The sequence below is a fragment of the Panthera onca genome, chromosome C1 (genome assembly GCF_046562875.1).
Source record: "Panthera onca isolate mPanOnc1 chromosome C1, mPanOnc1 haplotype 2, whole genome shotgun sequence".
NCBI lineage: Eukaryota > Metazoa > Chordata > Mammalia > Carnivora > Felidae > Panthera > Panthera onca.
In genome coordinates, this window is record NC_138346.1 from 114,386,629 (window position 1) to 114,530,807 (window position 144,179).

General features: G+C 40.9%; 3 protein-coding genes across 4 annotated transcripts; all 3 read right to left on the bottom strand.

The window, feature by feature from the left end:
* Positions 1-24,223: 24,223 nt before the first annotated feature.
* LOC132673674 (late cornified envelope protein 7A) lies at positions 24,224-33,789 on the bottom strand. Of its 2 annotated transcripts, XM_078450599.1 has the most exons (3): positions 33,651-33,788; positions 30,605-30,697; positions 24,224-24,802 (listed from the first exon to the last, which is right to left on the bottom strand). In XM_078450599.1, exon 3 carries the CDS (start codon positions 24,779-24,781, stop codon positions 24,470-24,472), a length of 312 nt encoding a protein of 103 aa, XP_078306725.1. In that variant the 5' UTR covers positions 24,782-24,802; positions 30,605-30,697; positions 33,651-33,788; the 3' UTR covers positions 24,224-24,469. The 2 variants fall into 2 exon arrangements, with proteins under 2 accessions (XP_078306725.1, XP_078306726.1); XM_078450600.1 differs by lacking the exon at positions 30,605-30,697 and having other exon boundaries at positions 33,651-33,789.
* A 2,422-nt stretch (positions 33,790-36,211) lies between these two features.
* Positions 36,212-51,136, bottom strand: LCE6A (late cornified envelope 6A). Its single transcript, XM_078450557.1, is given in 2 exon segments — positions 36,212-36,237; positions 50,884-51,136. Coding segments are annotated over 2 exon segments (279 nt in total).
* Positions 51,137-121,421: 70,285 nt separating this feature from the next.
* On the bottom strand, positions 121,422-123,203 carry KPRP (keratinocyte proline rich protein). The gene has a single exon (XM_060623773.1). It carries the CDS (start codon positions 123,180-123,182, stop codon positions 121,422-121,424), a length of 1,761 nt encoding a protein of 586 aa, XP_060479756.1. The 5' UTR covers positions 123,183-123,203.
* Between the last annotated feature and the right edge of the window lie 20,976 nt (positions 123,204-144,179).

Genomic DNA, 144,179 nt, shown 5'->3' on the forward strand with positions numbered 1-144,179 from the left:
ACCATGTATTGTATATCCATGTGTCTGACTTAAGTACTTTAAGGGAATTATCCCATTTAATTCTCATAAAAACCCTATGAGGTATTATCATTACTTCCATTTTACAGATGAGGAAATAGAGGCTGAGAGATTGAACAATGAACTCTAGAACCAGAGAGCCAGCACTGATGCCCCAAGACTGCACTGTCTGTGCCACCACAGAGCTTTCCTGGGGACCCTACCTCCACCTAAAAAAAATCTCTGCAGTGGGGGAGGGGAATCACTCCCAAGGATGTCCTCTGGCTTGTACTGGCCTCAAATGTGGTAGCCATGGACCCAGGGGCACTGATATTCTTGCATTAAGGGTGACCAACCGCCCCCCTGCTTTGCCTGGGACTGGAGGGGTCCCTGGAATGCAAGTCTTTCATTTTAAAACCGGGACGAGGGGCGCCTGGGTGGCTCCGTTGGTTAAGTGTCTGACTTGTGGTTTTGGCTCAGGTCATGGTCTCATGGTTTATGGGATCCAGCCCCACATCAGGCTCTGTGCTGAGAGTGTAGAGCCTGCTTGGGATTCTCTCTCCCTCTCTCTTCCCCTCCCCTGTTTGTGCGTTCTGTTTCTGTCTCAAAACAAACAACCAACCAATAGGATGAATGAGTCACCCTAACTCTGCCAGGCAGAGGCTTTGTGCTTCCAGGCTCTGGTTCGCATGACATTTCCAGAACATTTTCATGGACTACAACTAGATGGGTGACATGGTTTCACAGATTAAGGAGAAAAAGAGTGACGTTCTTTTTAATGCTCTTTTATTTTTGTGCTAGCTAATGTCAGGATCACTAGGAAAGACGATTCTAGCTTCTTCAGACTTCCGTTTCATTTGGGGGCCTCCCCAGGGTAGGGAGCTGTGAAGGCAAATAGGGACTTCTGCTTGGGAGTAAATGGTGGTCAGTGAGAAACAGCTTTTCTAAATGTAGGCTTCGCCTGACCCCACCAGGTGATGGACATGACTCCTCTACTTGTTTGGCTTCTTTTGCCCCAACACACCTGGCTTGGGCACCTGTTTTGGACTTTGGGGCTGCTCTTGGGTTTGGGAGCTCTTGTTCTGAGTTTGGGGTGATGTGGGCTCAGAGTTCTTAATAAGGCAAGTGCACTCAGGCTTGGGTTCTAGACAGCAGCACTTGGGCTGAACGCAGCATGGAGACTTTTTCGGGCAGCATGGGGACTTTTGTGGGCAGCATGGGGGCTTCTGTGGGCACCCTGGAGATTTGGGTGGGCAGCACGGGGATTTTGACTGGCCGCACAAATTGCATTTTGGCTGGTCACACATCTTCTGGAGTTTTGAAGGTCCTAGGAAAAAGAGAAGAACATTGTCAGAAGGACAGCTGGCTGACTGCTTTCACTCCCTCTTCTCTGACCCCCAAGTGCATCCATCCCCAGAGTGAAAACTGAGACCAGGCTGGGAAGGCAGGGTTGGATGCTTCAAAGGACACAAGTCAACCCCTCAGTTCTGTGCCTTTCCATGTGTCAATGCGCTGGTTGCTCACCAGGTGGTCATTATCCATATGGAAATGCAAAGACCAGAACATGTAAGAAAGTTGCCTAAGGTGTCTCAGTTAATGAAGAATAGTGTGACACTTAGTAGCCTGAGTTCAAGTCTAAAGTCAGGCACTTCCCAGACATTGTCTCATGAATGACCACAGCCAGCCTAAGAGGTCAGCATTTTTGCCCATTTTCCATATTAGGACAACTGGGTCTTGGAGGTCTACGTCAGCTGCTGTAAGTGGATCCAAGCTGGACTCTGACCCAGCTCAGAGACCATGCTTGTTCTGGTGTCAAATGTGGCACCCAGAGACCCAGGGGCATCAGGAGTCTTGCACCTTGTGTGACCTCCCATCACACCCTTCTGGAATGCACCACCTTCTCCCATGTCTCAGCAGGTAGGAAGCCAGCTGCCAGGGTGGGGGGCTTCAGTGACAGGAAATGGAGAGGAGGGGTTCTGGTACTGGGCATCTGAGATCTCAGCTGAGTCCAAGCCAGCCTCCATAACACCTGGGCCCTGGGGAAGTCACAGAGCACTTCTTCACCTCTGGGCGCTATCTCTTGGCATAGGTGTCAGTGATAATGAAGCCAAATGAGACTTTATAGATATCCTCAGACTCAACCATTCAGGACTCGTGTAATTTCCTAGTTCTTTTAGGAGTGGGAAATTTCAAGACAATCCTGTCTTTGTGCCTCACCCACCCAACCCAGGAAATCCAAGTGCCCCTGAACAGCTCCCAGGGTCTCAGTCCTAATATGTGGCTCTATAGCTGCCCCTTCTCCTCCCACCCCCACACCCTGGTTTTTGCCCCACCTCCCCAATAGCACGTGGATAAAAGCTGCTGTCAAGGCCCCAGAGCAGGACAGAGGGTCTAGAAGTGGCCAGGAGTCAGAAGGCAGAGGGACCTGGGGAGTCACCTAGACTTGAGGCAGACAAGGAAGAAGGGGGAATGAGCATGTGCCTCCAGTCAGGTACATCCCACAGGCTATACGCCCACACTGGGAGGTGCCAAGTCTGTGAGAGCCTGGCCTCCTGGGTGGAGGACGATAGGCGTGACAGCTGCTGAGGTAAAGCTGCCACTGCCGTCTGGCCTCCAGCACTCACGGATAAGCCTCTAGCCTACACGGGTTTTTTAAACTGAACCAATTCCTGCTATGGGCTTTCCACGAGGCACACACACTCATGCATCTGGTGTGTGTGTGCAGAAGCACAGGCACAAGGACAGCAGGACTTGAGGTTTCTGACAACGGCCGTGTGGCTGGACCAAGCAGAAATTTCTGTGGACTTGTTCATTAGGCTCTAACACTGGAGCATGTGTGAGCAGCTCACAGGGAGCTTGTTTCTGCTCTGGCCTCATTGCCTCCTGCCCATGGGCCTTCTCCATCTCATTCCTGCCCTTCCCTGCCCTGCTCCAAATACTCCACTTGATACTTTGAAAGCCATATCTTTCATCTTTTTGTTCTGTTCTTTTCTATGTTCTGAGGATGGGGGAACTCCATCCCCCTAAAAATTCCCCTCACATCAAAGACTTCCTGAGGGTTACCAGAGTGGGGCAGAAAGCTGTATCATCCCCTCCTTGCCAAGACTGCTTCTGTTCACTGAAAATGCGCAGGACTCTCAAATCAGGTGGTCCTTCTGACACCTGAAGATGACCTACTTTACTGCAGACACAGGGCCTTGGTGGCCTCAGATGATAGGTGTCAGGCTGGCAGTCTCAACCCTTTTCATCTGCAAATCCACCCCAGTCTGCTCATGTGTACAAGCGGCCTCCCACTGAGCCAGGCATGGCAGACACGTCCACCCACTGAAAACAGTAACTTTCAAAGTGACAATCTGTGTGCTGCCCCAGTCTAAGCTCTCCGCACCTCAACTTTTGGAACCAACAGAGCTTCATCTTGGAGTTCCTCTGTGGGAAAGAACCCTTGGGGTGTGCCTGAGGCAACTGTCACTGTGTTCCTTGCTGCTGAGGGACAGACTGTGGCCACTACCCTTTGGAATCCACTATGTTATGAATCTCCTGAACTAGAGCAGCAGACGTGAAAGAAATTTGAGGAGGATCACGTTGCAAGGGCCCCCACCACTGGGTCTACACCCTCCACACTCCCAAGTCCTTGGTCATTTGGCTACAGTCTGAACTGGGTCAGCGGCAGGCTCTCACCCATGAGGGGAAAGTGACTGTGGGAGGAGGGTGTTGGCCTCAATTTGTTTGTGACTCTCTGCCTCCCTATCTCTCAGGAATTCATTCTGTCATTCAGGAAGAGTTTTCTACTTAGTTTTAAGATGACAGCTGGACCAGGAGTCCTAAGGGGTGGGAGTGGGGACAAGTGACACAGTCCCTCCTTCCAGCTCAAGAGATGCCAAAAGAAGCTGAAGTGGCAGAGACCTGTGGATGCCCTGACTTGCCTGGAAGGGAAAAGGAAGGAAGAGGCAGAGCAAGGGAGACACACAGAAAATGAACACAAAACAGTCATCAGCATAAAAGTGGGGAAAAGGAGGGGAGTAAAAGGCCACAGGAGTTTTGCTCTCTGTCTCCTCAGAGACAGAGCTTTGGGAGCTGTTTGGAGTAAAGTCTGTGTGTGTGCTTGGGCACCAGCAGCCACAGCAGGGTGTGCGTGTGCAGGGAGCCTGCTATCTATCCTCTCTATCTACACCTGTCCCCTAGGGGCCAAACCCGAGTTCAGGATCTGAGAGGTCGAAAAGGAGGAGGGAGCCCCTTTCTCATTTTCTGTTGCTTTTGTGAATGTTTTTGCCTCCTTTATGACTTCTTCTCTCTGCCCCTCTCTATCTCTCTCTCTCTTTCTCCTCTTCTGTGTCTATGGTTTACCTTTGTCCTCTGAAGGGCAGTGCTCCCGAATTGACAGTTTGGAGCTTCCTTTCTGGAAGGCCAGCCTGTTTGTCAGGCTCTATGCTTTCAAGTCCCAGCTGGGCTATTTCTACAAAATCAATTCTTATCTTGGTCGCCAGAGGGCACCCAGAGCTCTTGGCCAGGGGTTCCCCTAGCTTCCCCCACAGACATCCCTGCTGAGCCCATCCCCTAAGGACAGTCCCTGGGAACAGGTCCTGAATGGGGGAAGGTTGCCATGTCACAGATGAAGAGGAAGTGAGAAATCAGTCTTCTGCACTGCGGCATTGGGAGGGCAAGGAGTAGTCTCAGGTCCCTACCTCCTGAGCTACCTGAGCTACTGCCTTGTTGTCTGGACAATGGCAAGGCTGGCTTCTATTTGATCTCCGCCCACCAGCCCCACCCCATCCCCTCACTACATGTGAATCTTAACTTCAACATCGTCCCCTTGAGGAAAACTTCCCTAGCCCAAAGGGGTGATGCCGCCATGTAACTTCCTTGGGGGGGGGGGGTCCCTTCACTTCTTGTTACATTCTCACACACTTGTGGTTTCCCTCATTATCTGACTTTTCTAGTCTGTTTGCTTCCTGAGCACAGATATCTGTGCTTCCTGCTTGCCACTATTCTCAGTGTTTAGCACAATGAATGACATGATGTGGGCTTCAACAAGTGAGAAATGACATGAAGAAAGGACCCAAAGAAACAAACTTTCTCTGGGTTACCTGTTTTGGCTACTTCTCTTCAGTTTCTTCTCAATTTATGATGGTCATTTTTGACCCCTCAGAAAAACGGTCTTCTCTGGACTGGTTCCAGCAGATATGACCTCCCCTCAGCAGCCTAGTGAGTCCATGACTGTGAGATGCCAAATGGTTTCTCTTCCCTCCTAGATTCTGAGGTTCTAAGCCTCTGTGACACAGTCATTCTTCCCCCAAGATTCCGTGACTGTGACTGATCCACCAGCATGCCCTGCTGGTAGGACCGCTCAAATCCTCTTGTGTTTTTCTCTCCTGAAGGACAAAGGGAGGTCTGTAGTTAATCTAAAATCATTCAATCACCTAAAAAGGAAACCTAAATGTCACATTTGTATAAACTCGCCACTATCTGCCAGGCTCTGTCCTAAACATGAAGTGTGTAAGTTCAATAAGATATAGTTCACATGCCCAATGCTCTTCCAATTCAGTATAGAGACAAAAAAAAGTGTCAGTCCTATACCATAAGAATGATGTGAAGGTAAGCCCTGGGTGTCACAGGAACACATGGGGCCAAGCTTGGGATAGGGAATGCTTTCTGGAAAGAGTATGTTTTGAAGTGGGGCATGGAGGTACATGTGAAAAGGTGTTTAGACTCAGGTGCACCAGCACTGATGAGCTGTGGGAGGAGCCTAGTGTGGCTGGACAGCCTGGGGAGAAAGGAGAAGAGGTCCAGTAAGCCACAAAAACGGGTACAGCCTGTATTGATGACAGTCTGTACACCATGAGAGCTTAGGCTTTATCCTGGGGGTCTGGGGAGACTTTGAGGGTCTTTTTTTAAATGTTTATTTATTTTTGAGAGACAGAGACAATGAGCAGAAGAGGGGCAGAGAGAGAGGGAGACAGAGGATCCTAGGCTAGCTCAGCAGGCTCAGCAGGTTCAGCGGTCTCAGCGATGACAGCACAGAGCCCAATGCGGGGCTGGAACTCATAAACTGTGAGGTCATGACCTGAGTTGAAGTTGGACACTTCGCCTACTGAGCAGCCCTGGGGCTCCCAGTCTTCAAGGGGTTTTAAACAGGAGAATCGAGGGCAACACAGAATCAAGGAGTCCTTGGGGGGCAAGGACTCCCATTTTATTCATTTTGATATTCCTCTCATCTAGCTCAGCACAAACACACACAAGCACATCCAAAGGCCCTTTGTGCTGGCTCAGACTTTCTTCCCTGTGGTGTCTTCTTGACTAACACCCTCACCTCCTCTAAGTCCTCGCTTGTATGTCACTTTCCAAATGATGTGTTATACCCTGATCTTTCCATTTAAAATTACAGTTAGCCACCGTTTCCCTCACTCCATTCACCTTTATATGGTTCTCTTTTCTTTCCCACAGGAGCACTTTTCAAGTACATGCAATATACTATGCATATGATGCACTATACATACATTATACTATACACACATACAATGTTTCCTGGCCATTTTTATGTTTATTGTACACATGTGTGTATAGTATTTTAAAGTTGTTTTATTGAACTATAGCATTCATACATTGAGAGTCTGCACGAACACCACCCAGTCAAGAAACAGAGCATTACTTCCTGTACAGACTCTGGGTCACACAATTCCAGGAACTGAATTAGCAAGGGTAGAGCCGGCGAAGGCTGAAATATCACTGACAGGTGGAGCAGAGAGGCTCTGTGGTAGCGCTTTCTCTGAGATTGCTGTGGACAGCGGCCACAAAGGGGAGTGCATTGTTTGCTTTTGCTGGGTTCACAGGCTCCCACCAGAGATGGCCAGTTGTCCCAATATCTGCCTCTTCTTTGTCCACCACGCTGAATACTGTTCATCTCAGATACTTCTTGGGCCTTGACAGGCTAAGCTGAGCCACATGTGTCATAGTCCTGTCTCACAGGCCTTAGATTGGGGAATGTGTGTTTTCCAGGGAGCAGACCTTTCAGGGTAAGGACTCAATCATCTCCCTCACAAGTGTTTGTGCTTCTGCTGAGGGGTCTTTGGATTTATTATGGGCAATGGCCATATTTGATATCTTGTATAAGACTGAATTGAAACACAGCTAGTGAACTTTTTCTTTGTATAGAACTATAAGCAAAAAGGAATGTGCTTGCTATGCAAAAAAGCTTTTAGGCAAATCCCCTGGCTTCTCTTTCCACCCATCCCGATTGCTGTCTCTAAGCCATGTATACATTCTGGAACCACCCGGGGTCCATTTAGTAAATTCCTTGCCTTGGGGGTCAGTGGCACCAAGATCAGAACATGTTCAGGGCCATTTCTGTTCCACAGTATCCTGAACAGTCTGTGTACAACATGCATCAGCTTGCTGTGGTGTGTAGCAGGCCAGGATGGCATGATCAAGGGATGCCTCCTAAGTCTCACTGTATGAGTGGAAGCAAAACTAAAGCTGCAGCCTTGAACTCAAGCCCTTCTCTGTCCCCTGCTGAGATCTGGAAAGACCTCCTGTTATGATTCTGCTTTCAGGGAGTAGAAGTTTCACATCCTTTTCACAACCTCACTCTGACACGTTAGGTCCAAACTGCAATTGGAAATCAGAAGAACTACTCCTGAATGTAACCGTAGTTGCCCCTCTCCCCTTCCCCCCTTAATGCCTCACCATTAGCAAGAATTCAGGAGGCCTTCAGGGTCATGACACAGTGTGAGAATGCCCAAGTAATTTGTGTCCATACACAGCTGTGCAAAGTCCAGTTTAAGGCTCAGCTTTCCTGGCCCTGATGGAAAACACAGCCATCCTTATAGTCCTGAAATGTGAACGGCATTTCCTCCAGAGTTGATTTACTGTCATATGAATTACAGTTACTGTCCCCAGTGAATAATCCTTCCAGGACAGAGATGTAATCCATTTGTCAGAGAAACAAAAGTCACTGTGGCACAGTGAATGCACGTGTGTGAGTGTGTATGCATATGAGTGTGTGAGTGTGCGTATGAGCGTGTGGGTGTAGGTGTGGGTGTCTGTGAGAGCACTGTGAGTGCACGTGTGTGAGTGAGTGTGTGTGTATGTGTGAGTGTGAGTATGAGTATGTGGATGTAGGTGTGAGTGTCTGTGAGAGACAGAGAAAGCATGCATGCCAGTATGCCTGTTGTCCATTTATTACCTTTCAGCTCCAAGTGCACCCTTTAGTAGAAGATCTGTGATAAAGAACGCAGTCCTCTTGAACATGCCTCCTCTGAAGTGAGCAGATGGTAAATCTTTCCCGTAGAGGGCACTGGAGAGACACTGCAAGGGGGAGAAGCTTCCTGCAGATTCCCTTTCAGAGGACACACAGGCAGATACAGGTGTGTGTGAAGACATCTGACGGCACCTGCCCAGCCATGGACCCAGAATAGGATCCTCTGCCACCTTGCAGCTTCTGCATGAGGGTGACCTTTCCACAGGCCTCTTAACCCTGAAACCAAAATTCCCACAGGGTTGGACCATGCACAGGCTCCTATGTGAGGGTGGGGTGGGGGTTGTCCATAAAGCTGGTGCTCCCCTACTGGGCATCCCTGCTGCTGGTTGCTTTGAAGGCCTTCTACCCCAATGTGGCCCATGCTCCCATCTCACACACAGGCCACTGTGGGTTCCTGATGTCCCCTCCCCGTCTCACGCTGCACCTGAGAAGGTGGGCTCTGTTCCAGCAACTTCAGACCAGCTCCTGTTTGGCTAGACCAGACAACTCCTGTGCTAGTTGATGGCTGAACCACTCCTTTCCAATCGTATGGACCCCTTCCAGGTTTGTCCCTCTGTGGTACTCTCCATTAGCCTTTCCCTTGTAGTTACTTTTTCTTTTATTATTATTAATAATTCTTATATTGAATCTCCTTTGTCTAACTTAATAGTTGGTTTCTTTCCCATGATTGCATCCCCTGCTGCAGTCAACTAACCTGGACTTAAACCTCACCTCTATAATTTACCAGCTCTGTGACCTGGAACAAATTGCTTAACCTCAAGTTTCCATACAGTGAAATGAAGAGAGACAGTACTCTTTCATAAAGTTGTTGTGAGGGCTGCATAACATAGTACATGTTTAGCTTCTAGCAGAATGTCAACACAGGGTTAGCAAGTATTGCGAGACATGGCCAGTCAAGGAGACAGAAACACCGAGAGACAGAGAAGAAAAATACCAGAAAAGGAAAATAAGCCAGAAAAATGCCAGACAGAACAAAAGAGAAATGTGAACATACATACATCAAACAAAACACAAGAGATCAATGTCCTCTAATTTTTTTAAAAATAACATTTTATACAGTAGTTTACAATTTAGAAACAATTTCCAAATACATTATCTCATTTAATCTTTAAACTAAACCAACCTAGTATGTGCTGTCATTAGTGATGGTGTTGTTTCCATTTTCAGATGTCTAAGACAAGGCTCAGAGCCACACCACTGGCTTGTACCGGGATCTGCCTCCAGATACTGTGGTCTTTCCATCACTGCCCTCTTGTGGTCTAGTAGGTACCAACACCTCATTCTTCAGGGACCACACTACCTGTTGGCTCCAGGGGCAGGCAGGGGGTTTAGCTCTGAAAATTGATGCTCTGTTTCCATTTAAACCAAATGTCGTCTCAAAAAAAAAAAAAAAACAAAAACAAAACAAAACTACACAACACTGAAGGGTGTCCAATGTGACTCAAAGGAAATATTTCTAATTATTATCATCTTGTAAATTTTTATTTTTTGTTTTGTTTTATATTGTACTTAAAATTAATACAGTAATATGTGTATAGAATTCATTAATAAATTAACACACATGTGTTGTTTACTGATGGAGTTTTGATGAATGTTGCTCTGGACTACGTTTCTCCAAATTATTAGAACATGGCATATGTAATATTTTTAATTTAATAATGGAAGAATTCATTTAATTTTGTTCAGGAAATACACATAACACCTTTTTGCATTAAAGTAGAGAAAAAAAAACAAAGATCCCACAAATTTATTTTCTCAGTAACACTTCAAAGGCGATATATTTGTATAGTAATTTACCCAATATTTAATAATATTGAATAGTATCTCAAGTATACACTAATACTGTAAAATAAGATAAATAATATTAATGACTATTCCCATTCTTTAGACAATAAACATCAAGGCAGAGATTAACCAGAAATTCCATATGTGAATTAATACCCAAGTTATAGGTCATGTGTAACCAGCTCAGATAATCAATTTGTCGGTGACTTTCTGGCTTTCTCTGATTAGGCATGTTATTTTCTTAAAACGCAGATGGCATGTTAAAATAAAAAATAATATAAATGTCATTAATATCACAATGAAACTTATATTGTTTATAATATTTATAAAGAAAAATATTACTTGCAAATTTTAAAAATACAATCCCTATTGGTGTAACGTGGAATCTCTAATATTCTTTGGAAGCTTTCAATATTTTAACAACTGCAACCATTTTTCAAATAAAATCTTACATTGGAGTCATTATATATAAAACAGACAAGGGTTTATCTATTCATTTAGGTTTTTCACATTAAAATTTGCATCAGTTAATCAATTTAGAGAAATTTGGCTATTTTGATGAATACACAAAAAATTAATTAATGGATTGCAGATGATGGTTGCAACCCTATAATTGGTTTTAGCATCCACTCTACTTCTGGATTTTTTATCTGGTTGGACAGGATTGGTGAAATCATAATTGCTGCTTTGCAAATAGTAACCAGGGCCTCTGCTCAGAGTTGCGCAGACCATGTACTGCTCAACCCAGGGGTTTCCCCTATCAGCTAGCACCAACAGTTGTCGGTGTTTGTTTCTTTCTTTGTTTTGTTTTCAATAGATCCATTTTCAATTTCAGCCTATTTTTTCAATTGGACTAATACCATCATTTGAAAAAAGAATCATAGACTGTCAGACCTGCTCACATTCTTTAACTGGAAAGTGTGAAGTCAAAAGCAAACTAAATTTAGTATGTCAGACAATGCAAGTAAGTGTTGTTGAGTAGAAAAATATATATGATATGGTATGGTGTGATGCAGTAGTATTTGATATAATACTTAGGGGTATAGAACAGTATGAATAATCCACAATAATGTTCTTGACACTCTAAGAATCCTTGGTCCTTAGTTCTTACTCCTTGAAAGAAATTCAGTCGCAACCAGCAGGAATGGTGGCAGTGGAGGCAGTGGGGAGGCAGGGTACTGCTCCCCGGAGCTGATGGCCTTCTACTCCACTCTGTCTGGAGGACTCTTGGCACTGACCCCATCACACCCTCTCTGCCCACCTGTTTCAGTCACACTAGATGTGTGTGACTGAAACTCACAGGTCACGTGTTCCCTAATGGGACCCCATCTTCCATCCTCTACCAGCACCCCAGACTTCCCCCAGAGCCCTCAGAGACTCATGGTTCTACATAAGCAAAATGCATTTCCAGGCAATGCTTCTCTCAAGGCCCCTCCACCTTCTCTCTTTTTCTTTTTCTTTTTCTTTTTATTTAAATTTTAGTTAGTTAATGTACGATGCAATATTGGTTTCAGGAGTAGAATTCGGTGATTAATCCCTTACATACAACACACAGTGCTCATCACAAGTGCCCTCCTTAATTAATACCCATCACCCATCTAGTCCATTTCATACCCACCTCCATCCATCAACCCTCCTTTTGCTTCTCTATCATTGAGATTCTCCCGTGGTTTGTTTCCCTCTTTCCTCTTTTTTCCCCTTTCCCATATGTTCATCTGTTTTGTTTCTTAAATTCCACACATGAGTAAAATCATATGGTCTTTGTCTTTCTCTGATTGGCTTATTTTGCTTAGCATAATACATTCTAGCATAATACATTGCAAGCTCACGTCATTGCAAATGGCAAGATTCCATTCTTTTGATGCTGAATAATAATCCATTGTGTATATACATACCAAATCTTCTTTATCCATTTATCAGCTGATGGACTTTTGGACTCTCCATAGTTTGGCTATTGTTGACGGTGCTGCCATAAACATTGGGATGCATGTACCCCTTCAAATCTGTATTTTTTTATCCTTTGGGTAAATACCTAGTAGTGAAATTGCTGGATCATAAGGTAGTTCTATTTTTAGTTTTGTGAGGAACCTCTGTTCTCCAGAGTGGCTACACCAGTTTGCATTCCCACTAATAATGCAAGAGGGTTCCCCTTTCTCCACATCCTTGCCAACACCTGCTGTTGTTTCTTGTGCCATTCTGACAGGTGTGAGGCGGTACCTCATTGAGGTTTTTATTTGTATTTCCCTGTTGATGAGTGATGTTGAGCATCTTTTCATGTCTCTGTTAGGTTTCTGGATGTCTTCTTCTTTGGGAAAATGTCTATTCATGTATTCTGCCCATTTGTTAAAGGTATTTATTTATTTTGAGAGAGAGAGAGAGAGAGAGAGAGAGAGAGAGAGAGAGAGAGAACAAGCAGGGTAGGGCCAGAGAAAGAGGGAGAGAGAGAAAATCCCAATCAGGCTCCACATTGACAGCACAGAGCCTGATGCGGGGCTTGAACAAACCGTGAGATCATGACCTGAGCTGAAACCCAGAGTCAGACACTTAACTGGCTGCCACCCCGGCACCCCTCTTCTGCCCATTTCTCGACTGGATTATTTGTTTTTGTGTGTTGAGTTTGATAAGTTCTTTATAGGTTTTGGACACTAACCCTTTATCTGATATGTCATTTGTAAATATCTTCTCCCATTCTGTAGGTTGCCTTTTAGTTTTGCTGATTGTTTCCTTCGCTGTGCAGAAGGTTTTTATCTTGATGAAGTTCCAATAGTACATTTTTATTTTTGGTTTTCTTTCCTCAGGAGATGTGTCTAGTTCGAAGTTGTTATGGCCAATGTCAAAGACATTTCTGCCTGTGTTTTCTTCTAAGATTTTAATGGTTTGCTATCTCACATTTAGGCCTTTCATCCATTTTGAATTTATTTTTGTGTATGGTGTAAGAAAGTGATCCAGTTTCATTATTCTGTGTGCTGCTGTCCAGTTTTCCCAACACCATTTGTTGAAGAGACTCTTTTTTTCCATTGGATATTCTTTCCTGCTTTGTCAAAAATTAGTTGGCCATGTGGAAATCCATTTCTGGATTTCTATTCTGTTCCATTGATCTCTGTGTCTGTTTTTGTACCTGCACCATGTTGTCTTTATGACTACAGCTTTATAATATAACTTGAAATCCGGAATTGTGATGACTCTGGTTTTGTTTTGTTTTCCTTTTTCAGAATGGCTTTGGCTATTTGGGGTCTTTTGTGGTTCCATACAAATTTTATGGTTGTTTGTACCAGCCCTGTGAAGAATGCTGGTGGTATTTTGATAAGGATTGCATTAAATGTGTAGATTGCTTTGGGTTGTACATACATTTTAATAACCTTTGTTCTTCCAATCCATGAGCATAGAATTATTTTTCATTTCTTTGTGTCTTCTTCAATTTCTTTCACAAGTGTTCATAGTTTACAGAGTGCAGATATTTTACTTATTTAGTTGGGTTTATTCCTAGGTATCTTACAGTTTTGGTGTAATTGAAAATGGAATCAATTCCCTGATATCTTTTTCTCCTACTTAATATTGGTTAATAGAAATGAAATAGATTTCTACACATTGATTTTATATCCTGTGACTTTGCTGAATTCATGTATTCGTTCTAGCAATTTTTTTGTGGAATATTTTGGGTTTTCTTCATAGAATATCAAGTCCTCTGCAAATAGCGACAGTTTGCCTTCTTTGCCCATTGGATGCATTTTATTTCTTTTTGTTGTCTAATTGCTGAGGCTAAGACTTCCAGTACTTCATTAAATAGTAATGGTGAGAGTGGACATCTTTGTCTTGTTCATAGGAGAAAAACTTTTCATTTTTTCCCATTGAGGATTACATTAACTATGGGTCTTTCATATATGGACTTTATGATATTGAGGTATGTTCCCTCCATCCCTACTTTATTGAAGGATTTTATCAAGAATAGATGCTCTTTCTTTTCAAGAAAGATCCTCTTTCATTCATGATATTATCTATTTGGTCCTTCCTCTTTTCTTTTTGATAAATCTGACTAGGATTTTATCAATTTATTAATTCTTTCAAATAACCCGCTCTTAGTTTCACTTACCTGTCCTACTGTTTTCTTTGTTTCTATCTCATTTATTTCTGCTTTAATTTTTATTATTTCCTTTCTTCTACTGGCATTAGGCTTTATTTGCTGTTCCTTTTTTTGGCTCCTGTAGGTGTAAGTTTAGGTTATGTACTTGAGACCTTCCTTGCTTCTTGATGTAGGCCTTTATTGCAATATATTTCCCTCCTGGGACTGCTTTTGCTGCATCCCAAAGTTTTGGACTGTCGTGTTTTCATTTTCATTCACTTCCATGTGTTTTTTTTTTAATTTCTTCTTTAATTTCTTGGTAAACCCATTCATTTTTTAGTAGGCTGTTCTCTAATGTCCATGTATTTGAGGGATTTCAAAATTGTTTTCTGTGGTTGACTTCAAGTTTAAAATTGTTGTTGTCTGAAAACATGCAAAGTATCATCTCAGTCTTTTTGCATTGGTTGAGGACTGATTTGTCTCCCAGTATGTGATCTATTCTGGAGAATGTTCCATGGTGTATTCTGCTTTAGGATGAAATGTTCTGAATATATTGTTAAGTCCATCCAGTCTAGTGTGTCATTCAAAACCATTGTTTCCTTGCTGAAATTCTGCTTAGATTATCTGTCCATTGCTGTAAGTGGGGTGTTAAAATCCCCTAGTATTATTTTATTCTTATCAATGAATTTCTTTATGTTGTTAGTAATTGATTTATATATCTGGTTGCTTCCAAATTGAGGACATAAGTATTTATAATTGTTAGATCTTCTTGATTGATAGACTCCTTAATTATGATATAATGCCCTTTTTCATGTCTTGTTACAGTCTTTGTTTTAAAATGTAGTTTTTCTGTTATGAGTATGGCTACTCTGGCTTTCTTTTGACATCTATTAGCATGATAGATGATTCTCCATCCCCTCACTTTCAATCTGCAGGTGTCTTTAGGTCTAAAATGAGTCTCTTGTAGGCAGCAGATAGATGGGTCTTGTTGTTTTTTTAAATCCATTTCGATATCCTTTGACTTTTGATTGGAGCATTTAGTCCATTTACATTTGGAGTGATTATTGAAAGATATGAGTTTAGTGCCATTGTGTTACCTGTAAAGTTGGTGTTTCTGGTGATGTTCTCTGATCCTCTCTAGACTTTGTTGTTTTTTGTCTTTTTTTCTCCACTCAGTTATTTTTCTTGTGGAGTTATTATCTCCACTCACTCATTTTTAATTTTGGCCTGACTAGATATTAAGGAGTCCTCTTAATATTTCTTGCAGGGCTGGTTTAGTGGTCACAAGCTCCTTTAGTTTTTGTTTGGGAAGCTCTTTATCTCTCCTTCTATTCTGGATAGCAGCTTGCAGGATAAAGGATTCTTTGCTCCATCTTTTTCCCATTCACAACATTGGATATATCCTGCCACTGCCTTCTGGACTGCCAAGTTTCTGTAAACAGATCTTAATTCTTTCAAAGAGTCCACTCTTTGTTTCTATCTGTTTGATGTAGGCCTTTGTTGCAGTATATTTCCCTGTGATCTTGATTTATCTTCCTTTGTAGGTTGAGGAGTTTTTCCCCTTGCTTCTTTCAGGATTCACTTTTGTCTATTTATTTTGTGAGTTTCACTATGATATGCCTCGGCATTGGCCAGCTTTTGTTGAATTTAATGGGAGTTCTCTGTGCTTTTGGATTTTGATGTCTGTGTCCTTCCTCAGATTTAGAGACATCTTCAGCTATAATTTGTTAGAATAAACCTTCTTCTCCTTTTTCTCTCTTTTCATCTTCTGGGACTTCTATGATATGAATGTTATTACTTTTTTAATGTTTATTTATTTACTTATTTATTTATCTTGAGAAAGAGCTCACCAGTAGGGGAGGGCAGGAGAGAGGGAGAGAGAATCCCAAGCAGGATCCATACCTGGGGAGAACCCAACGTGGGGCTTGATTTCACAAACTGCAAGATCATGACCTGGGCCAAAATCAAGAGTCGGATGTTTAACCAACTGAGCCACCCAGGCACCCTTGAATGTTATTACATTTTAATAAGTCACTGCGTTCCCTAAGTCTGTCTTCATGATCCATTACTTCTCTTTCCCTCTTCTTTTCAGCTTCAGTATTTTCCATGATTTTATCTTCTATATCACCAATTCACTCCTCTCCTTCAACCAGTCTCATTTTTATGGTATCCAGTTGGGTTAGCATCTCAGTTATAGCATTTTTAATTTTGGCCTGACTAGATTTTAGTTTTTTTATCTCTGTAGAAAGGGATTCTCTAGTGTCTTCTTTGCTTTTTTCAAGCCCAGCTAGTATCCTCATAATCATTGTTTTAAATTCTAGTTCAGACATCTTACTTATATCTGTATTGATTAAATCCCTGTCTAAGGGTTCTACTTCCTGTTCTTTCTTTTGTGGTGAATTTCTCTATCTCATCATTTTGTCCAGAAAAGAAAAGAAGAAAGAGAAGGAAAGAAAGAAAGAAAGAAAGAAAGAAAGAAAGAAAGAAAAACACAAAGAATACAAACAAAAAGGCCCCTGGATCCTGTGTGTGTTTTGTTCAGCTTGTTAAAAGAATCTAGATCCAAAAATGAAAAAAAAAAACAAAATTAAATGAAAATAAACAAAAAGTAAATGTATAACATACATATGTATATAATATATATAAATTATATACATAAATTAGAAATAATAAAAAATTAAAAATAATTGGAAAAAGTAAGGAAATAAATGAAAAAATAATAATAAAAAATAAAGAACAAAAGGAAAAAAAGAAGCTAGATCCTATTTCCTCCAGAGCTGCAGTTTTGCAGCACTCAGTGGTCTGTAGACTTGGTGTCAGTGAGTTGTGCTGGTCTTCTGGGGAGAGGTCTGTTGCACTGTTTCTTAGGTAGACTTGCTGGAGTAGAAACTCGCCTCCAGGGCTCAGGGGTGCAGGGCTTGGTGTAAGCGGCTCTAGCCTCCACTAGGTGGCGCTGTTTTGCTCCCTCAAGTCTTTTACTCCTGATGAGCAGGATGAATATGGCAGCACTCCACTCTTTAGCCCCAGAGTTGAAAGACCATGCCTCCCCAGTCTTCAGAGTACCCTCGCAGAAGAGCAGTCACCCCTTTTGTGTCCCTGCCTGGTTTCCATGAGAACCCTGCGTTCGCACTGCCTGGGTCTGAGGTTTTTTTTGTTTTCCTCAGGTGTGCAACTGAGTTCAAAACTCCAAACTTTAGGGACTCTCATGGGATGGACCTGCACTGTTCCTCTGGGCGACAGTCTCACCGTGCTTTTGCCTTGCCAGCCCATGCCAGGAAAGTGGTCACATAATCACACAGCAGTTCAGAGTTTATGGTAAAACAGAGCAGAAAGCCTCAGCTTGCTGCTCTCAGCCAGTGTCTCCACTCCTCTGCGTGGGAACAGTGCAGCATGTTGGCACCACCTATCCTTCTTGCAACTCAGACCATGCTGCCACTCCTGGGATTCCTCCCTGCTTTGTCTCCTGAGCACCTGTAAGCCAGGCACATCCCCCCACAGTAGCAGACTTCTAAAAGTTCAGATTTTGTGTTCTACTTATAATACTTTGTGGTAGCCTCCATAAACAGTGCTCCCTCCCTGCTGCCTTAACTGCAGCTTTGTCTCCCCCAAGTCAACTCTCCACACCCTCTACCTTCTGAAACATGGTCTCTTTTCTACTTGTAGACTTGCAGTTTTTGTTCTCACAGACTTCTGATTGATTTCTTGGGTGTTCAAAATGATTTAACTATCTAGCTGTGTTCGAGGTATGAGGTTTGGGGTTCTCCTACTCCCCCACCATTTTTACTCCTCCCCTCCACCTTCTTGTTTTCACTAAAACCTGGATCCTCCACAGTTTTCCCACAGGATGGCTGTCTTTCCCACAGGATGGCTAGATTCCCACTTGTCATTTAACACTTAGCCCACATTTACTCTATCCCACACTATTCCTGTTGTGACCCTTGGTGATTTTAATGTTCACAAAAATGATTTCCTTGATGATTTGCTTCATAATCCCTTGACCTCTGCACCTCTAAATGGTTTGTCCTTCACCCTACCTTTTATCCATTCCCACTTCTACCACCTTAGACTTCATCCTTATTAACAATGGCAACCTCTCCACAATATCTCATTCAAACCACTCACCTGCTGTGTTTCTGACTGGTTTCCTCCAGGATCTCAACTGAGAGAGGTTTTGACCCCACAGTGCATTGATACTCTATCACCTTGACTTGGAATTATTGCTTCACATCTTCATTTCTCTTCTTGCCCAGTGTAAACCCCATGTGTTGTTGTCATCCACTGGATTAATCCATGCCTCTCTTGCTCTTCTTTCTTCTGTTCATTGAACTCTACTAGCAAAACCATGAAGCTGGCTCTGTCTGGCTCTCAGCAACCACAAACCACAGAGTGACTACATAGAAACACACAGCCGTACCAAATTGATTTCATTTCAACTTCATGAACGTGATCATGAGTGTACATGATAATCTCACTGCAGATCTCAAGTCTGTTCACTCTGTCACTGCCCTGGACAACTCAGCCCACATCCCAGCTCTCCTCAAACTCCTGGCACTTACTTTCTTGTCCTCCTTTTCAGTGGATGAACATACTTTCTGTTTCATGGAGAAAATAGAAGCAATCAGAAGAGAATATTGACATGCTCTTGTCTGCTAACATACCTGCAATTCGTAGCTACATGGTAATATTGTTTTCCTTCCTGCTCCCATGCAGGAACTACCCACTACTCCAGTCTGAGGCCTGTTCCACCCCAGATGCCCTGAATCCCACCCCTCTCATCTACCCAAGAGTATTTTACTGGCAGTCATCCTCTCTCCTATACTGTATCATTCCCATCATCATGTAAAAATATTGCATATATGTACATATACATATATATTCTTTAAAAAAATCAGTCTCTGTCTCTGACTCTCTCCCTCAATCTGACATCCACTTCAAGTCAACACTCTGTTTCCTGTTTTATGTACCATAAAACTGCTCAGAATTCTCATTTCCAGTTCTTTCAACCTAGTCACCCAGCTTGCATCCTTACAATTTTCACCAAATGCCCTTACATAGGTCCTGCTGATCTCCCTGTTGCCAGATACAATGGATGGGGCTGGCACCAACAGCAGCATCTGGCTGGGGTAGGCACTCGCTCTTTCTGGAAGTGCTTCCTCTGCCTGGTTGTTTGGCTATCACCCTGTCTTGGTCCCATACTCTTCACTGACCACTCTGCCTCACTTTCCCTCAATAGTCAGTTCTCATGTCCCTGATTTCTAGGCATTGGAGCATCCTGAGGCCTACTCATTGAAGATGTTCTCTTCTCTCTCCAGGTGTTACCATCCTGTATCAACCATCAAAACAAACAAATAAACACACCGACTCCATTTTTCCTAAAGTCTTCCTTATCTCTTTAAAAGTATTTCCATCCTAAAAAAGTCGGGGCGGGGGGGGGGGGGTGCCTGGGTGGCTCAGTCAGTTGACTCTTGATTTTGACTCAGTCATGATCTCAGGGTTGTGGGACTGAGTCCCATGTCCGGCTCTTCACTGAGCATGAAGCCTGCTTAAGATTCTCTCTCTCTCTCTCTCTCTCTCCCTCTGCCTCACCCCTACTCACTCACATGCACTCTCTCTCTCTCTCTCAAAAAGAAAGTAACTCCATCCTTCCTGCTGACCAGATGAAACATTCTCTCACTCCTTTTTGTCATACATGCTTATATCTCTTCAGCAATCCTGTTGCTTAAGTCTTCAAAATATGTCCAGAGTCTGAAAACTTCCCATCACTTCCAACACAAATATTCTGTCCACACCATTGTTAGCTCTTGCCTTGATTGTTGTGGTGGCCTTCTCTATGGGCACCCTGACCTGCCCTTAATCTCTATAGTTTATTCTTAACAAAACAGCCAAAATTATACTTTTAAATATAAGTCATGTAATGGCACACCTCCACCCCAAACCTTCTGATGCATGCCCATTCCATTTATTATAAAAGGAAAATTTTGTGAACACATCATAACAGAATATAAGTTATCTCTATGATCCTACCCCTACCCAGACACCCACTCCCTCCCTCCAGCTAGAATCTAGTGTGTTTCTGCCCAAACTTTGTATTCATTGTTCCTGCTGCCTAAAATGCTATCACTCTAGATATTCGTGTGGTTCACTTCTTTGCTTCCTGATAAGAAGACTTTATCACACAGGTATTCCCTGACCATACTGTATCAACTGCCTCCCCCCAGAATTCTCTGTGCCCCCAACCTTCCTTTATTCCTCCTCCATTCTACTTAGTAGCATCTAATATATTGTTTACCGGTGTGCAGTTATTATCTGCTTCTGCCACTAGACTCTGGGCTCCATGAGCGCAGGGACTATTTTCTTTCTGTTTATAGCTATATCCTCAACTGCTAGATTAATGCCTGGCACACAGTAGGTGCTTAATAAATATTTATTTAATGAATTACTAACAATTCAATGTTTAAAAAGTTGAATTTACTTTCTTCTATGTTGAGTCAAAAGCTTTCATTTGATTAAGAGTACATTTATCTTGACGAGCACTGAGTAATGTATAGAATTGTTGAATCACTATATTGTACACTTGAAACGAATATAACATGGTATGTTAACTACACTGGAATTAAAATTTGGGAAAAAAACCCTCTCATTTCATTGTTTGTATCTGATTTTCTGTTTTAAACACAGTTACATTGCAATACCATATATGTTGAGCTTTTTCAGTTTATTAAGCTAATCAGAAAAATTTGGCAACTGAGGCAACCATGATGTATTTATGAGATCTTCGACAACCATAATGATGTTTGACAACAAACAAAATGGTAATTTCTTATTGCATTTAAAATATCTACACCAGGAGGTTGCCTCTGTATTGGCAATGATCTGTGATATAAAAACATAAATGCCATTTCTTCTCATTTCATACAAATACTATTAGAAATCTGGCAAGTTAAAGCCAATTTTTATGAATGGTTATCAGATCTTGTCTTTCAATATCTCAGCATCTTATTAAATCCATTTATTTTTCACGCCACACACAAGTACTTCAATATATATTAGCAATAGTGTCTATACAAAGCACAGTTCGTGCAATTTTTCTTGCCTTTTGCCTTTGCAATATCAGTATGTAAACATCACATTTTCCCTATGTATTTAATAATGTGTTAAAAATCCAATCTCAATATATAAAGTTGTTTTCTTCTGTTAAGTATGTGTAATCATCTTTATATTTACTTGCCTAAACATACTGTAACAAAATAAGCAAAATGGAAAGATTCTTAGCTATACTCCTCTTGAGCTTTGTTATAAATATCTCATGATCTGAACCTTTAAGGTAATTCACAAAGTGTGGTTGATGTCATACTGGAATATTTCTGAACTTCTTTATGAGCAAATGTTCCAACTGTAATTCTAAATTAGTCAGTCATAAACATCCTTATTACAGTGTCAATTGTATGTGATTTTTTAACAAGCTATTCTACAGTGGTATATGTTTTTCTCTCCTGTAAAATGTGGGAATCCACTTTTGATATAATATAAATGAGTTTTCATTGCCAGATTTAAATTTTTCTTAATTTTTTTATTAAAATTTTTTTAATGTTTATTTATTTTCAAGAGAGAGAGAGAGAAACAGAGTGTGAGCAGGGCAGGAGCAGAGAGAGAGGGAGACACAGAATCTGAGCTGTCAGCACAGAGCCTTATGTGGGGGTCAAACTCATGAATTGTGAGATCATGACCTGAGCCGAAGTCGGATGCTTAACCAACTGAGCCCCCAGGCACTCATCCAGATTTAAATTTATCTGTACTTTTAACATTACCTATTTCAAGTGAATGTATGTTATACTTTATAGCAAGATTATAATTGTCAGGAAGTAGCTGGCATAAACGATCTTGTGAAATTTCACTGCATTAAACATGTCAGACCAGTTACCTTATTCCTAACCACCGTAAATGATGAATCCTGATGACAATAAACATAATTATAACTTGCTACTTTAAGGTATGTTCAGATCAAATTTTGGGCTGATGGCATTAATTTTGTATGCTATAATTAATGTAGTTATTGTTAGTTGAAAATCATGTGGTACCAGTACTATATAACGTGTCTTATTTTAAGCCTGAACATTCTGTTGGGCACAGCAGTGATTACTCTTTAATTTTTTTTCTGTTTAATCAATGATCCATTTGTAAAATTATTTTATCTTTATTTAAAATAAGTTTTTTATAAATATAGCCAGATAAGAAAACTTACACAGTACTCAGATTAGCTTTAGCATTATATTATTACATAGGGCATATGACTTGTTTACTAGTTCTTAAGATACCTTACCATAAGACACTGATGCATCTGGACTTACTTGGTATCACATTTAATGAAACAAGCTGTAGTACAATTTTGTGTGAGTAAAATTGCGTATAACCTAATACAGTATATAAAGGATGGGTGGATCCAGCACAGAGCTACGTTCTTCTTAATTTTTGAGAGGGTTAATTAATCACATTCCTTTATTCTCCAAACTCTGAATCAATTGAGAGAGATTTAGGTGTAAGACAGATGGTCAGTAAAGCATTGAAGAATGTAACTTGTACCATGGTCAAAATGGAAGCCATAATATTTATTCCAAAGTCTAAGACCTGGTACCTGGATTGGGACAGAATCTGGTCCACAGATACACTCCCCCAGCTACCAACAACAAGCAAAGAAGTGTACACACAAGGAAAGGCTCTCACAACCTCACCTGTCAGATCACTTGCACTTCCTCTAGAGCTAAGGAGTGAGTTTGAGTTTGAAAATATTATTTCAAAGAATAAAGCTAGAATGTTGAAAAAAGATATTTCCCATTAAATCAATAAATATGACTAAGACCTTAAATGCACCCTAATTTGTTACAACATTTTTACTCTGACATCTGCTAATTATGCTAATGGCCCAGATTGCCTGGAGATCCTGATGACCTCCAAGATGTTACCATTTATCATTGGTTATTTAACACTTTTGAGTAAGCATGCTAAATATTATCACAGAATTTTAAATAAATAAGCACACACATAGTTTCTCTCTCAAAGACATCTCAAGAACCTCTGAAACATCTTTCTGGATGCCTACTGTTGCTTTTTTCAGAGGTTGAAAACCACTGATCAAGCAATTTCCTTTCTCAGACTGAAGGTTGATTGGGATGTAAAAGAATGTGGCTTTCAGTGACCTGAATGCCACATGACTTCCAATGCTGTGACCTCTAATAATTTATTTCGGTCCAAGAGGATGGCCTGGAGCAGTTGCCCTCAGTCTCTCTTCTACAGCATACCTAGGGGATGGCATTCAGGTGTCAGACTCACTCCACCACATGAGCCCAGATGTTCACATAGCTGTGGCTTTGTTGATATAAGATGTGGATTATGTGCAACTTCTGACCATAGGAGCACTGACCATAGTTCCATCCCTTTGTCTTCCACTGCCCCCAAGACACCAGTGTCTCAATCCTGTGGCTAAGAAGCCTAGTCCTGGAGGATGGGCATGAACATTGCTGTTGCCTATGCTGACTGCTGGGTTAAAAAGGACAGTATATTGAGAACTTGCCCCAAATCCATACCATTTGTCCCATTGAATACAAAGAGAAAAGAAACCGCAAAGGGTACACAGCAAAAGTGTCTCAGAAGAATTGTGCTGTGTCACTGTGTAGACTCCAGTTCCTGGGTGAAGAGAAGTAGTGAAGGACTCAGTCAGGTAGATATGTTCAAGGAGAGTATTTGTCATGGATTTTTGAACCAAGGTCTGAAAACAAGTATCCCTGTGCCACTTCTTTCTTAAGGATGAGATTCCCTCAAGTCAAAAGAGTCTGGAGGCTGAATTTCAGGGCTGGGGATCATAGTGTCCCTAATGAATAGGAAGAAACCTCATGGATGGTGGCAGCAACATCATTGGAACAGGGTCACTCAGGTTTTGGGAGTACCCCATTGCTCCCTTCTGGATCTTTCCTTTCCACAGCCCTCTCAGACGGCCCATGTCTGGGACCTCCCTTGGTGGGAATTTCCCATATATAGCTGGCTCATTCTGGAGTCTGCTTGAATAATCCAGGTTAATAGGGGCTCCCCAGAACTGAGGATGGGGGCATCGACAAACACTAAAGAGCTCAGGGTGCCAGGAAAGATAGGCTTTATTTTTACATGTTGATAAGGCTTTGGGAAGCAGAGTTTTTTTGTAGCATTCAGGTATTGATGTAGGAAAGAGCCAAGGCCAAGAGGTCTGAAGTTTTTAGCAAAAAGAGGAATTCTTTAAGTACACATCTAGGCATCTTAGTTCAGGAGGAGAATGAGAACAAGGTGCGAGTGAGGAATGTCGTCAACTCCAGGCTCAGCCTTGGCTATGGATGAACCAAAGCTCATCAAAAGCTGCAGCCCCCAAATCCATGGCAACAACTGGAACACCCAGAGGACTCCCTCTCCCAACAGTTGGAAGGCTGAAGTGGGCCTAGACAGACATCCGGAAACCGATGAGACCCCAGAGAGCAGCAGTTTCCGAAGCCAGTGGTACAGCAACTGTGGACACAGCAGGAGGGGACAGGTGGGGGGCAGGGAGCTGGGCAGGGAGCCAGGGCCTGTGGGGCCTGAGGGGCCTGAGCGAGGCACTTCGGTGGACACTTGGGAAGACACTTGGTAGGGAGCTGACACTTCTGCTGGGTTTGCTGGCTGGACATCTTGGGAAAAGTTCAGTTACTCTGAAAAGCAATGCAAAGGTTTTGAAAGTTCAGTGACTATAAACTTAATTTGCATCAGTATTTTTCTCCAGATTCTGAAGTTCTATAACTGATTCTATGACTCCTGGATCCATATCTTTATAGCAGAGAAGCCCCACTTTCCAGGCATAGGAAAAATCAGGCCAGGGGTCAGTAACTTCTACTGACCTGATTCTCCCAAGACTCTTGACTTCTGAGGCAGCAACTTGGGTAGTTTCCAAAGTATTACCTTGTTTTTATAATATATTCTAATTTATGCATTCTAGAAACCACGTGGTTAGCCTGAGTCCATGGTTATACCACATGTCTTCTTCACCTCCTATTTTTTTTTAATCTTTCTTACATCATGGGCTTGGCCTTCAGTTCTACTTTTCAGCCCTATGTGTGTCTCTTGTCCTAAAAACTAGCTTCCCCCACCCCGACCCCAATCTCAATTAACACTCATCCCTTCCGGGATTGCTGCTTCTGAGCCATCTAATGATTTCTGTGAGCCTGATCTTCCTGAAATTACCAGTTAGTTCCCATTCTCTCCAGCCTAGAGTGGCTTATCCCATTTAGCTATGGTGTGGCAATTCCAGCCATTCCCAAACTGCCATCCGATGAGTAAAGACACTTACCTTACCTCCCAATGTCAGGCAAGCAATGGATAGGTCAGGGGAAGTGAGGAGACAGTATGGTCTGAGGCCTTTTATACACATCCTGCACTCAACTCAAGAGAATGAGCCATGATAATATGAAAGCTCTTCCCAACCAGGTGGTTATGATGGCAACTTCCCACATTCCTGTGGCTATGTCATTCTACCACTTTATCACTCTGGATCACTACTGGATCCTCATGAGTATTTTTCCAGAACATCCCTTCCCTCTATAAAACTTAGAAGTATTTCCATAAAGATAAGAAGATCATGATTTACAAGGGCATTTACAATGGCCACCCTTGGGAATTGAACTTAGTGTTTCTGCAGGAATCTAATGCAAGCTTTAGATGAAAATCTAAGGCCACTATTGTTGGATCAATCTAGGACAGAGATGGGAGTTTTTGTAGATTCTATTATCAGTTTGAAGCCAATAATCTTAGCACCCCTGGGTCACTACTGAGGGCTTAGTGTATCTGATTCAGATCCCAGGGTGCATAAGACATCAACCAACAATGTAGCATCATAGAAAGGCCCAGTTGGAAAGGATTTCAGTCTTGTACCTACAATACACACATAGATGAGGAACTGAGCACCAGAGAGGGCACAGGAGATGTTCAAAGTTGTGCAGTGTCTGAACTGGGAGCCAGACACCCCTGCCTTTGACCTTAGTCCCTTCTTTTGAACCTGCTTGGTCATTTCCACTAGAATCTACCACCTCTCTGCCCACCAGATCCTTCTTCTTCATGCCACTCCCCACTCATTTGCTTTCTTTAGTTTATTATTTTAACCACTCTGTCACCAATATAATAAATGTTCTTGGTCCTTTGACTTATTAATGCACTTGACTGACAAAACACCAACCCTGGCTAAAACCTTCATGTTATGCCTAGCTGGTATAAAAACAAAAACAAAATCAAAACAGACTCTTTGGCAGGTTGGCATCATCATAAGATCATGACCATCCACTCATGCTGGGCCCCAAACACTGCTTGGTGATTCTATATACTTCTCTGTGTTCACTCCACACACACACATCATGCCTTTTCTCCTCTATGAACCTCCAAAATACTCACTGTTACCTCTAAACAGATGATACTGCCTCTACTCCAAGGGTCAGACAGTAGCTGTCAAATGTGAGGCACTTCAGCTTCCCACTATTGGGTCTTCAATACTACTTATGCCTATAGCCATCCTTTATGATCTCCTTGTTAGAAGAGATATGGCCTCTTTTCCTTTCTAAATACTGTCCCTGCTACTTTGCTCTGGGTCCTTGTGTGTTCAGACTCAGTCATATTAGTTTTTCCTGTGAAATGTTGTCATGATGCCCTATACTCCTATAACACCATTCTTGTATTTATTTTTCAGTATCACTCATCCTGGATAGAATGAAATCTCCATGTTCCTCAGCGCTAGCACAGTGCCTGACATATTGTAAGTGCTCAACAAATATTTGTTGAATGCCAAACTATGGAGAGAGACTAAATGTCCATCGACTGATGAATGGATAAAGAAGATGTGGTATTGGGGTGCCTGGCTGGCTCAGTCAATTGAGTGTCCAACTCTTGAATTTGGCACAAGTCATGATCTCATGATTTGTGGGATTGAACCCTGAGTCAGGCTCTGTGCTGACCATGTACAGCCTGCTTGGCATTCTCTCTCCCTCTCTCTCTGTCCCTCCCCTAATCATGCTCTTTGTATCTCTCAAAATAAATAAATAAACTTTTTTTTTTAAAAAGATGTGATGTCAACAGCATATAAAAAGAATTATTCACCATGATCAAGTAGGATTCATTCCTGGGATGCAGTGCTAGTTCAACATTCGCAAATCAATCAATGTGATACAACCCATTAATAAAAGAAAAGATAAGAACCATATGATCCTGTCAATCGATGCAGAAAAGGCCTTTGACAAAATTCAGCACCCTTTCTTAATAAAACCCCTTGAGAAAGTCGGGATAGAAGGAACATACTTAAACATCATAAAAGCCATTTATGAAAAGCCCACAGGTAACATCATCCTCAATGGGGAAAAACTGAGAGCTTTTTCCCTGAGATCAGGAACACGACAGGGATGCCCACTCTCACCGCTGTTGTTTACCATGGTGTTGGAAGTTCTAGCATCAGCAATCAGACAACAAAAGGAAATCAAAGGCATCAAAATTGGCAAAGATGAAGTCAAGCTTTCACTTTTTGCAGATGACATGATACTATACATGGAAAATCCAATAGACTCCACCAAAAGTCTGCTAGAACTGATACATGAATTCAGCAAAGTTGCAGGATACAAAATCAATGTATAGAAATCAGTTGCATTCTTATACACTAACAATGAAGCAACAGAAAGACAAATAAAGAAACTGATTCCATTCACAATTGCACCAAGAAGTATAAAATACCTAGGAATAAATCTAACCAAAGATGTAAAAGATCTGTATGCTGAAAACTATAGAAAGCTTTTGAAGGTAATTGAAGAAGATATAAAGAAATGGAAAGACATTCCCTGCTCATGGATTGGAAGAATAAATATTGTCAAAATGTCAATACTACCCAAAGCTATCTACACATTCAATGCAATCCCAATCAAAATTGCACCAGCATTCTTCTCGAAACTAGAACAAGCAATCCTAAAATTCATATGGAACCACAAAAGGCCCCGAATAGCCAAAGAATTTTGAAGAAGAAGACCAAAGCAGGAGGCATCACAATCCCAGACTTTAGCCTCTACTACAAAGCTGTGATCATCAAGACAGCATGGTATTGGCACAAAAACAGACACATAGACCAATGGAATAGAATAGAAATCTCAGAACTAGACCCACAAATGCATGGCCAACTAATCTTTGACAAAGCAGGAAAGAACATCCAATGGAAAAAAGACAGTCTCTTTAACAAAGGGTGCTGGGAGAACTGGACAGCAACATGCAGAAGATTGAAACTAGACCACTTTCTCACACCATTCACAAAAATAAACTCAAAATGGATAAAGGACCTGAATGCGAGACAGGAAACCATCAAAACCTTAGAGGAGAAAGCAGGAAAAGACCTCTCTGACCTCAGCCGTAGCAATCTCTTACTCGGCACACTCCCAAAGGCAAGGGAATTAAAAGCAAAAATGAACTACTGGGACCTTATGAAGATAAAAAGCTTCTGCACAGCAAAGCAAACAATCAACAAAACTAAAAGGCAACCAACAGAATGGGAAAAGATATTTGCAACTGACATATTGGACAAAGGGCTAGCATCCAAAATCTATAAAGAGCTCACCAAACTCCACACCTGAAAAACAAATAACCCAGTGAAGAAATGGGCAGAAAACATGAAGAGACACTTGTCTAAAGAAGACATCTGGATGGCCAACAGGCACATGAAAAGATGCTCAACGTCGCTCCCCATCAGGGAAATACAAATCAAAACCACACTCAGATATCACCTCACGCCAGTCAGTGTGGCCAAAATGAACAAATCAGGAGACTATAGATGGTGGAGAGGATGTGGAGAAACGGGAACCCTCTTGCACTGTTGGTGGGAATGCAAGTTGGTGCAGCCACTCTGGAAAACAGTGTGGAGGTTCCTCAGAAAATGAAAAATAGACCTACCCTATGACCCAGCAATAGCACTGCTAGGAATTTACCCAAGGGATACAGGAGTACTGATGCATAGCGGCACGTGTACCCCAACGTTTATAGCAGCACTCTCAACAATAACCAAATTATGGAAAGAGCCTAAATGTCCATCAACTGATGAATGGATAAAGAAATTGTGGTTTATATACACAATGGAGTACTACAGGGCAATGAGAAAGAACGAAATATGGCCCTTTGTAGCAACGTGGATGGAATTGGAGAGTGTAATGCTAAGTGAAATAGGTCATACAGAGAAAGACAGATACTATATGTTTTCACTCTTATGTGGATCCTGAGAAACTTAACAGAAACCCATGGGGGAGGAGAAGAAAAAAAAAAAAGAGGTTAGAGTGGGAGAGAGCCAAAGCATAAGAGACTGTTAAAAACTGAGAACAAACTGAGGGTTGACGGGGGGTGGGAGGGAGGGGAGGGTGGGTGATGGGTATTGAGGAGGGCACCTTTTGGGATGAGCACTGGGTGTTGTATGGAAACCAATTTGACAATAAACCTCATATATTGAAAAAAAATAAAAAATAAATAAAAAGATGTGATGTGTGTGTGTGTGTGTGTGTGTAATGGAATATCACTCAACAATCAAAAAGAATAAAATCTTGCCATTTGCAACAATGTGGTTGGAGCTGGAATGTATTATGCTAAGCAAAATAAGCCAATCATAGATAGACAAACACCATATGATTTCACTCATATCTGAAATTTAAGAAACAAAACAGATGAACACATGGGAAGGTTGGGGGAAGAGAAGAGAGGGAAACAAACCACAAGAGACTCTTAATGATAGAGAACAAACTGTGTGTTGATGGAGGAAGTGGGTGAGAGATGGGTTAGATGGATGATAGGTATTAAGGAGGGCACTTATTGTGATGAGCACTGGGTGTTTTATGTAAGGGATGAATCACTGAGATCTGCTCCTGAAACCAATATTGCACTGTATGTTAGCCAACTAGAATTTAAATAAAAAATAATAAATATTTGTTGAATGAATTAATGAGTTATTTGTGTTTGAGACAAGGGTCTGCCTCCTTTCACACCTTGAGAGAGGTGTACTTGGGAAGACAGGCACATGTAGCCGGTGTGGGAGGTACTCCCAGGGTGGAGTTACCCATACAAGCTGCAAGAATTTTGCAGTGGATCAGGGCTCTGGTCCTGGCTCTGCTACTGCCTCTGGGTTTCAGAGGAGACTGGATCAGATTATCTAAGTACATCACCAAGCCTATATTTGCACTTATGAGCATCAGACCTCCAAGTGCTGCCTTTCCTGTTTTTCTCTATTCCCTGAACATATTTTACCTGGGATCAATGTGGAAGTGAACTCAATGAAAAGGAGAAAGATGAAGGCTAGTGTGTATATGGTGATGTGGAATATTGGAAGGTGTATGAAGTTGTTATATGAGATAGCAACTTCATATAGTCTAGTTAGTTCATCCCACTTATCAGACAAATTCCTTACTTAACTTCTTGTCTGGTTGTACCAAAGCAGAGAATTATGTATATATGTGACTCACCTAATTGCTCTTCTCCTAGTTGCAAATGTGAGCTCTTGAAGTCCTGATCAGCAGGGATAGGCAAAGTTATGTTCCTTCCGTGCATGGTCCCCACTAAAATATTGCAAATAATTTCCAAAGGTTGTAAAACATTGTTCTATTGGATTGACTCAATACCACCAATGAACCACTGGTTCAATGAAGAAAATTATTTATCCTAACAGAAATTTCTTTCTTATAGCAACTTTGCAAATATCACTTTAAAGACATTTATTTACTGAGTGATGGTTATGTGCAGGGTTTTGTGAATTCAGAGAAGATTAAGATTCTTCTTTGTCTTAAGATGCAAGTGGGATAATAAAGGGAAATACTGGGAATTAAAATTTATTCTAAAACCATCAAACATGTTATTTGCATTATCACAATATATCAGCTCTATGAGTTTCTTAATGTTAACCACACTTTACAGATTAAAAAAGACTGTGGCCCAGAAAGAGAGTGAGCACTAGTCAGGAAGTGAGAGGAACTGGTATTCTAGATAGAGGGAAGAGAAGCACAGGCATAGGCATGGAGATGTGTAGGGGCATGATCGTTTCTGGAAACAGATGGGCCATAATATTTGGTAAGAGCATAGTATTGGGCACTAGCTGGGTAGAAAGAAATGAAGGGCCCAGAACATCAAGAGTTTTACTTATTGGGTTATATACTTTAGCCTATAGATCAATGGCTTCTAAATTATACTGCTTGGAATCCGGTTGTCAAGGATGTTCAAACATCAGCTCTTCCAAGAGCCACACCTCTGGGTAGAGTGAGTTGATCTGTGTTGCTCCCCTTCCAAACTTGTTCCCTGCCTCTTCCATTGTCTATTGCATCAGCTCCATGTCTTTACATGTCATGGAAGCTGGAAGATGAGTCTTGGAATCGGAGCACTGGCATCTTGACCATGGGTATGCTATTTAATATTTTTTTGAGATTCATCTTTTTTTAAATCTGTATAATGGGATTAATAATAAGAACCTCAGAAAGCTATTGTACTGTGATAATGCAGATAACGTTCTACAGATAGTAGTTTGGAAATACATTTTAATTTCTTTCCTTTCAACATCATGTCCCATCATCACATGGGGGTCCCTAAACTTTTTGAGTCACAAAAATTAAAATATCACAAATACTTAGTTCTTGACTAATTGGGCTGCCTGGGATGGGGATCATGAGCAGAAAACACTCTGGGCTTCTGACTTACCCCCGTTGCAGAGTAATTATACCTGTACCTGCTTTATATATTGAAGGTATACATTCAATTTATTTTTTTAAATTTATTCATTTTCGAGAGACAGAGCATGAAGGGGGAAGGGGCAGAGAGAGAGGGAGACACAGAATCCGAAGCAGGCCCCAGGCTCTGAGCTGTCAGCACAGAGCCCGACGTGGGGCTTGAACTGACGAACTGCGAGATCATGGCCTAAGCCGAAGTTGGACACTCAACCGACTGAGCCACCCAGGTGCCCCAGGTGTACATTCAATTTAATTTGAAAACAGTATCATGCTGCTTTAATGGTTTGACCAAGACAATCTGGGCATCCCTGACCATTTAAGCAACAGAAGAACCTGATAAGATTTACATTTTAGAAAGATCACTCAGCTCAAGTGAACTTAGGTGTTATGATTTAGTTACTCAAGAAGATGAAGTCCGTGGTGAATGTCCAGGCTACAAGTTTAATGCAAGGATTAGAGATGGACGCAAGTGAGCTAGCTCTTTGTTAATAAGCTTGTAGACAAGGGACCAGTTGGAGGGTTACTGAAGGGTCTTTACTTGGCTGAGTTCAGTCTGGACATAGCCCATGTATTCCTGGATTCTGTTCTTATCAATTGAAGCACTTCCTAACCATCCTGCCTACTTGAGGAATCAAGCATGCTATAGATTCCTGCTTGTCTTAGGTGTGCCCCTTAATAGAAGGGTGAGACCAGCCTTGGCATGCATGAAATTCAGATTCTTATCAAGCTAATTCCCAAGTGATGAAAGAACGGAAAACAAGGATCTTCCTTTTGCAAGAGTAGTCAGACCTTTGAACAATCTTCCTATAAGCCAGAATCCCAGTGGGCAAGCAGACATATGGGTCTGACCCTGGCAAACATCACTGAGAGAGGATTCATGGTTCTTCCAAAGGCAATGGGATTTATACCTGGCTTGTTCAAGGACTAATGTTGCTTTTGCTTCTCTTGGGGTGGAGGGAACAATCATGACCCATGTTCAATGACCTGGCCCCATTGGTCTCAAGCCATCCCAATTAGTGTGTAAAAGAGACAGGACAAGACTAACTCAGCATGACACATTCCCATCACTTCCATGAGGTGGCCTCAAAAGTCAATCACCCTCCCTTATCTGTATAGTGTGGGCTACAGACATAGGCCTACTATATATAATATGGTGGTTAAAACAAATGCTTATGACCAAGGAAACCAACACCCTGCCCAGCACTGAGTAGGTGTTCTGTAAGCTGTAGTTACAATGTAAGTATGATCATTATTGACTGAAGTCCTGCATATTTCCCAGCTTCTGAGTCCTGTTCCTGTGGCACTGGTGGGGGGGCATACACCAAGATCATCTGGTAATGGTATTATAGCCCCTCTTTTCTCTCATATATCCAACTGCAGAAAACTCCCTTGGATTGAAGTAGCAGGTTGTCCCTGGAGCACAGGCCTGGTCCTGACACTGAGGCATGAGTCATTTGCCTTATCTAGGCCTCAGGGTCTCCATTTGTGAAATGAGTGTTTGCTGCTGTTGTTTTTATCTTGTTCCCTGGCATAATCATGAGAGACCTCTGTGCTTGGAGCTGTCAGATCACACTAGATCCTGGGTGACATGATGAGTTATCATCCTTAATAGTTGTAAGGATCCTTCTACTATGTAACAAATGTTAAGATATACATATAGGCTATACATATAGGCTATAATGCCTCTTTTAACCCCAGGCTTTACCCTGGCCCCTCAGCTGACTTCAGTGAGTGGGACAATAGCTAAAACATCTTGTTGTGTCTTGTGTTTACAAATGTCACCATCAAACAATACCTTTTAGTCTTAAGATAGGAAGGGATGAAGAGTGAGGTCACTTTGCCTGTCTTCTTCCTATAGACACTGATCCCAAAAAAATACTTCTAAATCTTCCAGGAAAGTAGGGCCCACAGCCTATAGTGACAGAGCTTTCTTGCTCCTGTGTGACTTCATTCCTCTCTTCTGATGTCATAGTAAGTACCTCCCACCAGGCTTCACAGGACAGCCCTTTGGCTCCATCATCTTCCCATTCTTAAAGACTGCTGTACTAATAATATCTCTGACTCATCACGACACCATGCTAATGACTTCACTATCATTCTCCCCACTGTGCCAAAGGAAGATAACTCAGGAGACTGTATTTTCTATCCTGCAATTAACACATCTTCAGAATCATCAGAGAAGGATAGGGACTATGAAAACCTTTTACCACTGCAACTACTGATCCAATAATTATCTTTACCTAGGAAGGCCACTACTATAAAATATGAGCATAGGGGGCGCTCATTAAGACTTAGGCAAGTTCCTCAGACTTTTTGTGCCTGCACTATCATCTGTGACATCAGGACTTTCTGTTCTGTTATTCTGTGAACGTATAGTTCTCAGCCATTCATACTTTCAGAGACAGTGGTCACCCACCTCTCCCTAACATTTGTACCACATTTCATATGATTTATTTTTGCCTCTTAACAACCCTGTGGGGTGGATATCACCACATACGGAAAAACTGAGCATTGGAGAGTTTAAGAGCAAGTGCAGATCACACAGTTTCTTGTTTCTGAAGTGATAGGGCCAACCCAGCAAGGATTGCTTGAAACAAGGAAGTTGTTTTTCAGTCTTGGTCTAGGTGCTATTATAGATCAGGGATTCTAAACCTGGTTGTACCATCTGAAAAGCACTTTTAAAGTTCAGATTCCTGGTCCCCAACTGAGGCCTATTGAGTTATAATCTCCACAGAATGAGTTCTAAGCATTTGCAATGTTTAAATCCCCAGGGGATTCTGCTAGTTTGTAAACTATAGTCCTAGAGTGTTCTGTTCTTGGAGTACAATAGAACTGTAGCCAGCCCACAAAAGACTCTGGTAACGTTCCCACAGCCTCCTACCTTCCTACAAGCTCTTCTGGGGATCCTCATAGACAGCAGACATAGGGAGGACAGGCAATTCACAAAATCCTTCAGCCCTGGAGGGGTCTTAGCACACATCTAGTATATTTTTCTACCTGGTGCTTCCATATCCTCTCCTGTATGCTTAATGATAAGCTTTCTGGGATAAACTGACTTTTAGTTGGAGAACTCTTTACCTCACAAAGCAGCCCATTTCTTTCTATTATCTTTGTTAGAAATTTTTCTTTATAAATGCATGCACTAGATAATAAATGATGATAATGCTTCAAAAAAGCCATTCTTGACATAGCTGGCACTTAAGTACTTGTTGAATGACTGAATTAATGAATAATAAATATGCTATTTGGCTTGGCTATATGTCTTCCTTTCACAACTAAGAGTTGAAGATTCAAAGCCATTTTACTCAATTCACACAGTGAAAATTGTGGCAGAATTAGAACTATACCTAAGGTCAATTGATTTCCAACCCAGTGTTTATGCCTGGGGGTGGGCAGAGGAGGAGAGGGACACAGGTAGCAAGAGGAGAGCAGATTCATTCAACACCACCCCCTTGGGGGCACAACATCAGAGTTAAGCGTCTATATCTGCACCCAGATCATCTGGCTTATATTCCAAGTTCCCTTATTTATTGGTTGCACAAAATTAGGCTTGTCACTTGTCTTCTCTGTGCCTCAATTGCTCATGTGTAAAATGTGATAAACATTAATTCTATTTCCTAAAACTGTTGTGAGGATTAAATAAGTAGTATGTATATGGTAATAGTAGAGTGTTCCTCCACAGTAAGCTCTGTGTAAATACAGATTATTGCTGTTGCTCTTTGTGCTATTGTTGTTATAATATTTATAATAATAATAATTTTATTAATATTATATTAATTATTTAATATATTTAATAAATATTATTAATATTTGGGTGGTTCATTGTCCCTTGTTATAATATTTATATAATAATTTATTATTGTTCTTATTTGGTTAGTTCACTATCCTTTGTTGTAATATTTATAATAATTTAATGATAATTATTTGGATAGTTCAGAATTCCTCAGTGATGAAAACCCACATTTTTATTTCTCGAAAGACTTACAAATAGTCTTTACAAATACCAGTAAATGCCAAGAGAATTTGTCAGGACCCAGACAAGCTGGTTTCACTATCCTCTTTCCACCCTACCCCCAGGACCACCACCACCTCCTATAGAAATCTCATGGGGCATGCATGGGTTGGGGCTGTAGCTGTGACATTGGATACTGAGATGGATCAGACAAGAATTCAAGGTGAATTAGAGTGAAATATTTGGGAAATGGTTCTAATATATCAGGGTTATTATATGAAGCTATAATCAGGAAAGTTCCCTACAATTCACTCATCTGAAAGCTATGAGATCAAACTAAGTAGGCACTAGAGACACAGTAGGGCTAGTGCTTGGTTCAGGCAGGGGCTGAGTCTGCATGGGGCTTAGGGTGTGGCATTCACTGCTAGTCCTGTGGCAATAGAAACAGGACAGAAAGGAGGATCCTGGGAAGATGGCAGCATAGGAGGATGCTGGGCTCACCGCGCGTCCTGCTGATCACTTAGATTCCACCTACACCTGCCTAAATAACCCAGAAAAACACCAGAAGACTAGCAGAACGGAGTCTCCGGAGCTAAGCGCAGAAGAGACGCTCACGGAAGAGGGTAGGAAGGGTGGAGAGGCAGTGTGCACTCCCCTGACTGGCGGGAGGGAGCCGGCACGGAGGGGCGGCCCGACGGCCAAGCAGAGCCCCCTAGTCTAGCTTGCAAAAGTGGAGGGACCGGATGGAGTGTGTTCTGACAGCGACTGGGACTTGACATCTGGAGGATTATAAGCTAACAGCTCTGCTCGGAGAACGGGAGGGCTGGAGGACAACGGGAGGGAGAGTTGTTGAGCCCCAGACTACAGAGCTCAGCTTGGCGGGGAACAAAGGTGCTCGCCTGCACCATCTCCCTCACCCATCCCCCAGCCAAAATCCCAAAGGGAACGAGTTCCTGCCAGGGAACTTGCTTGCACCACGCAAACACCCAAAGCTGTGCTTCTGTGGATCCATCCCTCCAGTGGGTCTGACTCCCTCCCGGTGCCACAGCACCCCTCCGGAAGCAGATCTCTGAAGGAAAAGTGAGCTGAGCCTGCCCCTCCTGCTCCTGTGCACCTTGCCGATCCACCCCAGCTAATACGCCAGATCCCCAGCACCACAAGCCTGGCAGTGTGCAAGTAGCCCAGATGGACCATGCCACCCCACAGTGAATCCCGCCCCTAAGAGAGGGGAAGAAAAGGCACACACCAGTCTGACTGTGGCCCCAGCAGTGGGCTGGGGGCAGACATCAGGTCTGACTGCGGCCCGCCCACCAACACAAATTATTCAAGACAGCACAGGGGAAGTGCCCCGCACTCCCGCACCACTCCAGGGACTATCCAAAATGACAAACGGAAGAATTCCCCTTAGAAAAACGTCCAGGAAATAACAACAGCTAAAGAACTGATCAAAAATGATTTAAACAATATAACAGAAAGTGAATTTAGAATAATAGTCATAAAATTAATCGCTGGGCTTGAAAACAGTATAAAGGACAGAAGAGAATCTATTGCTACAGAGATCAAGGGACTAAGGAACAGCCAGGAAGAGCTAAAAAATGCTATTAATGAGCCGCAAAATAAAATGAAGACGACCACAGCTCGGATTAAAGAGGCAGAGGAGAGAATAGGTGAACTAGAAGATAAAATTATGGAAAAAGAAGAAGCTGAGAAAAAGAGAGATAAAAAAAATCCAGGAGTATGAGGGGAAAATTAGAGAACTAAGTGATGCACTACAGAGAAATAATCTACGTATAATTGGTATTCCAGAGGAGGAAGAGAGAGGGAAAAGGTGCTGAAGGTATTCTTGAAGAAATAATAGCTGAGAACTTCCCTGATCTGGGGAAGGAAAAAGGCATTGAAATCCAAGAGGCCCAGAGAACTTCCTTCAGACGTGACTTGAATCGATCTTCTGCATGACATATCATAGTGAAACTGGAAAATACAAGGATAAAGAGAAAATTCTGACAGCAGCTAGGGATAAATGTGCTCTACCATATAAAGGGAGACCTATAAGACTCGTGACTGATCTCTCTACTGAAACTTGGCAGGCCAGAAAGGAATGGCAGGAGATCTTCAATGTGATGAACAGAAAAAATATGCAGCCGAGAATCCTTTATCCAGCAAGTCTGTCATTTAGAATAGGAGAGATAAAGGTCTTCCCAAACAAACAAAAACTAAAGGAATTCGTCACCACTAAACCAGTCCTACGAGAGATCCTAAGGGGGATCCTGTGTGACAAAGTACCAGAGACATCGCTACAAGCATGAAACCTACAGACATCACAGTGACTCCAAACCCATACTTTCTATAATAACACTGAACGTAAATAGACTAAATGTGCCAACCAAAAGGCATAGGATATCAGAATGGATAAAAAAACAAGACCCATCTATTTGCTGTCTACAAGAGACTCATTTTAGATCTGAGGACACCTTCAGATTGAAAGTGAGGGGATGGAGAACTATCTATCATGCTACTGGAAGTCAAAAGAAAGCTGGAGTAGCCATACTTATAGCAGACAAACTAGACTTTAAATTAAAGGCTTTAATAAGAGATGAAGAAGGGCATTATATAATAATTACAGGGTCTATCCATCAAGAAGAACTAACAATTATGAATGTCTAAGAGCCGAATACAGGAGCCCCCAAATATATAAAACAATTACTCACAAACATAAGCAACCTTATTGACAAGAATGTGGTCATTGCAGGGGACTTTAAGACCCCACTCACAGCAATGGATAGATCATTTAGACACACAGTCAATAAAGAAACAAGGGCCCTGAATGATACATTGGATCAGATGGACTTGACAGTATATTTAGAACTCTGCCACCTAAAGCAACAGAATATACTTTCTTCTCGAGTGCACATGGAACATTCTCCAAGACAGATCACATACTGGGTCACAACACAGCCCTTCATAAGTATACAAGAATTGAGATCATACCATGCACACTTTCAGACCACAATGGTATGAAGCTTGAAATCAACCACAGGAAAAGTCTGGAAAACCTCCAAAAGCATGGAGGTTAAAGAATACCCTACTAAAGAATGAATGGGTCAACCAGGCAATTAGAGAAGACATTAAGAACTATATGGAAACAAATGAAAATGAAAATACAACAATCCAAACGCTTTGGGATGCAGCGAAGGCAGTCCTGAGAGGAAAATACATTGCAATCCAGGCCTATCTCAAGAAACAAGAAAAATCCCAAATACAAAATCTAACAGCACACCTAAAGGAAATAGAAGCAGAACAGCAAAGGCAGCCTAAACCCAGCAGAAGAAGAGAAATCATAAAGATCAGAGCAGAAATAAACAATATAGAATCTAAAAAAACTGTAGAGCAGATCAACAAAACCAAGAGTTGGTTTTTTAAAAAAATAAACAAAATTGATAAACCTGTAGCCAGGCTTCTCAAAAAGAAAAGGAGATGACCCAAATAGATAAAATCATGAATGAAAATGGAATGATTACAACCAATCCCTCAGAGATACAAGCAATTATCAGGGAATACTAGGAAAAACTATATGCCAACAAACTGGGCAACCTGGAAGAAATGGACAAATTCCTAAACACCCACACTCTTCCAAAACTCAATCAGGAGGAAATAGAAAGCTTGAACAGACCCATAACCAGCGAAGAAATTGAATCGGTCATCAAAAATCTCCCAACAAATAAGAGTCCAGGACCAGATGCCTTCCCAGGGGAGTTCTACCAGACGTTTAAAGCAGAGATAATACCGATCCTTCTCAAGCTATTCCAAAAAATAGAAAGGGAAGGAAAACTTCCAGACTCATTCTATGAAGCCAGTATTACTTTAATTCCTAAACCAGACAGTGACCCAGTGAAAAAAGAGTACAGGCCAATATCCCTGATGAATATGGATGCAAAAATTCTCATTAAGATACTACAAAACCGAATTCAAGAACATACAAAAAGAATTATTCACCATGATCAAGTGGGATTCATTCCTGGGATGCAGGGCTGGTTCAACATTCGGAAATCAATCAATGTGATACATCACATTAATAAAAGAAAAGATAAGAACCATATGATCCTGTCAATCGATGCAGAACAAGCATTTGGCAAAATTCAGCAACCTTTCTTAATAAAAACCCTCGAGAAAGTCAGGATAGAAGGAACATACTTAAAGATCATAAAAGCCATTTATGAAAAGCCCACAGCTAACATCATCCTCAATGGGGAAAAACTGAGAGCTTTTTCCCTGAGATCAGGAACACGACAGGGATGTCCACTCTCACTGCTATTGTTTAACATAGTGTTGGAAATTCTAGCATCAGCAATCAGACAACAAAAGGAAATCAAAATTGGCAAAGATGAAGTCAAGCTTTCACTTTTTGCAGATGACATGATACTATACATGGAAAATCCGATAGACTCCACCAAAAGTCTGCTAGAACTGATACATGAATTTAGCAAAGTTGTAGGATACAAAATCAATGTATAGAAATCAGTTGCATTCTTATACGCTAATAAAGAAGCAACAGAAAGACAAATAAAGAAACTGATCCCATTCACAATTGTACCAAGAAGCATAACATACCTAGGAATAAATCTAACCAAAGATGTAAAAGATCTGTATGCTGAAAACTATAGAAAGCTTTTGAAGGTAATTGAAGAAGATATAAAGAAATGGAAAAACATTCCATGCTCATGGATTGGAAGAATAAATATTGTCAAAATGTCAATACTACCCAAAGCTATCTACACATTCAATGCAATCCCAATCAAAATTGCACCAGCATTCTTCTCGAAACTAGAACAAGCAATCCTAAAATTCATATGGAACCACAAAAGGCCCCGAATAGCCAAAGAATTTTGAAGAAGAAGACCAAAGCAGGAGGCATCACAATCCCAGACTTTAGCCTCTACTACAAAGCTGTGATCATCAAGACAGCATGGTATTGGCACAAAAACAGACACATAGACCAATGGAATAGAATAGAAACCCCAGAACTAGACTCAGAAATGCATGGCCAACTAATCTTTGACAAAGCAGGAAAGAACATCCAATGGAAAAAAGGCAGTCTCTTTAACCAATGGTGCTGGGAGAACTGGACAGCAACATGCAGAAGGATGAAACTAGACCACTTTCTCACACCATTCACAAAAATAAACTCAAAATGGATAAAGGACCTGAATGTGAGACAGGAAACCATCAAAACCCTAGAGGAGAAAGCAGGAAAAAACCTCTCTGACCTCAGCCGTAGCAATCTCTTACTCAACACATCCCCAAAAGCAAGGGAATTAAAAGCAAAAATGAACTACTGGGACCTTATGAAGATAAAAAGCTTCTGCACAGCAAAGGAAGCAACCAACAAAACTAAAAGGCAACCAACGGAATGGGAAAAGATATTTGCAAATGACATATCGGACAAAGGGCTAGTATCCAAAATCTATAAAGAGCTCACCAAACTCCACACCCGAAAAACAAAAAACCCAGTGAAGAAATGGGCAGAAAACATGAAGAGACACTTGTCTAAAGAAGACATCTGGATGGCCAACAGGCACATGAAAAGGTGCTCAGCCTCGCTCCTCATCAGGGAAATACAAATTAAAACCACACTCAGATATCACCTCACGCCAGTCAGAGTGGCCAAAAAGAACAAATCAGGAGACTATAGATGGTGGAGAGGATGTGGAGAAACGGGAACCCTCTTGCACTGTTGGTGGGAATGCAAGTTGGTGCAGCCACTCTGGAAAACAATGTGGAGCTTCCTCAGAAAATGAAAAACAGACCTACCCTATGACCCAGCAATAGCACTGCTAGGAATTTACCCAAGGGATGCAGGAGTACTGATGCATAAGGGCATGTGTACCCCAATGTTTTTAGCAGCACTCTCAACAATAGCCAAATTATGGAAAGAGCCTAAATGTCCATCAACTGATGAATGGATAAAGAAATTGTGGTTTATATACACAATGGAGTACTATGTGGCAATGAGAAAGAACGAAATATGGCCCTTTGTAGCAACATGGATGGAACTGGAGAGTGTGATGCTAAGTGAAATAAGCCATAAAGAGAAAGACAGATACCATATGGTTTCACTCTTATGTGGATCCTGAGAAACTTAACAGAAACCCATGGGGGAGGGGAAGGAAAAAAAAAAAAAAAAAAGAGGTTAGAGTGGGAGAGAGCCAAAGCATAAGAGACTGTTAAAAACTGAGAACAAATTGAGGGTTGATGGGGGGTGGGAGGGAGGGCAGGGTGGGAGGGAGGGCAGGGTGGGTGATGGGTATTGAGGAGGGCACCTTTTGGGATGAGCACTGGGTGTTGTATGGAAACCAATTTGACAATAAACTTCATATATTGAAAAAAAAAAAAAGAAACAGGACAGAAAGGACCTATCAGAGAGAAAAGTAGAATTTCTAGGACCTTCAATCAGAAGGAGAACAATGGAGACAACTATAGGCGCACGTAGGAAGGGCATGCTGAAGCTCCAGGGAGGAGGATGGCAAGTGCAAACTAGAGAGAAGTATGGAAGTTAACGTGTGTGTGTATTTTGTGCATGTGAGAGAGAGAGAGACATATGTGTGTGTGTGTGAGAGAGAGGTGTGTGAGACAGAGACGTGTGTGAGTGTGTGTTAGAAAGATGTGTGTGTGTATGTGAGAAAGAGACGTATTTGTGTGTGTGTGAGAGAGAGAGACGTGTGTGTGCATGTGTGTGTTAGAGAGAGAGGCATGGGTGTGTGTATGTGAGACAGAGACGTGTGTGTGTGTATGTGAGAGAGAGAAGTGTGTGTGTGAGAGACGTGTGTGCATTTGTGTGTTAGAGAGAGAGGCATGTGTGTGTATGTGAGACAGACGTGTGTGTGTGCGTGTGTGTGTGAGAGAGACGTGTGAGCATGTTTATGTGAGACAGAGAAAGGTGTGTGTGAGAGGCATGTGTGTGTATGTATGTGAGAGAGAGACGTGTGTGTGCATGAGAGACAGATGTGTGTGTGTTAGAGATGTGTGTGTGTGTGTGAGACGTGTGTGCAAATGTATGTGAGAGACGTGTGCACGTGTGTGTTAGAGAGACATGTGTGTGTGTATATGTGAGACAGAGAGAGATATGTGTGTGAGAGAGACGTGTGTGTGTGTGTGTGTGTGTGTGTGTGTGTGTGTGCGTGTGTGTGTGTGTGTGTGTGGGAGAGAGAGAGAGGTGGGGCAGGGGTCCTGTACTTGTCACGTGGTAGATAACACAAGCAGGGGGTTAATGAAGCAGAAAGTCATGTATTTAGGCCCCTTTATCTTAAGCATATCTCACACCAGAATGAAGAATGGAGATATTTTGTTGGCCACATTTCAAGGATGGGTCAATTCCATCCCTCGTGAACAAAACTCTAAATAGACCTGAGAGATCTTCTGCTTTCAGGCATCTGTTTTTTCTTCATTGACCCTCTCTGCCATTGCATTAGCAGCATTTGATTTTAATACAACATGCCTTTTTCAGTGGGAGACAAAACAATAGTGCTTTGTCACTTTCATCTGTGATTGTGTTCTAGGAATGTCGTTAAGTATATCGCTGATCACTGCAAAAAAATTCCTTTAGATTCCACTGTTAGGAGGGCAATAATTCCCTTGAAGTCTGTATATATTAGACCATTTGTCTCTCTATATTTTATCTTTCAGGAAGCTCAGAACTAATCATTAGTCTGAGGTATAATAACTGTGTAGGTCACAGATTGAATATTTGTGCTCTTTTCTCAACTCACAGTCTATTTCCCATTGTTTTCTGATTTTCCACTTGTAGTTTTATGACAAAGATGCTATGCCCTCTCCTGCTCTGGTTCATAGGAAGAATCCAAACTGGTTCTAACATGTGCCTGGGTATGGAGTGAGGCTTTCTCCTGCCCACAGTCCTACATGGGTGTCCATTGATCTCACCTTTTGTGCCAAAACCATGTAGGAAGAGGGTCTGCTAGGGTAGGATGGTGGAAGGAGGAAACCAAGCAGAGCCTCTGTTTAGGAGATGATCTCTGGTGGGTGAAGGTCCTCATGAAAGACTGTCCATTTCAATTCAGTCCCTTGATCCTTATGATGCCCTGTCTTTCCCTTGACCCATCCTTACCCAGCCTCAAGGATGCTGGCTCACTCATTCTTTCCTTTTTAATCAATAGTCTTTATAGCCTCTAGAGGAAAGAAAAAATTGCTCATATAGCATGCACTGACTCCAACGCATTCCACAATTTTGTTTTCACAGTAGAGGACCTCATATCTGCATACTGGGATTGAACAAATATGTGAATGTGTGCAGATGGAAAGAACTAGATTTCTCACTGTTCAAGTGAGAGGTTATAGATAAGCAAGAAAGAGCTGTTGGCCAAGAAAGAATTCACTGAAAATTTAAACAAATAGGTATTTATTTGGGCAACTAGAATTGCAATTCCAGAGACAGATTCAGGTAAAAACCTGACTTGTGAGAAAAATTAAGAGGCTGCCAGGGAGAGTGGTAAAGGAAAAGGGTCATGAGTACATCTGTCATTTAGGTCCTCCATGCAAAACAGGGGTTTAAAACAGGTTAACTGCAGGGTACCTGGGTGGCTCAGTCAGTTAGGCATCTGACTCCAGGTCAGGTCATGATCTCTCAGTTCTTGAGTTCGAGCCCTGCACAGGGCTCTGTGCTGACAGTTCAGAGCCTGGAGCCTGCTTTGGATTCTGTGACTCCCTCTCTCTCTTCCCCTCCCCTGCTTGCACTCTGTCTCTCTCTCTCTCAAAAAATAAATAAACATTAAACAAATGAACAAACAAACCAGGTTAACTGGGATTGGTTGGATTAATATGCAAATGAGGGATTGAAACTTGTCAAATCACATTGGCTCCTTCCCAAATGAAGAATGAAAACAATTCAGGGGCCATAGTGAGGAGGGAGTTAAGTTCAGGCTGAGCTTAACTTTTCACAGCTGGCAAAAATTTAGTTTTTCCCATAAGGATGCACATAAATTTCTCTCCTTTGGCCTCCTAGCTAGGCTTGCTTGCTCCATTTTGAAATCTCCTTTTACAAAGTCTAGAATAAACCATGGGACACTGAATTAATGTAGACATCATTATGAACTCATGTTTAGCTTAGACACTGAATTAATGTAGACATCATTATGAACTCATGTTTAGCTTAATATAGATACAGAGGGATTATGACTAAAATAATTATAGGTATGTGTGTAGATGCTGGTTACTATACACACATATATTTCCAAGTACTGAGTACTGAGAAGGGATGACACCCCAGTAGTAAGGAATAAACCAGCTCTCAGATCTTGGTTTACAATCAATTTCCCAATAAAAGAAATCAGGGGTCATAATAAAAATAGCTGAATCTAGGTCTGGGTCAGAGATTATACAAAGTGAGCCTGAAGCATGTGATACATAGTGCCCTACAGTAAGGATGTGCTTTAAAAAAAGGACACAAGAGCTGACTGAGAGAGGTCCCAAAGCTGGAAGGTTATGAACAACAAAATAGAAAGCATGGCATTGGATTACAACCCAAAATATAATATAAATAGTTATCCAATATCCATGAGTCAATACTGATATTAATAAATGATGTTGGAAATAGAGAGAGAAAGAGAGAGAGAGAGAAATATGACCAAGACAAATCTTCTTACAGAAAAATTCCAAATAACTTATAGATACTGTCCCTTCAAGGAGGTAGAGTGTAACTCCCTATTTCTTTCAATGGGCTACACTTAGTGACTTCCTTACAAAGAGAAGAGCATGGAAAGGGAAAGAAAAAGAGGACCTTTATATGGAAAACCTACAAACACTGCCATAGCCAGTTGGTGAGAATCAGTGTCAACAGTGAGGTCATGTTGATAGCATGTACCCTTGATATAATAGGATGAGAATGGCTTTATTCCTGTGATTTTCCTCCCCCCAAATCCATAATCCCATTCTAAGCACTAGAAAAACACACCACACAAATCCCAGTTGAGAGACATTCTACAAAATACATAACTAGCACACCTCAAAACTCTCAAGGTCATCAAAAATAAGTAGTCTAAGCGTCTATCACAGTCAAGAGGACCCTAAGGAGACAAGACAACTGAATGTAATGTGGTGCCCTAAATGGAATCCAGGAACACAACAATGACATTTAGTAAAAATTAAGGAAACCTGAATAGAGTATGGATATGGACTTTAGTTGATAATAATACAGGGGCACCCAGGTGGCTCAGTTGATTGAGCATCCAACTCTGGCTCAGGTCATTATCTCACTGCTCGTAGGTTAAAGCCCCAAGTTGGGCTCTGTGCTGACAGCTCAGAGCCTGGAGCCTACTTCATATTCTGTGTCTCCCTCTCTCTCTGCCCCCCCTCCCCCACTTATGATCTCTCTGTCTCTCTCAAAAGTAAATAAACATTAAAAATTTTTAAAATTTTTAAATAAAAAACAATCTTAATATTAATTCTTTAATTGCAACAAACATACCATACTAATGTAAGATCTGAACCACAGAGTAAACCACATGCAGTAAACATGGGAAATTCTCTATACTATCTTTGCAACTTTCCTGTAAATCTATAACTATTCTAAATAAAAAACCTATTAAAAAATTAAGTGCATGCCAAATATAAGTTACAACTAATTGAGCTAAATATGTCAAAATGTTACCTATGACATCATATATAATCCCCTCCACAGCCTCATGAGGCTACTATTATTTTACCTAATTTTAAAAATTTTATTTTGATGTTCATTTATTTTTGACAGAGAGAGTGTGAGCAGGGGAGACACAGAATCCTAAGCAGGCTCCAGGCTCTGATCTGTCAGCACAGAGCCTGACTTGAGGCTTGAACCTATGAACCATGAGATCATGACCTGAGCCAAAGTCGGACACTCAACCAACTGAGCCACCAAAGCACCCCACCTAATTTTTAGATGAGAAAACTGAGGCCTAGAAAGGCACAGAAACTTGCATAAGATCACAGGGTTTTCAAAGATTTGAAATGGGTTTCATTTGACTGGGGTCTGAACATGTACTTGTTCTGTTAAGGAAGGTTTGGCCTCGGATTCACACAGATGTGTGTAAAAATGGGATGTGATTTCATTTGTTTTTAAAATAAAGTAATACATTTACATGCAAATTAAAAATCAGGTAATCCAATAGGTTGTAATATGAAAAGAAATGTCTCATTCTAAATAATCAGCGTATGCATTTATTTCTTTGTCTCCTTCTAGACATATCTATTCACTTCCCCAATGAAGCACAATGGACCACGTTCACCATCCCATCCCACCCTCCCTTTTATTTAGACATGTTTTATTTTTCATGCTCCTATTGGCTTACCGCTATAACATTAAATACTATAACTCAAACCCAGTTTCTTCACCTGCCAAGCTGAGGCAACATTTCCTGACTTCCCGTTAAATAAGAGATCACATCAGCACAACATAGCTTCTTTTGGCTTAGGATGATTTTGTTTTCATATTTTATTTGTGGCAGCTTTACAGGAAAAAATAAAGCAACGACTTTTTATTACTATTTGTGTTATATCATGGAACACATGGTATGTAGTAACAAAGTATGGTCTGCCAGACGTTGTAAAGTAAGCTGCTGAAAACACACTGGACCCAGGGCATAAGCTAGGCTAGCCTCCCTAGAGGTGACCAAGGGGCCAGGCTGGTGAGAGAACGTCTATCGCAACTGGAGACCACAGGGCACTCTGAGGCAGGGCTGACCTGACCTGAGGCCACTGGGTTCAGTTCAGTTCCCAAGTGAAAATGTCCCTTCTGGAAGGCTGCTATGACTACTGGTTGGAAGAGGACAGAGCCCTGTTGAATAGCTTACCCAGGAGTCTTTCAAAGTCCCTCTGGGAACTCTTTAAAACATCACAGCTCGCTTTCTTAAAAAATTTACATGTTTTTCACTTAGCCCAATTTTTAAAAATTAGACAAAAGAACATATTAAATATCAAATACTCTGTCAAAACAAAATTACCTAATTAGAAAATGTTGAAAATGTGTAACTATTTAACATTCATTAAAAGTGTGTAGTTAGAGTCAAAAGAAAAGTGGTTGTACCACTTAACTGTTTTGGATATCCCTATAAATATAAGATTTTGGATATAAGATGTTTTGCACAAAATGTGAAGTCTACATTTTTAATTATTTATTATAGAAAAAAATGTAAATGTACAATATTAAAATGAAACCTTACTGAATCCACACCAAAAAAACATTAACAATATTAACATTTTTGATGTACAGACATATTTAGAAAATGCAAAGATATCAAATGCAGACTTTTATGATAAAAATAATGATCAAATTGGTAGATTTTTTTCAAGGTAGGAATTTCAAAATCAATTTTTGCAGACTGGACACTGTAGTATGCAATAATATATAAGTTGAACAGTTACCAAGGGGAATCCAAGTACTGACTGGGGAATTGAGGAGACCAAATATTAAGTAGTATTCTTGTCAAAGAAAATTTGTTTCAGTCAAAACTTTTTTTTTTTAATTGTTGTTTGGTGAGTGTCCACCTTTGTATAGAACAAAAATAAAAATAGAAGAAAAGAGATTCTTAGATATTACACAATCAACCAAATGTTGACATTTTGCTTTTTTTCTTAGGTAAAAATGAGATTTTTCCACACAGAATTCTCTCACACAAACATAACTGAACATCTAAAATCAAGGATATTTAAAACTTATCAGCCAAATATGGAAGTGCAACCAATGGTATATCAAAATTCATAAGACACTGCTTTATACAATAAATAGCATGCTTTTTCACTTCAAAAAGAGAAGGCATCTAATCTTTTTTTTTTTTTTTTTGAAGTACAGATTTCATGGCAGTACAATAGGTAGATACTTGGTAAGTTCCTCAGAAAGTATATTTTTATTTCCCCACAAAGTGGATTTTTCCTTTAGCTATAGTAATTTTTTAACATAGTACTCATTCTTGCTCTGTTTAAAAAGAAAAAATTAACATTTATTTATTATTGAGACACAGAGACAGAGCATGAGCATGGGAGGGGCAGAGAGAGGTGAAGACACATAATCTGAAGCAGGCTTCAGGCTCCAAGCTCCAAGCTGCCAGCACAGAGCCCGACACGGGACTCAAACTCACGAACCATGAGATCATGACCTGAGCCAAAGTCAGAAACTTGACTGAGCCACCCAGGCACCCCCACTCTTGCTCTTGAACAAAATAAGTCTCTTTCCCCAAAATGATTTTCTTAAATGGAGGCATTTTAATTGCCTCTAACATGCAATCTTTCTGGAGAGTCTGAAAAAAAACTTCATAGTCTTTGACAATTTTAAAATTCCAACTCTAAAGATTTATCTTAGGAAAATTACTAAGAATAATCACCAATTAGAATGTTTATTTTATTATTGTTTACGGCAAAACATGGAAGCAACATTAAGTCCCCCGAATCAGGGAACTCGTTACACAAATCATGATGCATTCATATAATGGACTATAATAGTGTTGATCAATATTTATTAGCACAGAAGAATATTGACAATTGTACTATTAATTAAAAGATCAGGTTATAAAGTATTCTGAAATTATCCCATTTTGTGACTTTCTTTAGAAAATTTGGAAATAGATCCTGAAATTATTAGCAGGAGTTATTTTTAGGCAGTAAGATTTTTGATTGGTCTTAATCATCTTCCTTATGCTTATCTACATTAATACATCTTTATATGGGTATGAATCATTTTTTTAGAGAGAAAAATTACACATTCAAAATTATAATTATATACAATTATGCTCTATCTATATACCTATATAGTGAGATATATGCTAGCAGAGGCAAAATCAGGTCACAGCAGTCAGGAGGATTGCTAAGGTTTCAAAATTGGCATCTTGTGTTTTGGGAATCATAGACAAGCTGACACTCTGCCCTGAGACTAAGCAATAGAATTCATTGGTCTGGGTACTTAGTTAAAAACATATTTTCAGTTTCCCCCAGGAAAATGAGAATCAGCTAAAAATTATCACCTGGAACTTACACTGATATGCAACTACATTGAGCCTCAAGCCTCAAGGCCCCCAGGCACCTCTACTTTATTTCAAGTCTGCCCTACCCTGGGGCAACAGACTCTAGGCATGGGCCCAGACTGTCTTCTAAGGTACAGTCCTTTGGGACCTGGGGTTTCGTACTTGGCTTATGAGTTGTTTCATATGATCATCTCACACCTGGAAGTCCAGCCAAGTTGAAGTCCATGTCATTGGCAAGTACCCCACTTGTATGTGAAAGGAAAGGTGGAAATGTCCACCTGGAAAGTTCTTCCCCTCGTTCCACACCCAGCACCAAAGTCTGCTTGTCTTTAAAAGCCCTGTTGAAAACAACTACCCCAGAGGCCTGTTCTCCCTCAAGCAGCATGCTCTGCTTCAGATTTCTCTTTCCAAGACCCAGGAAACCACTTTTGATCTGCACCATCAGAATGAGTCTCTCCCTTCTGTCCTTGACTTTTTGTACTCTTTTCCTCCTTTGAGTTCATACAAAGTGAGGAAAAAAGAAGTATGTCAATCACCTTAAAATTATATTTATTATTATACATATTTCAATCTACAACGTACATTGCTTCTCGCACTAGATTGTAAGCTTTTCTAGAACAGGAACAAATCTCCTATTACATTGAGGAACACAGAGCACAGTATAGAGTAGGTGCTCAACATATGCTTACCACACTGAAGCTGTCAGTGCGAGGATTATGCAACAACATGGGTTGACAGCTATGAGGATACAGAGACAGAAATCTCAAACCATGTGTCTTTGAATCACCAGCATCTTGAAACAGTCAGCATCTTGGGAGGAAAGAAGAAGGTGCAGCCTCCACCTCAGCCCTTACAAGGGACCTCAGGGGTTCATAGCAGCCATAGCTTCAACTCCAAGTTGTTGCTGAGATGAAGGAGTGGGTGGAAGACAGGAGCAGGAGTGCAGCTTATAGGGGCCAGGAAGTGTTTCCCAGTCCAAATGAGAAAGGGGGACCCTGAGCTTCCCAGCGGAATAAAAGCAGAAACCTGGGTAGGGAGAGAGAAACTGTACCTGTGTCCCTCTCCTTCGGGCCAGTCACCTTAGCACTCCTCCTCTTTGATGTGGTAGACTGTGGCACCACTGAGGCAGCAGGGTTTCTTGCAGCGAGCCCTCTGAGAGTGTCCCAGACTCTGATCTCCTGGCTTCTGGGAACTGGAATCACTGACCTGGACTCCTGGACGGGGGTCATAGAAAGGAGCAGAGTAGGCAGGTAGGGAGGGGTTTGGGCACTGGGGAGGGGTACATTTGGGAGCAATAGGGGGCTCCCAAGATTGCTGCTTCTGCTGTGACATCAGTGGGCTAGTGAGTGGAAGCTGGAAGGAAAAAGAGCATGGATTAGGTCAGGGCCTTGATTCTTTTCTCCATGGGCTGGGACTGTCAAAATGAAGCTGGCATTTACAACCTTCTAAAATCCATCCCAGGAAGGACAAAAATGGGTCTGAGAGGGTAAATTGGGGGAGTGAGCCATGGTGGGAACCCTCAGGGGACCCACTCACCAACAACCAAGCTAATAACTTATTCTTCTTAAACAAAATGCAGCTGAGTTGAGCAGACCATCCACCTTCCCAGGCCAGTGTCCATCATGTTCAAGTGTGAAGGAGAAACAAATCTCTACTCTTTCTTCACTCAGTCTTACTTTGTTCTGAGTGTCCTAAGCCTGCTTGTATCTTCTTTGCCTCTTCATCCCTCTGTCTTCTGTAATTTTCTCCCATGTTAAATAATTTGAGGTCTTTTGCAGGGACCACTTCCCTTCCCTAAAGTTCTCTTACCTGGTGAGAGGAGAAATCAGGCCTGCTTTTGCAGCACCTGGGTGAGGGACATCCAAGTGTCTCCCCACCCAGAAGTAGTATCACCCTAGAGGAGGATGCGTGGACAAATCATCCAAGAAGGAGTCTGGAGGCCTTTTATACATCCTCCAGTGAAGACTTCAGGCTACATGTTATTGGAAGACAGCTGTGGGTGGACTATTTATGTGAATGTTTCACAATTCCCAGGACTGGATTCCTCAGTGGCACGCAGCAGGATGTGGGTCAAAGGAATCCCATGTGAGTGAACAACCAGAGGCTATAGCCTTCAGAGTGGCCTGAGTGGGCTGGGTACATTGGCCAAGTCTAGATGACATCTCTGGGGACCTGAGAGGGACATGATGACTGTGGAGATGTCTCTAGGATTGATAAGGAAGGACTAGGTTAAATGCCACCCAAGTGTGAGGAAGACACTTCTGGTCTACCCCTACTCTCTATCCATGCTTTCTTCCACTCAGCTCAAGGCCACCACCTCCATGAAGACTTTCCTGGTCCTCCAGACCACATCTGAGTCCTCCCTCCTCTGAATGTCAGAGATACCTCTCATAGACTTTTTAGCTGCTCATAATCAAGGTGACCTACATATTTGTCCTATCATCTTTGTTACACAGTTACTTGATGACAAGATCTTGCCTTTATCATTCTAAATTCCTAGGGCCTGATTCTGTCCTTGACATAAATGTTCATTAATACTTGTGGGATGGAATAATCTATGTGCCATTAAAATAGACTTTGCATGTGGGGAGAACAAAAAATAGGAGAAAAACATAACAAAACCCACTTGTTTTTTGTTTTGTGGGCCAAATCTCAACTTCTTGTATCCCCACCTAAGACTTCTGGGAACACCCTTTCATAAATAGTACAGAGAAATCGGTGGGTGGATCTCACCTTAAAGATCAAGCTGTGAATAGTGTGGAGAACAAAACATTCATAAACCCTGCTACCTCTTAATGCAAAGTGGAGTTGCTTATGTAATTATAGAGAGACCCCAAGGAAAAGCTTTTTACAGAGTGAAAAGTTTTCACTTATCTTCTATGAAAATTGACATCAGCACATGGTGGCTGTGCTTATGGTAGGAACATTCTCATTGAAATACAGTCTTTCACTTCTGGAGGCTTCTGTCTCAGAATAGCTGCAGACATGCCTGGCTAAGTGAAAAGATCCTGTTGAAATTTCTGGTGGTAGGGACAGTGTCTTGCCTTCCTCTGTGTTCTCAGTGCCTGACACAGTAGGGACTCAGGAAACAGGTAAGTGGAAAAGGTAAGCTATTACAAAGTATTTTCTGATTATAGGGGCTGTCCTCAAAGACTTCAAGTCATACATTGTACAAAGGTGAGCAAGGTCAGTGTGTGGGATGACAGGTAAGAACTTAACAAGACTGGAGAGTGGGACAAGGCCAGAGGAACAGCTGCTGGAGTAAATCTGCAGGACAAGACTACCAGGGCTCACCTGCTTCATCTTAGAAGGCTCCCAGGGGGAGGCAGGCTTTGGCATGTAGTTTGGCTGAAAAGAAGAGTCTATATAAGTGAAACAGAAGGTGAGATGGTAAGAAGCCTTTCTCAGCCTATTAGAACAGGACCCTGGGGAGACAGCACCTGAGTTATGGGGCCTCAGAGGTCAGAACCCTTCTTCCCTAACTTCCTTCTCCCTCCTATCTCTCCTTTTCCCCCTTTCCCTCTTCTCCTCCCTGTCAGGCCTCAGAAGTAGTCCTAACTGTTCCTCAGAAAAGAGTGATGGACAGTAAGCACTGGGAGGGCAGAGTAACTCTTGTCTTACTATACAGCGGTTCCTTTTCCCCAACCAGACTCATACCACATAAGCCCACACTCTGATACCTCATGCACCACAAATGCATTTCCTTGAGGTTAACTAACAACCACCCAACCCACACCACCCCTACCCAAGGGCTGAGGACTCTTTCTGGAGGCTCTTTCCCCCTTCCTCTCCAGTTCCCCCAGACCACTCCTCATAATGCTGGCCCCCTGAAGTCTCAGAGTCCAGTCATTTTCAGTACAGTGAATTCCATCACGATGTTGGGGATTGACCCCACGAGGATTGGCACATTTAGTGGAGGAGGCAGCATCTGGCTTTGTCCACTCCCTGAAGTGAGCCTTTTTGAAGTCCTTGAGCTGTCCCTCACCCTACTAGACTTCCAAGTCCAGCCAATTCCAGATCAGGACCCCAGACATGTGTCTCCCTTCAGTGCCACTCCATTTCTCCCTGGCTGAGGTGTCCATGGCATGATTCTATGATTTGGTATTTGCTAAGCACCTACTCTGTCCTGGATACAAAAAGCAGTAAGAGCCCTGCTTCATGCTTCGGAGCTTTCACTCTAGAGATAGTGCAAACACATTACACATTAATAGATAACACAAGATGATAAGTGAAAGATGGGCAAACAGAGAGGCAGGTGAATTCTGGTTATGGGTTGAAAATGGTACTAGTCCACCTGCATGTACCACATCAGAATGATAGTATTTTGAATGATGTTGTTCCTACTATTATTAGCATCCCATCCTGGGCTGGGGACAGGAGCCCATCCCTGATAATTATCCACCCCTTCTCATTCCTAGTCCCAATTTGTTGTGACCCTATTGTTCTGAGCAATAAATGTCTCTTCCTTCCTTCCTTCCTTCCTTCCTTCCTTCCTTCCTTCCCTTCTTTACTTCTGTCTTTTTCTTTTTTGTCCTGTTTCTTCTTCTGAGAGTATTCTCCCCCTCTTCTCTTTGTCTTTGGAAAACCTTTCAAGAACCAATCTAAATCCTCACATCTTCTGTAATGGGTTCCCTGGTAATGCCTGACCAAGAAAATCTTCCAGAGGCTTTATTGCTTGCTGCACATGTAATTTATTATTGTGCACATTTTAATGTGAGATTGTAAACATTTCAAGCATGAGGCTATGTCTCATATATATCCTATTTCTTTTCAGTGAATGCAATGGTTCATTATGCATATTAGTTATATTAGGTATTGAAAAATCCTTGTCATCAACATTTGTAAAAACAGTTTACAGAATGCTTTCCATATATTATGTCCTGAGTCAATTAATTTCACATGACTATGAACTCAGGCCATGACAAAATCAGAGACTTAAAGTGAGGTGGATTGCCTACATCACACTGTGGACACTTCAACTACATTTCCTGAATACTATGATATTTTTATTTAGATTGTACCAAAAAATTCAATTTGGAGTCAGTGTTCAGGTACTTCTTATTTCAGAACTCATACTTGCCTTTTTTTCCTAGGAATAGATACTAAGAGATCTTCTGTCCCTAGAGTTTTCCTCCTGGTACAACTATAGCCAAACAACCATAATCCTGACTTGTACCCATGGCTACAAGTAACATCATGAGGACAAACCACTGGGTCTAAATTCTTGGTTTCTATTTCAGTAGAGGAAATTGTCACTAGCAAAGGATAGGCTTAGTGTAACCTATTCATCATCAAAAGGCTCAGTCCCTTATGTTCTCTTTTTCTCCCATCTAAAGGAGAGAAGTAGAGGAGAATTTTCTGGTATTTAAAGAACAGAAATAAAACTGTGCTCAAAGTTTAAGTTATCCATACTCTTCATAAAATAATTTTTTAAAAATGTAAAATAAAATATAAAATAAATCTCTACATACATAAAATCTTAAGATGTATAGTTTTCTTAAGTCTCAAAGAAAATCTAAACCAAATTGAACCAAAGATTTTACAGAATGACTTCTGGAACGACAGTATGAAGAACTCCGTCTCCCCAACAAAATAGCTATAACTGTTGACAATTACTTTAAAAAAAAAAAACTTTTAAAGTTTCTATAAATTGTCCTATGGCAAATTAAGAAAAAATTTATTCAAGAAAATCTACTAAATGTCAGTAACAACTAAAAGCCAACATTTCTCATAACATCTCTAGCTCTATGTTGCAGAGGCTAAATCCCAAGATGGGGCAGCCAAGACACAGGGCTCCCTTCTTCTACCCAGCTCCCACTGAAGAGGCAGGCAGTGATCCTACCTCAGTTGCAACAGACCTAGAATCCTGGAACCCTTATCACCTTTGCCTCACCTCACTTTTAGGATAGAAAAATCCATGGTGAAGAGGCAATTTAAGAAGATTAGAGGTTGCCATCCCAGTACAATGCCCTGCTCATACAACAAGGATGTCTCTCCAAGAGAAGCAGACAAAACTGTCCCCAAACTCAGCTCCAGAGCAGTGGCTCAGAGATTTTGACCAGCGGAAGGGGTAAACCAAAAGATCAAAAACTTTGAGGTTCTTGCCAAAGGAGCTTCCTTTATTCAGAACAGAGTTTGGGAGAAGTTCAAACCTAAAACCACTCTGAAAAATAAGGGAGATTTTATTAAGAAAAGCTGCTTATCCATAGCAGCAATACGTTGAATCACAGCAGGACAGCTAGTGTACCAGAGAGAATCAAGGAAAGCAAAGCCCTTCTGGGTTCAGAACAAACCTCAAAGATCCCCTCAAAAACTACCTGCAAAGGGCATTGGACCTAATTGGATCTGACCAATTAAGAGATTTGAGAGTTCAGAAATAAACCCATCAATGCCTGGTCAATTGATTTTTGACAATGTGTCAAGACATTTCACTGAGGAAGCAATAGTCTTTTCAACAAATGGTGCTGGGAAAGAATGTAAAAGAATGAAGTTGTTCCCTACCTACAGTATTTAAAAAAATAACTCAGAATGGATCCAAACCTAACTGATGGGCTTAAAAATATAAAACTCTTCATGTATGAAAAAATCTTCATGACCTTGTAGGGAAACATAACCTCTGTTTTCATGACAATCTAATCTGAGGTAGATATTTATAGCACCTGACATTAGGAGGTATCCAGTATAAGCGAGGAGAGACAACCCCTGACCCATTTCGAACTGGAATATTACATTCCTCAGAAATATAAAATCCTCTTGTCTGAGAATTCCTACTTAGAAAACATGGTGGTTATGTGTCACTTTGGCCAACAATCAACTCCATACATGTTAGTATGCTAGTTGACTTTTTGGAAGAGATCCCCCAACCCGTGTAGTGTTTGAGCTTTCTTGTTAATGACATCAAAGGAATATACATCCCTCTTCTAGCTTTCTGAAATAGCCAAGGAGCAGATACACGCTGAAGATCAGCTATATGGATGAATCCTCATGAGACTTTGAATCTTGAATGATTAACTAAAGACACAGGGACATCTAGAGGTCATATTAATCACAGCAGTTGTGATGGGTTCTTACTATCTGCTCCACCAGACATTTGTGTTTTTTCATGAATTAAAATATAAATTTGAGGTATTGGCCACTTATCCAGTTTATAATAAGACTATCAAGACTATATCAAGATTATCAAAAAATGAAATCTTGCCATCTGCAAAAACATGGATGATCTAGAAGGTATTATGCTAAGTGAAATAAGTCAGACAGAGGAAGACAAATACCATATAGTTTCACTAATAAGTATAATCTAAAAAACAAAACAGGGGCGCCTGGGTGACTCAGTCGGTTAAGAGTCCGACTTCAGCTCAGGTCACGATCTCACGTGAGTTCGAGCCCCGTGTAGGGCTCTGGGCTGATGGCTCAGAACCTGGAGCCTGCTTCCGATTCTGTGTCTCCCTCTCTCTCTGCCCCTCCCCCGTTCATGCTCTGTCTCTCTCTGTCTCAAAAATAAATAAAACGTTAAAAAAAACAAAACAAACAAAAACAGAAACAGATTCATAAATACAGAGAACAAACTGGTGGTTGTCACAAGGGAAGGGAATAGAAAACAGGCAAAATAGGTGAAGGGGATTAAGAAAGTACAAACTTTTAGTTATAAAATAAATAAGACAGGGATGAAAAGTACAGCATAGGGAGTATAGTCAATAATATTGTGATAACATTGTATGGTGATGGTGGTAAGCACACTTTTCTTGGTAAGCATTATGTAATGTATAGAATTGTCAGATCACTATGTTGTACATCTGAAACTAATATAGTATGTCAACTATATTTCAATAATAAAAAAGACTATCAAGGAAAAATAAACTCAAAATAAAATTAATTAAATGTCATGTGAAGTTTTTAATTAAAAACATTATGATAAAAAAATCAAGACTATTTTACAAAACATAGATATGAAATATTTGACTCTAAAAAACTCAGGGAGAGAAAAGAAAGAAGTGACTGATTTTTTTAAATTCCCTGATTCCTTTAGTAGGCATTTTTAATTTTTACAATCTTTGCCGCGTGCTATATGGATGTTTCTAGTTAGAATTAACCAAGATTCATGGGCTATTTGTAAAAAGTTCATGTACACTTTTCTAAACAATTTTTTTGGCTGAAGGAGAAAGAAATTCAAAGGTGAGTTGGGGCAATGTCATACAGGGGGAAGGAGGAGGAGACCAATGGAGGGATGGAATATGCATGTGTCCCTGCCTTGTCCCAAGGACTAAGCTGCACCCTGAAGAAAGCCCAAGTCCAAGCTCAGGGACAGCTTCATAGGAGTTGTCTGGGAAATGGTGTCAGAGTATGAGGCAGAGCTTTTCATAAAACAGACATGGTGAACTTCTCTGAAAGCAAAGATATAGAGGACAGCTGTATCAACAAAATTGCCTAAAGTCAGTGTCCTTTAAGTGGAGATGGTAAAATGGGCATTCACAAAGTGTGACAAGAGTCCATGCTCCACACCACTCAGAATTCTGAAAATGTCCCACCTAAGAGCCAAGTCAGAGTGATAGAGCTCTTTGCTGAGCAAGAAAAAAGAGTCCCCTTTTGGAGGAACTTTGCAGATAGTTTTTGAACAGATATATATTATCATCATACATCATGTATTATATATGATATACAAATAATATATAATTATCTCACAGAATTATATATATAATAAATATTTGATATGTAAATACACAATAAATACATATAAATATATAATAAGTATATATATGTGTGTGTATGTTTTTGTGTGTGTGTATATATATATATACATATATACATGCATATATGTATATATATATAGTAACCTAACTGCTGGAAACAAATAAGAAATTTTCTATGATTAAGAATTCAGGACACTGTCCTCTTAATTCTTCCCCAGGGAGGAGTCTGCCAGATGTCTCCCTGATTTCGGGGATAGGAAGTAGGACCCAAGTCTTACCCAGGAAATGGCAAGGAAATGAAACCAGCTGTGTCACCTAAGCAAGTTCCTCTACAAGTGTGAGTCAAATAATGTACATTAGTGCAGTTTCCTGTGACCAAATGTCCATCACAGTGGAAAGAACAACTGGTCCTGAGCCATTTCATCCTTTGTTTAAGAGAAGATTCTGGAATCAGGTGTGACCTTGCTGCCACAGGAGAGGCATCATTCACATCACAGATAAAGGAAAGGAGGAGTCAGAGACTGGAATCTGCTAAGTAATTGCATCTAATATCAGAAGAAAATTGCACCCCATGTAGACTGTGCCCCTTCCCCCAGTGTCCAAGCAGCAATCAGAAATGCATTTAGAAGACTAGAAGAAACAACAAACATCAGGAAGGAAATGGAGAGGCTCCCTTCTCCTGCTGTGATCACCCAGCCCACAGGACTGACAAATGTGCCATTAAACCAAGTTTGGCATTGTGACTATTTCTTACACTGAATAGTTTAATTTCTAAACTGAGACTGGGTTTGCGCTTCAAAATAAATTATTTCATTTACTTGGAAAGAGATTTAAAGTCACTAGGCCTTCCTAGGTCTTTAGGAATTAGAAGATCATCCCATTGAATAAAATTTTAAAGATAGTAGCATAATATTAAAAATTTCTATTTTTATTACATCCCATAAGCTATGTTTGCTCAATCTGATGGTTATAGTCAGATTGTTTAACATCCACCTGCTTGAGGAAGTGCTTAGGTGACCAGATAAGGCTTTACAAAAGGATGATATTTGAGGTGGGCCTTCAAGGGGAAATAGAATTTAATGAGGATGTAAAATGTTCTGGATACTGAGCTACAGATGGTAAACTCTACTGCTTCCCAGGTAAAAGACATCAAGATGTACAAGTCTGAGTTATCTCTAGATAAGAGTCAATTGTTGAGTGTGGGAAAAGCATGAGTTTTCTTGGAGCACCATGAAGGGCAAACCTTGGAAATTAAGTTGGAAACACTTTCTGTTGGGTCTTAAATGCAGGACTTAAGAAGCATGTGCATTATTCTGTAGAGACCCCTGCTTCTCAGAAATGAAGTGGCAAGCTCACAAATGTGGCACAAAGGGTATGTTTGGGGGAAAAAAGGTGTAGAGGATTTAATGGAGCCAGAAGAGGAAGAAAGGTTTGCTGGGAGGTGAGTACAAGAGCAATTTTTACTCCCAAATGTTCTGGACCTAAACGTATTACAGAAGTGGTGGGTAGGAAACATGTATTTTCAAAATATGTCTATTTTTTTCTTTTTTAATTTTATTAATTTGATTTTTTTCTTCTTCTTTTTGTGTATGTGTGTGTGTGTGTGTGTGTGTGTGTGTGTGTGGTGGGAGAGAAAGGATCTTTGGTGGGGTAGGTCAAGAGCACCAGAATGAGTACATGGAGGGAGGACAACATGGAGTTGGGGCCCTGAAAGTGACCAGAAGCTCAAGCATTTATGTTTACAAAAAGGTAACCTAACTGCTGGGAAACAAAGGGAATAAGAAATTTTCTATGATTAAGAATTCAGGACACTGTCCTCTTAATTCTTCCCCAAAGACTTGTAATCAGAGACTTGGTTACAGCAATCTGCTTCAGAGCCCAGACAACATGGTACAAAACAGAGTGGGAAGCCTTTGTCTTTCATGCTACACCTCCATTTACCCCAGTTTAGGCCAGATTGCCCTCTGGCCCCTGAGGTTCCAAGGCCACTACCAACAGAGGACAGGGTGGAGGAGAACAATAATAATCCAGGAAAGAAATGGTCCTTTCAGAACAACATGCTGAGCAGATTCCTGATTTTATTGTTTTACATCAGCCAGAGAGCACTGTGGAATAAGGTACAACATGAGTTACTTTGACATGGGGATGAAATCCAAGGCCAAAAGATGGGGGAGTAGGAGACAGTTGATTTCTAAACCCCACAGAAGTCATCTTGTCTTTGCAAGTTCAGAGTCTTCTCTGGGACCTCTCAGACTCTGAGTTAGGCCTAGGAGGAGAAAGATGACGTTCTCAGAGTTCGTTGCTTCCAAGTCTGCTCTTCTTGGCTCAGGCAGGGTCCATGTCAGCAGCAGCCTCCAGATGACTGACCGCTGCTCCCTCCACAGCAGCTGGAGCCCCCCGAGGGCTGGCTGCAGCATCCAGAGCCCCCTGAGGGCTGGCTGCAGCAGTCAGAGCTCTGGTGCCTGTGGCGGTGGGACCTGCGTCGCCTGTGGTGGCTCAGACAGCAGCCACCACCCCCAGAGCTACAGCAGCCACCACCCCCAGAGCTACAACAGCCCCCGCCCCCAGAGCTGGAGCTACAGCAGCCCCCAGAACTGACATTGCAGCAGGAAGAGACTGGGGGACACTTGGGGGGGCACTTGGGGGCAGGACACTTGGGGGGACACTTGGGAGGAGGCTGGCACTGTTGCTGGTTTTGCTGGCAGGACATCTCGGCAGGAGGGGTCAGGAGCTGGGGAAGAGTCACACAGTCAGACCCAGGACACAGAGCCCCCCACCCCACCCCTTCCTGTTCTCAGTATCATTTCTAGAGCCTTTATTTTTAACATTTTAAATGGAGTTGTTGATAATTCAACACTGGAATTTTCATTATTTCTAGTGGTTAGGCAAATGCTCTCACACTACCTCCCTTGAGTCATAATTTCTGTTTGAGGTAGGCAGGGATTATTCTGTATTTCACAAAAAAAGGAAACAGAGGCAAAAACCAGTAAGAAGAAAATCTACTATGATTAATTATCTGATAAGTGAAGGTGGTAATTTCTCCCATCTTGTCAACCAGAAGTCTCAAATTGTCCAGTCTGGAAACCAGATCAGAATGTAAATATTGTCTTGAAGAAAGCAATTAAGGATCATAACTTTATCGAAGGTTTTGTTCTGTAAGGAATTGGACATGATGATAGAAATGATCTGGGAGGCTGACTGGTCTCACTGGCTCACTTTCTTACTGAGATAGCTAAAGAATGGTATGTTTGTGGAGGTGGGAGCTTCAAACTTGGACACCCCAGCTCCAGTCTGATGTTCTGGCATTTCCAGCACACCCAAGGCCTCTCACTATATCTTGGCACAGTGAGTCTCAGCTTTGTGTGTCTGACTTCTTAAACAGACCCCAATTTCAACTCAGATCCATAGGTATGTAGGTTTTAGAACTGCCCCAAATATCCTCTGATTAGCCCTTTCTCTGTCAGTTGAGAACTACTATTCCCAGCTGAACTTTGCAAAGAGTCACAATTTAAGATTTTACTCTCAAAAGTGACATCCTCTTGTGAAAGCAATTCTAGTGGAGCCTGATGGCCAGCACTTTCATTCTCTCTGACCTGACAGCCCTCCCAGCTAGAGCTCAGTTTGGTATAACACAAAGACACTGCCATCCACTCTTCTATCCAGCACTCAGTAGACACAATTCCCCATGCATGTCCTCCTTCAGTCTTCCTGAGGCTTCTCTCCCTGTTTCCACATGGCCTCCAATCCCCAAGGCCTTTTCTCACCTGCCCCTGCAGCTCTGGTCTAAGTTCCCTCCCAGGGGACACTTACCGTGTGCAAGCAGCACTAGTCTGTCAGCACCTCAGGAGAGGAGTATACGAAGGTGCTCTGAGGCCAAGGCCCTTTTATCCTGGCTTTGAGCTCTGCCCCTAAGCTGTGAGACAGGACCTGGGCATGAGGGGACCTCCTCCTGCCACCCACATTGTCCTGTCACCTGTGACCAGGTGGTGACTGGCAGTTGGTCCCAGTTAGCAATAGGGTTGCTTAGAAAAAGGATCAAGGGAGAAAAACTGCAATCATCCCCCACCTGACTCTCCCATTGTCCCTGCAGGATACCTGCCTGGCTCAGTTTTGGAGCTTGAGTTCTATTTTCTTGCCTCCCAAATCTTAATTCAATGTTTCTGGACAATCTGGTTTAATCCAAGTTTCATAGAATCCTCCAACTCTTTATTACTTTTATGTAAGTGTGTGTGTGTGTGTGTGTGTGTGTGTGTGTGCATCCACGCATGTGTGTGTGTGCTATAGCAACCAGGAACCTGCTTGAGGAGTGTAACCCTGGAGAGAATCTTGGTTCTGCCACCTATTAGCTGCATGACCTTGTGAAAAATACCTCATCCTCTTGTTCTCAGTTTTGTCCAACTACAGTGGAGATCATATAAAAATAACTTTCTTGTTGGAGGGGTCTGAAAGTCAGTGAGCTAATGCAAGGGAAATTTCTGATAGTTTTTAACATGCTATATTCTCTAAGAAAATGTCAACACATTCATTTTTTTAAATTACAGTTGTTTTCTAAGGAGAGTGAATCTGGTTAGAAAATACAATCCTCTTCTGTTTTGTTGAGCTTATTGGTAGGTTTTAATAAGACATTGTGAACCAGGAGTGAAGTTTTATAGAGGAAGGAGAGAGGGAAGACCTGGTCCACCAGTGAGATAAATAATTCAGATTTTCCAGGTGTCATGTCTAAGGCTAAACTGAAGTCCATATATGGCAGTGAAGAAACAGTGAGACTGTGTAAGACTGGACACTGCCCAGTGTAAAGCAGCCAGGGGAAAGACATCCTTAGTGGAGTGGAAGATGGAGTGTGTTTAAGAACAAGAGTAATTAATACATCATATAACTTTTGTCTCTTTCTGTTTTATAAGCATCTCCCAACACTCCTAGTCCCTTAGAGCCTCAATTCAGTTATATGAAAACAGGCTTTTCAAAATAATATTGGTATTTTCACATTTTTAGGAGATAAAGAAAAGAGCCAGAGTTCACATCTGGGTTGGTAGTAAGTTGGATAGCAAGACCCCCATCTATGGTGGTGCAAGGTTATTAAACAACTAAACCACTTATCAGATGAAGTAGAATCAGAGCTAGGGAGACTGTATGAAGGGAGTCTACTGCCCTCCAGGCTTGTGAAGAATTCTGGAATTTCCTAGACCCTGAACGGATGTTGATTTGAAAATATCCAGGTTACTTGGTGTGTTACGAACCCTACTAGTATGTGGTTGAGGTATGTGTGTGCATGTGTGTGTGTCTATGTGTTCTTCTACTTAGAGATATTATAGAGACCATGAGAGACCACATATATGACTATATGTACGTGGGTGTGCACACATACACATCTGTATATCTTGCCATGTTCCTTCTAGCATCTGGTATCCCCTCATGTCCAGCCTTTCCTGAATTGTTCTGCCTCTTGCCTGCCATATGTCCCCTACATTCTGTTCCTCCTTGTGTTTCAGTTCCTCATTGATTTTTTTTTTCCACATTGGGTTCTACCCCTCTCCCTCAGGAATAATTGCCTCAGACCATGATGAGCTCCAATCTCTACTGGCTGATGGTTGAAGCCTGTGCAATAGGACCCTTGTTACATCTCCAGTTTAGAAATATTCTTCTTAAGCTATTTTCTCTACCTTGAATTTATCCTCCCTGTTAAACTTCCATGATTTATTTCATGATCCATGCACTCGTAAAACTGTGCTATTCACAGTTCACTGTGATTCCCTGTATGAGTTTTATTTTTCTTCTTCTTCTCTCAAATCCACTTATAATAAACTCTCCTCGAATCCCCAGCTTGGGTTTTACATTTCTACATCCCTCATCAGCTCTAATATGCATTCAATGAATACTGAGTTTAAAAATGTATTTATTGGGGCGCCTGGGTGGCTCAGTCGGTTAGGCGTCCGACTTCAGCTCAGGTCACGATCTCGCGGTCCGCGAGTTCAAGCCCCACGTCGGGCTCTGGGCTGATGGCTCAGAGCCTGGAGACTGCTTCCAATTCTGTGTTTCCCTCTCTCTCTGCCCCTCCCCCGTTCATGCTCTGTCTCTCTCTGTCTCAAAAATAAATAAACGTTAAAAAAAATGTATTTAATACTAGCATTAGCTTTACTTTGATTGTGACCTAAGCCATTATCATCAGAATTCTCACTCTGAGATATTCACATTATGTCCTAGACTTATCACCCTACAGAAATCTGCTGGTGAATTATCTGGGTGTGGCTAATATTGTTTCAAAGAATGTAACCAATGTGAGTGTAGACAAGATATTGATTACTGGCTCACATAATCCTGAATTACATGATTCAGGAGCCCAGCTCATCCATTCCAAGTGTGATGAGACTTGGAAGCTATTTTGTCCATGCCCTAATTCCACAAAGAGAAACACCCCAAATATCAACCAATCTGTTTGGGCTTAGGTGACAAGATAGCAGCATGATGTAACACTGAAGTCAGGCACTAGATCTCAAGGGCTTGGGTATCATTTTAACATAAACAATGTGCACTAGCAAAGGATGAGTTTTCTGAAAGCATATGTTTTGTTTGTTATGTTGTCAGGCTCTCATAGTCTCAGGAGATAGGAAGGAAGAATGCTGAGACCTAGTAAGAATTCAGACTCAGTGTCCCCAAGCCAGAAACTTCAAGTCTCTATAGTAGCAACAATATCAATACTCCAAAACTACTAGACTATTTACCTAATTATTCCTTTATAAGTAGTCAGGTAAAATATTTTAAGCATGGCAAAAAATATTGACAAATTTCACACATAGAAAAATAATCTGTATGGCAGAATGCATCATTTTTAAAAAAGATGGAAAAAAATAACCATATTAGGAAAAATAAAACACACAGCCCAGTAGCAGAATTAAATTTATAATAAACAGTAAGTTCTTACAATTTTATAGAAAATACATAAAACTACAAAACATTCTACAAAACTATCTACAAAATCAATAGATTTTGAAATTTATTGCTTTATGTTTCTGCATACAAATAACCAAAGAATTACATACAAAACAAGGATGAATTTTCAGGGATGAGTTCTATTAGATTTATTCCTTTATACTGAACTGGAAAAGACTTAAAATGTATCACAAAACTCAGTATTGCTGAAGGTGATCGGAAATAGGTCTTGTGTTGTTGGAAATATAAATTATCATAATCATCAAGTTGAAAATTTGGTGAATTGTTATTCAACAAATAATTGTTGTATATACAAATTAAAATCTAAAATGAACATACTCTTTTATATAGCAATTGAGCTTCTAATAATGTAACCCAAGAGGAAAAAAAATATTTGATAAAGAAAATCATATGCATAAGAATGATTACTACAAGAAATTAAAATAATAGTAAGAATTAGAAAAGTTGCAAGATATAAGATCAGAATACAGAATAAATTAGGTATAAATTTATCAGAAATAAATAATTCAAAATTATAAAAGTTGCTATTTAAAATAGCAAAAATTGGGGCACCTGGGTGGCATACTTGGTTAAGCGTCCAACTTCGTCTCAGGTCATGATCTCACAGTTCATGAGTTAGAGCCCTGCATCGGGCTCTGTGCTGACAGCTTGGAGCCTGAAGCCTGCTTCAGACTCTGTGTCTTTCTCTCTGCCTCTCCAGCACTCTCAAAATAAAAAATATTTAAAAATATTATAATTATTTATTATAATAATTATAATTATATATAATAAATATATAATATATAATAAATATATAAATATAAAAAATCTCTCAAAAATAAATAAATATTAAAAATAAAATAAAATTGCAAAAATTATAATGTCTAAAATATTATTGTAAAATATTTTTGATAAAATGAGGAAACTTTACTGAAAGGCATTGCAGAATAAATACCAAAATAGAGATATACCATATTCATGGATGGCTGGAAAGGAAAATTATTTTTTAAAAAAATTGACTATCCTTCATATAGGAATGCATATACTTAGCGGTATTTCTATCAAAATTCTAAAGATATTTTGTTTTCCTTTATTTTCATTTGTAGTAAGTGGCAAGGTGCCTCTAAATTTTATACGATAGAGCAAAGCTCTAATAATCACCAAGACAATCTTAAGGTGGGGAACGAAGTTATACAACTTATGTGATATCACAATTGATTACGCACCTATAGTAAATAAGGCAGCAGGATAGTCTCACTGGGATAAACAAATTGACAATGAAAAGAATTATCAGTCTAATTACAGAGCTATACAAATGTAGAAACTCAGCCATGACTGAGGAGGTATTTCAAATTAGGGGGAGAAATAAAATATTTGATTATGATAGACAACTGATTATCCATTTGGAAAAAAAAATGAAATAAATATCAAATGTACAAAAATTCCATTCCAAGTTAAAGAAAAACCTTAATTTTTAAGAGAAAATGAGTTTTTTACAACTTTTTAAAGAAAACAGAAAAGAACAGATTTCTGAGCTTATCAATGGTTGAGATTTCTTAAAGTCATGAAACGTGCAAATAGCATTGTTAATGTTGCAGAGATAGAGCTATATTAAAAATAAAACACCTGCTCATCAAATGACACCTTTAAAAAGCAAACAAGAAAACAAATTATTGAGGAAAGATGTTCACAACTCATGTAATAATAGAGGATTAGCAACCAGAATATGTGAAGAACTTACAGATCCTAACAAAAAGAGACAAATAGAAACAATGTTTTTTAAAAAGAACAGATAATTCATGGAAAAGGAAACTAAAAGGACCAACAAGCATAGAAGGATGCTGGTTATCTTTACTAAGCAGGAAACACATATCAAAAAAACAAGAGCATATGGATTCACAGGCATCAAATGGCAATCATTTAAGTTTAGCAACAATGTACAGAAAGAGTGATTCTTATAAACCATAAGTGGAAACAAATCGACAAGAACAAATCAGAGGATGTGTCTGATCTAAAATTCAACAGTTCCACTTACATATGCTTAACTTGGAGACTCTCTCCCAACAGATATGCAAACACACACACACACACACACACACACACACACACACACACACATCCCTATAGCTGCAATATTTATATGGCAAATAGCGCAAACAACCTGAGTGCCATTCCAAAAGAGACAGCATATCAGAATCATGCTGTACTCACAAGATAGATACTATAAGGTTGTAAAAATGAGTAAATGACAGCTATAGTTTCAATTGTAGAACAATTTCAATTCAAAGATCAATTTAAATAATTCACAAAAAATAATGTTTAAAGAGAGCAAGTTACATTAAATGTGATGGTGTTTATAAAGTTGAAACCACACACAGTATAACATGTAATGTGTCAGGATTACCAATATGGAATAAAACATGAAGGAATATATTAAAAACCTGGCTTAAACCAGGTTAGATGTAGTCATTAAATTAACATTTGGGAGGAAAGAAAGGAAGCTGGAGCTGGGGGGGAGGGGTTCCAAGAATGAGAGGCTAGAACCCTGAGTGGCAGATGATGGTAGGGATTCACACTCCATCCCCATTTCTAAGCAGCCCTATTCCTAGCTGGAAGCAGCTGCCCTGGGCCCCATGGAGAGGCAGGAAGGAGCTGCCAGTCACCACCTGTCACAGGACCATGTGGGTGGCAGGAGGCAGTCCCTTCATGCCCAGATCTTGTCTCACAGGCTGGGGCAGAGCCCAAGGCCAGGATAAAAGGGCCTTGGGGACTGAGGCCTTCCATACACTCCTCTCCTGAGGTGCTGACGGACCTTGTGCTGCCTGTGCACTGGTAAGTGTCCCCTGGGACAAGCAACAGAACCACCTTCCTTAGGAGGACTCCAGGACAGAGTGTGTGTGTGTGTGCGCATGTGTGTGTGAGTGTGTGGGTGTGTGTGCGCACATGTGTGTGAGTGTGGTGGGTGGCAGTGAGAAGACTGTGAGACTGGGTTCATATCAGCATGGAAGGAGTCTCAGAGACACTGAGGGACAGGCAAGGAGCAAGGCTGGGAACACGAGCAGGAGGAACTACATGAGAGTTACAGCACTCTTAGAGAAACCACACTGACCCATAGTTATTGGTCTCTGGTTGGAATAATTTGCAACACTGACCAACATACCAACCTGTAACTGTTGCCAAAAGGGAAGTTTCTCTTTGAAAGCATAGCTGTCCCTCCAGGAAAAGTAGAGATAAGAACAGTGACACTCAGCCAGCAGAGAGGAAACCACAACTGACTGACTTACTTTAAGTGCTCAGACTAACGGGGCTGCAGAGTTGAGTAGGAACAACTCAAATCTTGGTGCTGAGGTGTAACTTTGAGACGAGTGTCCACAAGATGCCAGAGAAGCAGACTCAGTCAGGGCCTGGTGCAGTCCCAGCTTAGAGTAACCACAGTTACCCTCAGCCAGTTCTCCCAGCCAATCTCCAACATTCTGTGCATTTGTAAACTTCTATGTCCATACAGGACAAGAATATTTAGAATATTCTCCAAGAGGGAATGACTGTTTCCCCTAAAAATGAATTCATTTATAAACTGCTACCTAGATTAATTGTTTCAATGATTATTGTGGTTTATGTCAGTAGAATATCTCCCCTAAATACTACATGTTTGATTCTGAGAACTTAACATCTTTGCCTCAGTTCTCTACTTATATAATAGGTTAAAACACTTTGTTAAAAAATTAGGTTCAAGGAGATGATATGAGAGCATTTGGACAACTATGAGAAATAATGAGATTTTCTGTGTTGAATTATTAAGGACTACATTAAATAGTTCATTAAATAAAGGCTCTAGAAATGTACTAAGAATAGGAGGTGGTGAGGCAGGGGGTCTCTGTGTCCTGGGGCTGACTGTGTGACTCTCCCTCAGCTCCTGTCCCCGCCTGCCGAGATGTCCTGCCAGAAGAACCAGCAGCAGTGCCAGCCCCCTCCCAAATGCCCCCCCAAGTGCCCCCCCAAGTGTCCTCCAGTCTCTTCCTGCTGCAGTGTCAGCTCTGGGGGCTGCTGTGGCTCCAGCTCTGGGGGCGGGGGCTGTTGTAGCTCCGGGGGTGGTGGCTGCTGTAGCTCTGGGGGTGGTGGCTGCTGTCTGAGCCACCACAGGAGACGCAGGTCCCACCGCCACAGGCACCAGAACTCTGACTGCTGCAGCCAGCCCTTGGGGGGCTCTAACTGCTGTGGAGGGAGCAGTCAGTCATCTGGAGGCTGCTGCTGAAGTGGATTCTGAGCCAAGAAAAGCATATTTGGGGGCAGCCAATGACAAATCCTTCCTCCTGCTCCTGCTCCTCCTGCTGGGCCTACCCATGTGGCTGAGGGGTCTGACCTCTGGCCCAGAGGATCACTGTGTCCTGGTGTCCGGAAGCCAGAACTTCCCCAAACCCATTCACTCACCTTCTCGCCCAAATGTGTGGCTGCCCTGGGAACCCAGAGCACAGACCCAACGTCCTTCTTCTGCTTACCTTGTGGCAAACCCAGCCTAATGGGAAACAATAAAACTAGAACTCTTTGTTCCTTCTTTTGCCTTGATTGTTTGTTTCTTTTTATACTTATGTCATCCTTCTCATATCTGCCCTCACTCCTTCCCCTGAGTGTCTACAGAACTTACTCAGATTTGCCACTTGCATCACTACTGTCCTTAAGAACAAAACAAATTTCTGTTGGTTCAGAATCCAATCCAGGAGCCAACATTGCCTCTAGCTACTGTGATTCCTTAGTTTCCTCCTATCTGTGGCAGTCCTTTAGGCTTTTTTGTGTTTCATGTACTGACATTTTTTGAGCCATTGGTAGAACAACTCTCCATTCACATTCATCTGATATTTCTTCTTGACTAGATTTGGTTTTGCATTTTTCAGAGATTCCACAGAAGTGGTGCTGTGTGCTTCTCTGAAACTGGTATCAAGCTTCCTAAGGTCTCTAATTGCCCTATTCTGGTAATATAACTTGACCACTTAGATGACTTTGGCTGAGTTTCTTCATTATATACTATTTCTCCTTTTTCTGTTTTTCCTTTTATTTCTTTTTTTTTTTTTAGAGAGAGAGAGTACATGTGGGAGAGAGGGGCAGAGGGAGAGAGAGAGACAGAGAGGGAGAGAGACAGACAGAGAGAGACAGAATCCCAAGCAGGCTCCATGCTCAGCACTGAGCCCAATGACGGGCTCAATCCCACAAACCCAGGATCATGACCTGAGCCAAAATCAAGAGTCGGATGCCCAGCTGACTGATTTCCTTTTAATCAATAAAAGGTGTAACACTACTTTTCCTTTTTTTTAAATATGAAATTTATTGTCAAATTGGTTTCCATACAACACCCAGTGCTCATCCCAAAAGGTGCCCTCCTCAACACCCATCACCCACCCTCCCCTCCCTCCCACCCCCATCAACCCTCAGTTTGTTCTGTTTTTAAGAGTCTCTTATGCTTTGGCTCTCTCCCTCTCTAACCTATTTTTTTTCTTTCCTTCTTCCCCTCCCCCATGGACTTCTGTTAAGTTTCTCAGGATCCACATAAGAGTAAAAACATATGGTATCTGTCTTTCTCTGTATGACCTATTTCACTTAGCATGACACTCTCCAGTTCCATCCACATTGCTACAAAAGGCAATATGTCAATATTTCTCATTGCCACATAGTATTCCATTGTGTATATAAACCACAATGTCTTTATCCATTCGTCAGTTGATGGACATTTAGGCTCTTTCCATAATTTGTCTATTGTTGAAAGTGCTCCATAAACATTGGGGTACAAGTGCCCCTATGCATCAGCACTCCTGTATCCCTTGAGTAAATTCCTAGCAGTGCTATTGCTGGGTCATAGGGTAGATCTATTTTTAATTTTTTGAGGAACCTCCACACTGCTTTCCAGAGTGGCTGCACCAATTTGCATTCCCACCAACAGGGTTGGGGGAACCCACCAAGAGGGTTACTGTTTCTCCACATCCTCTCCAGCATCTATAGTCTCCTGATTTGTTCATTTTAGCCACTCTGACTGGCGAGAGGTGATATCTGAGTGTGGTTTTAGTTTGTATTTCCCTGATGAGGAGCGAGGCTGAGCATCTTTTCATGTGCCTGTTGGCCATCTAAATGTCTTCTTTAGAGAAGTGTCTATTCATGTTTTCTGCCCATTTCAACTGAATTCCTTGTTTTTTGGGTGTGGAGTTTGATGAGCTCTTTATAGATTTTGGATACTAGTCCTTTGTCGGATATGTCATTTGCAAATATCTTTTCCCATTCCGTTGGTTGCCTTTTAGTTTTGTTGATTGTTTCCTTTGCTGTGCAGAAGCTTTTTATCTTGATGAGGTCCCAATAGTTCATTTTTGCTTTTAATTGCCCTTGGGGATGTGTCAAGTAAGAAATTGCTGCGGCTGAGGTCAGAGAGGTCTTTTCCTGCTTTCTCCTCTAGGGTTTTGATGGTTTCCTGTCTCACATTCAGGTCCTTCATCCATTTTGAGTTTGTTTTTGTGAAAGGTGTAAGAAAGTGGTCTAGTTTCATCCTTCTGCATGTTGCTGTCCAGTTCTCCCTGCACCATTTGCTAAAGAGACTGTCTTTTTTCCATTGGATATTTTTTCCTGCTTTGTCAAAGTTTAGTTGGCCATCCTTTTGTGGGTCTAGTTCTGGGGTTTCTAGTCTATTCCATTGGTCCATGTGTCTGTTTTTGTGCCAATACCATGCTGTCTTGATGATTACAGCTTTGTAGTAGAGGCTAAAGTCTGGGAACGTGATGCCTCCTGCTTTGGTCTTCTTCTTCAAAATTACTTTGGCTATTCGGGGCCTTTTGTTGTTCCATACAAATTTTAGGATTGCTTGGCTTAGCTTCGAGAAGAATGCTGGTGCAATTTTGATTGGGCTTGCATTGAATGTGTAGATAGCTTTGGGTAGTATTGACATTTTAACAATATTTATTCTTCCAATCCATGAGCATGGAATGTTTTTCCATTTCTTTATATCTTCTTCAATTTCCTTCAGACGCTTTCTATAGTTTTCAGCATACAGATCTTTTACATCTTTGGTTAGGTTTATTCCTAGGTATTTTATGCTTCTTGGTGCAATTGTGAATGGAATCAGTTTCTTTATTTGTCTTTCTGTTGCTTCATTATTAGTGTATAAGAATGCAACTGATTTCTATACATTGATTTTGTATCCTGCAACTTTGCTAAATTCATGTATCAGTTCTAGCAGACTTTTGGTGGAGTCTATCGGATTTTCCATGTATAATATCATGTCATCTGCAAAAAGTGAAAGCTTAACTTCATCTTTGCCAATTTTGATGCCTTTGATTTCCTTTTGTTGTCTGATTGCGATGCTAGCACTTCCAACACTATGTTAAACAACAGCGGTGAGAGTGGACATCCCTGTCGTGTTCCTAATCTCAGGGAAAAAGCTCTCAGTTTTTCCCCATTGAGGATGATGTTAGCTGTGGGCTTTTCATAAATGGCTTTTATGACCTTTAAGTATGTTCCTTCTATCCCGACTTTCTCGAGGGTTTTTATTAAGAAACGATGCTGAAGTTTGTCAAATGCTTTTTCTGCATCGATTGACAGGATCATATGGTTCTTATCTTTTCTTTTATTAATGTGATGTATCACATTGATTGATTTGTGAATATTGAACCAGCCCTGCATCGCAGGAATGAATCCCACTTGATCATAGTGAATAATTCTTTTTATATACTGTTGAATTTGATTTGCTAGTAACTTATTGAGAATTTTTGCACCCATTTTCATCAGGGATTTTGGCCTGTAGTTCTCTTTTTTTACTGGGTCTCTGTCTGGTTTAGGAATCAAAGTAATGCTGGCTTCATAGAATGAGTCTGGAAGTTTAACTTTTCTTTCTATGTTTTGGAATAGCTTGAGAAAGATAGGTATTATTTCTGCTTTAAATGTCTGGTAGAACTCCCCTGGGAAGCCATCTGGTCCTGGACTCTTATTTGTTGGGAGATTTTTGATAACAGATTCAATTTCTTTGCTGGTTATGGGTCTGTTCAAGCTTTCTATTTCTTCCTGTTTGAGTTTTGGAAGTGTGTGGGTATTTAGGAATTTGTCCATTTCTTCCAGATTGTCCAGTTTTTTGGCATATAATTTTTCATAGTATTCCCTGATAATTGCTTGTATTTCTGAGGGATTGGTTGTAATAATTCCATTTTCATTCATGATTTTATCTATTTGGGTCTTCTCCCTTTTCTTTTTGAGAAGCCTGGCTAGAGGTTTATCAATTTTGTTTACTTTTTCACAAAACCAACTCTTGGTTTCATTGATCTGCTCTACAGTTTTTTAGATCTATATTGTTTATTTCTGCTCTGATCTTTATTATTTCTCTTCTTCTGCTGGGTTTGGGGTGTCTTTGCTGTTCTGCTTCTATTTCCTTTACATGTGCTGTTAGATTTTGTATTTGGGATTTTTCTTATTTCTTGAGATAGGCCTGGATTGCAATGTATTTTCCTCTCAGGACTGCCTTCACTGCAACCCAAAGCATTTGGATTGTTGTGTTTTCATTTTCATTTGTTTCCACGTATTTTTTAATTTCTTCTCTAATTGCCTGGTTGACCCATTCATTCTTTAGTAGGGTGTTCTTTAACCTCCATGCTTTTGGAGGTTTTCCAGACTTTTCCTGTGGTTGATTTCAAGCTTCATACCATTGTGGTCTGAAAGTATTCATGGTATGATCTCAATTCTTGTATACTTATGAAGGGCTGTTTTGTGACCAGTATTGATCTATCTTGGAGAATGTTCCATGTGCACTGGAGAAGAAAGTGTATTCTGTTGCTTCGGGATGCAGAGTTCTAAATATATCTGTCAAGTCCATCTGATCCAATGTATCATTCAGGGCCCTTGTTTCTTTATTGACCATGTGTCTAGATAATCTATCCATTGCTATAAGTGGGGTTATAAAGTCCCCTGCAATTACCACATTCTTATCAATAAGGTTGCTTATGTTTGTGAGTAATTGTTTTATATATTTGGGGCTCCCGTATATGGCACATAGACATTTATAATTGTCAGCTCTTCCTGATGGATAGACCCTGTAGTTATTATATAATGCCCTTCTTCATCTCTTGTTACAGCCTTTAATTTAAAGTCTAGTTTGTCTGATATAAGTATGGCTACTCCAGCTTTCTTTTGACTTCCAGTAGCATGATAGATAGTTCTCCATCCCCTCACATTCAATCTGAAAGTGTCCTCAGGTCTAAAATGAGTCTCTTGTATAGAGCAAATAGATGGGTCTTGTTTTTTTATCCTTTCTGATACCCTATGTCTTTTGGTTGGAGCATTTAGTCCATTTACATTCAGTGTTATTATAGAAAGATATGGGTTTAGAGTCATTGTGATGTCTGTAGGTTTCATGCTTGTAGTGATGTCTCTGGCAGTTTGTCTCACAGGATCCCCCTTAGGATGTCTTGTAGGGCTGGTTTAGTGGTGACGAATTCCTTCAGTTTTTGTGTGTTTGGGAAAACCTTTATCTCTCATTCTATTCTGAATGACAGATTTTCTGGATAAAGGATTCTTGGCCGCATATTTTTTTCTGTTCATCACATTGAAGATTTCCTGCCATTCCTTTCTGGCCTACCAAGTTTCAGTAGAGAGATCAGTCACGAGTCTTATAGGTCTCCCTTTATATGTTAGAGCATGTTTATCCCTAGCTGCTGTCAGAATTTTCTCTTTATCCTTGTATTTTGCCAGTTTGACTATGATATGTCATGCAAAAGATCGATTCAAGTTACGTCTGAAGGGAGTTCTCTGTGCCTCTTGGATTTCAATGCCTTTTTCCTTCCCCAGATCAGGGAAGTTCTCAGCTATTATTTCTTCAAGTACACCTTCAGCACCTTTCTCTCTCTCTTTCTCCTCTGGAATCCCTATTATACGTATATTATTGCGTTTCATCGCATCACTTAGTTCTCTAATTCTCCCCTCATGCTCCTGGATTTTTTTACCTCTCTTTTTCTCAGATTCCTCTTTTTCCATAATTTTATCTTCTAATTCACCTATTCTCTTCTCTGCCTCTTTGATCCGAGCTGTGGTCACCTCCATTTTATTTTGCAGCTCATTTATAGCATTTTTTAGCTCCTCCTGACTGTTTCTTAGTCCCTTGATCTCTGTAGCAATAGAATCTCTGCTGTCCTCTATACTTTTTTCAAGCCCAGCAATTAATTTTATGACTATTATTTTAAATTCATTTTCTTGAAAATGAATTACATTGCTTAAATCGTTTTTGATCATTTCGTTAGCTGTTGCTACTTCCTGGAGTTTCTTTTGAGGAGAATTCTTTCGTTTTGTCATTTTGGGTAGTCCCTGGAGTGGCACAGAACTACAGGGCTCTTCCACTATGCTGTCTGAAGTAACTTGTGTTGGTGGGTGAGGCCGCATTCAGACCTGATGTCTGCCCCCAGCCCACTGCTGGGGCCACAGTCAGACTGGTGTGTACCTTATCTTCCCCTCTCCCCCCCTCCCAGGGGCAGGACTCACTGTGGAGTGGGGTGGCCTCTGTCTGGGATACTTGCACACTGCCAGGCTTGTGGTGCTGCTTCTATGAGATCTGGCATATTAACTGGGGTGGATCTGCAAGGTGCACAAGGGTAGGAGGGGCAGGCTCAGCTCACTTTGCCTTCAGTGGTCAGCTGCGGGAGGGGCCCTGTGGCACCAGGAGGGAGGCAGACCCATCTGTGGGATGGATCCACAGAAGCACAGTGTTGGGTGTTTGCACGGTGCAAGCAAGTTCAGTGATGGGAACTGGTTCCAATTGGGAATTTGGCTGGGAGATGGGAGAGGGAGCTGGCACTGGCCAGCCCCTTGGTTCCCTGCCAAGCTGAGCTCTGTCCTCTAGGGCTCAACAACTCTCCCTCCTGTTGTCCTCTAGCCCTCCAGCTCTCCGAGCAGAGCTGTTGACTTATAACATTACAGATGTTAAGTCCTGCTGGCTGTCAGAACACACTCCATCCGGCCCTTCTGCTTTTGCAAGTCAGATTTGGGGGGCTCTGCCTTGCTAGATGGGCTGCCCCTCCACCGCCCTGGCTCCCTCCCATCAGTCCGTGTAAGGCGCACCGCCTCTAGGCCCTTCCTAGCCTCTTCTGTGGGCCTCTTGTCTATGCTTGGCTCTGGACAGTCTGTTCTGCTAGTCTTCTGGCAGTTTTCTTGGTTATTTAGGCAGATGTGGGTGGAATCCAAGTGATCAGCAGGATGCGGTGAGCCCAACCTCCTCCTACACCACCATCTTCCACTACTTTTCCTTTTAATAATAACCTATGGGAGATAATTTATTAGTATTTAAATACTTTTATCAAATATTTACCCAAAACGTTTTTGGCATCTGTTGATTCTTTTATGCGACAGTGTATTCCTATATGGTTGCTGGTGTCATCAAGTATAATTTGTATTTGATCTGTTGATTTTATATCCTGCTTCTTTGATGAACTCTCATACCTAATTTCCTGCAATTAACATTCCTATTGCATTTATTGCTCCCATACCATATCTTTATGTAATTATGCTAAATTCCTAGAAAAATTGTTGTGGAAAAAGATATGATCATTTAAAATTTAAATTGATTTGGGGCACCTGGGTGGCGCAGTTGGTTGAGCCACCAATCAGCTCAGGTTATGATCTTGTCATTCACGAGTTTGAGCCCCATGTTGAGTTCTGTGCTGTCAGCTCAGAGCCTGGAGCCTGCTTCAGATTCTGTGTCTCCCTGGCTCTCTGCCCCTCCCCCACTCATGCTCTGTCTCTGTCTCTCTCTCTCTCTGTCTCTCTCAAAAATAGACATTGGAAAATTTTTTTTAAATTTAAATTCATTTCATGCAAGTAAGTACCAAATGGCTGTCCAGAATAACTATGCTAATTTATATTGCCACCCCAAAATATGAGTGTGTATTACCACAAATTCTCACATACCCTGAGTTTTGCTAACCATTATAATCATTGATATTTTGAAACAAATAAGTGAATCTCATAAACCACATCCCAAAACACAAGATATTTCTTCATTATTTTCTTTGGTATTTTTAAAACATTAGTTTTGAAAATATTTTCAAATTTTATTTGTGTGTGTGTGTGTGTGTGTGTGTGTGTATGAGTGTTAGAGAGAGCGAACGGATTACATCTCTATCCATTAGATTTTTTAAGTTTATTTATTTTGAGAGAGACAGAGACAGTGTGAGTGGGGGAGGGGCAGAGAGAGCGAGAGGGAGATGAGAATCCCAAGCAGGCTCTGCGCTGTTAGCACCAAGCAGAACATGGGACTTGAACTCATTAAACCATGAGATCATGACCTGAGCTGAAACCAAGAGTTGCATGCTTAACCGATTGAGCCACACATGCTCCCTTAGGTTTTTCTGTATTTATATTTCTCTTTTTAGTTTTAAGATATACATTCTATTAAAATAAGGATATTAGTTGCTTACATAACCATGTGTTATATTTTTCTCTAGTTCATTATTTCTTCTTGTGCCTTGTATGGGACCTTTTTCTGACACATGAAATTAAATTTTCAATAACTTACAAACCTTTCCCCTTATATATTATGGAATTTGTGCCATAATATAGGTTAAAAAAACCTTCCCCCACTTCATAATTAAGCCACAATCATCTATGTTTTCTATTTATTTTAGAATACTGTTTATCATTTCTATTTAAAAGGAAGATTTGCAGAGATGAAGAAACTAAAATTTGTTGAGTGCTCATTCATAGCTCTGAAGGGATGAGAGTAGGAAGGCACTGAGGAAAACTAATTCAGTCTGGATGGCTTCCCATGCAATCTCAGCAGTGCCCCCTCCAGCTCCCTGAGAGATGAGAGAATGACCATGCAAGAGACAGACCCCTTGGATGAAGAGGTGACCTCAGAAAGCCTTCAGTAATCAAACATGTTTACTGAACGGTCCCAAAGCCATTGATAGCTAATAGCCATTGATAGCCAAAGTGTCAGTCCAAGTGACATGGTTGTAACCATGCTACTGACTCATCACTGAGTCCAAGTAGATGGATAGTTTATGTGCTGCTTTGCCTGGTGGCAGAGGAAGGGACCAGATGACCTCCTAACCCCATCATTCTAGGCGTCAGGAGCTGGGCTTCTGTGTGAGCCAAGGCATGGATATCCTGGCCACTTCCCCATAAGAAAGCCCACTGAACAACCTGAACAAATGTTATGGCCAGGTGAGACAGTGGCTGATCTCTGAAGAAGGTGTGGCCATCACATCTCACTGGGCCTGTCTTGCAGTGTGGTCTCTCATGAGGGTGACCAGTCATAGGGAATAGCTGTTTGCAAACTGCCAAGTCAGTGCTTATGCTAATGAAAGGATTTTTAATTTTTTTAATGTTTATTTATTTTTGAGACAGAGAGAGACAGAGAATGAACGGGGGAGGGTCAGAGAGAGAGGGAGACACAGAATCTGAAACAGGCTCCAGGCTCTGAGCAGTCAGCACAGAGCCCGACGCGGGGCTCGAACCCACAAGCTGTGAGATCATGACCTGAGCCGAAGTCGGATGCTTAACCGACTGAGCCACCCAGGCGCCCCTGAAAGGATTTTTAAAAGTCTGTTAGCCATGCACGTGTGCAGAAGCATGTACTAGCTGCTGAAGGGGGATGAGAAATATGAGGCACAGTTGTGTTGTTAAAGGGCTTATTAAAATCTCCTTTGTATGCTAATGTTACATAAAGGATACCTGAGCAAGTGAACCGCATTGTCTCAGAAAGGAAAATATCATGGAATGAAGCATAGGAGTAGGGTAGGGAGAGACATGGTTACAGTATAGCCAAGTGCCAGTTCTTCTTGGGAAGCCAACAGAAGCTGATTAGTTGTATGTGTCATACTGCACAGAGCCCTGACTGTCCCTAAAACATGCTGGCCTTGATCCTGAACACACTGGAGCCCTGGATGAGGCTTCCTTAAGGTAAGGGGTAATGATTTCTGGGGTGGGTGGTGGTGGAGAGAAGCATGCATGCATCCCAGTGAAGCGTAGCATTAAGGAGAAACCATTAGAGATGAGAGATGGTGGAACACCAGGGAAGGCCATGCACCTTGAGATATCTGATGGTGAGAGTACCCAAAAAGATGGATGCTGTCTTTCTCTCTCTCTCTGTAATTCTATGTAGATCTGTATCTGTGTCCACATCTACATCCATATCTGTATCTATGCTTATACCTACATCTCTATCATGTGTATATAATATGTATAATTATCTACCTATGTAATACACAAGTGTACTCACATGTGTGTATCTATCAGTTAAATGACCTAACACACCCACAATCATGTGCACATGTACAGTTCACCAGCTATTCGTTCTCCTTGCACATTATGACCTCGGTACACATATTACTGAGTCATGTCGGCCTGATCTCAGGTCTGGAGAATTATTTTGGAAACATGTGGAGGGAGGGCTTTCTTGTCATAATTACTCAGGTTTAATTTGTCTTTATCTAATTAATTTGCTTATTTTTTAAATATGTTGCTCTTTAGACATGGAAGGAGCACCTGCTATGTGCCAAATTGACATTAGTCTTTATCTTAACTCTCCTAAAAATGTTCTCAAAAATTCCTTCAAAGAACCTTGTGTCTTTGTAGAAGGAAAGCAGTGGCACTGGAGATTCCTACTAAATCCAACCCCCCTCCCCCCATTCTATAAGGTCTTCCTGCTTCCTCAGCCTGGGGGATTCTGTCTATGGGGTCTTCCCCCACATACACCCCAGCCTGGAACCCTCTTGCTGTCTCTTCCCCCTTCCCCTTCCTGCTTTCTCATACATGGACTCACCCTCCTCCTGCCTGTAAGATCCTTGGAAAACAGATTCTCATAGTCCTCCACAAGGCAGTGAGGCTTTTCTCTCAGGATCCTCTACAGGGATATTGTTACATGAAAATGTATGAAAGACCTCAGTGGAAGAAATAGTTATTTAAAAAGTCAGATGCAGCTCACCTGGGAAACAGCTGTGATCTGAAAACAATCCACTTCCTTTTAATTATTGATGGATAATTTTAATTATAGATGGATATCTAGTTGACTTCTGAGGGTCCACTGTGTTTTCCTTCCATGATCTATTGGCCCTTAAGACACCACTAAGAGCAATTTTTATCACTTGCCTTAATGTTGAGGAAACTGAGTATGAGAAAATTTCAGTGATTTTCACAAGATCGCACAGCTAATAAGTGGCAGGGCCAGGATTCTGTCCCAGGTGGGTCTCACTACTAATCCAGGCTTTTAACTGTGATGGTGTGGGCACCCATGCACACGTGTGCATGCATGGGTGCGTGTACACACACACACACACACACACAGACACACACACACAGATACACAAACACAGACACACACACTGGATCTGCTAGGGCGTTAAGGACAAAAGCAGAGACATGTAGAGGTTTCTGTGGGTCTTCATTCTAGGAGTCTGGGCATAGAAGAAGGAGGGGTTGAGGGGCTAGACTCCAAGAAGGATGTGTGAGAACAGGCAGCTGTAAGGATAATGAGGTGGCACTGGTGGTTACAATGTCCTGGGCCCCATGGAAAGACAGGAATAAGCTGCCAGTAACCACCTGTCACAGCAGCATATGAGTGTCAGGAGGCTGACCTTCCATGGTAAGGTCCTGTCTTACAGGTTGGGTGGACACCAAGGCCAGGATAAGAGGGCCCCTTGATTCTTTTCCTTATGAGATCCATGAAAAGCTCTCCCAACCCCATAAATAATTAATACCAAACTATTAACAACATCTTGCTCATAACTGAGCACTATTTATGGAAGGCATTCCAAAATCCTAGTGTGAAACATAAATTTATGTTCTACCTCCAGTTTAAGTGTTTATCACTTAGCTTAGAAATATTCTGAAACTGATGGACATTGTGTCTGGACTTTGATTATGCCTCTCCCTGCATTGCATGCCATGCTTTTGCCCCATCACATTGGGGCAGCTCTAATTCCACCTGCTATTTTATCCATCATGTGACATATTACTCAAATGAGCTTGTAATAACCTCCTTGAATTTCTGGCTTGGGTCTTATATTTGTGTATCTCCATTGGTTCACACAGGGCTATGTACAGAGTGAGTAGGTAATGGTATTAGAATCCTACTACTTGTGTTAGCATTGACTTTGCAGGTTACAAATATCTATTCTTGGTGAATGAGGTCATTCTCAGAGGAGACCACTCCCTGAAACAGGCTCAGTGAGGTATGTTAGTCATATTGTCCTGAGAGAGTGTCCACTGTTTCACCCACATATGACTTTGTTCTGTTAAGTTGGGGGAGGTCATAAAGAGGGTGGAACTGTTGGTTGACCCATGAGCTGGACGGACCTTAGTAACTGGGGACTTCTCACTGCTTCCCCTTCCTTGGGAATTGGGTTCTGCTTTCCTTCCCTGCTCCCAGAGGCTGCCCCAAGGACATAGCCTTGAGATAGTCATGTGGTATTGAGGCCGGGTGGATATTATATATGACTGAGCCCAGTGAAGGCCTCTGCATAAATTTTTCAGATTTGACAGGCAGGTGCAGAGATCTACCTGTCTTGCTGCTGCCCAAAGCAAGCCTCATGAGTAAATTCCCTTGTTCATCAAACCTGCTGCCTACCAAACTGGAGTGGCCTGAGGCTTTCTTTGCTCTCTCCCTGCTCTCTTCCAATATGAGCTGATTTCAGATTACCACAGGGAAGCTCCTGAGCAGATTGGAACCAACATTCAGGTTGTTCTGAAAGATTTAGTAATGGGGAAGTAGTCAGGACATGGATTCCTGCATATGATTTCTGGGATGATGGGGTTGAGATGCCATCTGGTCTATGCCTCTGCCTCTATACAAGGCAACACCCAAACTGTCAATTGACCTGACTTAAATGCAGGCAATGAGTTGGCAGCATAGTTGTACCATGAAGACAGGATTTTAAGCCTTGGCTAAAGATCTCATGGTTTTACTAACAGTACAATCAATGTATAAACATTTTGGCAAGCAAAGCATTGGCTTTCTGAGATTTGCCATTTATCAAGGTGTCTGCTGCCCCCTTCTTATTGTCAAGTGGAGTACCATGTGCACATTACCAATCCCAGGGGGGTGCTTTAAATACTTCTGCTCACTGCATCTTGGTATCAGAGTTGCCAAGAGAAACACAACACAGTCAAACACTAGATTGAATAGCACTTCACTCACATTGGAGAAGAGGCAGAGCAAGACTGGCTTCCACAGTGGGCATTGATCCCCCATGGCCAGTGGCCACTCCTCTCATGTAGCAGTAGAAGAAACTTGTCCCCTGCTCAGAGCACAGATATAACAGTGGGGCAGGGTGGGGGGGGATGTGGGTAAGCACCAGCCTCTACACTGAGGAAGTGTTCCAGGCCCAAGGCCCATTTTATGCTATATAGTGGGGGTCAAAAGACTGCACCCATGAAACTTTTCCCAGCACCTTTATGTTGTCAACTTTTCATTATCTCATGGAATGAAGGAAGCATTGCTGGGATCTGACCAGAAGCAATGCAGACTGAGAAACTTTTTTCTCTGTGCTCCAGGGCTATCATGAAGCAAATCAGCAATCTGTTTTTTCTCCATCTCTACAAACCTTTTAAATTATATTAAGTTATATTATAAATGATGAAACAATATTCTTAGAGTCTAGAAGAAAATTCAGTCACTATTTTAAACAGCATCTTTTAAAGTTATGTTTTCTGAATCTTGCTAGTGTTATAATTTTTTTTTAAGTTTATCTCCTATTTACCTCAACTGTGCCGGGCTTTCTCATTACTTCTGAATTGTTGCTGTGGACATTCTTGTGAATCTTTTCTTTCATCTTTATTTTTTTAACTCATTTGACTCAACACCATAACAATGTTTATATAAAATGATACATTCATTTCAAGCTTAATTCATCTACCCCAACAAATATTTGTTGAATGAATTAATGGATTACCCAAGTCTTTATGCTAATTTGCATTATCAGTAACAAATCATAAGTGACCATTTGCACATCATCTGGTGAGTTTTGTTCCAATACAGTTTTATGAGCCTTTTTAATTTTTGATATATATTATGAGTCTGAAAGCTCCCTCCAAAAAATGAGTTCTATTTCTTCTTTTTTAGTGAGGTAGAATTGTTTTTCCAATCTAAATTCAGAGGTATTTACAAATATTTATTATTTTTCTTTCTTCTCTTTTTCTCCCTCTTTTTTTTAGAATTTATCATTTATGACTTTTCCAAATCTTTTATAGAAATGTTTACTTGTTTACTCTTAATTTATATGAACCTTGTATTTATTAGGAATGTTAGTCTTATAACTGTCATTTGTAATCTATTTCCCAAGTTACTTATTGAACTTTATATTTTTTTAGGAAAGTTTTAGGTTCATAGAAAAACTGAGGGAAATGTACAGAGATTTCCCATATACCCCTGTGCCCACCTATACATAGCTTCCTCATTATCAACATCCCCCACGAGAGTGGTAAATTTGTTACAATTGAGAAACCTATAATTGACATATCATTGTCATCCAAAGTCCATAGTACACATTACTGTTTACTCTTGGAGTACATTCTATAGGTAAGGACAAATGTATAATGACATTTATCCATAATTATGGTATTATGGAGTATTTTCACTGCCCTAAAAATCCTACTCATATGTGCCATACCCTACCCTTCAATGACACGTTTATCTTAAAAAGATCAAAAAACCACTGATCTTTCACTGTCTCTAGTTTTGTCCTTTCCATGTGTTGTATAACTGGAGTCATATAGCATGTAGCATTTTCAGATCGGCTTCTTTTATTTAGTAATATATATTTATTTTTTTAAGATTCTTTTTTTATTTAGAGAGAGAGAGAGAGAGAGAGTAGGGGAGAGGGGCAGAGGGAGAGAAAGAGAGAATCTCAAGCAAGCTCCATGTTCAGCATGGAGCCCAGTATGGAGCTTAATCCCATGACCCTGGGATCATGACCTCAGATGAAAATCAAGTTAGACACTCAACTGACTGAGCCACCCAGCCACCCCAAGTAATATTATTTATGGTTTCTCCATGTCTTTTCATTTCCTGATAGTTAATTTCTTCATATTGCCAAATAATATTTCATTGTCTAGAAGTGCCACCATTTATTTATTTTTTTACCTTCTGAAGGACATGTTGATTGTTTCTAAGATTTGGCAATTATGAATAAAAGTGCTTAAATATCTGTGTGCAGGTTTTTGTGTGTACATAAGTTTTCAACTTTTTTGGTTAAATACCATAAGATTACTTGATTATATGGTAAGAGTACATTTAGTTTCACCACCAAACCACTTTCCAACATAGCTATACAATTTTGCATTCCTACAAGCAATAAATGAGAGAGAGTCCCTGTTGCTTCATATTTTTATCCATATTTGGTGTTGCCAGTGTTCCAGATTTTGGCCATTCTAATAGGTTTATAGTAGTATCTTGTTGTTTTAATTTGCATTCCCCTGATGACATATGATGTGGAGTGTCTTTTCATATGTTTATTAGTCATTTGTAGATCTTCATTGGTGAGGTGTTTGTTAAAGTCTTTTGTCCATTTTTTATCTGAGTTGTTTGTTTTCTTATTGTTTAGTTATAAGAGTTCTTTATAGTTTTTGAATAATAGTCCTTCATCAAATGTGTCTTTTGTTAATATTTTCTCATAGTCTGTGATTTGTTTTATCACTCTCTTAACTTTGTCTTTTTGAAAGCAGAATCTTTAAATTTAATCAAGTCCAGCTTATCACTTATTTCCTTCATGTATTGTGCCTTTGGTGTTATATCTAAAAAGTCATTGCCATACCCAACTTAATCTAGGTCTTCTTCTATGTTATCTCCCAGGAGATTTATAATGTTTCATTTTACATTTAGGTCTGTAATCCATTTTGAGTTTATTTATGTGTAAAGTATAAGGTCTGGTCTATATTATTATTGGTTTTTCTTTCATGTGGATTTCCCTTTTTTCTAGCACCACGTTTTTGAAAAGATTATCTTTGTTTCATTGTATTATATATGCTCTTTTGTCAAAGCTCAGTTGAGTATATTTATGGGTATCTATTTCTGGGGTCTTTACTCTGTTCCATTTATCTATTATTTTGCTGATGTCAAACTGTCTTGATTATGTACCTTTATAGTCCTGAAGTTGAGTGGTGTCAGTCCTACAACTTTGTTTTTCTCCTTTGATTTGGTGATGGCTATTCTGTATCTTTTGACTCCTCATATAAATTTTATAGTCAGTTTCTTGATACCCCCAAAATAATCTGCTGAACTTTTGAGTGGGATTGCATTAAATCTATAGGTCAAGTTCAGAAGAACTGATATTCTTGACAATATTGATTCTTCATATCCACGAATGTGGAATATCTCTCAATTTATTTAGTTCTTATTTGATTTTGTTCATCAGTTTTATAGTTTTCCTCATATTGAATATATTATATACATATTTTGTCAGATTTACGCCTAAGTATTTTATTGTTGGGGGTTGATAATGTAAATGGTGTTGTATTTTTAACTTCAAATTCTACTTGTTCACTGTTATACAGGAAAATGATTGACTTTTGTGGATAACCTTGTGTTAACCTTGTATCCTTCAGTCTTGCTATAATTCCTTATTGGTGCCAGGAGATTTGTTTGTTTATTTTTTCAGATTTCCTACATAGATGATTATATCATATGCAAACAAAACAGTTTATTTCTTCCTTCCCAATCTGTATGCCTTTAATTAATTTTCTTATCTTATTGTATTAGCTAGAACTTCCAATACTATTTTTAAAAGGAGTTGTGAAAGGGGACATCCTTGCCTTTTTTCTGACCATAAGGTAAAAGCTCTCAGTTTTCCCCATGGAGGATGATATTAGCTGTGGTTTGTTTGTATATGGCCTTTATGATGTTGAGGTATGCTCCTTCCATCCCTACTTTGTTGAGGACTTTTATCAAGAATGGATGCTATATTTTGTCAAATACTTTTTCTGCATCTACTGGGAGGATAATATCATTTTTACCCTTTCTTTTATTAACGTGGTGTATCACATTTGTTGATTTATGAATACTGAACCAACCCTGGAGCCTGGGAATAAATCCCACTTGATTGTGGTAATTCTTTTAACATACTGTTGAATTCACTTTTCCAGCATCTTGTTGAGAATTTTTGCATCCATCAGGGATATTGATGAAATATAATGTCCTTTTTAGTGGGGTCTTTTTCTGGTTTTGGAATAAGGGTGTGGCTGGCCTCATAAAATGCATTTGAAAGTTTTCCTTGCATTTCTATTTTTTGGAACAGTTTGAGAAGAATTTTTAAATTAAAGAACATTTATTTAAATGTTTGGTAGAAAAAAATTTTTTTTTAATTTTAAAAAGGGGGTTTGCCTGGGTGGCTCTGTTGGTTAAGTGTCCAACTTCAGCTCAGGTCATGATCTCATGGTTCATGAGTTCGAGTCCCATGTTGGGCTGACAGCTCAGAGCCTGGAGTCTGCTTCAGATTCTGTGTCCTCTTTTCTCTCTGCCCTCTCCTGCTCACACTCTGTGTCTCTCTGTCTCAAAAATAAATAAACATTTTTTAATGTTTGGTAAAATTTCCCTGGGAAGCCATTTGACCTTGTATTCCTGTTTTTTGGGAGATTTTTGATTACTGATTCCATTTCTTTGTTGTTTATGGGTATGTTCAAATTTTCTATTTCTTTATATTTCAGTTTCGGTAGTTTGTGTATTTCTAGGAATTTTCCCATTTCTTCCAGATTAACCAGTTTGTTGGCATAAAATTTTTCATAATGTTCTCTTACAATTATTTGTTTTTCTGGAGTGTTGGTCATGATATCTCCCCTTCAATTTGTGATTTTATTTATTCAGGTTTTTTCTCTTTTCTTTTGATAAATCTGCCTAGGGGGTTATCAATTTTATTAATTCTTTCAAAGAATCAGCTCTTAATTTTGCTGATCTGTTCTACTGTTTTTCGTTTGTTTCCATATTGTATATTTCTGCTCTAGTCTTTATTATTTCCCTAATCTGCTGGCTCTAGGCTTTATTTGCTGTTCCTTTTCTAGCTCCTTTAGGTGTAGAGTTAGGTTGTGTATTTGAGACCTTTCTTGCTTCTTGAGGTAGGCCTGTATTGCAGTATACTTCCCTCTTAGGACTGCCTTTGCTGCTTCCCAAAGGTTTTGTACTATTGTGTTTTCATTTTTATTTGCTTCCATGTACTTTTTTATTTCTTCTTTAATTTCTTGGTACCCATTCATTCTTTAGTAGGGTGTTCTTTAGCCTCCATGCATTGAGGCCTTTCTAAATTTTTTCTTGTGGTTGGCTTCAAGTTTCATAACATTGTGGTCAGAAAATATGTATGGAATGATCTCAATTTTTTTGTACCTGTTGAGGGCTGATTTGTGACCCAGTATGTGATCTATTCTGGAGAATGCTCCATGTGCACTCAAAAAGAATGTGTATTCTGTTGCTTTAGGGTAGAATGTTCTGAATATATCCATTAAGTCCATCTTATCAAGTATGTCATTCAAAGTCATTATTTCCTTATTGTTTTTCTGCTTAGATGATCTGTCCATTGATGTAAGTAGGTTGTTAAAGTCTCCTATTATTGTATTATTATCAGTGAGTTTCTTTATGTTTGTTAGTAATTGATTTATATATTTGGATTCCTTCAAGTTTGGGGCATAAATATTTACAAATGTTGGATCTTCTTGATAGACCACTTAATTATGATATAATGCTTTTCTTCATCTCTTGTTACAGTCTTTTTTTTTTTTAAATCTCATCTGATATAATTTTGGCTACTCTGGCTTTCTTTTGGTGTCCACTAGCATGATAGATGGTTCTCCATCCCCTTACTTTCAATCTGCTGATGTCTTCAGGTCTAAAATGAGTCTCCTGTAGGCAGTATATAGATGGGTCTTGTTTTTGTTTATCTATTCTGATACCCTATGTATCATTACATAGTCCATTACTATCATTACACAGTCAATTTACATTCAGAGTGAGTACTGAAAGATAGGAATTTATTGCCATTCTTTTACCTGTGAAATTAGTGTTTCTGGTGATGTTCTCTGTTCCTTTCTAGTGTTTGTTGCTTCTAGTCTACCCCCTCCTACTCCCTTTCAAAGAGTCCTCCTTAATATTTCTTGCTGGGCTGGTTTAGTGGTCATTAATTCCTTTAGTTTTTATTTGTATAGAAAATTCTTTATCTCCCCTTCTATTCTGAATGGCAGTCTTGCTGGATAAAGTATTCTTGACTCCATATTTTTCCCATACAGCACATTGAATCCTGCCATTCCCTTCTGGATTGCCAACTTTATGTGGATAGATATGCTGTGAACTGATCTGTCTTCCCTTATAGGTTAAGGATTATTTTTCCCTTGCTGTTTTCAGGATTTTTTCCTTGCCTGTATTTTGTGAATTTAACTATGATATGCCTTGGGGTTAGCCAGCTTTTGTTTAATTTAATGGAAGTTCTCTGTGTTTCTTAGATTTTGATGTCTGCATCCTTCCCAGATTAGGGAAGTTTTCAGCTATAATTTGCTCAAAGTCAGTGAGTTCCATAAGTCTACCTTTGTGATCCATAACTTTTGTTTCTCTATTCTTTTCAGCTTCATTATTTTCATTATTTCCCATAATTATATCTTCTATGTCACTAATTCATTCCTCTGCTTTGTGCATCCTTGCTGTCACAGCATCCATTCAGGTTTGCATCTTAGTCATAGCATTTTTAATTTTGGTCTGGCTATATTTTATCTCTTTTATCTCTGCAGTAAGGGGTTCTTTAGAGTCTTTTATGCTTTTTTCAAGTCCAGCTAGAATCCTTATAATTGTTGTTTTAAATTCTAGTTCAGATATCTCACTTATATCTGTATTGATTAAATCCCTGGCCATCATTTCTTCCTGTTCTTTGTTTTGTGGTAAATTTCTCTGTCTTGTCATTTTGGAGGAAAAAAATAATAATAAAATTAAATTCAAAGTATAAAAAATTTTAAAATAATGAAGGAAGCTAGATCATAGGTGTGTTTTGGTCTGCCTGTCAAGAGAAACTTGATAGAAAAAAGAAAATATAAAAAAATTTAAAATTTTTATTTTTATTTTATTAAAAAAATAAAATTAAAAAATAAAAAATTTTGATCTTTTTGTATCCAAGCAAAGCAAAACAAACAAACAAACAAACAAACCCAAAGGAAACGAGATCCTGTGTCTCTTAGAGCTAGAGCTTTGCAGAACTCTATGATCAGTAGACTTAGTGTGTGGAAAGGGTTTGTGCTGGTCTTCTGGGGGAGGGACCTGCTGCTCTGATTCTCAGGCTGACTTGCCCTAGTGGAGATGGAGGGTGCAGGGGGCAGGGCTTGGTGTAACAGGCTCTGTTCTCCATTTGGTGGTGCAACTTACTGAGGTCAAGTCCACCAACTACGTTTTAAATGCATTAATTACATTTGTGGTTACACGACTGCATATATTTGGCAAAAGTCTTTGAATTGTATATTTAAATATTATGGAAGTTTATTCTGTGTAAATTATACAATAATAAAAATGATTTTGAAACTTAAATAAATAAGGGTTTATTCCATATATGCATTTGTATGTGTATGTATATGTGTACTTAAGTTGAAGGGAACTGATTAGGAGCAGGGTATAGAATGGGGAGACTGGAGTGAGGAGGTGATGGTAGGAAGGAGGATGATACCTATCTCCTGGCCATGCCTGAGGTACAGAGTTAGACATGTGAAGGTAACCAAAGGGGGAAGGAGCAATGTTCACAATTAATGCTGCTTCAGGGCCTTGATTAAAAGGGAAAGAAAAGAGTCAGTGGAGATTACAAATGTATAAAAGTATGAAAAAATTTCCCTTCTGACCCTTGACCCTGTCCTCCATCCACTAAAGCCCCTGCAGGCACCAGCAGAGGCAGAGGAGAAGAGAACAGCTGTAACAAAAATGGGATATGATATCAGCCTACACCAAGGTAGTGAGCAGATTCAATTTTATTGTTCTAATTCTGGCAACAGAATGCAATAATACAAGTTGTGGAGAAACAAGGAGTTTGCACTTTGAGATTCCCAGGGCAGTCACAGATAGGGGGAAGAAAGGCAGAAAATGAATTTTAGAGAGATGTTTTGGGCTTCTGGACACCAGGGTAGAGGGATCCTCTGGCTAGAGCCTAAGCTTTTGCTCAGATCTCTCCACCATTCAGGAAGGTCAGGGGAAGAGGGTATCAAGGTCCACTTCAACAGCAACCTCCAGATGACTGATTGTTGCCCCCTCCACAACACCCAGAGCTCCCAGATGGCTGGCCACAGCATCCGGAGCCCTCCGAGGGCTGGCTGCAGCAGTCAGAGCTCTGTCTGTGGCGATGGGACCTTTGTCGCCTGTGGTGGCTCAGACAGCAGCCACCACCCCCAAAGCTACAGCAGCCCCCGCCCCCAGAGCTGGAACCACAGCAGCCCCCAGAGCTGACACTGCAGCAGGAAGAGACTGGGGGGCACTTTGGGGGACACTTGGGAGGACATTTGGGAGGTGGCTGGCACTGCTGCTGGTTCTGCTGGCAGGACATCTTAGCAAGGAGGGTCAGGAGCTGAAGAAGAGTCACATAGTGAGTCAGACCAGGACACAGAGCCCCCTGCCCGTCTCACCCTCTTAACATATCATAGAATCATAGAAATATCACCTAGAAACATCCCATATAATCCAGAAGCTGCACAACATTCCTGTACTCTGGCATCATCTCTTTGGAACCTCAGGTGAGCCTTATAAGTCAGACACACACTTTCCTCTAGTATACAAGGTAGTAAACTAAGACCAAACCATATTACCAAACACATCCAAAAGTCTAAAGCCTTGTAGGTGAAGATGGTACTGGTTTCAACCACACCTTTCAAATCTGAAGTTGTTCAATTAATAGGCCATTTGAGGGGATACTATTTCTTAAAGGAAACCTACAGTAATTGTTGCCTCTTGTCATAACTTCCAAGATGATTTTATTCTGTGAGGTCAGCATTGCAAAGGACCTTGGAGATGCCCCACTTCGGTAAGCTCACATTATTAAAGAGACTGATAAACCTCTCAGCCAGTCCAAGCTGAGACTTGAAACCGGACCCCTGATCTCAGTCCAGAACACAGGTCTCCTCTTTACCATTTCAAGCTGGCAGGTTGGCAAGGTGATTCTCAGGCTTGTGTTATCCTCATCAACACAGGAAGTGTACAAAAACATTCCAAGACCCATGAGTAGGCAGGTTTAACAAATCCAAAAGAGCCTAAGGTCCCTGTCTACCACCTTCCTTTGCAAGGAGGAACAGGGTTGTATTTTCAAAAGTGAGCTGTCTCCTGAAACTTGTCAGAGTGGAGCCCAATGTCTGTGCTTCAGTGTCCCCATCCTGAGGGGCACACCAAAATGCAGATCCATTTGCTTTCTCCAGATCTCAAGGCATAGACATCTGGTTCTCCACATGTTCTCAGCTGGTGCTAGAACACTTCCTGCACTCCTTCCTCAAACCCTCCTCCTCTGCCACAATGGATCCTTTTCTCCCAAATCCCTATTCTATCTGCCTCCTTGCTCTGGTCTGAGCTCCTTCTGTGAAAGGCACTGGTCCTGGTCCCAGGGGACACTTACCGGTGCACAGGCAATACTGGGTCTGTCAGCACCTCAGGAGAGGAGTGCATGACAGGGCTCTGTCCCCAAAGCCCTTTTATCCTGGCCTTGGGCTCTGCCCCCAGCCTGTGAGACAGGACCTGGGCATGAGGGGACTGCCTCCTGCCACCCACATGCTACTGTGACAGGTGGTGACTGGCAGCTCCTTCCTGCCTCCTTCTATGGGGCCCAAAATGCAAGCGCTAGGGCTTCTTAGAAACAAGGAGTGACATGGTTGTGGACAATTTAATTTGATCTTTTGTCTCATTCTCCTTGGCAAGTGCCACCTGGAAGGTCACACAGCTCTTGTTTTGGACCTTGGGCCAGAGTCCCTTTCTTTCCTTCTTCCTGCCACATAAAATCAGTGGCTCTTGGCAGCCTGTTCTGGATTATAATTTAGAGATACCTTCACATTTCTCTACTTATGCCCAAGTCTAAGCCACCCTGCCAGGCTCCCAGAGGTCAGCAAACTGGTCTAGAGTCCAAATCTGCCCCTCTGCCTATTTTGTGTAGCCTGCAAGCTAAGAATGGTTTTACATGTTTAATGTTTGGAAATAAAAATCAAAGAAGTATACTTCATGACACATGGGAATTCTATTAAATTCAAATTTCAGTGTTTTTAACGTTTTACTTGGAACCCATTCATTAACAATGGCTATTTTCACAGTACAATGACAGAATTGAGTAGCTGAGTCAAAGACCCTATGTCTTCCACAGCCTAAAATATTTAGTCTTTAGCCCTTTATCAAAAAATTAGCTGATCTCTGGTGTATCCCACTGCTTTTAAGAGCCTGGAGTCAGACCCTAGAATGCAGTTCTGGTTCTGTCACGTGGTATCTGTGCATCCTGTGAAAGTTACATACAGTGACTCCTTTTTAGTTTTGTTTGTCTGTTTCCTCTACTGTAAAGTATGAATAATGATAAAAATATCTCACAGGGATATTGCTTTAGACAGACCATGTAAAGAACAAGCCTAACAGAGGGAATGTAACATGGTGTACCCTCAAATAATAAGATACCTATGTATTCATAAATAAAGGAAAAATATGTATCCGTTGTAGGTCATATTTTACTTCAATGGAAGAAAAATCAGGACTTTTGAGGATTTTTTTCCAAATTATTTACTTTTTTTCTCTTAAGTCTCCTTTGTTTTGCTAAATATGTTTGACTATGAAACACCTCCAGGAAAAGAATTCATGGTGAGGAGTAGGGAGCTCCTCACTGCCATAATTAGAGTGACCAATCAGGGCCGGGTGGCAGGAAAGTGCAGTCTAAGCGTGGGAAATCCGGAGGCCAAGGCCTGGGCAACGCCCAGTAGGCAATGGGAGCACCTTCTAGGGGCTTTTGAAGTCCCTTGCTGCTCCTTGGCCCTAGGTTTTTATTATTGTTTTCTCTACTCAGAAAGTTTTTCTACTATACTTTCAATACATGAAGGGCAAGGACAGGAGTTCACATCTGTTTCAAGTTGGTGTACAACACCATGGTGAGATTATCCAAGTTAATTAATTAATTAATTAATTAGAAGAAGCCACACTAAAGCCATAAGAAGCCAGTAAAGGAAGACTCTCTTTCTGGCTAGTAGCAGAAACACTGGGGGAGAATCTGAAATTCTCCAGAACCTGAAGCAACATAATGAATAAGTCATAAGGAAAGGGTGAAGCCAGTTAACATGCCGTTGCAAGATATAAATATGTGTTTATGTCTATGCATATGGGTATACAAATAATATATAGAAGCTAAATGTGTGATTGTTTGTATAAACATATATATATATATTGTTTGTATAATATATATATAAATATATATATATTGTTTGTATAAACATATATATATATAGATAGATAGATAGATAGATAGATATTTTATGGTAATGCTGTGTGTATTTTGTTGGCTGTTTTTGCCTCTCACTTCCTGGTTTTTTCCCTCTGTCTCTTCTTCATTAGAGATCTTTTAAGAAATAATTGTCTATGACCACTTAATAGGGTTACCATACACCCTTGTTTGCCAGGGACAGTTTTGGGATATGCCTTCTGTCACAGCATAAATTATGAACTTTTCTTCAGTCTCAAGTGTGCCCCAGTTTAGATGATGAATTATATAGTTATACTACCAGTAAATGAAGTCTTCTCAAGGGACTTCACTGATTCAGGATAAAACCTAAACTCCTTGTTCTTGAATTCAAATATCTAGGCTGTCTGAAGTTATTCTGTTTCTATGGTTTTCTTTTTTGCTCCCTTAATAGAAGAAATCTTTATCTGAAGTTGAATTGGACTATGAACTCTCCTTTGGACAAGATACTTTGTGTTTTATCTTCATTTTATTTGATGCCACATATCTCTGATAAGAGATTGAACTCTTCTTGAGAGCAGGGTCTGGATCTGATGTTTGCATCCCTCAACAGCATCTACAGAGAAGCATGCATGTATAATCATTTCACCAGCATTCACAGCACCCAAGAATTTGCAAACAGCTTTTCCCTGTTATGTAAGACAATAGGATATGACATGCACAGTGATGAATGCTGGCTGTGTCATCCTACAGAGATCTGCCTTTATGTTAGTCATGGATGATTTTGGCCCCAGGTTGTCCCAAAATGCTCAGTTGTGGAAGGAGAGGTCAGGATACTGATTCCTTGGCTCACACAGGTAGTACTACTCAGAAGCCCAGCTCATGGATTCCTAGAATGATGGGCCTCAGATGCCACTGGATCATGCCCCTGCTTCCAGGCAGGGAGGGCAGCACCCAACTATCAATTAATCTGACTTGGGCACAGGTGATAAACCAGCAGCATGCTTGTAGTATCATGCAGACTCATTTCCAAGCTGTGACTATTCTATTTCAATAGACTTATATTGATTTGTTACCCTTTCTATAGGAAAAATGTTTAGTGACAAGGGATTGGTTTTCTGAAGTCATCTACTCATCTGTCTCCTATGTCCTTATAACCATAAGGGAGAGGAGGAAACACTGCTGAGATCCATGGGACGTAATTAAAACAGTGTGAATTTTGCTCTGTTCCCTGTACCTTGCAGCCCTTTGCAGAGACAGAAACTTGTACATTATCTTGTTGACTTCTAGTGTGTTTTCCCTTTCAAAAATTGATGAATGTGTCTAATTTCAAAGTTAAAATTCTATATAAAAAATAGCACCATAAGTAAGACAGAAAGAAAAGTGATCCATCGGGGGAAATTACAAGTTTGCTAGGAATATAGAAAAATAGTTCTTATAAATCAATAAAATATATGCAAGCACACCAGTAAAAGAAAAGGGACAAGAACAGACCATACACACACCAAAAAAGAAACACAAATGGCCAAAAAGTGACTGGAAATATGTTCAATGTTTCTAATCATCAAAGAATTTTTAAAAATCCTATCTTTTTATTGTATAGAGTATCTGTTAAGTTTATTAATTCATATCAGATTGGCAAAGATTGAGTGCCTAACAATTACTCGGTATTGGAGAGGATGCATGGAATTGGACACTCACGCTTCACTGATGTGAAATAAATGAGTGTAGTGGTTATGCATGACAATATGATGATTCATTGATTCAATACATACTTTATGGTATGTAAATGAATTAGAATGTAAAATGAGCACACTCTTTTACAATGTTTGAATATCTAAGAATTTAGCCTTAGGAGATAATATAACTAAACTCAAAGGGTTTGCAGCTTGAAGTACATTAAACTGAACACAACCCAAGGAAGTGTTGAAAGCAAAAAACCTTTTTATTACTTGATACAAGTAAGGAGACAAGGAGATAGCTCTCAAAGCACTCTCTCCCCACCAAGTTAGTGCAAGAAGTTTTCATTCAGATTAGGAGTGGGGGCAGGGAGCTTGCACATACATTAAGGAACTTATGCATATTCTATTACTTAAGCACTTGGTTCAACTGTGCATTGTCTAGCATGCCAACGTGCTAATGCATAAATCTTATGTTCCAAAAAATGGTGGAACTCCCACCCCCTTAGGAGGAGACCTTAATACTATAATGAGCTAAAGGTAAATTCAGGACAACCCAGAGGGACTTCTGTGCAGGTACTCAATTCCCTTCTGGCTCTAAGTGGTTCATAAGGGGCTGTCAGGGGAAACACCTAGTTGAGCTTCCTGCTTGCTTTTTCCCTTGCCCCTCCTCCCTTCTGCTGATGGCTTTCAGCCATCTGGTCAGAGTAACTCCTTGTTGCATCCTAGCTAACAACAAAGGAATGATAAGAAAAGAATATATGCATAAGAATATTCCTTGTAGAGAATTACAAAAAACAAGAGTATAGCAAGCTGTCAAATCAACATTCTTATGCTTCTTTAAAAATAACAGAAGATAAAAAGATTTAAAGATGCTGTTTTAAAAAAACAGCAAAATACACAAGCTATATAATAATGAATAGTTTTAAATGACTAAAATATTTATGTGTAAAATGCTAAAATTTTATTGAAAGAAAAAAATAAGAAAACTTTATTGAAAGACACTAAAGAAGATCTAAGTAAATAAGAGAGCTATACATATGTTCATGGTGTAATGGAAAGAAAAAATAAATATAATTAAAATAAAAATTGCTCTAATGGTATTATATGTATTTAATACAATACCAGTCAAAATTCCAACATCACATTTTGCTTTGCTTTGTTTTGTCTCAGCTTTGTGGAATTGACAAACCCATTCTAAAAATTGTATGGAGAAGCAAACAATGGTAGATATCATGATTGATCCATTTCCAGATGTCTCCCTTCTCTGGAGGATGCAGGGTGGGGGTGAAAATTCCAATCTACTAATCATGGCTTGGTCTTTCTGGGAACCAAAACCTATCCAGAAGCCATCCAGGAGCCCACCTAGAGTTGCCTCAGTGAAAACAGGAAATTACAAGGGCTTCAGGAGCTCCATGACAGAAACTAGGGGCAGAGAACAATATATATATTTTCTATTTTCTCACAGGCATTAAAAAAAAATTATAAAGCAAAAATTTCACAAACCTGACTATATTAAAAGTATATAATTTTATTCATGAAAAGAAAACATTAAACATGTAAAAAACCAATATTGGGGAAAATATTTGCAAAATCTTTCTACAGAATAAAAGATGGAACATGTAAAGAACACTTTCAAACCAATATCAAAACAAGCAAGTGAATAAAAATATTCCTAAGGTAAAAAAGAGCAATTTACAAAAGAAGAAAACATTGTTGAACAAATATATGAATAGATCCTCAAGACCACTTGCAATCAGGGAAATGGATAACACAGCATTGTGTATATAATAATATATACACAATGAAATACAGGATGAGTTATTTCACACTAACTGAACAATTATATGAACATCTGGTATCACAAAGTGTTGCCAGAATGTAAAGCAACAGGAACTCTTTTACACTAACAGAGGGATTATAACCTGGAAACACATGTGACAATATATCAAAAATGAGCATATCTAGGGGTGCCTGAGTGGCTCAGTCGGTTGAGCGTCCGACTTCAGCTCAGGTCATGATCTCACAGCTAGTGAGTCCCAGCCCTGCATCAGGCTCTGTGCTGACAGCTCAGAGCCTGGAACCTGCTTCAGATTCTGTGCCTCCCTCTCTCTTTGCCCTAACCCACTCGCATTCTGTCTCTGTCTCTCTCAAAAATAAATAAACATTAAAAATGAGCATATCTATCTATATTCTAACCATGCAATTCCTAGAAAAATGATAAATGATAGGTAGATAGATAGATAGAAAGATAATAGATACAGATAGATCCTAGAGAGACTGTCTACAAATAGACAATATGTAGAGATTTTTAAATAATGAAATTGCTTAGAATTGCAAAATAATTAAAAGCAGCATGAATATTCTTTAACAAGAAATTGCTTAAATAGTGTGGTTGTAAAGTAGAGGACAATACAGCATAAAAAATAAACTAAGTGACACTGCAACATGAACATCTCACAAATAATTCTGTGATAGAAAAGCAAGTGTGCACAAGTGTATCAAATATGTAATGTTTAAGTTGAAAATATATAAACAATCCCACATATTTTAAGGAAATGATAATGAAATAGAAATATAAAGAAGTACATAGGAATACTTATGTATACCTCAAACTCAGGATATTCATTAGATCTGGAGGGAAAGAAGAAGACAGGCACCAAATGTATAACGTGTTTTTATCTCAGTGTGGATAATGGGCAAGAAATTACTCATTAAATAGATACTTACACTCTTTAAATAGCAATTTTTTGGGGCGCCTGGGTGGCTCAGTCGGTTGAGTGACTGACTTCGGCTCAGGTCATGATCTCACGGTTTGTGAGTTCAAGCCCCGCATCGGGCTTTGTGCTGCCAGCTCAGAGCCTGGAGCCTGCTTCTGATTCTGTGTCTCCCTCTGTCTCTGACCCTCCCCCACTCATGCTCTGTCTCTCTCTGCCTCAGAAATAAATAAACATTAAAAAAAATTTTTTTAATAAATAAATATCAATTTTTCACAATAAATTTAAAATATTTTAATTTAAAATTGTTTAAATTTTAAAAAATAAAAATAAAATGATTTAAATTAAGTTTAAAATATTTTAATTCAAAATTGAAACTTAAAATTCTTTATAATTATATTTTATTATATAACAATTATATATCATATAATATTTATTATATATAAATTATATGATGTATTAAAATATATAAATATATTATATAATAAAACATAATATTTTATAGGATATTAAATTTTTTATATATAACATTAAACATATAATAAGTGCACTGAATATAAATTATATAATATTATATATAAGTATATATTTTATAAAATTATATAATTGTTATAATCAATAATTACATTATTTATTTATTTTATTATAATTTATTGTCAAATTGGTTTCCATACAACACCCAGTGCTCATCCCAACAAGTGCCCTCCTCCCTGCCCATCACCCACTTTCCCCTCTCCCCCACCCCTCATCTACCCTTAGTTTGTTCTCAGTCCTTAAGAGTCTCTTAGAGTTTGCCTTCCTCCCTCTCTGTAACTTTTTTTCCCCCACTTCCCCTCCCCCATGGTCTTCTGTTAAGTTTCTCAAGATCCACATATGAGTGAAAACATATGGTATCGGTGTTTCTTTGCCTGGCTTATTTCACTTAACATAATACCCTCCAGTTCCATCCAGGTTGCTGCAAATGGCAAGATTTCATTCTTTCTCATTGGCAAGTACTATTCCATTGTATATTTAAACCACATCTTCTTTATCCATTTGTCAATTGATACACATTTAGGCTTTTTCCATAATTTGGCTATTGTTGAAAGTGCTGCTATAAACATTGGGGTACAAGTGACCCTATACATCAGCACTCCTGTATCCTTTGGGTATATTCCTAGCAGTGCTATTGCTGGGTCCTAGGGTAGTTCTATTTTTAATTTTTTGAGGAACCCCCACACTGTTTTCCAGAGTGGTTGCACCAGTTTGCATTCCTACCAACAGTGCAAGAGTGTTCCCGTTTCTCCACATTGTCTCCAGCACCTATAGTCTCCTGATTTGTTCATTGATTTGTCCATTGTTAATGGCCATCTAGATGCCTTCTTTAAAAAAGGGTCTATTCGGGGTGCCTGGGTGGCTCAGTCGATTGAGCGTCCGACTTCAGCTCAGGTCATGATCTCACAGCTTGTGAGTTTGAGCCCCGCGTCAGGCTCTGTGCTGACAGCTTGGAGCCTGGAGCCTGCTTCAGATTCTGTGCCTTCATCTCTCTCTGCCCCAACCCACTAGCATTCTGTCTCTGTTTCTCTCAAAAATAAACATTAAAAAAAATTTAGAAAAGTGTCTATTCTTGTCTTCTGCCCATTTCTTCACTGGATTATTTGTTTTTCAGGTGTGGAGTTTGGTGGGTTCTTTATAGATTTTGGATACTAGCCCTTTATCCAATATGTCATTTGCAAATATCTTTTCCCATTCCAACAGTTCCCTTTTAGTTTTGTTGATTATTTCCTTTGTAGTGCAGAAGCTTTGTATCTTGATGAGATCCCAATAGTTCATTTTTGCTTTTAATTTCCTTGACTTTGGAGATGTGTCAAGTAAGAAATTGCTATGGCTGAGGTCAAAGAGGTTTTTTTCCTGCTTTCTTCTCTAGGGTTTTGAAAGTTTTCTATCTCACATTCAGGTCCTTCATCCATTTTGAGTTTATTTTTTTGTATGGTGTAAGAAAGTGGTCTAGTTTCATTTTTATGCATGTTGCTGTCCAGTTCTCCCAGCACCATTTATTAAAGAGACTGTCTTTTTTCTCATTGGATATTCTTTCCTGCTTTGTCAAAGATTAGTTGGCCATACATTTGTGGGTCCAATTGTGGGTTCTCGATTCTATTCCATTATTCTATGTGTCTCTTTTTGTGCCAATACCATATTGCCATGATGATTATAGCTTTGTAATAGAGGCTAAAGTCTGGGATTGTGATGCTTCCCATTTTGGTTTTCTTCTTCAGTATTACTTTGGCTATTCGGGGTCTTTGTGGTTCCATACAAATTTTAGGATTTTTTTTTCTAGCTTTGAGAAGAATGCTGGTGCAATTTGATTGGTATTGCATTGAAAGTGTAGACTGTTTTGGGTAGTATTGACATTTTAAAAATATTTATTCTTCCAATCCATGAGCTGGAATGTTTTTCCATTTCTTTGTGTCTTCTTCAGTTTCCTTCATAAGCTTTCTATAGTTTTCAGCATACAGATTTTTTTTACATATTTGGTTCCTAGGTATTTTATGTTTCTTGGTGCAATTGTGAATGGGGTCAGTTTCTCTATTCTCCTTCTGTTGCTTCATTATTGGTGTATAAAAATGCAACCGATTTCTGTACATTAATTTTGTACCCTGCGACTTTGCTGAATTCAGTCTCATTTGTTTGGAGATTTTTGATGACTGATTCAATTTATTCACCAGCTAAGGGTCTGTTCAAATTTTCTATTTCTTCCCATTTGAGTTTTGGTAGTGTGTGGGTGTTTAGGAATTTGTCCATTTCTTCCCGGTTGTCCAGCTTTTTGGCATATAATTTTTCATAGTATTCCCTGATAATTTCTTGTATTTCTGAGGGATTGGTTGTAATAAATCCATTTTGATTCGTGGTTTTGTCTATTTGGGTCCTCTCTCTTTTCTTTTTGAGAAGCCTGGCTACAGGTTTATCAATTTTGTTTGTTTTTTTCAAAAAAACAACTCTTGGTTTCATTGACCTGTTCTACTGTTTTTTGGATTCTATATTGCTTATTTCTGCTCTGATCTTTATTATTTCTCTTCTTCTGCTGGGTTCTGGGTGTCTTTGCTGTTCTGCATCTAGCTCCTTTAGCTGTGCTGTTAGATTTTGTATTTGGGATTTTTCTTGTTTCTTGAGATAGGCCTGCATTGCAATGTATTTTCCTCTTAGAACTGCCTTTTCTGCAACCCAAATGGTTTGGATTGTTGTATTTTCATTTTCATTTGTTTCCATATATCTTTTAATTTTTTCTCTAATTGCCTGCTTGACCCATCCATTCTTTAGTAAGATGTTCTTTAACCTCCATGTTTTTGGAGGTTTTCCAGACTTTTTCCTATGGTTGATTTCAAGTTTCATAGCATTGCGATCTGAAAGTGTGCATGGTATGATCTCAATTCTTTTATATTTATTGAGAGTTGTTTTGTGACCCAGTATGTGACCTATCTTGGAGAATGTTCCATGTGCACTCAGGAAGAAAGTATATTTAGCTGTTTTGGGATGTAGAGTTCTAAATATATCTGTCAATTCCATCTGGCCCAATGTATCATTCAGGGCCATTGTTTCTTTACTGATTCTGTGTCTAGATGATCTGTCCATTGTTGTAAGTGGAGTATTAAAGTCTCCTGCAATTACCACATTCTTTCAATAAGATTGCTTATGTTTGAGATTGTTTTAAATAATTTAAAATTTAATTTTATTTAAAAGGTAATGTATGATCTCAATCGTTTTGTATTTATGAGGTCTGATTTGTGACCCGGGATGTGATCTATTTTGGAGAATCTCATGTGCACTTGAAAAGAATGTATATTCTGCTGCTTTAGGATGAGACATTCTGAATATATCTGTGAAGTCCATCTGATCCCGTGTGTCATTCAACAAGTGTTTCTTGTTGATTTTCTGCTTAGATGATCTGTCCGTTAATGTAAGTGAGGTGTTAAAGTGCGCTACTTTTATTGTATTATTGTCAATGAGTTCCTTTATGTTTGTTATTAATTGTTTTATATATTTGGGTCACTCTAAGTTGGAGGCATAAATATTAACAATTGTTAGATCTTCTTATTGGATAGATCCCTTTATTATGATATAGTACCTTTCTTCATCACTTGTTATACTCCTTGGTTTAAAATATAGTTTGTCCAAAACCATAAGATACCTAGGAATAATCCTAACCTGTACTCTGAAAACTAAAAAACACTGATGAAAGAAATTGAAAATGACAAAAAGAAATGGAAAAACATCCCATGCTCATGAATTGGAACAACAGATATTGTTAAAATGTCTATATTACCAAAGCAATCTACACATTTAATGCAATCCTTATCAAAATACCAACATTTTCCACAGAGCTAAAACAAACAATCCTAAAATTTGTATGGAACCACAAAAGACCGTGAATAGTCAAAGAAATCCTGAAAAAGAAAAGTAAAACTGGAGGTATCAAAATTCTGGACTTTACACTATATTACAAAGCTGTAGTCCTCAAGACAGTATGGTACTAGACACAAATCAGACACAGAGATCAATGAAACAGAATGGAAAGCCCAGAAATGGACCCACAACTATAAAGTCAACTAATCTTTGACAAAGGTTGAAAGAATATCCATTGGAAAAAAGACAGTCTCTTCAACAAATGGTGTTGGGAAAACTGGACAGCAATATGCAGAAGAATGGAACTGGACCACTTTTCTACACCATACACAAAAACAAATTAACAAATTCAAAATGGATAAAACACCTAAACGTGAGACAGGAAACCATCAAAATCCTAGAGAACAAAGACAGAAACCTCTTTGACAACAGCCACAGCAAGTTCTTACTAGATATATCCCCTGAGGCAAGGGAGACAAAAGAAAAAATAAATTATTGGGACCTCATCAAGATAAAAAGCTTCTGCACAGCAAAGAAAACAATCAACAAAAACTAAATGGCAGCCTACAGAACAGGAGAAGATATTTGCAAATGAAATATCTGATAAGGGGTTAGTTCCAAAATCTATAAAGAACTTACCAAATTTAACATCCAAAAAACAAATAATCCAGTCAAAAAATGGGCAGAAGACATGAATAGACATTTTTCCAAAGAAGACATCCAGATGGCTAACAGACACATGAAAAGATGCTCAACATCACTCATCATCAGGAAAATGCAAAACAAAACTACAATATTACCTCACACCTCTCAGAATGGCTAAAATTAACAACACAGGAAACAAAAAAATGTTAATGAGGATGTGGAGAAAGGGGAACCCTCTTACACTGTTGGTGGGAATGCAAACTGGTGCAGCCACTCTGGAAAACAGTACGGAGGTTCCTCAAAAAGTTAAAAATAGGACTACTACTCTAGGATCCAACAATTGCACTCCTAGGTATTTACCCAAGGATACAAAAATAGAGATTCAAAAGGGTTCATGCACCCTGATGTTTATAGCAGCATTATCACCAATAGCCAAACTATGGAAAGAGCCCAAGTGCCCACGGACTGATGAGTGGATAAAGAAGACATGGCATATGTACACAACAGAGTATTAGCCATCCAAAAGTATAATATCTTGACATTTGCAATGACATGGAGGGAGCTAGAATATATTATGCTAAGTGAAATAAGTCAGAGAAAGACAAATATCATATGATTTCACTCATATGTGGAATTTAAGGAAGAAAACAGATGAATGTATGGGGGAAGAATAAGAGAGGGAGGCAAACCATAAAACAGATACTTAACTATAGAGAACAAACTGAGGGTTACCAACGTGGAGGTGGGAGGGGGTGTTAAATAGGTGGTGGGTATGAACTTTTGATGAGCACAGGGTGCTGTATGTAAGTGAATTTTACCCCTAAAACTAATACTACACTGTATATTGACTAACTTGAATTTAAATAAAAACTTGAAAAAAAGAAAAAAAAGTGTAATGAAAATTTATGAATAAAAATTTTAATATCAGAGTTTTATAATACATAATGAATGTATATTTTATTACATGAAACTTCTGAAATAGTAGTCACTAAAAATCTTTCAATAAAAATAAACCTGGGGCGCCTGGGTGGCTCAGTCGGTTGGACGACGGACTTCAGCTCAGGTCATGATCTCACGGTCCGTGAGTTCGAGCCCCGCGTCGGGCTCTGTGCTGATAGCTCAGAGCCTGGAGCCTGTTTCAGATTCTGTGTCTTCCTCTCTCTCTCTCTCTGACCTTCTCCCATTCATGCTCTGTCTCTAAAATGAATAAACGTTAAAAAAAATAAAAAATAAATAAAAAATAAATAAACCTGTGAGTTCAGGGATCTTTTTTCTGTTTGTTCACTAATGTATCTCGACTGCCTAAATATGTGCCTGAATGTATTAGCTACTTAATAAATATTTATTGAATATTTTACATAAGGTATGTTGGCTTTCTCTTTTGCTTTGTTTGCATGATTTTGTATTGCTGAAATTTTATTTTGATGGATTCAGTTTTATTAAAATTTCCCTTTGACATTTAAATGTTCTATTTCTTTTATATGTAAAACATTTCTCCATTATGAGTTGTACTTAGTTATTAGATTTAAAAAGTTACTCTTTAATCTACCTGAAACTCATTTTATTAAAGAACGCAATGTGGTTTTTCCCAATTCTATTTATTGAACAAGCCATCCTTTCTCTACTGAGCTATGTGCCTCGTTTAAACATATTTAAATTTTTTAATCCTTATCATTTTTGAGAGAGACAGAGACAGAGTGTGGGCAAGGGAGGGGCAGAGAGAGACACACACACACAGAATCTGAAGCAGGCTCCGGCTCTGAGCTGTCAGCCTAGAGCCTGATGCAGGGCTCAAATTCACAAACCATGAGATCATGACCTGAGCCAAAGTCAGAGGCTTAACTGACTGAGCCACCCAGATGCCCCTAAACATATTTTAAATTCTTTCACACAAAAGGGTCTCTGTGCTATTTGTTTTATTTGTCTCATTAGTTATGTTTGTCCCAGTCTCTTCTTTGAACTAGAGGTTTTATTATGCAAAAAAATAAGGTTTTTTAAACACTTTTAGCAGGCTGGAACCAGTGAAGATGAAGAATTAGTCCTGAATGTGGAGAGCCAAGGGAGGGACAGGGAATTCTCAGAGGACTGTGCAGCTATCCAGTCAGGACCTTGTGTTTGTCTTTCCAGGCAAGAGTCAGCCACAACATACACCAGCAACCCCAGAATCCCACCCCACACCCCACAATTTCATCCCTGGGCCTCTGTGTACATGTAATACAACTTTGGTTTTCTCTCCTGTTAATCTGTCTCATGTAAGTTTAATTTTTAGTCCATCTGGAAGACCTTAAAAGATATAAAAGGTTTTTCCTTCCTTCAGTTGGCATGGTTAGCAGGACACTTTAATTTGCTGGACACTGCTTGCTCCGGCTGCCAAAGCTGAGAGATTCTGGGATATCTGACCTATAGCTAGCAGAAGGTAAGATTTCTTACCATGTTGCCTTCCCAAATCTCCATCTGCAGGGTCCAGTGGAGCGAGAGTGGTGACTTTTTCTCTCTAAATTCAGATCAGCAGAACATGTTGTGCAACTGGTTCCTTGCGCTTAGTAATCCTTGGTAAAAAATTAGTAGAGTGATCTTTGGTTACTGATCCATTTCCTCCGAAAAATAGTCTTTTTTTTTCTTTGTGTCTTTTATGTTGTTTGTCATAAAAAGGAATTATCACAGGGCAGAGCACAGGTGTAGACCCTTTGAGCCTGCTATTCAAGCTGGTCCCACAGATTGATAAGTTCGCGGTTCTCATCAGACCAGTGTCCATTCGGACAAACTTTTATGGGTATTAATGTGCACACTTAGGCAGTTGCTAAGGAACACTTTGGAAGCCAAAACCACAAAATTGGTGGGCAAGAGTCTAGCACTTAAAAGCTGTTAGAGTGCTCGCTACCTAACCCAAAAATTCCTGGGTCAGAATAAGTTGATCAAGGAATGGATTAGATTGACACTAGGTCACCTGCCAAAACAAACTTCATGCATTGAGGTACACAAAAAACCCCACAAAATCCCCAACTCTGTGACATATCCCTCTCAGGTATCACCATGACTCCAAGACACCTAAAGCTTGGCCAACACTACTAATGTGCATATAAGAAAAAGCAGATGAGGTTTTCCCTTTCATCTTGCTCTATGTCCTAAGATGTTGGCTTTGTGACCAGTCAGAATAATCTCTCTGGTCTCTGCCATCTGGAGGGTGCACTTACCACTTATCGAGGTACACCCCGGTGGCCCTTGGAATAGATTGGGGATCCAAGACATGTCTTTACAAGCAACACTCTCTCTCTGTTGGCCATGTGAACTCTAGGGGTTTGTCATAATGGATGCCAGCCCATAAGGGTCTTTGTTGTCCCAGACTTCATTGCTTGACAGTGCAGGAAAAATCCCACTCCAGTAATACCTGACCACTGTCAGAGATTTGCAGATCTGTGACTGGAGATGTCTCCCATTTGTGGGACATCAGAGACATAGTAGACACCACATCATTCTTAACCATCTGTGCAATGGAAGTCTTTGCATTCTTAAACTTTTCTTGGAGTAAAACTTAGGTCATGGAGGCTACATCATCTATGCCCTCTTTGGACACCTCTTACATCCATGGTAAAGCCTGAAAAGTTGCCTCTGGGTCTTTCCACAGAGAGGCTTATTGGATTGTATAGGAACAATTGTGTTGCTACTGGAAAAACAATATACTAATGCTGATCCCACTTGGCAGTGGCCAGATGGTGGATCTTTTGAATAGGAAAAACTTCTATATTTGGAAATTTTTTTAGGCAGTTCTCATTCTAAGCAGCTTCTTTATTGGTATTTATGGGAGGATCAGTTTGTAAATCGCTTGGATTCTTAACTTCTGCAAGTACAAGTACTCCTGTTGCTAATGGGCATGTAATTGCTGCCGTGTTACAAGGTGTTCCACTCCTTTCTAAAGTTGCCGGTGCTCACTGTTCAGCCCATACAGATGAAACTGACATTGTATCTTTAGGAAATGGTAGGGCTGACAGCTGCCCAATACACAGTCCCACATGAACCCCCTTATCCTTTCTCCACCCAGTTTCTAACCCGACCTATATTCCTCACTGATATTAACTATCAGGCAAATGCCCAAATCTGGAAAGGACACTTAGACACAAGAGTGCCAAACAATTATCAGATGGATTATGTGTTAGGCCAAATGAGCTTCCTCTATCCCCTTTTCTTTTAACCTTTTGGCTTGCACTTATCTCCCACCAAATGGGACATAGGTGCAAACAAAATAATGAAAGAAATAAGACAATTGGTTTTGCCCTGACATCCACAAAATTCGGACCAAATTATTTCCAAGTGCACTACTTATAAACCTCACCAACTCTCTGGAAGAAATCGGTGTGCCCAGGAAGATCTCCTAGACCCATGCTGGATTTTATAGATTTGCCCCCAGATTTGGTCTGTTCTCACTGGTTGATCATTGTCTGCATGTTTAGTGGATGGAGAGTGGTATCCAACTGGACATGCTGATGCCACAACAGTTGTAAAGAAATTAATAACTGAGATTATTCCTTATTTTGGCATTCCTTCAGTGGCTGAGTTAGACCAAGGAACTCACTTTACAGCAGAGATAAACCACGGACTTGCAAAAACTCTGGGCACTCATTAAATCACATACCTCATATCATCCTCAATCAGAGCAAGTGGAACTTAAAAATATTTACATAAAAAAGACCTTAGAGAAGATTCGTCAAAAATTGGACTTAAATGGCCAGAAGCATCGCCCTTTGCCCTTATTAATACTCCAAAAGGAGGCATGGATTGACCCCTTTTGAAATAGTGTTTGGTGGTCCAATATCTACTTGCACCTCTGAACTTTTCATTCAGGGATGAAGTGAGAAATTTTATGATATGACTGACTATATAAGGATTAACTTGTTTACTTGAAGCATACCATCAACAGGTAAAAGAGGCATTGCCTCCACCAACTGATGGGTACTTTCAACAAGGGAAGTGTCTACATCAAGGTCTTAGAATAAAAGACATGCTGGTACCTTGTTGGGAAAGGCTCTATGAGGTGTTACTGACAACCTACATGCCATCAGAATATGAGAGAAATCCTGCCAAATTCATGCAAACTGTACCAAATAGACCCAGATCAACACCTGCAAGGCAACTGGGAGACCATGTCCTACAGATGACCTGAAAATAGGGCCAAGTCCCAGGTCCCAGAAGCAACATCACCATGATGTAGACAGTTTTTCCTAAAAGCACTGATAAAGAAACTACTCTTTTACCTACCCCCTCCTTTTTTTAAACTCTTGGACTTACATATTTTTAATACTAAAAAAGTATATGTATATACTTTTTAATCCTTTCTCCTATTTTAAAGATTATTTGTTGGGAGGCTGACTGAGGAGTGCTTGTCTATCCTACTTCCTCTCTTTAAGTCTCCACTATAGGGTCCTTTCTAATCTGTGTCTTGCTCTTACTAACCCTCTGTTTTTCAATAGGTCAGGCACAGACCAAACACTTCCTTATGCCAGTTTACCAAACCTTGCCACATTAACAAATCAGTCTGACTGTTGGCTATGTCAACATCTAGATAATGGAAAAGAACCTGAGCTAGTCTTTGCTCCTGCAGATGTGAACCCCTGGTTGCCTGAGCATGGAAGATGGACAGATGACAAGGTATGGTATTCACAACCAGAAGAACATCATTCTGCTTCTTTCCCTGGTGAGCTACTTGGGCTCCAGAAAATCTCTACAGAATCTCAAGGACTATCCCTTGTCAGAGTAAAGGCAATAGCTGAAAAATTTCCCCTTTGCATTGAAAACAGACTTGTCACTGGACTTCTCCTGGGAGATACACCAAAACTTTATTGCAACCAAATCCTGTGGTTTGATACTAAAAATAGCATTTTTAAACTTAGCAAGGAAATTAAAAATAACTCTAGCATAGACATTTGCCAAATCACCAAATGTTTTATACATCAACCCTGTACAATATGGATACCTCAGCTACCCCCTTGTTAGACTACCCAATTCCACAAACTATATTTGAGTCCATCAAAACTCTGGATGCACTTGGTTAGGTGACAAAACTAAATTTATCGCTGCCAGAGCTAAACTACAGGCCTCCTACATCACCTTTTTAGCAACCTGTTCTGCTCTCATAGATTGACAGGATGTGAAAAATGGAGATGTTTGGATATTCACATTATCAAAGGTCACAGAACACTCCACACTTTGAAAGTTATAGGTTCAAATCTAACTCTGTCATAAACCACACTGGTCTCTTTATGTTATGTGGCAATAAGGTCTACAAATTTTTCCCACCTAAAAGGTCAGGATGATGTGGACTTGGATACCTGGATCTTTTTGTCACTAAGTACTCCACCCTAAATGCCAGGCAAATTATAAACTTGGGCTTCTTTGTTCATAAAATTGTGCTACATAAACATGCCCATTGTAGAAAATCCACTGTTATATCATTATTCCAAGTTCTTTTCAACATTGAGGGTCTTATTCCCAAGTTTTGGAGATTATAAATTAGAAAAAGCAATCCTAGAACTCTCTATGGTGATGTAACAAGAGTTCAGTATCACTATGCAAACTTAGCAGCGTAGCCTCTGTGGTACTCCAAAGTCATCGTGCTCTGGGCCCATGGACTGCCCTGCACAGAGGAGCCTGGGCGACATCAGTGGACAGTGTTGCTTCTCTATAAACCCAACAGGACAGATTAATCTCACCTGAATCTGTTAAAAGAAAGGATTCATGTTCTTCATTAGACAGATGAAGCACAGACTTTCTGCTGGACCCATCTATTTCCAGGTTGAGGGGATTGGTTCAAGGGGCTGTGGGGAGGTATGCTTCCATTTGTTCTTCTCTGTTCATTCATCTTCATTCTAAACTGTGGTCTGTCTGCTGTTTGTAGATCTCTTACATCATTTACTGCCCTGCTTTCTCCCTCCCCAGTCACCAGCTTGGCTTTAATATGTGAAACTTGCAGGGAAGTGTCAGAGGATGGGACTGTGGAGGCCCAGGGTAGGCCGCCCCCACATGTGCCACAATAGCATAATGATTACTTCCAATTAAAGCTACTTCAGAGACAGCCTGTGCAAGAAGGACACTCAGACCTTCCTCCGCCCCTCTGAGAGAAGGAATACATCTCCCATGTCAAAGGTACCCTCCCTGTAGCAGGAGAGAAGGAGACACCCTTATCACCAGAGGTGGGAAATTTAGGGCAGAGGAGGCCGTATGATAACCCTTGTTACTTTTTACTAATTTACCACCCTGGACCAAAATCTGTTTAGAATCCCTTACGAATTGAAGCTCCCAACATTAAGCTTTCTTTGTCCCGTCAATGCCTCACAGATTTATTATCTCTGTGTCTGAAAAGTATAAAACTGCCTGCCTTGGTCACTTCCTTGGGCTTCAATTTCATTATTGGGCCTCTGTGCATACTTAATAAAACTTGGGCTTTTTCTCTTGTTAATCTGTCTCGTGTTGATTGAATTATTAGTCCAACTGGAAGAACTTGAAAGTAGAGAATTTTTCCATCCCTTCAAAAACAAGCAATGCTGCTTCAGGGCCCAGATGACAAGAGGAGACAGAGCTGAGATCAGACATGCTCATCTCTCCCAGCACAGTTATAAGCAAGAGAAAAGCAAGCTAGAACAAGATGATGAGTAGATTATTTTATTGTTTTGCTTCAGGTAGGGAACTACCAAAGAAATCATCTGTGGAACAGCATAGGAATCACTATCTGGGGTTCCCAGGGCAGGCAGGCTGCAGACATGGGATCAGAGTTCAGAAAATGAGTGTTTAAGAAGGCACAGATTTCTGGATTCCAGGTAAGAAGATTCTTGAGAACATGGTTTGAAGTCTTCGCTGAAATGTCTCAGCAGTGCAGGCAGACCCAAGAAAGATGACCTTGCCCCTTTCTGCCTCTATTTCTGCTCTTCTTGGCTCAGAGTCCACTTCAGCAGCAGCCTCCAGATGACTGACTGCTCCCTCCACAGCAGCTGGAGCCCCCCAAGGGCTGGCTGCAGCAGTCAGAGCTCTGGTGCCTGTGGTGGTGGGATCTGCGTCGCCTGTGGTGGCTCAGACAGCAGCCACCACCCCCAGAGCTACAGCAGCCACCACCCCCAGAGCTACAACAGTCCCTTCCCCCAGAGCTACAGCAGCTTCCACCCCCAGAGCTGGAGCCACAGCAGGAAGAGACTGGAGGGCACTTTGGGGGACACTTGGGGGGGCACTTGGGGGCAGGACACTTGGGGGGGCATTTGGGAGGGGGCTGGCACTGCTGCTGGTTCTGCTGGCAGGACATCTCTGCAGGCAGGGTCAGGAGCTGAGGGAGAGTCATACAGTCAGACCCAGGACACAGAGCCCAGAGCCCCCCACCCCACCCCACCCCTTCTTGTTTTCAGTATCATTTCTAGCACCTTATTTTGAAAGTCTTGAGATCAGACATAAAATCATCTCTGACATTTTTATCACTCTTACTGGTGTACCATGTGTCTTCTTTCACACAGTCACATTTCAAACCCCATTTGTCAACAATGTCACCTCCAAATATATAAAGAAAATTGATGCTCATTACCACTTCCTTGGTGTCAGAGAAAAAGACATGAAATAAATTGACCCCAGGCCAGCATTCATTTTCCCGTGTCACCAAGAATCTTGCAAACATCCAGTTTAGGGACCATTTTAGCACAGAAAGCCTCTTCAAGGAAAAAGCAAAAACATTCTCTCTTGGAAGGATTTCTGATATGTTTTTGGTTTTGCAGAATATAGAAAATCACAATTGCAAAGGGCCTTGGAGTTAATTTGTCCCAACCGACTCAATTTATAAATGAAGAAACTGAAAGGAAAAGAGGCAAATCCACTATCCCAGTGCTATTCACTAGCTTGTCACAGTTCCATTCTCAGACTCCTCGACTCCCAACCCAATGCTCTAATCCATGTAGTCCCCCTCCCAAGGCCTGTTTTCCAGGAACATCCCAGGGCTTCTCAGCTCCAGTGTGCCCTCAATTCCCAAGAATTCTTGTTGGAGTCTAAACAGAGCCACAGGTGTCTCTGATTCTCTCTTCTCTTAAGTACCAACATCCTCAACACACTGTTCCTGCACTTGGGCCCAGCTGTATTTCCAAAACTATATTCCCACTATGTAACCCACTCTAGCATAATCTAGCCATCAATGTTTTTATTTCCTAACACCAGAGAAACACACCCAGCTACTGCTGTCTCTAAAACTCTAGCGTATAGCACACAAATCTTCCCAGTTGCTTTTGGTCTTTCTCACCCATCCCACCCTGGCCCTCCTGATTCAGATTTTCTGGGTCCTCATCCTTGTCCTTCAAACCAGAGCCCAAGCCTCTGTCCCCTGCTCTGTCTGAGCTCCCTCTGTAGAAGGCTCTGCTCTCTTTCCCAGGGGCACTTACCGGTGCACAGGCAGCACTGGGTCTGTCAGTACCTCAGGAGAGGAGTGCATGGAGGAGCTCTGTTCCCAAGTCCCTTTTATCCTGGCCTTGGGCTCTGCCCCAGCCTGTGAGACAGGACCTGGGGATGACAGGACTGCCTCCTGCCACCCACATGGTCCTGTGACAGGTGATGAGTGGCAGCTCCTCCCTGCCTCACTCTAGGGACTCAGGGTAGCTCCTCCCAGCTAGGAAAGTACCTGTTTCCAATGGGGACTGTGGTAGGTAGAAATGGACATACTCATTTCTGGAGTCCTCTGCTGCCTTTTTTCTATGGAAAGCTTTTCTATTCATGCTTAAGGACCTGGTCACACAGCCTCTCCTTTCTTTCCACCTTAGATAGGAATTTTCTATCCAGACCTTTGTGGGTGGGTTTTTTAAAGTTTTTATTATAATTTCAGTTAGTTAACAAACAGTGTTATATTAGTTTGAGGTGTACAATATAGTGATTTAACACTTCCATACAACACCCACTGCTCCTTACAGCAAGTGCACTCCTTAAACCCCATCACCTATTTCACCCATTCCTCCCTTCCCCCACCATCAGTTTGTTCTCAATAGTTGAGTCTGTTTCTTGGTTTGTCTCTCTCTTCTTTTTTTTCTTCCCCTTTGCTTGTTTGTTTTGTTTCTTAAATTCCACATATGAGTGAAATCATATGGTTCCATTTGGACCTTTGGATCTACATGGCTTGTATGAAAATCTACAGGTCTAAGTTGGCGGGCGGGGGGGTGTGGTTACTGTATAGCATAATGGTTGAAGAAAGAGGCTTTAGGGACCTCACCAAAGTATTCAACTTCTTTGAACCTCACAGCTGGTGAGGAGGGGGTTGTGTTTGATACTGTCACCTAGTGGGTAGAAGCCAGAGGTGCTAGTTAACACCCTACAATGTGCTCCCATGACAGAGAATTATTCCAACCAAAATGTCACTAGTAGTAAGGGCAGGAAACCCTGCTTTACTGCAGGAGATTCAGACTCTACTCACTGGAAACACCTCCAGGATTTCTGACTGAACAAAACAAACCTCTGAAGAATGTGATGAGATGTTGTGGAAAGAAATGATTAGTTAACTGATTGCCCAATCCAGCTTTCTTATCCAGGCTGGCTCCAGTCAGAAGGCCTTTCTGTGACGAAGGGCCTAACCTCGACTCAATCCTTAAAAGTATTTCTGATTAATTGAGAGCCTCCCTTCCCTGGCACTTCCTCTTCTCCTGGCTGACCCAAGGAACCATGCTGCTGGCAAACTGGCGGGGTGGCATCAACACAGTGATGACCATTTGTGATAGCGCCTCATCTCACTACCCTGGAAGCCAACATTGGCCCTGACATCTGAGCAAACTGTCCCCAAATCCCTTCCTCCTAGAGCGTCCCACCTGAGCCTTTCCCACCACCCATCACTCCAACCTGCTCCCATCTGCCCTCCAGCATCCCTTGATTGAGGAGCATCCTCAATCCTGCTCCTCTGTGCCTCCCCTGGCTTGCCCCAGGTGACCACTTCCCCACTTTCATTCATGTTTGTGCTCTCCCTCTGCCTGTCCACCCAACCAGCCTTTGCTTGGACCTGGACTTAGCCTGGCTTTGCAACCAACCTCCCTTATCTGATAGGCCGATTGTCATCTCTTCCCTGTACTTCTCTCCTTAGGGGTGACATCTCACTGCTAAAGGCAATGTATTTGTAGTGCTTTGTAGTATACAAGGTATATATAACTTAAATGATGTATTTAATCCTCAGAGTGACACAAGCGTATTTTTCTTTTAGCCACATTTTATAAATGAAGGAACCTTGTGTCAGGGAAACTGCCAAAGCTAAGACCTCTCTACTAGTAAGTGGTGGAGCTGGGGTCCAAATCCTGTCTCAGAATGCCTCTCCTATGCCCTTTCTATTCCTGTGTGCTGGCTCACAGTTGCACACCTCCTGGGACCTTTTTTTCCACATATTGAGCTCAGTTCCCCTCCCTTTCTTACACTGTCTGGGATGCCCACCAAAACATCTCCATTGCTGAATTTGTTCTTATCTCCAGAGCTGTTTGTATATTTTAATATGTTGTATATATTTTTAAAACATGTCCATTTTTATTGTGTTTTCATCTGCTAGAATATCAGTTCCTCGAGAATAAGCATTTTTATTTCATTCACCAATGTGTCCCAAGCACCCAGAATAATGCCTGGCACACAGTAAAAACTCAGTATTTGAATAAATGTTTATTGAATATGGGAGTAACAGTGTGTTCCATTTCCACACAGTTGTGACAATCAAATTATCCTCTTTATTTCTAGCCAGAAATGGTTTCCATCCATTGGATTTAAGCTCTTGAGTTCCACTGTTCCTGAAATAAAGCCTTATAAATAAAAGAAAGCAACATGCTACTCCTTTTAAGGGGTGCCTGGGTGGCTCAGTCAGTTGAGTGGCTAACTTTAGCTCAGGTCATGATCTCATGATTTATGAGTTTGAGCCCCACATGGGGCTCTGTTCTGGCAATGCAGAAACTGCTCCCCTCCCCCGCCCCGTCCCTCTCCTACTTGCTCGCTTGCACATGAACTCTCCTCCTCTCTCAAAATAAATAAACTTTAACAAACAAACAAACAAACAAACAAACAAACATTATTCTTCTTTCCACAGTAAGGGAGACCAAGTTTTGGAGCAAGATAAGCCTGGGCTTGGATTCTAGCATTATTAGATCTTAGATGTGTGACCAAATTAGTTAACCTCACTAGATTTGTGTGTGTGTGTGTGTGTGTGTGTGTGTGAGTGAGTGTGTGTGTGTGTGTGTGTGTGACACTGTTTATAAATTGGAGGAAATAATAATATCTTTTCAAGTTATGAGTATAAGGAAGGATGTAAGTTTCCTGTCTCCAGTGGTGTCTGACACATAGTGGAATGACACATCATCCTCCAGCCTCACTCCCATTTGTGCACTGTCTGCACCACTGTCTGGACCAAGCACAGCAACACTGTCATGACTAATAATGAAGAACAAGAGCTCAATCACCATGTGCCACACTCGTCCCATGCTAAGATTTTAATCAACCAAACTTCTCTGTATGTGTGGCTCTCCATGCATCCACTCATCTACAAGCAGAGGAGATCCTTAACTTAAACTCAGAACTTCACATTTATCTTAATTACATTTTATCTTGTCAGATTAGGTCCATTATTCTAACCCATGTTAAATACGACTCTGTTCTTCAATCCTCCCTCATAACTTGAAGTCACTTGAAATTTAGGTCAGCTTCCTCTCAAGTTTTTTTCTAAAATATTGATAAGAAGTTTACTAGAGCAGGGTAAGGATGGAGTCCTGGCACCATACCTGATTAGGAACCAGGAAAGATGCTCAAGTAAGGAGGAAATACTCCTCTCTGGGTTATCTGTCATGATGTCAGTTTAATGACAGTATACCTGTTGTTATCTCTTCCTGGAGCACTCTCCTCCTTCCTCCATTCATCAGATAACTCCCACTGAGGGAGTAGGTACCTCCTCTAAGGACTTGAGTCACTTAACTACCTCTTCTATAGGTTTCCATGGTGCCCTGTGCCTCACATGTTGAAGCTCTCATAAGCTCTACTGCCTCTCAAACTCCTTGTGGGCAAGACAGTGTCTGCCTTGCTCACCATTGTATTTCCAAAACCAAGCACAGTTCCTGACAGATAGCTAGGTCTCAATTAATGTTTGTCAGATGAATGGATATGTTGATACAAGTTGGTAAGTGGTTTTCTTTCTGACAGATATAACATTTGAGAATAGAGGAAAGGTGTTAACACAACTCAGGGTTCCTATGACAAGATGTGAGGATAATGATGGGTGGGTTTAGCATAGCTTGGGTAATTCCTAGGTTTCTAGATACTTCTAGATTCGCCTTCCAGGTCAGGAAGCTTCATATTTTGGAGGAATGAGTTTGATGGTCCCTGGCGGTGGGGAAGCACATTGATCACAGGCATCACCCTCTCTTCCTAACTAGTTTCAAGCCATGGGCATGTGGATTTTCTGGGATGTCCCATCAGGCCAGAAATCAGGAGTATGCTATAGCCAGGGACCAAGTCTTGTTCACCACCTGGATATTCTTCTATATGTTATGAGCATTGCCTGTCTTCTGATTACTACTATCTCCCTATCCACTCCATTATAAAGAGCTGAGCTATTCCCTTATTCATAACACTTCTATTTGTTTATTCATCCAGAACTATTCTAGTCTGCAGGACAAACTATGGAATGTGGAATTTCTCCCTCTTAATGCTTAGGTAATGCCTAGGTAAAGGAGAAATATACCAAATATACCTTCTCCTAGTATAGTATCTGTAACATATATCAGACAACCCCGCTACTTCAGCCATGCTCAAGAGCCCCATTCTGGGTATTTTAGGTGCCAGTGTTTGGGGATTTAATTGAGAGAAAATAAGAGACTGCTTGGTCTTGTAGCGCCCCTAGACTGAGGAGTAGAATATTTGACTCTCACATAGAATAATTACATAAAACTTCTCACAAAAACAAGTTTGTATTCAGCCCCATTTTTGCCACCATGTCCACCTCCTCCTCATGCTGTGGCCAGATGTGTGCAAGTTTCAACTCTCCTTTTAGATATTGGGTAGCTCATACCCCTAGGTATTCACTATAGGAATGGTTTCTATCTCCAGCTGATCAGAATAAGTTTCAAATTGAGGTCCCAGATTCTTCCTCTATAAATTCAATTTAAGTTGGTCTGGGATGAATCCTGGGGCTCTTTAAGTGTCTTTAAGTGGGTTCCCAGGTCATTCCACATTGCCTAGTATCTGTGGCAAAGAGGAACTGTGGCTAACCCACCTGGTCTGGAAGGAACTTCTGAGAACATCTAGTGCAATCCCTCATTCTGCAAGACACTAACCCCAGGGAAGGAGGCTTAGAAAAAAGGAAAGGATAGAGAATTTCAGACAGATATAAGCAGGATTCCAGGGTGGGAGGCATGGTCTTTAGACCCAATCTCTCTTACATTCACTCAGACTAACTAACCCCTCATCTCTGGAAGCTGGGCCCTGTTACTAGATGTCAAGGAGTCTGGCCGACCTCTGCCTCACTGTTTGTGACTGCCCAATGCATTGGCATTTCTGGGCAATGGTGCCAAACTGAACTGGAAACAATGCTATACAGCATGTGCACTGCCTCAGATTAGTAGTGTGATATTCAATAAGGAGATTATTTCACAGGCCTTTGAGTACCTTTAAAGGGCTTTTATAAACAGTCTTCTTTGCTCTGAAATTCCAATCCTCAGCCCAGTTTTGTTCAAATGGTTAATAAAAAAGGAAAAGGCGGAAAACTGAGAGGTAGGTCATCCATGAAAGAGTGAAGGGTAGGGAGTGGAAGGGATGACTGGAAAGGTCATCCAAAGCCAAGATTGAAGGGCCATAGGTATATCTTAAACCACACTCCTGAGGTTGCAGTCCCCATTGCCACATACATCTTGGAAAATCCAAGCTTTATATTAGACAGACATATAACAGCAGACCCATAGACACATGCAATGTAATACAAGCCCACAAAAGAATATGAAGACACACATACTCACAAACAGCCTTTTCCTCATAGCTGCCATAGAGAGGCTGTTAAGTTTTCACAGGTGGCCCAACTGGAAGCTCAAGCCTGGGCATCATATCAGAGGAGGTGGAGGACCCAATTTCAGACTAGTGCCCCAGGAGAGAGGAGTGTTGGGCTGTCAGCTCCTCTGGCTACAGAGATGGCACTGGGGTTGGTTCATGCACCGTCCTGGTCTGTGAGGGAGCCTCAGGCCCAGCCTGACTCACCCAAAGACTTCCCTATTCTACCATCATCTAATCTCTTTCCATATCCAGGCTAGGTATCCTGGGGGCCAGAGTCTATCCTCAGAGAACAGTGCATGTAATGGATCATTGCAACAAAGAGCCTCTGTGTTGACCTATACCTTGAGCCTAAGGAGAATGGGGTTTCCTAGGAAAGAATGCCCTTGTCTCCTAGCCAGGTCTGTGTTTCTTCTGTATCTTGAGGGAATGGACTTCTCCCCACTTATCCTCCAGAAAAGAAGGTCCTTGTTTAAAGTGTGCTTGAGAGAACAGGGGGAGAGATCTAATGAGAATCCTCATCTGAGTCTTTCAAGCCTTTCCCCATCCCCACCCAGGAGCCTGGGTGATAGAAAAATAGGGGTGTCTTGGCCTTGCCAGGCCACTGGGGCCTGTGCCACAGAGCAGATATAGTCCTAGAGCAACCTAGATTTGAAAAGAAGAGGCAAAAGTAAAACTGGTGAAAATAACCTGTCCAATAAATGAGATCACTCCAAAAGTGTGTTGGAAAAATAACTGAGTTGATACAGGAAAGAACTCTGGAAGAGGCAGGGACTGTGACTGAGATGAAAGGTGCCATATGTAGTAGGAGACAGGAAGGTAAGCTTAGAATTGAGTCTGGCTCTGTGACTTTGGCCTGTGTGCTTAGGTTTCCAGCTCTGCAAAATGGTAAGATAAAAATGTCTGTGTGATGGACTATTATGGAAATCAAAGGATATCTATATCTATGTCTATATCTTTATCATCTATATCTATCTATCTATCTATTCTACCTGCATAAGGTATTTCACTAAACTAGTAACAACAAAACATTACTGGGCATCAGAAACATGTGGAGGGCTGGCTAAAACCCAGGTTTCCTCACCCAGAATCTCTACTTCAGTAAGTCTGGGGTGATGCGTTTGCATTTATCACAAAGTCCTAGGTGGTGCTGATGCTGCCGGTCCAAGTTCTACACTAAGAACCTATACTCTAGGCTGTAAGCTGTCTGAGAACAAACAAGGGTTATCTATGTCCCTTCTACCAGTGACTACCTGGCAGGTAAGCAATGAATATTTGTCAATAAAAAAATGAATGAACAAATGGACTTCACATAAAGAACCTTAGTTTTCCTTTGCCAGGTGTCTCTTAGGTCTCCACTCTGACACTGCAGGACCAGATCCTGGGGCAAGGGAAAGGTATTCTCAGAGCCAGGCCCTAGATCTGTGGTGCCCAACTGTGGAGCTGGAGCTGAGCGTCCAGGCCAGGGTCACCCCCTGGTGTCCTCTTCAGAGGACCCCTTTTATCCTCTATAGGCCCTGGTGGCCTCAGGGCACTGTCTTCCTTTGGGGAAAGTCTTCCCTCAAAAGCATTCATTCCATAGCACCCTTCTTGTTGCAGGTTTCTCGCACAGAAAGTTGTGACACTGAGGCTTTCTTTCCAGGAAACAACTTTATTTGTCCCAGCACTGGCTCAGTTGGGTTTGTACCTGAAAAACTGAGACCAAATGCCACATGGCATAGTCTTGTATGCATTTTCTATTTCTTTGTCTCCCATATATGGGTAATGTATAGACATACAGTCTGATTAGGTGGTCTCATGTTACATGGTCATGAGGGATGTCACTTAGGCACATAGCCAGGCTGCCTTCCTGTATCTTGACGACTTTTCTCACCACATTCCTTAGGGATGGGACTCTACCAAAATCTCAGGGAGGGAGTGGGAGGAAAAGGCACCCTCTCTCTCCTGCGCCTCCAAGCCTCACCCTTATGCTGTCAAGACCACCATGCCAAATGGGATTCAAGAGATGTAGAGGAATGCAGAGGCAGCCTCAGATGCTACCTTTTCTACGTTGTTAAAAAAAAAAAGTAAAGTACAAACAGTTTAACTTGAACAAAAGAAGAGTGTATCCTGTGTGGAATATCAGAGATCCTCCAGTTCTCCTCAAGCTCCCCTCCTCCTACCGACTCCACAGACTGCTGGGTGACCTGTCTAGCCTGGACCTGAGAGCTTTAACCCAGATTGAGGAGCAAGAGTTATTTTTCTTGTTCCCTCATTCCTCCTGCCTTTTATCCATATTCTCCTACCAGACTCCAGGACACTGAGGGGAGACAGAAAACCCACAAGAAAGCCCACTGGTTAAGGAAAGCTCAGACCATGGGTACAATAAACTCAAGAAAAAGAGTAATAAAGAAGCTTATCCCAGTCTTTTTTTAATAAACCCAGCATTGATTTTGAAAGAAGACGAAGATAAAGACGAAGATGAAGACAAAGAAGAAGGAGAAGAAGCTTATCCCAGAGAGTCAGGAAGGTGTAAAAAAACCAGTCATTATGCAGGACTCAGGCTATGAGAGTATCATCTTTATTGTCACATGGCCTCCTTCTGTCCTCAATCCTGGGTCTGCCTATCAGGATAGATCATGGCTCAGGCTGCCAACCCACACACTTGGCTGAGCAGCTGCCTGCCAAAGGAGGAGCACGGGACTTTAGGGATATTCTCACTCCATTTTAATGGGAGTTTACAACCTAGTTGGGCAGGGAAAGGTAAATAATTCAAGAGATGTTGCAGACAGTTGCCAAATGGTTGGTGTGGACAATGCAATGAGTTCTAGGAAGTCAGTGCAGGTTACTGTGAGTAGGAAAAAACAGAAAAGACTCCAAAGAAAAGGTCTTGAAAGATGGTCTGGATTTCAGAGGCTGGGCATAGCAGAGAAGTGGTCCCTGTAAGGCAGGGGGGTGGGGGAGGTGGTTGGTGTGGAGGTGAGCAGAGACTTGGAGGCAGGAACATCCTGTGGCCCTGGTGGCCAGGCTGGTCTAGCTAGAACTGAGGGTTCCTATAGGGGAAGATCCAGATATGAGGCTGGAAAGGTGCCTGGCACCCAGGTGTGGATCCTGAGATGGCAGGCAGTGGAGTTCCAACATCACCTCTGCAGCAGGGAGCCTCCAACTGCCTTTGGAGAGAGGCACATAGGGACATGTTGGAAATCGAGGTCTGACATTTTCAGGACAGAAAGCAGGGATGTCTCAGCCATGCTTCTTTAAAAAAAAGCACCCTTTGTTCCAGCAGAAGGACCTCCTTTTACTCCAACATAGGGGCCTCCTTGGTCTCCACAATCACTGACACCCTGTGGCTCTGGAATCGTATCACAGGGTCCACAGCTGTCACCACTTCCTTGCCACTGGTTATAAGCAGCTGGGTCGCAGCTTGGAGCCTCGGTGTCCAGGCGGCATGGGCTGGACTCATGACAGCCCAGGTCCCCCGGACATGGGATTGGATTGGGGCCTGAGCACGGGCTGGGATCGCACGGGGGCTCCACACAGGGCTCCGGGCTCGGGCACGGCGCTGGAAGGGGAATTGGCTCCGGGAGTGAATGAGGTTCTGGGTGCTCATAGGGCTGTAGACACGGACGCCATTCGGGAAATTCACGCTGCGCTGGGAGAGGACGTGGGGCTGGACGTGGCTCTGGACACAGACAGGGTTCAGAGAGTCGCCGCGGTGGAGGACACGGACGAGGCCCTGACCTCGAGCTTGGCTCTGGGCGAGGATACAGCCGCGGAGCAGGACGTGGGCATGGACAGGGGGCAGGGGGTGGGCATCGATGCATCGGCGGCTCTGGACTTTGGTCCCGACGCCGCGGTGGACAGAAGCTTGGGAGTGGACGTGACTTTGCACGTGGCCTCAGCTCCGGGCAGGAGGCACCCCAGGAGGGTCGTGGGACACAACTCTCAGAGCAGCGTCTGATGGGAGGAATCTGAACAGGACACTTTTGCGGGGGGACCTGCTTGGGGCAGCAGGGGGAAGAAATCTCTATCCGGCACTTGGGACCACATCTCTGAGAGCAGCCTGAAGTGCGAGCCCGAGGACAGCCACTGCTATAGATGGGCTCCGAGCGGCGCGGAGGGGTGCAGTAGTTATAGGAGCCCGAAGAGCACGCTGATGACAGGCAGCCGCTGTAGTAGGGCTCAGACCGTCGTGGTGGGGAGCAGCTGCGGTAGGAAGGCTGCAGCTGGCGAGCAGGGAGGCATCTGCTGGAGCTCCGCGAGCGACGCTGTGCGGTGAAGCTCCGGTAAGAGCCAGTGGCCTGGCACTGGGGTGCGCAAGTGCTAAATGCTGCCCGGGACTGGCGCTGGGGGGCGCAGTCGCCGTAGTAAGCCCCAGATCGGAACTGCGGGGCACAGGTGCTGTAGGAAGCCTGGGACTGACGCTGCGGGGAGCATCTGCTGGAGGAGCCCTGATACTGGCACTGAGTGGAGAATCTTCCCTGAGTCTGGGAAACTGGGGGAGAAGCCACGTAAGTCTGGACAGGCTGAGAAGCTGGACAGGGTATGTAGGTCTGGACTGGGTATTCCACATAACAAGTTTCTGTATAATAAACTGGAGCACATTCCATATAGCAGGTCTGAAAAGGGCATGGGGCTTCACACTGCACATAGGAAACCTGAGGCTGGCATGGAGCCTGGCATTGAACACAGGAAATTTGAGACTGGCTTGAAGCCTGGCTCTTCGCTTGGGTGGTCTGGGACTGGCTTGAAGCCTGGCCCTTCACTTGGGTGGTCTTAGACTGGCATGGAGCCTGACACTTCACCTGTGTGGTCTGGGACTGGCATGGAGCCTGGCATTTTACCTGGGAAACTTGAACTGGGCATGGTGCGGGGCACTCCACAATTTGCATCTCACAAGGTGCTTGGACCACAACCTGGCTCCTGGCACTGGGATTCTGGGAGGGATAGAAGGAGGAGCCCTTCACACAGCACTGGGGGAGTGGCATGCAACACTGAATCTGCTGCTGGTCACACATGGTTCTGATGCAGGCAGGTGATGGGACCTGAGGGTAGAAAGACCAGTGTTAGGAGCATGAGCTGTTGAGAAGAAGGGGACAAGACCAAGGGGAAGACACCCTGCTTCTTCCCTGTCCTTTCCTCTCCAACTCTTAACCTTTACCCAAGAACACTTCTGAGATGGACTCAATATTAGTTACCGCTGCCCATGAGACCTGCCTTGGATCTACCAAAGGACCTGAGGTCCTGATCTGAAGGAGCTTCAAAGGCACATCCGGGGTTGCAGATGTCCAGGGTCTCCCCCTGGAGGATGGACATACCAGTGTTCAACACAAGAGGGCGTTGAAGACAGCATGATTCCTTGGCCTAAGTGGCAGGAGAGCCACTTATAGGAGGTAGAAGTAACACTGCTTCCAAAGCAGAGGCCGTGCACCCACAGAGGCTTGACTATCCTCACATACATGCACTGGGAACACATACATGTGAAAACATGTAAAAATGAGTGTATTAGAGCAAACACTCAGGTACCATCTGCACTCAAAGCATCCACTAGAAAGTCAAGGATCAACCCCAACATAAAATGCTTGTTTCTCTACAGTCAATCTTTTTAGGTGAACGTGTTTAAATGACCCTCATGGACATATGCACACACACACACACACACACACACACACACACACACAACATACAAGCCTTGGAAAGGCTCAGAACCAACATGGCAACTTGCCCAGGCTGGTTGCTGTTGTAAATCACCCAAAGTGGGACAGTCTGCTGGCCTCAGAAATGGTTTCTCCCCGGTCCCTCTTAAAAGCAGGGAGCAACTGCCTGAGATGGGGTAACCCAGAAAGTGCAAGATTCCTAAATCACAAGACTGACATTCAGCCACACATAAACCCCTCCACAGCAGGAGCATAACAAATATGACTTGGAGGATGCAGGCATACTCTCTAACACCACACGTAGCCAGGGAGAAACAGAAGACAGTCTCCATTCCTCTGTCCTTCCCAAATTCACCTGTTCGTGTACAGGCAGCCCAGTGACCAGCACAGCAGGGTGGCTGATTTAACAATTAACCCATTCAACAAAACACTTTTCAATAAGCTTCAGAAATACTGAAAATGCTTCTAATGAAAGGTAAAGCCTTCCCCTCTCCACTTATAGACAATATCTAAATACACATTCCCTTCACATCGGGCTCTGTGCTGATAGCTCAGAGCCTGGAGCCTGCTTTGGATTCTGTGTCTCCCTCTTTATGCCCCTCCCCTACTTGTGCTCTGTCTCTCTCAAAAACAAATAAACATTAAAAAATTGTAAACACACATGCCTGTGGGGAAGGTAACCCTCCTACACACAACTCTGCTCACAAGGTGTAAATTACTAAAGCATCTTTTCCAGGGAGAGAGCTCCTAATGCAGGAAAATTGTACCTGAGGAGGAGGCCAGTGTTATCAAAGGCTTTAGACCCTCAGTTCTTCTCACAAACTCCACAGATATTCTTCTTATGTCCCCTAAAAGACTCCTCAGGTTTATGTACCACTGTTTTTCTGCTCACAACTTCCACCCACCCCGCCTCACTATGCCTCACCCCTGTGAATCTGGGCATCCCCTTAGAAGCATCCCTATCCCAATCCCAGGACCCAACCTCTAGACTCACCCTCCTCACAGCAAGCAGACATTCAGGCTGAGCATCTGGACAGAGGGCTGTCTTTATATAAAGGGTTCTGGGTCTGGCTTACACCATGAGACAGCTGGTTGGCATCTGCCTGGCTCATCACCCAGGTTGACATTCCAGCAGCCAGTTCCCTCCCTGTATGCTTGTCCTTGATAGTCACCTACAGAATGTGGGAGTGTCTCACTGCAGTGTCAAAGCTTCTGGACTATGAAGGAGCAGATTCTTGTTTTCTTCTTCTGTCTTCATCCTATCAATTTTTTCTCCATCTCTAGAAGACCTTGTGTCAGAGATGATGAACGGTGACAAAGGTATCTTCTGTCCTGAGAGATGAGTCCAGGCCCCTGACTTCCTCCTTATCTCAGATTCTCATCAGATACATATAAAAGCAGAAAAATTCCCTATCTTGAAACAATTAAAGTCACTTCAAAGACAGAGGCAATGCTACAGGATGAAAACAATGTGGTCAGAGCTGAGGCTAACATCCCAGGTTGGCTACTTAAAACTGGGTGACCTTTATAACAAACTTGAGTATTAAGTTGCTCAACTAAAAAATGGAGATAATTAAATCTTCTTTCCAGAGGTTTTGTGAGATTAAGACAATTATTTTATACAAAAATATCCAGCCAAAAATGATACTCAAAATATCCAGCACCCATTCAGAGTAAATGCTGATCATAAGCAACAAGGCACAGCTAGATGGATGGCTGCCTGCTACATCCTTGTCCTGAGCTGAGCAGCCTGACAGCTTTACAGCAGGTGCTCAGCTAATGCTATGGAGCAGTCCTTGAAGACAGCATAGTGCAGGACAGAAATACTAAGCTAGCACCTGTGAACCAGATATAGTCAAGATGGGATATCTTTTTATCTTTTGCCTACATAATTTTTTGCTTATATATTTTAGTAACTAATCATTAATACTTAGAAATAAAGAAATTATACTTAAGATTCTAGACATCCAGTTTTTCTTCTAAAATCAAAAGATCTGGCATAGATGAGCCTAATTTCCATCAACCCAATGATTAATAGCTGCCCCTCTTAGATAGGGCATATACTTTTATGTTATACACCTACTTACATGTTCTACAATTCTCCATCATTCTATACTATATCCATGATGCAATGCAAAGTATAAGTTTCTTTTTATTATTTTACTTGTGCTTTTGTTTTTCTTTGGTGAGATTAAAAGAAAGTGAAATAATGCTTCTGCCTGGATCATTTCACTTGTTTACATAACCCTCCAGCATCTATGGGCACTTAAGATTCTGACCAAACCATGAGCACAAACTTCAGATTTACACAGACTTAAGGTTGAATCTGAGGTCTAGTACTTGCTAATGGGTGAAAGCTACTTAACATCCATGAGCCTCAGAAGAATAAAAATGAGGAGGAAGATGGAGAAGAGAAGAAAGAAGAAATAAGAGAAATAAGATGAAAAGAATTAGAAAAGCCATACGATTATCATGTGAATTAAATGAGAGGGCTGATCAAAAGTACTTAGTACTCAGTTACCCATTTAGCTCTCTGGGCTTTAGTTTCCTCATATGAAAATGGGAGTGAAAGTATTTCACCAGGTTCTCATGAAGATAAAAATCAGATATTGGGTACAAAAATGCTTTGTGACCTACAGTGCACATACCAGTCATGTCTGTGAAATCCCTCCCGTGGAGAAGTCTCTGCCCAGGTCCACCTGACTTCAGAGTCTGAGTTCTGGGTTCCATCACTCATTCCAAAGGGGGTCTCCAGATTCCACTCCAAACTTGAGTAGGATCATAGACTTTCAGAAGGTCAAGACAACAAGGGTGCCCAGGAATTTTCCAGTCCCACCCTATCATTCTATGGATGAGGACTCTGAAGCTCAGAGAGATGAATCTGCCTGCGAACTAAAGGTAATGGTTGTCTTAGAGAGACAAGACTCCAAGTATCTCTAGTTGCAGATCAGACTCTTTCCACTATAACAGAGAAAGTAGTTCTCTGATCACACATTTGGCCAAGGCACTCTGAAGGTGTATAGCTCTGGGCTTGATACTGGCCTAGAAGGTAATCAGGAAATCAGGGAAGAGGGAAAACTGAAAACAGACAAGCTGTCCCCCACCAAAATGTGAATTTTTGAATCCTAATGTCTCCCTCACTCATCTCTTGATAAGATGTGCACTTCCTAAAGGAAGAACCTCTATTTTTTTTTCATCTTTGTATCTCTAGATTCCTGAATTAATATCAGTCTGTTGATGGATGGAGAGTCGAGTGAGAGACTGGCATGAAATTGGGCTTGGTTCACACATCTTAACCCACTGGGGTGGGATGCCTGGGTGGCTCAATCAGTTGAGCATCCAACTCTTGATTTAGGGTCAGGTCATGACCTCATAGTCTGTAAGATCAAGCCTGGCACCAGGCTCTGTGCTAACAGCAAGGACCTTGTTTGGGATTCTCTGTCTCCTTCTGTCTCTGCCCTCCCCTGCTCTATCGCTCTCCCTCTCTCTCTCACTCTCTCTCTCAAAAATAAATAAACATTAAAAAAAAACCACCGGAAAACAAGTTGACATTGTCCAATCCAGAAACCAAAGAGCTCTGTGTGCCTTGTTACTTCCTGCTTCCTGCTTTTGTACAGAGGTGGGTCATGGAAGAGGGCCCTCAGGGCAAGCCTTGCAAGTGACCAAGAGATGAGGTGTTAGTTTTCTGCAATATGTGTAGATAGATGGGATATTTAGAAATATACATGGGTGCCTGGGTGTCTCAGTCAGTTAAGCATCCGACTCTTGATTTTGGCTCAGGTCATGATCTCACAGTCGTGGGATGGAGTCTGCTTGGGAGGGATTCTCTCTCCCTGTCTTTGTCCCTACCAACCCCCCACTTGTACGCTGTCTCTCTCTCTCTCTCTCTCTCTCTCTCTCTCTCTCTCTCTCAAAATAAATAAATAAACTTTTTTTAAAGAAATATACATGGCTAGACATATAACTATATAAACCTAGGAATAGGTGATAGCAACGCAGTGATTTATCAAACTGATATAAAGGTATCAAAAGAGAGTGAGTTTATAGACATCTGCAAAAATGACAAAAATAGAGGTAGATAAATAAAATATAGAGCAAAAGATAGAGATGAAGTTAGAGATTAAAACAATACAGAAGTATAAGGGTACAAGCTGGGAGTGGAATAGTTCATGTGAAAGAGACAGAGGCATTGGGACAGCAACATATATGGATGCATTAATTTAAAAAGATGTAGGCAACTCAAAAAGCATGGATAAACCCAGAGATAATTCACTGAACATTTGCCATATAACTGTCACTTTGCTAAGAATTTGACATATATTAATTCTTTTCATCTTTAAAATAGCTCTGTGGGGTACAGATTATTATCATTATTTTATAGCTGAGAAAATCAAAGTTCAAAGAAGTCACAATTTGTTGTGGTCACAAGTTTGGAAATGGCAGAATCAGGATTCATAGCCAAGTGATCTAAAGATAGAGGCCTCGGGAAGTAGATATACAATGACATGAGTTACAGATACATAAGAGACACTCTGTGTTTTATTTTACTATCAGAACCTTTTCAGGAGTTATGGCCTTTTGGGACCCAGGCTCATTGAACCTTACTTAACAGAATTTGCTGGTATGTTAGGATGCCTTGATCCTAAGAGCTAGGACATAAATACTTGTCTTCTCTTTGCAAAGGTGTATGTTTTTGAACCAATTCAATAAAACTTCTCCTTTGTATCATTCACATTCTTTTCATTTGAGTTCCCTCCCACCACTATAAGAGCCAGAAGCCATTTCATCCCAAAATGGAGGCAATATTTGTCTCTCAGGTATCTTCAAGTCTTTCCATATGAATTCTTAGTATCTTGTGTCCTCTACCCTCAAGAACTGAAGTAATCAGAGTTTTACCCTACCACAAGGGTGCCATTGAGTTGTCCTCCCTAAACTCAGTTTCAGTGGGTCAGATGCATATTTAAACCACATAGTACTTATATATCAACTAGGTAAAGGCAAAAAAATGCTATCACAGATTGTCACCAAATGGCTGCTTAATAGGTAAAGAAACAAGGATACCTCCCTGCATCAGGGAGAACAAAAAAAAAAAAACAAAAAAAAACAAAAAAAAACAAAAAACCTCATACTAAACAGAGCAGAAGAGCTCCCCAGTTCTGTTTGCAACCACCCTCAACAGAGGCATTAAAGATAAAAGAGGAAGCAAGCACAAGAGGGGTGGTGATTGGGAACATCAAATGGACATACAAGGAGATATGGAGATGTAGAAGGACACAGAGAGAGGCTGGAGTTGGAATGGAGAATATGTAGAAGCCAGGGAGTAGGTATGAGACCCAAAGTAGAGTTATATACGTACTTTAACTCTTTTTAACATTTTGCAAATTTGATAATGTGGCCTCAATTAAGTTAATAATAATGTATGTATGTTTCCTCAACAGGATAAAAAATAAGATAGACAAGTCAGACTCCTGCTTATAAGAGAATTTTGGGCCTCTGAAAGGGCTACTATCTTGTAACACTCATACCATCAAACAGTAATACACTGAGTCTAGTGCAGAACTAAACCAACTACTCTTTTAATCATAGAAAACTCAGACAGTTGTCTCCATGGTGAATGGACAGTCCTGCTTCATCAGATGCTCAGCCTTGTAGAATGTAATCAGTGTAACATCACTAGGTTATCAATATCCAGTGATTAAAAGAAGTATAAAATGGGCTTGCTGGCAAAGATATATCAAACACCAATCTGTCTTTGGTTACAGAGAAGCCTTTTGCCATATCCTACTCCTAGTTATGTGCTCCCAATGCAGGCTGGTGCTTCATGTCAAATGCCTTTTCTCAGAATTCTTTGCTCAGAACACTGTCTCTTGCCCCTCTCTCCCCACCCGCCCCTATACCCATGTGTGCCAGATATCCACTAGGATTTGCATCATATTTAGCCCAGCTCCAAGGTCTCCTTCAGCCTTACCTAGCTCTACTACAGCCATCACCTCAGGTAAAATGATCCACTCTGGGGCCCCAAAATTCTTCTTTTATGGAACCTACAAATACTGCACTTCTTTACTGATGTGTCTGGTCTCTTCACTAGATGATGAGCATCTTGGTGGCAGAAGATTGTGTCTAGCAGAAAGCCACATTCCTAGGAAGTGCCCATTAAATGTTTTTTGAATGATGTTATGAAAATCAGTCTAGTAATAAGTCTCAGGGGCCAATTAAAAGAGTTGGTTGCCTGATAGGATACAAAGAAAGACTTCAGTAGATATAAATCAGCTAGAAAGAAGATGAGATTTCACTTATTAAATTTAATATAAAGATATAGATTCACTTTTCATGTTTGCATTATTTGTTTGCTGTGGGTTTCAAAGATAAACTACCTTCCAGTTTAGAGACTTGATACCTTATTTTATATATATTTTTGTCTAAATTTAATCTTGAGGTTAACTTATTACTATAAAATTTCTTTATTCATTATAAATCTCTTTTATTAATGCAAAGAAGACATGAAAAGCTGTGTGATTTTGCCTCCAGCAAAATCACTTGAATTCTCTGGGTCTCAGTTGGACTAGATAAATTTTGGTTACTTTTGGTCTTAATATTAGATTCAAATTGTAAATATAGAAATAGAGTTAGAGAGAGAGAAAGAGAAAGAGATAAAATTATGGACTGAGGCAGAACAATGAAAGAGAGATAAATAAATATAAAGCTGTGATAATAGTGTCAACATTAGATATGTATACAGAAAGATGAGATAAATTTGTATAATAGGGTCATATATATTGTTCACAGGAGTATACAGGTGAAATTAAGATTAAAATATATTATTCTTCATACTGTACATAAAAACTAATTCAAAATAGATTAAGACCTAAAGGCTAAAAGTATAAAATTCTCAGTGGAAAACAGAAGTAAATTAGTCAATATTTTCTTAGATACAACACCATAAGCAAAAACAAGAAAAGAAAAAATAGTCAAATTTGGCTTCGTAAAAATTAAAATCTTTTTGCTGCAAATGATATCATTAAGAAAGTGAAAAGATGCCTATAGGAAATGAAAACATTAATTTGAAAAGATATATTCATCCCTATGTTTATTTCAGCATTATTGACAATAGCCAAGATATGGGAACAACCTAAGTGTCAACAGGTAGAAGAATGGATAAAGATTACATACGTGTGTGTGCACGTGTGTGTGTGTGTGTGTGCATGTGAAAGAATGTATGTATGCAATAGAATATTACACAGCCATAAAAAAGATGAGATCTTGCCATTTGTGACACGTTGGATGGACATAGAGGGTATTATGCTAAATTTAATAAGTCAAACTGAGAAAGACAAATACCATATAATTTCACTCATATGTGGTATCTAAAAAACAAAACAAATAAACAAACAAAAAGCAGAATCAGACATATAAATACAGACAACAAATGAATGGCTGTCAGAAAGAAGGAAATAGGGGGTGGACAAAATAGGAGAAAGGAAGTGGGAAGTACAGGCTTCCAGTTATGGAATGAATAAGTCACAGGGATGATTGGTACAACATTGAGAATATAGAGAATGGTATTGTAACAGTGTTGTATGGTGACAAATGGTAGCTAGCATAATGGTGGTGAGCATAGCATAATGTATAGAAATGATGTTGAACCATTATATTGGATACCTGAAACTAATATAACACTGTGTGTCAACTATACTCAAATTTAAAAAAATGTTTTTAAACCTCAAAAAGAGTGAAAAGATAACCCACAGAATAAGAGAAAATATTTCCAAATCAACTTAAAATGGACTTGTATCTAAAATATATAAAGAACACTTACAATTAAATAATATAAAGACATTACAATTTAAAAATGGACAATGGAAGGGGGGCTGGGTGGCTCAGGCAATTAAGCATCAGACTTCAGCTCAGATCATGATCTTGCAGTTTGTGGGTTCAAGCCCCACATCGGACTCTGTGTTGACAGCTCAGAGCCTGGATCCAGCCTGCTTCGGATTCTGTGTCTCCCTCTCTCTGCCCCTCCTCAACTTGTGCTCTGCTTCTCTCTCAAAAATAAATAAACATTTAAAAATCTTTTTTAATTAAAACAATTTAAAAAAAACAAAAATGGACAATGAATCTGAATAGATTTTTCTCCAAAGAAGATACACAAATTGCCAAAAAGTGCATGGAAATATGTTCAATATCACAGGTCATCAAGGAAATGCATATTAAACACTCAATGACATACCGCTTTATACCTACTAGCATGACTATAATAAAAAAAAATAGGCAATAAGTTTTGGGGAGGAGATGGAGAAATTGAAACCCTCAATACCTTGCAAGTGGGAATGTACATGGTACCACCACTATGGAAAACAGTTTGGCAATTCCTCAAGTGAAACAGACTATGTAATCCACCAAACCCACTTCTATCAAAATCAAAATATCACATATTCATCCACTCAAAAATTTGTATGTGAATATGTTGTAGCTGACTTATTCACAACAGCCACACCATAGCAACAACCCAAGGGTCAATCAACTGATTAATGGGTAAACACAATGTGATATACTGACACAATGGAATATTTATTTACCATCAAAAAATAAAGTTCTGATACATGCTACAACGTGGAAAAACCTTGTCTACTTTAGACTAAGTGAAAGAAGCCAGTCACAAAAGACCACATATTATATGTTTCCATTTCTATAAAATTTTCAGAATAAATAAATCTGTGGGAACAGAAAGTAGGGCTTGGGGGAATGGGGTGTGACTGCTAATGGTTTCATGATTTCACAGGATTTAATTTTGTGGTGATGAAATATTCTAAAATTAGATCATAGGGATAGTTATACAACTCTGTGAACATACTAAAAACATTAAATTGTACACTTTAAGTGGATGAACTATATGGTATGTGAATTGTATCTCAATAAAGATTATACTTACATATGTACATGTATATATGTGTATGCATATACATATACATACATATTATATAAACACACACACACACACACACACACATGCGCGTGTGCATGCACACAGAGATATATCCCTAAATCTTGGTAAAATCTAAATCACATTCATGAAGCACAGAATCACAGACTTTGACATCCAGTCTCCCTGTTGCATACGGTACCTCCTAAAACACCCCCAGGGGTCAACCTCTGCTTGAATCTCAGTCAGGCATTTTCCCCAAACATCTTGGGAACACTGCAGACTGACTAGAAGTTGGCCTGTAATCCAAAGAAATAGTGTATGTATTCTTCTTGGTGCTGACTGCTCTTTTATATTTTCCCTATTAGTAGTCATTATCTCAAATACTCTATGCTAAAAGGATATGATCTTAGTTCATGAAGTGGAGCTTGTTAACTATGGTTCACTCAACAAGTATTTATATATCACCTATTGGATTCCTAGACTTGGATTAAGAATAATCATCATCAATTCACTCAACAAACACTCTCTGAGCAGCTACTCACAGCCTCTGCCCTTGAGGATCTTACAGTCTAATACAGAAAACACATAAAGACATTTGCAATGCAGGGTGATGAGTAAGGACTTTGATTGATGTAAGCACAGGGTAGGGGCCTAGAAAGGGGGCACTTAAAGAAAAGAGAACCAAGAACCACGGCTTTCCAAAGACTTCACCTTTTCTCTCTGGAGAAAAAGCCACACATACTCACCAGTGGGAGAATGGGACTGTGACCCTCCAAACATGAAACTGAGTGAGCCACACAGCACAATAAGGCAATGTCTGTGGTAGAGTTGCCATATTTAACAAATAAAAATACAGGATGCCCAGTTGAATTTCAATTTCTGATAGACTACAAATATATTTCAGCATATGTATGTCCCAGGGGCTGGAGCAATTAAAAAAGATATTTCAAAACTAATACAGATTGAAGAGATGATGGTATTAAAAATGGTGATGATGATTCATTCATTCTCTCGTGCATGCACTTATTCATTCAGCTAGTTGGTATTCACTATGTACAAAGCATTGTACTACCCACTGGCAATACAGTGGTAAGGTAAACAAAGGAACATAGCCCCTGTTCTTAGAGAGCTCTTAGTCAAATGGAGAGACAAACATTAATCAAAGGGCCACACAGATAAATGATCAATGGCATTTCTGATCAGCATTTGACAGGAGAGGTTCACAGAGCATGAGAGCTTTTGGGAAGTCAGGAAAGCCTTTCCTGAGTAAGGGAACATGGGGCTGAGATATAAAGATAAGGAAGGAGCACTGGAGCATGAAGAACATGCTAGAATGAGAAAACAGGATGTGGGAAGAGAAAACAAGGAGGACAAGACAGGAGGGATGGTGGCACATTCATAGAACCGAAAGCTGCCAGTGAGTGTGGGCAGGAGGAAGGGGCCACTAGGTGTACATCCTCAGATGGCAAGCCACAGTTCTAAGCAGAAGTGTGGCAAGATCAGATTCTGGGTGCTCTGCAAGGGGTGGTGTGGAGGTTGCTGGAGCAGAAGCAGGGACACAGGTGTAGGAATTATTTGTCTTAACCCAGGAAATGGATTGCTGATTCTATGCTAGTGTTCGGCACCCTCTGACACAATCCACACTTTATGTTGTTGGATCTCAAGAAGTAAAACCGGTCAGGAGACTGGGCACCCCAGGAAAATGGCAAGGTCTCTAGGAGCAGACATGCTTGGGCTTATCCTGTGGCTGTCCCTCCAAGCATCTGTGTGGAACAGCAGGTCACTGACTCTCTCAGCCTTGGTTAATATCATCATGTATAAAATGTAAACAGTCTGCCTCATAGCTGTTGTAAACTCTCATAAAGGTACGTGATGAATCAAGCCATGAATAGGTCCTCAATAAACACAATTATCATTATTATCACCATTATATTATTATTGCATAACATTACAGCCATTTTTATTACATCATAGTGCTCACATACGTGCACATCCCACTGAAATGAAAAATAATCATTTCTGAAACAATTTGCAATGAGCCAAAATTATTTGGAGTATAAAATCATGTAGGCCTGGTCATGTGACTTCAGAAATACTTAAGAGTAAGAACTGGGGCTTTACACCATGGTCTCAGTCCTCACATGTCCACTCCTGTGGCTCCCCTGTATTTCTGGATTTTCATATCTTGATGCTGTTGGTTGTGTTTCTCTTGCTGATTTATCAAAGAATGTTATAGAAATAAAATGTGATACATATTATGAACATTCTTTAAATTAATATAAATCACAAGAAACATAAGAGCTACTACCCTGCACATGTGTTGGCTTCTGGTCTCCAACGCTGAGACTGACAGAAGGGAAGAAGTTCTCTTTTCCAGATTAAGGGACGAAGTCATTATATTGGTCTGGATCTTTGTCCTAGAGGCTTATCTGGATAATGCAGTGCTCTGGTTGGGATGTTCAGAACCTGAACTGGAAAGCTTTGCCTGGAGAAACTCTGATCACACTGGTGGGGCTGGGGTGCAGGGAGGTGGTGCCAAGGGATTGCCAGGACAAGGAGCAGGGGTGCTGGAAGGAGAAACTTTATTTTCTCCCATGTGGAATGTTGGTTCCACAGAAAGGTGCCTGGGATGGGGAGTTTTGGGGAGCACAGGAATAAAAGAAGACCTCATTGTAGCATCTCAAACTCCAGACCAGAAGAAAAGGGGAAGGGAGGGAAAGCTCCGAGGGGAGGTCTATGTTACCTGCCCTCTCATGGCTGCTCCTCTGGACAAGACTCCAGAGCTGTGGCAGTAGCCATGAACTCACTTCTATACCTGGGATGAAGTGATGTTGCTCATACTCCTAGCCCAGGGGTTCTAGGATGTCTGTGCACAGGACCATGAGGAATCCCAGAAGCCAGAGGCTTCCAGACCTCTGTCACCCAGGCTGCTACAGGCCGGCCATTCCACCTTCATGCATTCACTGCTTCATTAAGTCAGCAAATTGTATTGTCTGTTTTGAGGCCAGATTATACGATGCTGTCGTCACAAAGATCAGCCAGATTCCTTAAGGATGTACCTGGACACAATGCACTGTAAGGCCATCTACTATGTGCTCTAAGAGGGAGGGCCCTTTAACCTAGTGTGCTCCCTAACAACTCTTACCCCAGAAGAGTGCCACATCCATTGGCATGCCTCTCTGCTTTTCCAGATGGAGAGCCCACTTGGGACGGAATCTGTACTGGTCTTTATTTACTCTTTTCCATCCTCCCAGGAGTCCCACTGAGTGATCACAAAAGGGGTAGATGTAAGGAAGAAATGAGTTAATGTCACTGAGAATTAAGGAGAATTTTCGGTGTGAGGATTCCTTTCTGTGGGCTGGAGAAATCCAAAAGGAGAAAGGAGGGAGGGCACACACTGGGTCAAATGTGACTGACCATGGATCTATCAGTGCCTCAGAAATAGTACTTTTATTATTAGACCTAGAGCACAGGTCAACCCAGAATAAAAATCAGTGGGATGTGCACGTATGTGAGCAGGCCAGTCAAGGGAATGAAGCTCAGGTCACTGACCAGAAAAGGGAGCTCGAGGGGCAGCCAATCAGTGGCCAGGAGACAGCATAAGGGATTGTGGGATCATGGTAGGGACAGTGATGTGAGTCCATAGGAGATTGGAAGGGGAGGTGATAGGTAAGTGACAACTCTGTCACTTGGCCATAGGGGATTCCCCTGGGCTTCATTTCAAGGCCACATATGAGGGTAGGGAATACTCAGATGTGAAAATTCATGCTTTTCCTATTAATGCATCTGAAATTACAGACAAGTAGACCTAACCAGGCAGAGATATATGTTGTACGTTGGAGGGAGCACTCTAGTAAGTGCTCAAAATACAAGAATAATTGTTCTGGCCTTGGAGACCATCACAAGCCAGTGTGGAAGACAGATGAGGGTGCACATGACCTTTCTGTTAGAAGCCCTGGATGCTCTTAGAGCTTAGGGGAGGGTGTGTAATGTGACTGGAAAGGAACATGGTATCTGGTTGATGATATGGCAAGAATGAGGTCATCATGTTTTGGGGATCAAAGAGAACCAGAGAGTCCAAGACTTCATTGATGGACAACCAGCAAGAAAAAAGAATGGATAGCATAAGAATGGTCAGTACTAGCCTAAGAAAGGGTGGGGGGAAAGATTGCATTATTCAAAGAAAGAGTCCTAAAAAGAAGGTGATCATCATTGCAAAATGCCCCAGGGAGTCCATTCCATTTGGCTGTTAGGACATCAATAGTGATCTCAGAGAGACTGATTTCAAAGGAAATGTGTGAGTAGAAATCATTACTTATTCTTTCTGTCAATGAATTGGTCATATAAAGTGGTAAATAATAATAATTATTGGTGGTAAATAATTAAGAAGTGAAAAACAACTTTGTAAGGAAGAAGAAAGGCCAGACATGAACTAACCACCATTTCTTGAAGTTTTTGTTGATACATTAGGACAGTATCCAACTGAGTGTGAAATGTGAAGAATTGATTGCAAAAAAAAAACAGAAAAAGAACTCAGGAAAGAAACGAATAATGTGGGCTGAGTTACTTATGGAGGTTGGTTTGAAGGACCAAGGTCATTGATGGGAGTGACCATATCATGATGATGATTCTAACATTAATGATGAAGGTAAGTTTGATCATGATGGTGGTTGGAGAAGAACTGTAATCTGTAAAATAAATGTGTTCCTGAGGGTTTTGTGTCACACAAGAGCAAATAGTTATTGTCCTGTACTAAGGCATTTATTTGAACATAGTAACTCATTTAATCCTTACAACAACCCTATGATTTATGTGATTATGTTAGCCGTTTCTGGCAGAAGACTACATTGAACACAGAGAGAGAAGTTAGTGACTTACTTCATCATACAATCAGAATTGCATTGAAATAGTATATAGGTCTTTAATTCATATGTATTACCAATGAAAGGCTATTTTCAATAATGTAATAAAGCACTTAAAATGACCACCTGATATGGAATTAATCTTGTATCATAAGAGGCATTCTTACACATTTTCCAGAGTGTCATTTGATTTAGTGAAACTTCCACCTGTTATTGGCCAATGAATACCCAAGAAGTGGGAGGGACACAAAAGGGACAACAATCCAGGATGTCTTCAAGTTTTAAACTGGGCAGATGATGATGCTATTCTCTGAGTTGAAATCAACAGAGAGGAGGTTTGATCAATGGAGGACTACGGAATGATTTTTATACTGTAAAATTTTAATTTGAAATGAGACTAGTGCCCTTGATTGGTAGAATTGGCAAGGCACCCAAATGAATCAGTCTGAAGCTCAGGAAAATGTATGGACTTTGTACATTGATCTAGGAGCAATGTAGACAAAAAACATGTTTCATACATCCATTCTGGAGAGATGGCACTGGGCATGATAACAAGGTTCACACTGTCACGAAGTTCACATTGAAGTTGGAAGAGGAGGGCACAAAAAGTAAATACATAAGAAGCCAGTTGTTGGTGATATGTGAAATGAAGACAAAGGAGCTATTTTAGATTCAGGGGTCAATGAAGGGCTCTCTGAGAATGGCATCTTAGCCATCAGAGTGACAGTGTTAACTGAAGCCACAGAAGCAGATAAGACTGCCCAGAAGAAGTGACGAGAAAAAGAAGGGAACAGGAATGAAAGGCTCAGACACTGCTGAGGAGCTGGCTTTGTTCTTATTGTGTGACTGTGGATAAATTATTTAACTTTTCTGGACCTCAGTTTCCTAATTTATAAAATTGTTGGGGAATCAAGAATCAAATTAGAACATTACGTAAGTTAATGAATGTGACACACGTTCGGGCAACACAAGACTTTAGATGTATAGAAATGGAGAAATCAGGCACACTGCCCTCCTCTTCATTATTTAGTTTGCTGACCTGTCCATCTCTTTGTTTCTTCGTTCATTTGTTCATTTGTTCATTCATTCACTCATTCATTCATTCATTTAATAATATAAAAAGACTAGGGAACCGACCCAGATGAAAGGTAGGATTTAACAATAACATAGTTCCTATAACCACATGTTCCTGTCCCACATACCCCACTGTGCTGCTCCCCACCAAAATATTTATTTCAAAGAAAGGTTTTATCTATACTTCATTTTCCATTTTCTATAGTTTATTTCCAACTATATATACAACAGACAAAAATTATATATTTTGCTTTTTTAAAACTTAGAAATAGAGTATCATGCTGCATGTAATCTTTTTGGAATTGCTATTTTCACTTATTTGTGTGTTGTGTGCTGCTTTAGTTCATTCATTTGAGACAATGAATCACTGTCTCATGTAACATTGTCTATGTAACAATGACTCATCCACCTTCTATCTGATCTGCATTTAGCTTGCTTCCAGGCTTTTGCTGTTGCTATAGTACTAGCACTATTTAATTGATCACTTAATATGAAGAGTTAGAAACATTATCATTATTATTATTATTCATTAAAAATATAGTGGAGAAATAGGTATAAAACTGGAGAAAACGTAAATGTACCCTCCATTGGCAACTGGAAGCCTAAACTTGTCCTCTCTATGGCAGGAAAGGTCAACAGAGGTCTTTCCAGGGACCTCCTGTGAATAGAGACTGACCAGGTGACCCACACTCCTGAGCAGGCTTCAGTCCCCAGGCAGAGCAGGGCTGGGTCCTGCCAAGTTGCTAACATTGACCTGTGGAGTACTGCTGGCAAAAAAATAAAAATAAAAATAAATTAAGTGACAGGCCAGATAGGCTCAGTGGGTTTATTATTTTGTGACTCAGATGGGAAGAAACTGGAAAATATTTAGGGAAAAATATAGAAGTTTCCATTGGAAGATTTCGGCAGCTCAATCTGCAGGACACAGAGGACAGGAAAGCAGGAAGGAGCAACAGGCTGGGGGCAGTTCCTCTGATTCTGATTGTTGGAAGTCCTCCTGGTAAGGCCAGCAGCAGCCAGAACCACAGACCTGTGACAGCAGCTGGGTTCCCAGACTATTGGCCATTGCCACTGCCACAGCAACCAGAGTTCTGGTGTCTGTGGTAGTGGGACCTGCAGCATATATGGTGGCCCAGGCAGCAGCCACCACCCTCAAAGCTGGGGCCACAGCAGGGAGAGACTGGAGGGAGACATGGGGCTGGGCACTGGGGTAGGCAATTGAGGGACACTTGTGAGGAGCCTGGAACTTCTGCTGGCTTGGCTGGCAAGACATTTTGGGAGGAAGTCAGTAACCTAGGGAGAAATGCATCCAACCATCAGCATACAGGTGACAAGCAGATGTGTCCTTTATCCTGGCCTTCACTGAGTCCTCACCCAAGACAAGCTACTTTATGAGCAAGATCTATAAGCAGAATCTGGGAATGGATAGGAAGTGAAACTAACTACAATTAAATCTCTCTCTCTTCTTTTCTGTTCTTTCCCAGAGATACCAACCATCTTCCTACCTGGGCCCTACAGTCACCCCTGAATAAGGTCTCAGAACCACTTGAAAGCATTGCTGGCCGTAATTCAGAATCCTTACTGTGAAGAATTAGTCATCCTTAACATTTTGGGTGGATTCTTGTCATCTACAACAACACCTCTTGTTAGAGGACAAGAGAGAAGTCCACTTAGTCAACATTGTTTCCACTGCTCTGTCTTCCTTCTCCTCTTCCTCTACTCTACAGCCCATGGTGTCATCTTCTTATTGCCCTTCTCTCCCTAACTTAGAATATTCCCAACCTGTAGCCTGTTTTTCACCATGTACTCACCTGACCAGGAGAAGTCAGGGCAGGATGTGACAAGAGATCTGCAAGTTGCAGAAACCCTCACATGATTTCTGTTGCCATCACAGTGTCCTTGCTGCCAACCATTACTCCTTCCTCACCCCCTGCCTCCTGCAGTCCTGCTCCTGGAAACTCCCTCTGCCAAACACTCACTTTCACACCTGGGATGAGGTACTGCTCATGTTCCTGGTCCTGGGGCTCCTGGATCTTTATGCATGCAGGGTTGAGAGGAATCCCAGAAGCCAGAGGCTGTAGGATATCTGCCCCCAGTCTGCTGCAGACCAGCCATTCAACTATCACACATTACTCCTTCAGTAAGTCAATAAATATGCATTTCTTTCTTGGGCCCAGAATTTTACAAGATACCAGTGACAGGAAGGTGACAGATGGCCTTCAGGAGCATGTAGTCTTTAAGGATGACTCTGAAGCAGTGACTGTGAGTCATGTTCAAGAGGTTTTCATCTGTATTCAGGTTCCTGTATCTCTTATCTAAGGGAAGTTACACAGTTTTTCCAGATGTTTGCTTAAACTTGGACCCCACTGAAAGCAGGGACATGTTTTAAGACTCCTCTGTGTTCCATGTGTGTGGTATAGTATCTGACACAATACTAAACACCAGGGGAGAGGAAGGCAGGTGTTTATAAGGCACTGAGGCTGATTCAGAATCCCTTGTAGCAAGACAGATGGCCAGGGAAGTGTAGAACTACTTCCACTGTGAAAGAAGATTCCAGAATGAAGCAATCATTGCTAAGAGTCATTCAAAATAGGGTGGGAAGGATATTGAGGAAGTAGGACCTATGCTTGGTCTTCTCAGAAGACCATGAACTTTGGGCTTTGTCAGTTTCAACTGGACCCCTTCCTAGAACACATCCTTCTATGGCCGACTGAAATGGAGATAATGTAACATCTGTTAGCTAAATAGTCAATCTGGTAATAGATTGTCAGTTTAACTCTGCCAGCGCCAATCATAGTTCTTTCAAAACAACTTACATAATCTTGTGGTTTTGCCTTTATAAACTTGCACTTCTGCTGGCAATTAGCAATTCAGAGTACTTTCAATTTTGGTCATCTCTGTGTCTCCCATATTGCAATACCTAGATCCCCAAATAAATGCTCATTTTTTTCTTGATAGACACCACTAATACTGGGTACTAGTTCCTGAGAAATGCATTATTTGAAAACATAGCTCTGTGGGATCATATGGGCAAAGTGTGAACCAGGAGGAGTCTGCAGAGGCCATGAAAGAAAAGCTCTTGGAGGGGTCTGATCGCTGCTGAGGAGCAGTGGGCACACAGAGAGGACACGCTGCCATCTGAGGCTGTAAGATGCATAGGACATCTCATTATCTGAGACAAACACTGTTTTGAGCTTGGAAGTTCTAGCAGACTTCTTGCTTGAAAGGTGAAGATGAGAGCTTGGGAATTACAGTCACTGTATTGTTGAGCTATTGCATTCGGTAGGTAGACATATAGAATTGAGAAATAAAATAAGACATAAGTGGATTTCTTTAATTTGACATTGTTTGAACATCTACTAATCAGCAAACACAGGGTTTAACTGCTGTGAATAAGGAACTATCACTAATTTTAATGAGCTCACATCAAAGTCAGGGTATTTTTTTGGAGAACAGAGAAGTCTTCTAATAGAGACTTGCTGGGGTTTAATAGGCATATACAGAAGACACCACCTCACAGACCGGATTGGTTTCTTGGTAATTAAATACCATCTGAAGGTGTGCAGGTGTATAGGGTTGCTTTAGGACAGCACCCTTGGTGAGAAAAAAAAGAGGATACAATTTATTGTGGGGGCCAAGAGTAGGCCACCCTGAAATGAGCCACTTTGGCATATAGATTATTTTAAACAAAAGTTACTTAAGAAACAGCCAATACAAGGATCCAGACCCTCCTCTGTGCCCCTCAAAGCAGGCAATAAAACTCCCATATGAAAGGTATCCTTCCTGTACTAAGAAGTAAAAAGACATCCCTCTCACCAGGAATAATGACCTTAAAGCCAAGAAAGCTGTAGAAACAAACCTTGTTGTGTTTTTTTTTTTTTTCTAATCTACTATCTCAGCCTGGATTCTATTTAGAATTCCTTAAAAGTTAAAACTCCCAAACATCTGTTTCTTTTTCTTGTCAATTCCTCACAGATTTATTGTCTCTTTGTTTAAAAATTATTTAAAAATGCCTTCCTTCGTCATTTCTTTGGGTCTCAATTTCATTATTGGGCCTCCATGTTCATGTAATACACTTTTTTTCCTCCTGTGAATCTTTAGGTCTTAGGTTAGAAAACTTTGAAGGGTAGAGAATTTTTCCTCCCCTACAAAAGATATAAATAGACACAGAGACTTGGGCATATTTCAACTTGTAATAGGTAGATAATGGAGTTGTAAAGTGTAGGAGTCCAAGAAAGAAAATTGAGATACCTAAGGTGGAAGAATTGAGAGAAAATCATGGCATTTTGGAAAAAATGGAAAGAAAACTTTCAAAAAAAGATAGGTTACTCACATCATAAAATGCTATAGAGATGAAATCCAGTAGATTTGACAATATTAAGGGCACTGGTGACTTTGGAAATAGCAGTTTCAATGGTGAGGGCTGAAATGGCTTTATAATAATTTTGGAAAGGAGTAAGGATAGAAGAAGTGGAGATCACTATTTCATGAAGTTTAAGAGATTGATAAGTGATGAAGTAGGAAAAAAACAGAATGAAGAAACCACTTTTGAATGTTATACAGAGTAGTCAAATATAGATGCCATAATGTCACAATGGCTGAGATGTGGTGTTGATTCAAAGAACTATAGCATTTCAAAGAAGGGAGACCTTGATTTTTGCACCATGATTTTGAAGAAAGAGTTGTTCAAAAGCCAATGATAATCAATGAAAGTATAATGTACTGACCCTAAGCATACCCCCAGCCAAGAGAGTCTGGAGCTGACATTAGAAGGGCAGAGGATTGACAGGAAAGAAGGCACTCTAAATAGAAGGTATTATTAAGGACAGTCTTGGATTCAAAAATACTGAAGTTATCATGCCTACTTCTCCATTGGCAATCTATGCTGTCTTCAGCAAGTTACTTATATCTTCTAAACTAGTTTCATGGTCTGCAGAATAGTGATCATTGTCCTGCTCATCTGTAAGCATCACATGAGATATTGCCTATGAAGCACTGAACACAACATATGTCGCTGGACCTAAAAAAGTGGCAGCTACTTCTCTAACCACTCTTACTACTATTCTAATTGATATGGTCATTTCCCATGTTTTGGTATTTTAACAGTCATCATTCTGCCTGGCAAGATTTCCTGATCACAGAGAATTGATATAGAAGTCTTGTTGTTCTGTTTTCTTTGTTGGACTCACCTGAGGTTATAGGTGGATACTTCTGAAGATAAAGATGGCAGAAGAATGAGGGTTAGGTGTGTCTATCCTCTCTCTTTTATGAAATCCATTCTGCATGCAAAGTATTGTACCAAGTAACAGGGTGGATTCAGAGAGATTCGGAAACCACCCTTATCTTCACAGATGGTCTTATAAAATTACCATCTAGAAGGTCCAACAGACAAGTGCTCCACCAGCTTCAACACGAGGCAGACAGAGACTATTCCAGATGAGGCTATTATCTGAGAAACAAAAGTATGAATGTCTGGAAGTCGAGTCTGAGCAACACAAA

Bases quoted from the DNA above. Each gene is read 5' to 3' on its own strand.
- LOC132673674 (XM_078450600.1), bottom strand. From the start codon at position 24,781: ATGTCCAGCCAGCAAACCCAGCAGAAGTGTCAGCTCCCTACCAAGTGT.
- KPRP (XM_060623773.1), bottom strand. From the start codon at position 123,182: ATGTGTGACCAGCAGCAGATTCAGTGTTGCATGCCACTCCCCCAGTGC.